At 44.2% G+C, this 144,179-nt stretch overlaps 1 protein-coding gene and 1 long non-coding RNA gene across 4 annotated transcripts in view; one reads left to right on the top strand and one right to left on the bottom strand.

Moving 5' to 3' along the window:
• LOC117515142 overlaps positions 1-10,283 on the top strand; it is a 14,842-nt gene extending 4,559 nt beyond the window's left edge. Inside the window, exons 2-3 of the long non-coding RNA XR_004562077.1 lie at positions 2,868-2,877; positions 10,147-10,283. This is a non-coding gene — a long non-coding RNA (uncharacterized LOC117515142). The remainder of the gene's footprint in view (positions 1-2,867; positions 2,878-10,146) is intronic.
• A 16,117-nt stretch (positions 10,284-26,400) lies between these two features.
• On the bottom strand, positions 26,401-136,171 carry dusp8a (dual specificity phosphatase 8a). 3 transcript variants are annotated; one of them, XM_034176899.1, is made up of 7 exons: positions 136,021-136,171; positions 102,229-102,640; positions 76,290-76,428; positions 29,027-29,193; positions 28,777-28,936; positions 28,294-28,417; positions 26,401-28,017 (listed from the first exon to the last, which is right to left on the bottom strand). In XM_034176899.1, exons 1-7 carry the CDS (start codon positions 136,044-136,046, stop codon positions 26,781-26,783), a joined length of 2,265 nt encoding a protein of 754 aa, XP_034032790.1. In that variant the 5' UTR covers positions 136,047-136,171; the 3' UTR covers positions 26,401-26,780. The 3 variants fall into 3 exon arrangements, with proteins under 3 accessions (XP_034032790.1, XP_034032791.1, XP_034032792.1); XM_034176900.1 differs by lacking the exon at positions 136,021-136,171 and adding an exon at positions 135,784-135,858; XM_034176901.1 differs by lacking the exons at positions 76,290-76,428; positions 102,229-102,640; positions 136,021-136,171 and adding an exon at positions 37,729-38,628.
• Between the last annotated feature and the right edge of the window lie 8,008 nt (positions 136,172-144,179).

The following is a 144,179-nucleotide window of genomic DNA, read 5'->3' as shown; positions in this document are numbered from 1 at the left end:
ATCTCTCAACCTCCCGCACAAGCTCAGGCTCCTTCCCCCCCAGCGAGGTGACATTCCAGGTCCCAACAGCCAGGGGCTGTGAGCATGGACCGGGCCGCCGGGCCACCCGCCCTCGACCGCCACCCAATCCTCTCTGCACCCGACCCCCATGGGCCCCTCTGCAGGTGGTGAACCCACAGGAGGGCGGGCCCACGTCGCTCTTTCAGGCTGAGCCCGGCCAGGCCCCATGGACTAAGGTCCGACCACCAGGCGCTCGCGCGCAAGCCCCAACCCCAGGCCTGGCTCCAGGGTGGGGCCCCGGCTCCACCATCCCGGGCGACGTCTCTGTCCTTGATTTTTTACTGGTCATGGAGGTTCTGAACTGCCCTTAGTCTGACCCGTCACATAGGACCTGTTTGCCTTGGGAGACCCTACAGGGAGCACAAAGCCCCCGACAACATAGCTCCTAGGATCATCCGGGTACGCAAACTCCCCCACCACGATAAGGTGGCAGCTAGAGGGGGAAGTGCCCTTGTTCTGTTGAATGATCTCCCTGCATCAATAAAACAGTCAGATTCTGTGGAGACTTTCAAGTCCAGACTTAAGAAGCACTTATTCTCCCTTTTGTATGGTTAGCATACTGGCATAGTATGTTACGATGCTTTCTACCCTTTTAAATTAATTTATTAGTAAAGGGAGCGGGCAGCGGCCTCAACTTTAGCTAAAGTCTGGGTCTGATAGTGAAGCTTAGGGCTAGTGGCCGGCGATCGCCTTAGTATTTCTTCTGCTTTTCCGTTGCTTTATGCTGACAAATTATACATTAAGTATAGTATTTTTCTGGCCGACTGATTCTGTTTTCCTTTTCTCTCTATCAGAGATGCGGCTGGATCCATGTGCTGGATTGGAGGATTTCTGTGGCGGATGCCGGGCGAACTCCGCTGTAGGAACAGACCCAGCGAGTGACTCTATGACTCCCCCCCCAACCCCCTCCCTTCCTGACGGGGAACTGGACACATGCATATGCTCTCATCAATTGTTGTTGTGTTGTTTTCTGTATTGTAAACTTTTGTGTTAGAATGGCCCAAGCAGAAGGTTACCCCTTTGAGTCTGGTCTGCTTGAGGTTTCTTCCTCAAATCATCACAGGGAGTTTTTCCTTACCACTGTCACCTGTGTGCTTGCTCTAGGGGTTGGTGAGGTTAGACTTTACTTGTGTGAAGCGCCTTGAGGCAACTTTGTTGTGATTTGGGGCTATATAAATGAAAATAAATCAAACTGAATTGAAAATGAATCATCAACAAAAACAATTATTGAAAGGCATCAGAGGGCTGATCCATACCCTGCGTGCTCTACACACACACACACACACACACACACACACACACACACACACACACACACACACACACACACACACACACACACACACACACACACACACACACACACACACACACACACACACACACACACACTCTCTCTCTCTCCCTCTCACGAGAGTACCTTGTCTCCCACTGCATATGCATACAGTATCATCAGTTACATGTGCAGTATATGCACGTGCATGTGTGCAGTGCACACCCGCAGTAGAGTTGTACACGGTATGAAGTTTTGGCTGCATCCTGAATCTTGTGATTTATTCATTCCTGGCAGCAGTAACTCAAAAAGCCATTAGGAGGCATTAAAACAGAGACACCTCACATTACTCCTGCATGAATAATAAATGTTTAATAGATGCACCCACAGAGGGCACGTTCACATAAATAACACAGCAGCTAGTTGTGACATGTTTATAATGACTTTTTAGTGACATCACAGTCCTGATACTCAGAGGCCAACGAGAGAGTGTTTCACCATCATACTCTACCAATATATTAGACATGTTTATATCCTTAAATAATGGGGAAAAAACTGCTATATATGTGATATTTATAAAGATTATATAAATATATGTAATGTGTGGCGCTGTTTTTTTTTTAAATACTTACGTTATCACCTTGCACGCTGTTGAAGCAGCGATAGTCGGGGTGTCTGTGGACATGATAACTCAAAAACAGCTGGATGGGTTTCCTTCAAATATATATCTAGAGGTATTTTCTCCATGTAATATTGAGTTGCATCAGGAAGGGCATCCGGTGTAAAAGCTGTGCCAAATCAACATGCAGACGCACCTTGGATCTGCTGTGGTGACCCTGAGTGCAAACAAGGGAGTAGCTGAAGGGTCTTACTTATGTACCTAGAGATGATTAGATTTTGGAGTTGTTTGGACAAAGGTCAAGGAAAACATGATCTGAACCCCCCCCCCCCTTTTTTTTTTTTTGTATATCTGTGACAGACTGGCGTCCTGTCCAGGGTGTACCCCGGCTCGCGCCCTATGACTGCTGGGATAGCGCCCTCCCCCCACCATGACCTGTTCTTGGATACGCGGATGAAGATGACTGTGTGGAATGAAGGCTTGTCACACAGAAGTCATATGATGAAGTCACACATAGTTAAAAACACTACTGCAGACATACGCATATTTATACACTCAACAAAAATATAAACGCAACACTTTTGGGTTTTGCTCCCATTTTGTATGAGATGAACTCAAAGATCTAAAACTTTTTCCACATACACAATATCACCATTTCCCTCAAATAATTGTTCACAAACCAGTCTAAATCTGTGATAGTGAGCACTTCTCCTTTGCTGAGATAATCCATCCCACCTCACAGGTGTGCCATATCAAGATGCTGATTAGACACCATGATTAGTGCACAGGTGTGCCTTAGACTGTCCACAATAAAAGGCCACTCTGAAAGGTGCAGTTTTATTGGGGGGGATACCAGTCAGTATCTGGTGTGACCACCATTTGCCTCATGCAGTACAACACATCTCCTTCGCATAGAGTTGATCAGGTTGTCAATTGTGGCCTGTGGAATGTTGGTCCACTCCTCTTCAATGGCTGTGCGAAGTTGCTGGATATTGGCAGGAACTGGTACACGCTGTCGTATACGCCGGTCCAGAGCATCCCAAACATGCTCAATGGGTGACGTGTCCGGTGAGTATGCCGGCCATGCAAGAACTGGGACATTTTCAGCTTCCAAGAATTGTGTACAGATCCTTGCAACATGGGGCCGTGCATTATCCTGCTGCAACATGAGGTGATGTTCTTGGATGTATGGCACAACAATGGGCCTCAGGATCTCGTCACGGTATCTCTGTGCATTCAAAATGCCATCAATAAAATGCACCTGTGTTCTTCGTTCATAACAGACGCCTGCCCATACCATAACTCCACCGCCACCATGGGCCACTCGATCCACAACATTGACATCAGAAAACCGCTCACCCACACGACGCCACACACGCTGTCTGCCATCTGCCCTGAACAGTGTGAACCGGGATTCATCCGTGAAGAGAACACCTCTCCAACGTGCGAAACACCAGCGAATGTGAGCATTTGCCCACTCAAGTCGGTTACGACGACGAACTGGAGTCAGGTCGAGACCCCAATGAGGACAACGAGCATGCAGATGAGCTTCCCTGAGATGGTTTCTGATAGTTTGTGCAGAAATTCTTTGGTTACGCAAACCGATTGTTTCAGCAGCTGTCCGAGTGGCTGGTCTCAGACGATCTTGGAGGTGAACATGCTGGATGTGGAGGTCCTGGGCTGGTGTGGTTACACGTGGTCTGCGGTTATGAGGCTGGTTGGATGTACTGCCAAATTCTCTGAAACGCCTTTGGAGACGGCTTATGGTAGAGAAATGAACATTCAATACACGAGCAACAGCTCTGGTTGACATTCCTGCTGTCAGCATGCCAATTGCACGCTCCCTCAAATCTTGCGACATCTGTGGCATTGTGCTGTGTGATAAAACTGCACCTTTCAGAGTGGCCTTTTATTGTGGGCAGTCTAAGGCACACCTGTGCACTAATCATGGTGTCTAATCAGCATCTTGATATGGCACACCTGTGAGGTGGGATGGATTATCTCAGCAAAGGAGAAGTGCTCACTATCACAGATTTAGACTGGTTTATGAACAATATTTGAGGGAAATGGTGATATTGTGTATGTGGAAAAAGTTTTAGATCTTTGAGTTCATCTCATACAAAATGGGAGCAAAACCAAAAGTGTTGCGTTTATATTTTTGTTGCGTGTATATTGCAATGAGTGTGCAGGGTATGAAACAGATCTTTGAAGGCTTTCATCTATTTCTGAATTTTATAATAATAATAATAATAATAATAAAAATCCTGTTACATTTAATCAGCATGAACTGTTTTTGTCTTGTCATGTACCAGTACCACGTACTTATCCAAGTTGTTTGTTATTAGTTTGAAACATCATCATTTAGTTTCTTCAATGAGATAAAAAATAAAATTATATATAAAAAAAAATTAAATTAAATGTGTGTGTGTGTGTTCTAAGCATTATTACTGGTATCTGTGTGACCTCATTACTGACAGATTCATTTTCAGTTTCTCCAAAATGATGCCATAACTGAAGTTGCTGATAATGACGTGTATGACTGAGCTGCAGACTGTCGGCACCAGCGAGTCTGTGTGTGTGTGTGTGTGTGTGTGCACGTGTGTTGTGTTTGTGTCATTGCTGGCTCCACACTGGCGGCTGATGTCTTGCTCTGTGAGTCAGTCTGAGCCACATTACTCATGTCTGCAGACCTACCTGGCTCCAGCACTCGGCATATACAGTTTTTATTTATTTATATTATAAACCTGGAGCTAAATGGACAGACACAGCAGAGGGAGCAAGTGCAATAAAAGATGCTGAGGTGAACAAACTGTAAGTCGTTTCTGTAGTTTTCACAGAATTATTACTGTAAAATGAAGACGTCCTTACTGTAGAATCCGTGTGCATCTTGTTGCTGCACATTTGCAAACCATCATGGCGAAAATTCACTGCTGGCTGAAATCCACACTAAATAAAATTTTTACTGTTTCAGAATACAGTAAAAAAAAAAAAAAAAAACATCTGTGGAAACATGCGATATTTCCAGCAGTTATTTTTTAACTTCTTCACATCATTTCAGTATTGTTCATATGACTACAACACTGTGATAAATGTGACTTTCAGCACATCCTGGGAAGCAGATGTAAATGAATAAAATACTTGCATATACCTTCATGATTAACAACTCCTTTCCTTTGTTTTTTTTGTTTTTTTTTTCTTTCTTTTTATTTATTACACTGTTTGTCTCTAGAATTACAGTCAAATTAACCAGGAGTCATTCTGAAACTCTCCCGGCTGAAATGACCCTTAACTAGAATCAGCAGGTTTAGAAAATTGATGGATTATTGGAGCAGTGTCTCAGTTTTACAGAATGTTATTAATTTAGTTTTAAAATAAATACAGTTGTGCATTTTGCATTACTTAATATATACTGTGATTAAAAAAAAATACTGTATGCTGGTACTGCGATGACAGTTAAAGTACAGGAGTGTAAAGTGAGTGGGATGACGTTTACCGGAAGCGTACTGTAGAATATACTCATGGCTGCCAGCTAGTTACTGTGTGCTTCACAGTATTGTCATTCCAGTGTCGGTGAGTCTAAGAGCAGAGGTGAAACAGAGCCGATGAATAAAAGCAGGAGAACTGGCTGGACAAAGTTATCTGAGAAACATTTGTGTTTTCCAGAGAAGCGCTGCAGCAGTCATGGGATGGTCATTCTGCTCTATTCTAGTGCTGAACATTCTGTGATAAGGATGTTCCTCCTCTTTGTTTCAAGGAAATCAGACATGAAGTCATTTTCAGGCAGAAGTGAATGCACACAAATAGCTCACATGTGGCTCTGAGGTCATGGGCACAGAGATGATAACAGTAGCTTCAGACGCTGTGTGTCAGCAGCAAACTGCTTCTGTCGCACACCGCTTCAACTTCAACTGAACTCTGCAGCCCTCAAGGTGTCAAATCTGTGGGCTGGAGGACACCAAACAGAACATGTAACATGGCAATTTTACGATATATCAAAAGGCTTTCTTATTTTCATAGTATAATGTAAAAAAAAAATTTCATTTTTACTTCTGCCAGCTGACCGAAATCAGAAGAGGTTATCAGCTTGTCTGTGAACACCATAACTCAAAAAGTACAGGACAGATTCTGACAAAACTTTTCACAGAGAAGGTCTTTAGTTCATGGAAAAGATCGTTAAATTTTGAGGCAGATTCCGTTTGAATTCTTTTTCTTTGACATGAGTAGAGTAGGTAAGTCAGTGAGATAAGGAGTTGGGCTTCTAAAATAAAGACCTGGGTTTGGTTTGTTGTGGTCTGGAGAATCGGTGGGGCTCCTTTTGTTCCCCTGCTGCCAGTGGAGCTGATCATCATCTACACCTGTGGTTGCGGCACACCTGCATCAATCACCGGCGTCCTACTTAAGCCTCAGCTGAACAGCAGGACACCACCAGATCTTTCGATCTCCATTGTGGTAACACTGGTCCCATGTTTAGCTTTGTGCAGTTTATCGATTCTTGTCTGTGTTTCTTCTCCGTTTGAATTTTCCTTTGGTCATTCTAATTATTGTGTTTGTCTTTTTGTGCAATCTGCAGCCACCACCAGCTCCACTGGCTCGCCTGACTTCCAGCACCTGCAGCCCATCCTCAAATTGCCTTCACCTGCCGGTCTCCACCACACCAACTACATCCTAAGCACCATCACACTAAAACTGTTCATCATTTCCTGCCTCATTGCACTTCAGTCCATTTCACTTGTGGGTCATCTGGCAACCCATCATCTTGCCTTTTTTTTATTTTTAATTAATTTGTAGTAAGTTGTAAAGATTTGCTTTGAGTTTGAGTTTAAGGAAGATAATTTTATATTTTTATAATATATATAATATACTGGAGTAATATATATATATATAATATACTCTAGTCGGTATCTCTCAACCTCCCGCACAAGCTCAGGCTCCTTCCCTCTCCTATATTATTATATAGAGTATATTATATATTTTTTTATATTAAGAAGCCTGATTTATTCTTTGTATTCAAAATGGCATAAAGAAATTAAAATACTTTTAGAGGGCACTGCTGTAATACCTCACTCACAGATTTCATACATTGACTTTAGTTACATTTATTTTCACAATAGAGTCCACAAAAAATGAATTAGGTCAGTTAAAAATAAAATTAATGAGTTCATCTAACTGGTTGCCATCCAGGACCCAAAACAGTTCCGTGGTATTGTGAACTTAAATTAATTGACTTTGTATCACTCATTCACTTTTTTTCAGTGTATGAGATGGAAAGTTGCACCATGATTTAACATGGTATGTTAATATGAAAGAGAGGAAAAATGAAAAACTCTTAGGGTACAATGTACACCTGGCTTTGAAGATGGTGGCCAAGTGGTTACTGTGCTTGGTTTCAGTGTGGAAGGTTCCAGGTTCAAACACCACCCCTGTCACATTTCTCCATGTGATGTGGAGTTGCATCAAGAAGAGCATCAGGGTAAAACTTGGGCCAAATCAACACGCAGATCTTCCTTGGATCTGCTGTGGTGACCCCGAGTGCAAACAAGGGAGCAGCCAAAGGGTCTTACTTACTGTATTCAAATATAGCTCCAACTGGTCCCTGTGCAGGGAGTAGGGCAACATAATGGAATCTCCAGTGATGTTATGGAGAAACCCCAACAACACAAACAAATATGATGATTGGTGATGAATACTGTGTGACTAGAAGAGTGAAAATGGGACTCTATGCAAAAGCGGAACCAACACAAAATTAGGCAGGTGGTCACAATGTTATGGCTGAATTTGGTACTTGACACCACAATGCTGATCATGAACACAGAGCTGAAGAGATATTTTCTCTCTGAGATACAGTCACATTTAAAGGTGCACTGCCTCTGTTTTTTTTTTTTTTTTTTTTTTTTTTTAAAGCTTCAGTCACAAAAACAATTTTCTTTGGCAGAACTATAATTTTATTCCTTAGCATTTAAATAAGGCATTCATTGGCAATATGATCAAAATTCCTGCTGTTTGGAAACTATTTTGATTTTTGACCCATGTGGGTCAAAATTCAAGCAATCAGACAGCATGGACCTACATTTGGTAGTGACATCATAGATCACATGGGGGCTTAGGAAGGACACGGTGGGTTGTATTTAATCAGAGTAAAGAAAGGCAGAGTGACATCAGCTGGCTGCTTGCATGAACAAAATAAATGAAGATGGTGGGAAATGTTCAAACTGCTTATTTCTGTATAAATTTAATATGTTTCTCATATATTTTGTACATGTTTGGGAGAAATAAACACTTTGAAATCTAAAAACACTGTTTTCGAAACCAGATAACACATCTGAAGTGAATTATGTCTTACATACGTTAGTGTGCATGGCCCGGGAGCACGCATCAAGCAAAGCAGATGGCAGTGTTGGGGAAAGTGAGGAACACGGACCCACAACAGGGGGCGCAAATGAACGGACAATGAAGAAAGTCAAATAACAAGGCTTTACTGTTGTGAACACGCACAACAAACACAACAGATCACAATTGTGGAAATAAACCAATTCCAATGGTGTCGTGTGGGCAGGCTCGACGATAGGAGACGTCTGTCCGAGTCGAACCGGAACCACCCGATTTCCTCTGCCACCGAACCCCGGGAATACTGGAGCCGCCAAGTCCCGAACTCCCAGGTGGCCACTGCCTCCGCTCGTCGGATCCGGTACTGCTGGCGAGGAACAGAAACAGTCAGATGTGGGTGCGGCTGCACCCAGCAACACGTAGGGTGGAAACACCACCTCCACCTCTAATCAAAAAACAACACTGCAGTGTAGGAATATGGGTACTTATCCGATATATGTCCAATACAGTCTTCAGCTGTCTTAGGCACAAGCAATAAAGTGTTATTCCTCTGAAATGAAGCGACTGGCTGAGTACGTTACCTCCTTAGTAGAGCGATATCTCGGCAATGAGGTGGAGATGCCGTCCAGCTGATATACCCCTCCGCTGATGGATGTCAGCTGTCTCAGTTGATAGGTGACGGCTGTCACCTTGGCTGCTCCTGTGAGGCGGCAGCGCCCTCTGGTGCCTGGAGCCCGCACTCCAGGCAGGGCGCCCTCTGGTGGTGGTGGGCCAGCAGTACCTCCTCTTCAGCGGCCCACACAACAGGACCCCCCCCCCCTCAACGGGCGCCTCCTGGTGCCCGACCGGGCTTGTCCGGGTGGCGGCAGTAGAAGTCGGCCAGAAGGGCCGGGTCCAGGATGAAGCTCTTCTTCACCCAGGAGCGTTCTTCGGGACTGTACCCCTCCCAGTCCACCAGGTATTGAAAGCCCCGGCCCATCCGTCGGACATCCAGAAGCCGGCGCACAGTCCAAGCCGGCTCGCCATCGATGATCCGGGCAGGAGGTGGCGCCGGACCGGGAGTACAGAGGGGCGAGGTGTGATGCGGTTTGAGTTTTGACACATGGAACACAGGATGGATCCACAGTGAGGCCGGAAGCTGAAGCCTCACTGCGGCGGGGTTGACGATTTTGAGGATCTTGTATGGTCCTATGTATCGATCTTTCAATTTCGGGGAGGCCACTTGCAGTGGAATGTCCTTGGTGGACAACCACACTTCCTGCCCGGGGCGATACGTAGGGGCCGGGGTCCGCCGCCGGTCTGCATGGGTCTTAGCCCTCGTCCGGGCCCTCAACAAAGCAGAACGGGCGGCACGCCACACCCGACGGCACTTCCGCAGGTGGGCCTGTACCGAGGGCACACCGACCTCTCCCTCAACCACCGGAAACAATGGGGGCTGATACCCCAAACACACCTCAAAAGGGGAGAGGCCGGTGGCTGACGACACTTGACTGTTGTGGGCGTACTCGATCCAGGCCAGATGAGTACTCCAGGCCGCCGGGTGCGCGGCTGTCACACAACGTAGTGTCTGTTCCATCTCTTGATTGGCCCGTTCTGCTTGCCCGTTGGTTTGGGGGTGATACCCGGACGAGAGACTGACCGTGGCCCCCAGTTCCCGGCAAAAGCTCCTCCAGACGTGCGAGGAGAACTGGGGACCGCGATCGGAGACGATGTCTGATGGTATCCCATGCAGCCGGACGACGTGGTGGACCAGGAGGTCCGCTGTCTCCTGGGCAGTCGGGAGCTTCGGGAGGCCGCACTCCAGGCGGGGCGCCCTCTGGTGGTGGTGGGCCAGCAGTACCTCCTCTTCAGCGGCCCACACAACAGGCAGGTCATCTCAAAACCACACGCATGCGTGCACTTGCTTCCTCCTGCAGCTCGTCTGCACGATGGCGTAAGAAGGAAAAGACAGTACTAACCATAGAATTTCCTCCAAATAAATATATTCCCTTCATTAAAATGAGTTGTAATTTTGCAACACATTACAAAAACTAGAAGCACTCGGAGAGCGCAAACCTCCGCCAAGGCCATAGGGTCACTGATGTCACATGGAATACCCTTTGGCAAATAGACTTATTCCACATCATTTCACACATCTACCGTCATGTTTCAGATTCAGTAGTTAACCCTCTGGGGTCCAAGGGCATTTTTTGGACAGTTCACTCGCCTGACATAAATGTTTTATTATTGCTGTTAACAGCTCTCCCTGCATCCCACAATCAAGTTTTATGTCTCTTTTTTTCCGGACAACCTGTACTTTCAAAATATATATGCTATAGTTGTGTTTTATAAGTGTAATAAAGGTTTACAATCAGAAATAAGAAAGGAAAAAGTAAAGCAGAAAATAATTTTCCACACACATTTATTCAAAACACACAGCAAACTATAATAAACAACTGTTTTGACACTTTATAAAGGTAATTTGGGCTCTTGTGTGGAAGACTGTACAACAAAAAGGTTCAAACAATAAACACAAATGCACATTTTGAACAATATATACAAAATGGTCTATGCATTGTGTTTGTCTTCATCTCAAAGCAATTTCTGTCTGCTATTACACAAAGGTCACATCATAAACTTCTACTATGAAGTTGACTGTGTGTTTGTTCTCTCCTGCTCTGAAAGCAACATTCACACTTAGAGGCTCATTCAGTTTGAGGAGCGGCCCCTCCCCCCTTGCTCCATTGATATGGTAAACAGTGCTTTACGCCGGAGCAAGAGAGCTTGCCACAGACTTATCCAGTAACATTCACAGGAAAACTAGTCAAGCAATCCTCATACTCACACACTGTTTGAGCACGTGAGAATGTATGAGAGGCTCTCCGTCTGCTCACTTTCACTTTCGCTGTGCGTAATGGTGCAGGGCGCATTGGAGCAGCCAGGGGGCTATTCAAACAGGCCAACTAGTAACACATCACTCCTAAAAACAATCTTTGATGTGTCATGTGAGGTGAATCTGCCCTATGATTGGATTTTGGAAAACCATGTGACAGTGAACCAATTCCGATTGGACACTCACATTGCTCACGTCATCACACAGCTTCTATGAGGAGTACAAAGATGGTAGATGGTGGCTCGAAAGTCCACGGAGTTAACTTTTCAGCAAAAAAAATTATGTTTCTATCTCATATCATTAAAAAGTTATTTATAATTTAGTAAAGCTTGGTCTCAGCCATCATATATGACGGCGTCAGCCCCAGATGGTTAAACCCTTAGATCTTCAGCAAATGTATTTAGAAAGAGAACCTGCGTCTTCATGAAGTTAGATGCAAAAATGTTGAAATTGGCCCTATCCTGCAATGATAAAGAATTCTTTAAAAAGTTCATGGATCCGGATTGTATTCCGGATCATTACCAAAATTTAATGACTTCTAAGTTAGGCCAAGATACACCCCTGGTAAAAATTTCATTGAAATCCGTTGAGGATGTTTTGAGTAATCCTGCTAACAAACCAACCAACCAACCAACCAACCAACAAACCAACCAACCAACCAACCAACAAACAAACGGACGTGACCAAAGACATAACCTCCTTGGCAGAGGTAATAAACTGAAATTATAATACTTGAATTTCAGTAGAGACTAAATTTTGTCAGTTTTGTGAAATGTGAAAGGCTGTACAGCTTTAACTGACTCATTTTTTTCCTCAAGTACACGCCCAGAGGATCCTGGGTAATTTGAATGTGAGATTCCTGATTTGACACCCATCTTGAATTTTGTCTTCTTCTGTGGTGGTCCGAGATGTGGTTTTGGAGGTGCAGACACTGAGATATGGGATATGGTGTGAGACGTGCTGAGTACAGTGCACAGGAGAAAGGTGTGTGTGTGTGTGTGTGTGTGTGTGTGTGTGTGTGTGTGTGTGTGTGTGTGTGTGTGTGTGTGTGTGTGTGTGTGTGTGTGTGTGTGTGTGTGTGTGTGTGTGTGTGTGTGTGTGTGTGTGTGTTCAAAGCGCTGACTAAAGCAGCAGCTGGTGCTGACATCTAATGATGGAACAAACTGAAGCAGCGATCTCTCTCAGGTCAAAACACCATCAGCACACACACACACACACACACACACACATAGAGGAAATAAAGATACACATATTATTTCTGTCTCTGACTGTTTCACTCTGAAAAGCGGATGTGAAGCGAAACCTGAGATGTGACAGGATGATGCACATTCAGTGTGCTGCTGGCTCCACGTGTGGAACAAATGTATTGATCCAATCTGACCTTCCTGTCCAGGGACAGGACCTGAGCTGCTGACTTTGACTGGGATCCAGCAGTAGGTGGCAGCACTAAGTTGCACAACGCCTGTCTGAAAGATCTGAACAATCAATATCCAGCCTGAGGAATCGGTCCACAATCCTTTTCCCAACATCTACATGCCATTTTACCAACCAAAACAAAAAAAAAAACAAAGGCATCTCCAGCTGTCCGTCCATCCATGTGTGCTCCTGTCAACATAATGCCACATTTCATTAATCAAGGGTCCGTTAAACTTTGGTGTCAAATTGTTTCCAGGACACAAGTTCCTATAATGTAATGCTGTGGGCCCTATCTTGACAAGCTATGTTTTGCATAATACAAACCAAACTCCACTTTGTTATTCACACTTCGTGTAATCTCAGCACAAAGACAGGCACAGGATGCAACAGGGTCGTATTTAGTCTCTTAATTAATCCTGGGTGTGTTTTAGAATAGAATAGAATAGAAAACCTCTATTGTCATTATACACAGCAAACAGTCTGCATAGTACAACGAGATTAGGGGGGCTGCTCCTTAAAATGTGCACGCAGTGCAATACCAGACAATATAACATAACTAAACAACAATATAACATAAAGAAACACGCGAAGTCCTTTGCTGAAATGTAAAATTGTGTAACATATGGACAGTCAATCAATCAATCAATCAAGATCTTTATTGCCATTATGCAGGCATAACAAAATTTTGCACACTCCCGGCAAGGCACATAATAAATAAATCAGCACACACATAAATAAAACACTTAAATAATAACAGTAAAAAAAAAAGAAAAAAGAAAAAAAGAAAGGTAAAGAAACACACTTAAAATAAAAATAAAAATTTACAGGTGGTGTGTGTATGTATCTACATGAGAATAAGTGTACAGGGGAAAGAGGAGGTGACAATGAGGAGATGAAAAGATAAAAAGATAAAGTGCAGCTTAGTGCGAGTCTTGATTGAGTTTGATTGTTAGGGGTGTGTGTGTGTGTGTGTGTGTGTGTGTGTGTGTGTGTGTGTGTGTGTGTGTGTGTGTGTGTGTGTGTGTGTGTGTGTGTGTTCATGGTAGACATGGAGGTGTGAGTCTGTGTGTGATAGGGGTAGGTGTGTGTGTTTAAGGGGGGAGGGTTCATGTTGACAGTTCTATAGGGGGGTGGGATGCAGTGGTCCACTGCAGGGGGGCTATGGCTTTCACAGCTCTAAGGAAGAAGCTGTCCCTGAGTCTTTTCGTGGTGGCTTTGATGTTCCTGTACCGCTTCCCTGATGGAAGTGGTACAAACAGTGCATTGCCCGGGTGGGTGGGATCGGCAGCCATACGTCTGGCCCTCTTCTGGACTCGGGCAATGTAAACGGAGTCCAGATCTGGTAGACGGTGGCCCACAATCCCCTGTGCTGTTCTCACCACCCGGGCTAAGTCCTTTTTGTTTTGTGACGTGCAACTGCCATACCACACTGTCACACTGAGACACAAGATGCTCTCAATGGTGGCTCTGTAAAAGTTCACTAACACCTGAGAGGAGAGTCCAGACCGCTGAGGAAGAAGAGCCGTTGTTGGGCCTTCTTCACCAGGTGTGAAGTGTTCACAGTCCAGGTGAGGTCAGAGGAGATGTGGATGCCCAGGAACTTAGTGCTGTCTGTGCTGTCTGACAGTGCAAACAGTGCAGCAATTGAGAGAGTGCAAAAGGAAATGTAAAACTGTATGACAACTATAGGCAATGTAAACAATGTAACAATTGAAACGTGGAAAAGTCCTGTGCTACAAATGAGATAGATATGGTGCGGCTCAGTACCTAATATAGTCCGTTTTTAGTGCAGATTATTGTTCAACATGGTGATGGTTTTGGAGAAGAAACTGTCTCTGAGTCTGTTTGTCCTGGCCTGTGTGGACCTGTAGCGCCTGCCAGAGGGCAACAGGTTGAAGAGGTGAAAGCTGGGGTGTGTATTGTCCTTGAGAATGTTCTTGGCCCTACTAAGACAACGGGAGGTGTAGATGGTGGAAATGGAGGGCAGAGGACAGCCAATGATTTTTTGGGCATCACATAGCAGTAGTCATCCCCTCCGGCTTCCTGAGGTGAAGCAGTTGCGTGCCTCATTCCTGCAACACCATCTCCTACTCCTCCATCAAAGACCACCCAATCTCCTCCATATCTCATATTGTTGAAATACCCTGACAGGAATCTTGTTTGTGCTGAGGCTATTTATGATGCATATCTGTTTTTGGGTGTGTTACATTAATTTGCAGCAGACACATAACTAATTTAAATAGTTGAGAAGCTTGAATCTTCGACTGGACTGGGTTGCTTGACGCAAGGACGTTTCGCTTCAAATCGCAGACGCTTCCTCAGCTAAAATTCTTGCTCTGGACGTCTGGTTTGAGAGAGGGGTCAAGGAGGCATTCTTTGTGAAACGTTTGAAACCCAGCCTTAACTGGGGAGGGGGTCTGAGACACACTTTATCCCCTGTTTACAATGGGGTACTCAGGTCAAAGGAGTTTCAGTCTTTTGTTCATGGTAATGAGTCATTCACGTCATCAAGGGAGCCATCAGAAAGGCATCCATCCCATCATTAGAGGGACAGCTGTCCTGTCATTAGGAGAGTGCTAACTAGAGCACAATAGTTGCTAATTAGAGCTATTGTTTAGTCACTAGCCTATAGCAGTCTGCCTCTCAGTAGGAGGGGTCTGGTTAGGTTTAAAACTCCAGCTTTTGTTGGCTTCTGTTTTATTCTTCTCTACAAGAGTCAGACAGAAGTCAGACTTCCAGAGCAAGAATTTTAGCTGAGGAAGCTTCTGCAATTTGAAGCGAAACGTCCTCGCGTCAAGCAACCCAGTCCAGTCGAAGATTCAAGCTTCTCTACTATGGAAACCACCTGGACAACTGAGAGCCTACACAGAAATTTAAATAGCTGTATGTGATGCAGGTTATTTTTTATGTTCTCTATTTTGGCAAACATTTTCTTATTTTACACAATGTTTTTTTAATGCAGTTACCTGTTGTAGAACTGATGCAGTTGTTTTTGTGGTATTTGTAAATGTTTCATGCACTTGCTAGTGTTTGGAAGTGCCGTGGTCTCTCTCAACACCCAAAAGTAACATTTGATTTGACCTTTGTGTCTGTATGTGGTGAAAGAGTTGAACTTGTAGATACATTCACTTGTCTCTGCAGTGATTTAGTGTTGTGATGTTCTCTCACTCCCTAGAGCTGATTGGGTACACCTGTGACAGTTGGAAACACCTGCAACTAATCACAGGGGACAAACCCAAGTCATATCCTCCGAAAATGTCTGGTATGGCCAAAATTCAAAGCTTAGCAATAGACTCCGGGCTATTGTTGAACCAGACAAGAATATCTGGAACCACACATTTCAGAACTTGAACCTTAGCTAAGATTCATTTCAACCTGCAGGCTTACTCATTGTTTGCATTAATCAAACTTTTTAGATAAGGATTTTTTCACCCAGGCCAGCATCCCTATGGTAGAACTCCAGAAACCCATATGGGTTAACACCCTTGATGGCACACTGTCATCCCATATAATGCATCAGACCGTCCTGTTAAGTTTTGTCACCTCCGGGAATCATCATGAAACTATCCAGGTCTTTGTTTTTTCCTCCTACACCCCTTTGGTCCTAGGCCACACTTGGCTCTGTTGCCACAACCAAGTTATTTGTGTCTGTCTTTTGCCCACAGTTGCCTGGCACCATTCAGCTCCTCTGCTGGTTCCACCTGGCCCTGGCTCTTCCATTCCTGCCTTGCTCTTTCATGATGGGTGCCTCCTCCTCCTGTGCCTCCACAACCACTTGTGCACACCCCATTAAATAAAGACTTTGGTCTTTTTTAACCAGCTGCCTCATAGCGTGGAGTCTAACTCGTTGGTATCCAAACCTGACACATACATGTCTCTGGGTCGTCGGCCTTTGAGATCGAGATGTGCCTGGGCAGAACTTGTGGAGTCGTGTTTGTTGATGCTGAAATCTTTGCAGACGACTGAAGGTCCAGATCTTTGGGGTCCTGGTGCTGCCTGTCTTGCTGTATGGTTGTAAGACACTAACCGGTGACCTAAGGTGACGACTGGATGTATTTGGTACTCGGTGTCTCCAAAGGATTCTTGGATGCCACTGGAATGACTTTGTATCAAATGAGTAGATAATAAAAGAAACTTGGATGAGAAGTGGCGCTTGCATTATGAGCGTCAGCTATGACCTTTGGCCATGTGGCCTGTTTCTCTGTGCATGATCCAACACGCAGGTGACTGAGTGTTGAGGAGCCCAGTAGCTGGAGAAGGCCAAGGGGATGCCCATGTTTCACCTGGCTGCGGAAGATAGATGGGTGTTTTAGAGATGTGGGAATGGACTGGTTGTCTGTCTGGGTGGTTGCCATCCAGGAAAGGTGGTTCTGTGGTGTAGCTGATGCAGCACAGCACCAGCGCATGCTCCCAGATTTGACTTGACTTTGACCTGAATTAAATTACACCCTCAGTGTATATTATTACCCCTTGAGGTTAGATCTTGGGCCTTAATTACTCAGAGACCCCACAGTTATAATTGATATGATTGAAAATTATCACAAAAATCCCCCAATGCATCCATCCATCCATCCATCCATCCATCCATCCATCCATCCATCCATCCATCCATCCATCCATCCATCCATCCATCCATCCATCCATCCATCCATCCATCCATTTCCTTTGGCTTTATCTGGAGTCGGGTCGCGGGGGCAGCAGCTCAAGCAAAGCCGCACAGACCTCCCAATCCACACACACCTCCCCCAGCTCCTCCGGGGGAACCCCGAGGCGTTCCCAAGCTAGCCGAGAGACGTAGTCCCTCCAGTGTGTTCTGGGTCTTCCCCTCCTCCCAATGGGATGTGCCCGGAACACCTCTCCAGCGAGGCGTCCAGGGGGCATCCGGAAAAGATGCCTGAGCCACCTCAGCTGGCTTCTTTTGATGTGGAGGAGCAGCGGCTCGACTCCGAGCTCCTCCTGAGTGACTGAGCTCCTCACCCTATCTCTAAGGGAGTGCCCAACCACTCTGTGGAGGAAACTCATCTCGGCCCCTTGTACTTGTGATCTCGTTCTTTTGGTCATGTTCCCCCAATGCATTCCCCAATAAATGTGACGAGGTGACAAGGCGGTTTGATTCCAGAGATCAGATTTTTGTCTTCAGTTACTCAGGGACGCTGCATTTCTGTTCAATGTAATTAAACAATATTCCAGATAAGTACCAGGGCAGCGTGGTGGCCAAGCGGTTTGTGTATTTATTTCCATAGCAGAAGGTTTCCTGCTCATGACCACCCCTGCCCGTTCTCCATGTAATGTGAAATTGCTTCAAGAAGGGCATCCGGTGTAAAAGCTGTGCCAAGTCAACATATACATCTATTTCAGCGCTATTGTGGTGATCCTTAGTGAAACAGAAGCCGAAGGAACTCACTTTATTCCAGATAATTACCATAAATGTTGGTTTAGACCTTTGACACCCCCCCATCCATATGTATCTATGTTGACAGAATGCAGATGGGAAATGATTTTGTATGTTGGGAATAATTTGACACCAGAATCAGGAACAGTCCAAAAATGTGCTTGAGGGGCAACTTGTCACATAGCAGCTTGTGCACCGTGGAGGTGGTGGAGGGTTGATTGATGTTCCAGGTGGTTCCCCTTAGTGGGTGCTAATTGCAAAGGCTCCAGACAACCTGCGGTCTTGATGCGGCTCCTTATTTTGCTGTTGGTGGTCGTGACGACTGTAAGTGCATTAAACTGACCTGAGGCCTGCCGAGTCTCTGAGCCTTCCCAACAGACTGCTGCTCCTCCAACAAATACACCGAAGGAGTTCCCTGACTTCATTTATGTAGATCATTTCACTGCTATGAGTTTTCATTCATGTAGAAGTGGAGGAAGGAAGGTGATATTGAACACATTTGTTTGTACCGAGGTCGCCGCCGGCCTGGCTCAGGACAGACTGGAACGACCGCAGCCTGCCGGGCCTCCCAGACCACAGCCATCCTCTCTTTATCCGCTTGCGTGAGAGAAGGATCAGGATGAGAAAGAGGACAGGGAGGGCAATGGAGAAAGAGCAGGAAGAGCAGCCCGCTCAAAGTTCGGGTTATATAAGGACATGGGGGGGAAAGAAGGGCAAAAATGTTGCTTGGAGTCAGTCTTCTTTGGTGACGCGTGGAAAAGTGTGGAATGCTGTGCTGACGCAACTTTCGAGCAGCGAGCCAGTGTAATGAGCATGTATTTGAGATTAAAGGAAGCAGGAGAGGAGGAGAGGATGTTCTGCTCAAGCGTGTGTATGTGCATGTAGGAGGTGTGTGTTGTCGCTCCAGAAGAGTGTGTGAGTGGAAAAGCGCCGGGTGCCCCTGACGTAACGCTTCCTAACTGTTTCCATCCAGAACGCCTGGGAGCAGGCGCCACGGACACGTCTGGTACCCATCAGCCAACGTGTGAGGGGAGGATATGCACACATATGCATGCACATGCACACATGATACGCATGCACGTAAGTGCGCCAGACCTTCACGAGCTGGTAGAAACACAAACATGTAATTAGAGTTATGAAGGCGCTTGGGATTAGGTTACATGCACGTAATATACACTGGTGCACATCAAAGGAGTCCAGACACAGCAGACAGTCGTGTACATGCAGGGGTGTGGCCAGAGGGGGTGCTAATGAGCGCCTCACATGCTGCTGCGAAACCAAACTTATACCATTACTGAGTTAAAGTCTTTACTTACAACAGCGTTGGCTATCAAGACTCTGAGAACTCTACTCACGCTTCATAAAATCAGTTTAGGAAGTTTATTTGAGTGAAGCAGCCGTCCTACAAATAGAAAAACCCAGTATATCCTCAAAATAGTAGCAAAGAATCCTAACAACCTACTTTTTAATAATCAAAAAGTGGAACAAAACCTCCAAAGCAGTACAGCCCGGTCTTTAGTGTTCTAATATACCGGTTTATCTTCAACCCAGAATCAGTCTTCAGCCCGTTTTCACTTTGACTTGCAGGAGTCACGACATCTTGTCTAGAACCGTCACAAAGCAATGAGTGAAACATTGTCGTTGTCGATGAATGTGACCTGGTGCAAGGTTTGACAACATAATGACTTTTACCATGTAAAAATAACCGTAGCTTCACTGTGCAGAGAACCACAACGACTGGCAAGTACAAACAGGTTTATGCCCTGCAAGTCTACTCCCATATGATCTACGTATTACCACTTTGTCTACTGTCATTGTTTTTCTTTCTTTTTGTTTTTTTTTTTCTAGGGGAGGTGATGGTCTGGTGGTGAAGTGTTGGGCTTGAGACCCGACAATCCTCAGTTCAAACCTCTGTCTGGCTGAAAAATTACTAAGGGCCCTTTGGCAAAGTCCTTAATCCCCAAGATGCTCCCATAGTGCAGCGGATAACTGAAAAAAAAAAAAATGCTTCAAATGGTGATGCAAGCACCAAATAAAACTTGTAAAACAACTTTAAGTGCCAAATAAGAAATGATTAAATTCTACAGCAGTAACTCCTAACTGCAACCCAAACCTCTTTTTTGTGCATTGTTTCATGTGCATTGTGACATCTCTGCTATTTGGCATTATGGGATAGCTCACCCACAGATTTAGCTCGCCAGACTACTTCCGGTTGTTTGCAAAATGGCGCTGATTTGCCGACATGAGAAGGTGCTGCTGGATGAGTGTCAGTATTGACTTATGGTCATTTAGGCATAAAAATACACGAGATACACAAGTTCCTGCGCCAAATATCACAATTATCTGGGAACTACTTTCTGCGCATTAATTCATCAAGCACGTCGGCTGCATGCGCGTACTAACACAGAATATACAAAAACTGTTTAGAAGTTTGGCCAAAATGAGAGCGTCCACTTTTAGCTTGTCATAAGCTAAGCTAGTGGCGCTTGTGAGAGTGTGGGTCCATCAGCACCGCTGTGCTACATATGCTAGTGTTAGCATAGCATCATGGGGCTGAAGAAGCCACAGTAGAGATTAAATTATGAAAGTAAAAATTTTGTGTCGACAAAAACCTTATAAAAAGTTGCAGTAAATGTGAACATGTCAATGCGCAAGACTCACTACACATTAAAGTGTTTTTTTTTGTTGTTGTTGCAGACTTCTTACAGCATTTTCTCTGCACTGAATGCCAGCTCATCTATTACCCATCATGAACATAATCAGGGAAAATAGTGAGCAGGTTGTCATCAGCTGGAGATCATGTAAATGAAAGAATCATTAAAGCCAGCTAACACAAACGGAGAGTTAGTTCAGGGCATTCATGGAGTTCAGATCATTGGCAACGCGAAACCTGCAGACGTCAGCACAGCGGAGGGCAGCGTGTAGACGGCCTGGTTACCTGAGATTCAGATCCATATAATGTGAGCTGAGCGCACTTTGACAAGCACGCGTACACACACACACACACACACACACACACACACACACACACACACACACACACAGAGGATCAACCAACAAGATCCAGGTGCAAGATAAACACTGGAAGGTCGCTTATGTTGGCGAAAAAGTGGGTTTCACTGTGGAGTGGCTTTCTGAGGTGGTCCTGTCAGGGAAGAATTCTCATGATGGCTGTGAAATGAAGATTCCAGACTATGCACGGAAAAACTGAAAAAGCAGCAGTGGGACTCAGCTGGAGACGCTAGTAATGCCATTACCTCTGCATGTCTTCTGTTAGACTCGGTGAAAGGCTCATTAAGATCGCATTGTGCGCACCAAAATAGGCCAAATAGTTTTACATGTGCACATACACGCTCCTTCTTTCCTTATTCGTCAATCCCAAAACAAACTGCTGGCTTTTCCACACTTGGTGACAATAAATGGCGGGCTTCAGAAGCAACACTTTGTTTGCTTAAGACATGCCACATGATTGCTTTGTGAATTTCCTCTATGATGTCATAAAACCAAAACTGCCTTTGTAGTCCAGGCACCATTGAGGCACACAATGAATCAAGCACCCAAAGCAGGATTTTGAAGGGTTTTTTTTTCCTCTAAAGTTTATTTGCACCATTTTTCCTGGGGAAAAAATTCCTTTGTCTGGTTTCTCTCAGGTGTGCAGGCATCAATACTTCACCTGACGCTGTCATGCCCTGCAGGTAATTACTGTTCAAGCACATGGCATCATTGACAAACACTTCACTGGTCTCTACTACTGCACCTACACTGTCTGATAAGGAGGTGAAGCGGATAAATGGGCCAAAGAAGTGAAAACAGGAGGGTCTTTGGAGTGAAATGGAAACAGTTGCTTTCTGCATCTGCAGTGGGGCATTTTAACTGCCCCAATGCAGATGGACTCAAATGCTGGGAGCAATGACAAGACCAAGTGTGAACGAAAGGGGATTTATTTCCAGTAATGAGTAACAAAGGAATAATAACGCAAAAGCTGGTGATGGTGCCTGCAGAGCCGAGACAGGGCCCGCTTGGAGCGGTGGATGTTATGAGCCTGCACAAGGCAGCAGTATGTCCCGCTGTATGTCTGCAAAGGTGAGTGCTGTTTTTTTGCACCGTTTTGAGAAGGAAGCACATTTCCGACAATAAATAAAAGTACTTCATTTAGTCATATTTGGTGTCAGTTTGGGTAAATTATCACAACCGGGATGGTTTAACTTACTTTAGCTAGCTAATGCTAACATTGTCCTTACCTAACATTAACTAACTAATATTAGGTAAAGAAGCCAGATTGCCATTATGTGTTCTGAGGACTTCTGCCACAACAACTTTTAAGGTAAACAAATGCTGTTCTTGAAGCTGCATTCAGGATATTCCACATTCTGGATCTGTTGATTAGTCTCGTTTCTGTGAACCTCTCTCTCTTTGTATGATCCATTTTTGTTTTGTTTTTCCTTCCTTCTTCTTTATTTATGCCTTGGCCTTGAGGTTTCAAGCCTTGTTGAGGGTTTGGAGCATGACAACTATACTGGCTACTATGTGTACAGGTACTATTTCCAACTCCAGGCTTCAACTCAGCTTGCTGTATACTGTGTTTGACAGTTGACTGACATTTTTCTGTTTCTGAAAGAATGGTTTGATTACACCCCATAAATGTTACCAGGCAACCAGCTGCAAATATCATCATGGTACTAGTAAGCCATGTATCAACTGCTCCATATTAAGGGTATGAGTTACTTTTTTCTGCTTTTGGTATATAAAATACCGAATGTAAATTCCCTTTCATACGGCTAGCATACTGGCATAGTATGTTACTATGCTTTCCACCCTTTTAAATTCAATTTATTAGGAAACGGTTCGGGTCACGGCCTCAACTTTATCTAAAGTCTGGGTCTTTTAGTGAAGCTTAGGGCTAGTGGCTGGCGATCACCTTATCATTTCTTCTGGTTTTCTTGTGGCTTAATGCCGACTAATTATACTGTATTTTTTGTCTTTCTTCTGCCTGATTGTGTTTTTTCTCTGTTTGAGGTGCAGCTCCATCCGGAGATGGGAGTGGATGTCTTCTTCTGTAGGCCGTCCATCCTGTGCACCGACATGGACTTTCAAAATGTCCGGTATATTCGTATTGTCAATTGTGTTGGTAGCATGGCCCAAGCAGAGGGTTGCCCCTTTGAGTCTGGTCTGCTTGAGGTTTCTTCCTCAAATCATCAGAGGGAGTTTTTCCTTACCACTGTTGCCTGTGTGCTTGCTCCAGGGGTTGGTAAGGTTAGACCTTACTTGTATGATGTGCCTTGAGGCAACTTTGTTGTGATTTGGTGCTATATAAATGATATAAATTGAAAATTTAAATTATGGGTCAGGGACATTAAAATATACTGTGTATAGCCCTTTGACATGACTTGTACTCTGTTTTTAAGCTAAATAAACTGAACAGCCCCAGATAGCCCTTAGATTCTTGTGCCTATCCCAGCAGTCATAGGGCATGAAGGCGGGGTACATCCTGGACAGGACGCCAGTCTGACGCAGGGCCACATATAGACAAACACATTCACACCCGCACTTACACCTACGGTCAATTTAAAGTTTCCAGTCCACCTAACCTGCATGTCTTTGGATGTGGGAAGAAGACGAAGCACCCGGAGGGAACCCACGCAAACACAGGGAGAACATGCAAATTCCACACAGAAAGGCCACAGGTGGGAATCAATCACATGATCTTCTTGCTGTGAGACAACAGTGCTAACCACTAATCCACCGTACTGCCCCACTTAGATTCTGCTTGAGCTAGATGGTATATCAACGCAGATGAACTGTTTATTTGTCATTTAGACATTTATTTGTAAAAGTGGTTTGATTGCAGCTCCAAAATACTGTTATTTAACCAGGCAAGAAAACATTATTGCTGCACGCCAAAAACTTTTTATGATCACAAGTTCATCTGACGCAGGAATCCAGGTTAATGACCACAGCTAAAATTAGCGATTACAGAAAGGCACCCGAAAGCAGCCACAACTTCTTTAACACAGCTTCGACTGACGTCATTACTTTCCAAATGCTCCACATTCAAATGTGCCGCTGGCATTTTAGGATTTGGAAACTATTCGTGTAAAACCTCTGTTTTGGTGAAGGACACAATCCCAAAATGGAGACAAAGATGTGTTTCTGACAGAAAAAGCTTTCACTGTGGGGCAAAAAGACATTCCTTATTGCCGTGGTCAAATCTTCATGGGTTGTCTTATTGTCACACTACACGCATCCTTTATTGATTTATACCCCCACTCATTGATAATGGACACTTTCTGGTGTCTGCCTTCATAATTCTTCTTTTAGGTTTTTGCAAACAGACTGCCAATAATATCAATCTTCTTAAGTTAAAATAATCACTAATTTTACCTTTATTTGTATTTATATTCAGACTTTATGCCCATTTAACATGACCACATTAGAAGGAGTAATTTGGTGTAAAAGTTACAGTATGAGCAGACCTTTCTGGAAAATCTGTCTTATTTTTTTTTTTTTTTTAAAGGCAATCTTATCAGGGCATGTGGCAGTCATCAGGAGATAAAACCATGATGTTGCATCATGTGGTCAAGTTTTCTGAACACAAATTCCGTGCACATTTGCAGTACTCGTGTTGTTTTGTTGATTCGGATCCATGCAATCACACAAGAAGAAGCAGAGAGGAGTTTGTATTTTATCATGTCTGTATTTTGTCTCATTTTCACAAAACATGTACAGGGGAAGGAAAAGCCTTTTCAATAGAACCTGAGGTATTTTTGCATCAAGCAGCCTAAGGTATCAGGATTTTCTTTTAAAAATTCATCTAAATTCAACAATGTTCTTAGATGCACTGCTATTTACACAAAATAAAATAATAACAATAATATTAATAATAATAATAATTCAATAAAAACAACTTTAGCAAATGGACAGCCTGTATCATCTTTGTTACATGTCATAAATAATCCTAACATTATTTCTAAAAAATATAGCAAAGAGGGAGAGGTTGTTTGAGCCTCGTATGTGGGAAAACTGAACATGGAAATCTTTCCAAGGTTACTGTCAAGGTCAAAGGGCACAGATTGCCAGAGACTAAAAAGAAAGCTAATAAAAAGGTGTGTGTGGGGGGGGGCACCACATACATTATAAATAAATTACCATCTCGCACCAGGAAAACAATGCTTTCATTTCTTTCACCTCAGGAGACTTGAGATTTGTTTCTTTTTTGATTTACCGTTTTCGATCAACACTTTGGGAAATTAGAGCAAAAAACAAAAAACAAACAAAAAAAAAAAAACAAAAAACAAAGAAACCACAGAATGTGAGGGAGTTTTATGGACATGCATTGTGCTGATGTACCAGCAGCTGTGTACCCTGTGGTGGGGTTGGCTCACTAAAAGATCCCCTGAGAATGAACAAAAGGGTGTGTGTAGGGCAGATGTATTACACGTATAAACAATGCAGACATGCATACAGTCGAGAGTGTGTGTGACCGTGTGCAGGTGTTACTGTCAACTGTTGACGGCTTTCTGCGAGACGACGAGTGCAAGTTGCATGTTGTTTTAATCCCATGAAACAGTGCGTCTGTTTGCATATAGTTATTGTGCAAGTCCTCATGAAATTGGCATGTTTAGCATGAGGAATGTGAGCGTGTCTGCCTCTGCATACAGTCAGTCTAAGTGATTTCTTGAAGTTGTAACCAGTGGAACATCATCGCCATCATAGTAATACCAAACCATTATATATATGTATGAGGAAAATTAGAGATGTGGCTTGACCTTTAAAAGGTGATTGGACTTCTTAGAGAAAGCAGGAAAGTGCATTTCAAAGGAACAGCACATATTGCTCACTTGAATTTGTCGAAGTGTGTGTATTTGTATGAATGTGTGTTCATAAATACCATACAGCAAATAATAATAATCATTCACCAGAAGAAAAAGAAATACATCCACAAAACATTATATTATTTCTCATTACCAGAATGAACCAATACAATAAATTAAAACTATAACTGAAACAAAAAAAAAGTTCTTCAGAAGTCCTTTAAAATTGCTATATATTCATATTGTATATATAGTATTTGTCTGTCTGGATCCAGCCTTGCTGGTGCATGCTCAGCGGTGACCAGACATGGTGCCTTTGGAGTTTATCAAGGACTCCACCACACTCCTCCCTATCCCAAAACCTCAGTACTACCAGGATGTTAATACTGGAAATAAGGGAGCCAAAGTCAGAAAAAAATCACTGTGCTTTAAGAGTCTTCATCATTGGTGTCCTTCATCATTCTGGATCCTGTACCGCCAATTTATCGAGTCCTTGTTGATGAGTGTGCGGGATCCGGCCGTGTGCTGAGGTGATGTGAACAGGACACAGTGCTGTGAAGGAGTCTGTTCTTGTCGTTGGTGTTGGCGCAGAGCCTGTAACAGGCAAATCTGCCGGTGGTAGGAGTAACAGAGCTGTGCTAGCTTTTGGGGTGAAGCTTTGGATGGAGATGTGGGATGCAACACGGTAAGTATCCTCTGGGTGGTGTCTGTGAACAGGCTACACCACACACACCAGCCTTTACTTCAGATTTGTACAATAGTTCAGTTCTGCTCAGCCAAACACCACATTTTAGACCCCGTTCTGTCACATCGCTACATAGGACGAGTCTCAGTGCGAACGCCACTGAGCCATTTCACATTAACTCTCTGCTAAATTAACCGTTTGTCCTTCTCCATATTTGAGTCTTTAACACTGCGTGGAGAGTAAAAAATGTGTCATGCGTCCTCTTATCCTATTTTAACTAGGTCCATTTTGGCCCTCTGGGGAGGGCTTTGATCATGCCCGTTATCTGTCAGGATACCTCAATGATCTCCATGCTCCCTGAGAAGCTTGACTGCTTCCCAATTTTGCCAAGTTCTTCTCTGGAACGTGTCTCGGAAATGCCTTCCTCAAACTCCATCTGACAACTGCGCCGCTTGAACTGCTTCTCGCTGTTTGTAACAGTGTTGTTGGAGATGGACGATGAAGACGAGGTGGAGTCACGAGGGTCTCTGTGTGTCTGTGACGCCGAGGCCTTCTCTCGCTGCGATTTATCTTGTAACCGAACACTTTCGCTGCACTCAAACGCCACATACGCCGAGCTGCCCCCAAATCTTACTGATGACTCCTCTCGCTCCCCGTTTCCTCGTCCTCCCAGCTCCATCTCTCGCTCACCACCCTCCTCTGCCCCAAAATGCCATGGTGCATCAGTAGTGGGAGTGACGGGAGTAACAGGAGTGGTGGCTTGGACAGTATCTCTGTGTTTGGTCCACATAGCCCCAGATCCCACACTGGGCAGGGAGGGTAGTGACAGGAGCAGGGAACTCTTTAGGTTATCGTCCAGGCTGGAACTCTTGTTGTCCAGTGACAGGCTGAGGGTCTGGGGGGGTTGGTGTGAATGGGAGTGGACTGGAGAACTGCCACAGTTGTGCTTGGGTTTTCTCCTGGTTCTGGATGAAGAAGAACCATCAGACCAACGAACTCCTTCACTTACACCAAGCCCCAAACCTCCAATACTACCACCGCTGCCTGGTGAAGGGAACGGAGAGTCAGAGAAGCTGGGGCTGTCGAGGACGGGAGACTGTGGACAGACACCACTGCCAGTTCCTGGGCTGTCAAGCTTGCACAGCTTTGGGACGTCCTCAGAGTGCGTGGGTGCTAGGCTGGGACAGTGGGGGCTACTGGGCAAGTAGACAGACTTGATGTCCAGGGAGAAAGAGCGTTTCAGACGATTAGTGTCCATGATCCTCTCTGCTGAGAGGTGCAGTCCATTGAAGCCTTGCTGGAGAGAGGTGGGCGATGGCAGCTTGGGTTCTGATGAGCTCTGTGGCTCTTCCACAGAAGACTCATGGTTGATGTGGTGACCATTTATCTCAAAACTGGTGCTGACCCCATTCACCTCTGAACTTTGTTTCATGTGACTCTCTGTGTTCTTGTCGTCAGAGCTTGAAGTTAAAGCTTGGAGTAATCTGAGGTCCTTCTCAAACTCCAGTAACTGACCAAGGAAGTTGAAGTTGGGTGATATGGAGGGTCTTCGATCCTTTACAAACCTGTAGGTGGGAAGAAAGAAGTCAAACTAAGCTGTAGAAATACAGTTTTGACCTTTAAAAGTCTACTTATGGCAAAAATGAGGCCGTGTGAGAAATGTTGCTTTTGATGCATTTGACCTGAAAGTTCTAAATCTTTTGAAGTACACCAGAGGTGTCACTATGCATAATACACACACCATATAATGTATGTACATATATATAATGTGCTGTGCTTTGATTGGAGAAAGTACTACATCATGGTAGATGAGAGGAAGTAAAGTTTTTTTCTTTATTTACCTGTAGGCATCATCTGATGATAAGCCCATTGTCTTCATGATGTAGGCAATGGCGATGGTTGCTGAACGTGAGATTCCAGCCAGACAGTGCACAATGACTCTGCAGTTCGACACCTTGGCTTTGTCTGTGCAGAGGGAGACAATCAGGTACCGTATGAACACACATTAGTGTAAATATATGGACACAACACGCTCAGCAGTGAGATCGTGGCTATTAAATAACAGCTACCGTTTCCTGGACTAACACAGGAGGTCATTTGAATGGATGTCCTGTTCCTGGATCTATTGTTACCAACCCAATTTGGGGCTGGTATCATATTAAATATCATGTCATTCTTAAGATATAACTTGAGATAATGTGACTTCTTTATAATGGTGCTTCCCTCGTTGTTACGTGATATTTAGCACTGCGATAGAATTGATTTGTTACGGCTAATCTTGCCAACACCATGTATCTTCTTAAACATTTTTTTTCCAGTCTTACCGATAAATTCATTCGTTTTGTCCAGCCAGGGAAGCAGTTTCTCGCAGTAGTTGTCGTTAACAGGGATCCGCATGAAGTGGCTCTCGCTGATGAAGTCTGGCTTTGGGCAGGTGTTACTAGCATTTAGCACATATGTGATGCCATTCTGAGCCATCAGGTCCTATAGAGACCCAGAAGTAGCAACAGTTTATGATGATGTTTAGCTGCTGGGTAGCAATTAGAAGTCAGTTCAGTGGAGTATGTTACAAACCTTGTTGAGCACATCCTTCTGCGAGCCCAGGTAGAGGTGCGGCAGGATGCGGGTCGGCCCAACGTTAGCCACAGGCAGGCAGGGCTGGGACAAGCTCATAGGAAGAGCAGTGGCAGGTTTCACTTCACACAGGCCGGGAAAACAGGAGGAGAAAGCAGCAAAACCTCCTGCAGAAAAAGAAAGTTGGATAGAGGTGGTTAGGGTATCTAACGGCATCCCACACAAAACACACTGTGAAGAAAGCAAACGAAGAAAAAACCATCACAGATTTCTGAGCAGAAACATTCAGAGTCAAATATGGAACAAAATATTGAGACCCGAGTGAAACAGGTGCAGAAAAAAGCCCTGTGCTTCTCTTACAAGTTCGAGTGATGAGGAATGTGTTTGCCTGGCCCTTTAAGAGGCAGGCAACTCCACTTTTGGCATCTGTGTGTGTGTGTGTGTTTCCTGCATGAGCTCATGTCCTGCAGCAGTGCATTGCATCAGGCATGGGGAATGAGAGAGGCCACAGGTGCAGGGCCAGGACCGAGGCCCCGCCACATCCCGCTGCCAACCCCGCAGCATGTGCGCACGCACACACACACAAAGAAGATACACCCAGCACGCCTGCTCTGCAAAAACACACTGCTGCAACTATCAATCATTTTATTTTTCAGTTATAACCTTGTACGCCCCAAAGCGATTAACAATAAATAAATAAAAAAAAATACTTCTTTTGATTTGCAACCAAAATCCTAAATTTTCCAGTTAGAAAAAGTCAAACCATTTAAAGAAAGTCTATATATATGATTTAAAACCTATTTAATTCATTTTAAAGTCACTTTAAACCTCTTTGGAGAAGGATAATTAAAAATATATCTCAAATTGAAGTGGGTAGAAACTAATTTGAGACATGTAATTGTTTAAGAACTGGTTAAAGCCAATAAAAAATGAAAACACTTTAAAATCTTATTTGAACCAGTTACACAGGTTTGAAACCAATCTCTCATCTTCCAGGTGCATAATAGTTTAAAACCAGTGAAACCTGTGCTTCCACTTTGTGGAATAGCATGTCAGCGGTGATTAGGATGTACAATTCTGCTGCATCTTAAATCTTAAAACATGTCCATTCTCTACTATTTATGCTCAGTGTCTGCTTTTAATCAAATTATTTATTTTGATTTTTTTCTTTACTGAATTTTTGCTAGATTGTAGGCATTTAGTGTTTTGATGTTTAATATGTTTTTATGGTTGTTGACTTTTAATGTGTTTTGATGCTTATGCTCAGCTTTTAGAAACTATGTGACTAGCAAGTGCTATATAAATTAAATGATCATCAATATTATTAAAAATGAAAATAGCAATCAGGAAAGAAGCTGGAACAAATGTGTATTTTCTTGATGAACAATTAGTAATTAACGGATTATCAAAATGTGATATAATGTGTGTTTGTAGCTCAAGTAGTCACTGTTTCAGCCTGATGGTGAGACTGAATAATTTTGCAGTAAACAGGAAGACAGAGGACAGGAAGGAGAGGAAGAGTAGTAGCCAGTAAGCCGGTAGCGAGCAGTATTTCTAGAATTTATATTTACATCTGCAAATTGTTTTTTTAATTTCACTTTTGGTACTCTGTGTGCTTCTTACCCTGTGTGCTGCTATGCAATGCTGCTGGAACCTCAATTTCCATGAGGGAGTCTTCCCAAGGGATTAATAAAGTTCTATCTAATCCACTCACTATTTACATCTCTTTTTCACATATGTAATGCTCTATGCCCTTACTGTGCACACATGTGCCCATGGCACCCGCACTCATCATTGAAGATCAATGAGAGAGGAGGGGACTGCTTCAAGGTAACCCTGAAGCCCCAGAAAGGAGATTAGAACCTAATCTAGGTTCAGCTCTGCCTGACCCAATCTGGGACCTGTTGAGTGCACATACAGGAGTGAGAGTGAGCGCAACATGACATCACTGTTCTAAAGTAGCACACACACGCAGCACTGCACAGGCAGGATGTTGCCTTCTGTTGAAACACACCCATCTTCACCGCTCCTGCAGCAACAGCTGGTCAGCACCCACCCACACACACAGGGCAACCAGTGTCACAACCACACATTACACAAGAACCAGGATAAAGAGTAAGGAAGTGCAAATAAGTTGACGTGTAATGAGGTCATGGCATTTCTAGCTTTTTCCGTGTGCTGCCTCTGTTTGCAGGGTGCATCCTGAAACATGCAGTCGTATTCTGAGCATACTGCCACTTTAAGAGCACAGTGAGGCACACAGCTATTAACGGCAACCTGTGGAGCAATGACATCAGCCCTCCAACAAGAGGGGTGGAGTGGAGGGAAGACACATGCACAAAGAGCGATCAGATAACCTACAGCGAGGGCGCGCTTGAACGCCAAGTAGAGCAAAAGTCCAAAAACACCATCACATGTGATTCAGGTAGCTGCCACGTTAAAATAATTAAAAGAACTAAACTATTTATCTGTCTTTGCTGCAGTCAAACCTCCTTTTAGGTTTAAAATGGGGCACTTTAGCGTAAGGTGCTGATGGGTCCGACAGAATGCGTTTATGGTAAAATTTAAAATTGACATGAAAAAAATTTGTTTTTGAACACTCAAATGATTTTGTGGAAAATTCTAAGCATGTTAAAGATGATATGAAGTTATCTCGTGGGTCACATCCGGCCCCTGGGCCAGTGGGTTGAAACCTCTGCTCTCGATTGAAGTGTTTGGCTCCAGACTTCACTGCCACTGAGCAGTTTCCAACAATGTGACTTTCTAGAGAGACTAAGAGCAGCGTTAGAACGTCAGTAATTGATAAAGCAGAGAACGAGGAAGGAAAGAGAGTTCTTTGAAGGTTTTCAATCTGGTTTATATTTTCCCTAGGTACTGATGAGCACGTGTGCACACACAGGCAGGCGTGTTCGTGTGTGTGTGTGTGTGTGTTTGTGTGTGCGAGGAAGCAGAATGTTCCTGGAGACAGTTAAATCAACAGGAAGAACCTCACGTCACACTGCAAACATTTCCCTTTCCGTGCAAGGACATTGTTAGACAGACGTTAGACACAACGCAGGACCTTCCACAGCGAAGACACTGTGTGTACGACCGTATCTGTGAAGAGAAAGTGCACTTTTGTGTGTGAAAGGAAGTGATTACAAGTGAAAATACTTTTCTAAAAATATTCTCCTGCTTTGATCCACCATCTGCTTTTGTTCTTGTCAGATCACTGTTGCTGATGTCTCACAAAGAGGAACAACAGCAACACTTACCCTAAACTCAAACCGAGCGTGAGACATTAATAAACTATTATCTACTACACAGTAGAAACTTTCATCATAATCCAACCAGACAGACATCCTTGAGTTCATGCATTCATTAATTTTCAGAGACTCTGCCTCCTGGTGGCTAAAATTAGAAGTGAAACGCATCCAACACTGACCTTGGTACACAAGGTCAAATTGACCTTATGCCCCAAGTTTTGCCGACACTGATGATTCCTTCTCAGTGATCACACGTTCATGGATATGCATCCTGGAACGTCATGTCTATAACCCTGAACTGAAAAGCGGCTGCACTGAGTACTGACTCTGTGCCGCGACTCGCCTTTATATCATCTGCAAAGTTAACCAAGTGTGAAATTACCCTCAGTTTGAGAGCTCAAACATCTGCAAAGGCACAAGTGGAATTATAAATAAAGCATTTGTTCAGTGTAAGAAGAAGAAGATGGAGCAAAAAGCTATGCAGCAGAGCTGGAATGTGCAAGTTTGTCTCACTGCACCTGCACCCAGGTGTTCTGTTGCGGACTCCAGGACACAGACAAGTTCAACCTACATCATTTCAATTCACCACTGTGCAGGTGCTCTGTTCTGACAGATAATGTTGATTCTAATGGTTTTCTGCCATAAACAGTCCGAGACAAAACATCAGGACAGAGTGTTCCTGCCTGCTGTGTTTTTTTTAAAGCCTTTGACTAAATGACAGTGACATTACGTCAACACAGTTACACACACTGTCTTTCTAGTCAAAGCTCCATAAGACCCGTCCTAATGGATATTAGTCACACAGGAGGTAGAGTATTATTGCCACCTAGTCTCCCAACCCCTCCTGATTCTTAAGGTTGCCATGACGACATGGTAGACAAGCAACATCGCTGGAAGTAGTTCATCACGTCCTCACCAGTGTTACAATGAAATAACACAGGGCAAAAAAGAAAAGAAAAGGGCAAAGGCCACATGAACACACGGTCACATGCTCAAATTATCCAGTGAGACATGAGACATCAGTCCATTCCAATCAGAACACACACACTCACACAGGCTGTACATTCACACTTAGATCACTGAAAATACCCTGTGACACACACCAGCCCAGGGATGACATCATAAAGTCAACTGGGAGCTGTGCACAGAATGAAAAGAAGGATTTATCAAAGTGCAGAATGTTGCTTACATTTAATCCACAAATATTAACAGATCACCCCTTTGTTTTTATTTTACTTTTCATTTTTTTTTAATGTAAAAAAAAAAACCAACAACAACAACAACAACATTTTCAGTCACTGAAAAACCGAAATGGTCAAGGGGAGCTCTACAGCATCCATGATACCACGGAATCATCATAGGTCCTGGATGGCAACCACTCAGGCAGACAAGTGGTCCATCCTCACCGCTCACAAGTAACCATCTGAAATGGTGACTTAAAAAAAAAAGCAAAAAAAAAAAAAAAAATTTTTAAATTCTTTCCTTTGTGCCGCATTTATTCAGTTTTATAAAAGTGTCTTTCATTTCCATATGATTGTATATTTTGAACTGGTCAAGCAAAACATTTGGACACATCAGAATCCAGTTTTGTATCACTAAAAATGTAAACAGACATTATATATTTCCAGCTGTAAAATTTTAATTTAAAATCATCAGCAAAAATGTGGCTAACTTAAAAAAAAACCTCCACTTGTTCAGAACTGACTTGTTTTCATAACTTAGTTTATTTTAAACTGTCCAAAATAAAAATGTAGGAAAATGGGGCATGTCTGAGTATAAATGTTACTGGAAAATACTCGTGTGATTAACCCAGTTCTGAACACACACACACACTCTCAAAAGGAAAAAGAAAGAAAAGAAATCGGGGTAAGCAAACACGCGACTGGGAAAGAGGGCACTGTGTCGCCAGAGGCAACGCCAGCCAGCAGTGACTTCCTTTTTCCGTGTTCCTCTGCCCACTTCATCACTTATGCAACTGCTTATTTTCCCCTCGTGTTCTGTCAGAGTGAGCGCTCGGCTCTGCTTTGTTCATCGGCGGCGGGCAATCCCCCTGCTCATCACTCACTTCACACAACTCAGGGAATTTTCCACATATAGCTGCTTTTGCGAAGGCTTCTGTAGAGGAAAGTACAGCAGCTGTGATTAGCGGGTTGGTGGGAAATCGGTGCAGAAAGGTAAAAGATGAATGGAAGCGGGACCTCACAGATATCGACTGGATGCACACAGACACACAACACCTGCCCGGCTCTTGTGCTGAAGTATTACATCACTACCACAATTGAGCGCCTCGTAAACGCTGGCTCACCCCTCCGCACTTAACTCGTCTGTTAATGGAGCCGGAGGAGGAGAAGGAGGAGGTGGGGGGCATGAAAAACACAAAAAATCCATGTACATGAATATACACAACCCTCCACAGCCTGGGGGGGTTGATGTGCATGAATGGCCCCCCTCCAGGCCCTTTCTCTCTCCCCTGCTCCTCTGTAGTTCATATCAGGGTAGACATGACGACATCCTCTGTGCCTGTACAGCTGCCCCCCCCCCCACAATCACCACCATGAGGGCACATTAGCATTTCAATGTGACCCCCTCCAATCCAACACCCTCTCAACATGACATCATTGCACGCATGTCCCACTCAGCTGCACAAAGCCTGCTGCAGGCCGGAGAAGTGATTGGAGTGTGCGTGTTTTAGGGCGAATGTGGGCTGTAGCTACAGAAATATCCAGACTGACAGGCTGTCGACGAGTCAGTAGGATGAGGTCATCGCCCTTCATGCAGGATGTCAGGCCGATGATCTCCGGGTACGACTGCGGGATGAATGTGTGTCATCCTGGCTGATGTTTAAACCGTGTTTATTGTTCCTCTATCTCAGTGTGCCCTCAGCAGCAATAAGTCACCCTGATCGACTGCACTTCCAGCTGTAAGGCGTTACTGCACTGTGGGACTATTAACCCTCCTGTAATAAAAGGAAAAAAAAAACTAGGCCCACAAGCGATGTGCATTTTCACACGCACAAGATAAAGTGTTGAAGTCTCCAAATAGCTTGTGTCACTTCTATTTCTACCCGCTGATGATAAATGTGTGATATTTGTTCAATCGCTTTACGAGCTGATGAGATTGACACTTCCAACGTCAGAACCTCGCTGTGAAGAGGACTTATGCGCACGCAAACGCACATCAAGCAGGTGTGGGTGTACAGTACCGTGCAAAAGTTTTAGGCATATTTAATAACAGAAAAATGTTAAATACCCAAGATACAGGGTGTAAAAAAAAGGGCCACAAAAATAAAGCCATAGAAAATCTATACAATTTTTGGATACTGATATCTGTCATATGACATCTTGAAGCATATCTCAGGCAATTTTATCTCTGGTGTTCATTTCTAATTTCACCTCAGTTTGTAAGAGTTGTGACACTCACAAGATGTGCTCAATATGTGTACCGCAGTGGTTCAGACACACATTCAACCTGAGTAGAAAGCCACCAGTTTCCCTTTTTGCTCAGTTGTAAGCGGCATCCTCATTGGACCAGTCTCAAACTACATCAGAAGAAATTCCTCACATATATCTTGATGTCTGTAAAAAACAAAACAACAACAACAACAACAAAAAAAAAATGAATTCGGAGTCAAATTCTGAGTCAATTCGGAGTTCTGGGTCACCCTGTGAAGCAAGATGTGTTACTACTTTTCTCATTTCAAATGCACACACACACACACACACACACACACACACACACACACACACACACACACACACACACACACACACACACACACACACACACACACACACACACACACACACACACACACACACACACACACACACTCATCTTCAACCGCTTAGTCCAATCAAGGGTCGCTGGGGGCTGGAGCCTATCCCAGCAGTCATGGAGCGTGAGGCGGGGTTCACCCAGGACAGGACGCCAGTCTGTCACAGGGCCACAAACAGACAAACAAACACATTCACACCCACTCACAAACCCACACAAACATGGGGAGAACATGCAAACTCCACACAGAAAGGCCGCAGACGGGATTTGAACCCATGACCTTCTCGCTGTGAGGCAACAGTGCTAACCACTAAGCCACTGTGCTGCCCCATTTCAAATGCATCTTTTGCTTTTTTGGTGAGTGGGGGCAGGTGCGTTAAAATTTTTTAAGTGTTCCTATGCAATTTATGAGAAAATCAGGTTCTATATAATCAGGTTTACATGATCATTTTTCTATTCAGGGATTACTTAGCAACTGTAACAGGCAGGTAGTTTTTTTTTAACTTAAAAGAAAAAATTATTGGGGGGGGGGGGTGCTAAAACTTTTGCACAGCACCAGCTGCTTTGAACTAGCTCGCTGAAGTGCCTCATAAAAACAGAGCCAGAGTAGAAACAACATGACTGGATGATGAATTGATCAATAGAAAAATCACCATCAGCTACTGAGTGTGGCACCTGATTGCAAATTTTCAAGAAAAAAACTACAAACTGATTTGATTCCAAGTTTTTTTGTTTTTTAAGAATATGCCTATTTTCTGCTTTATATCAGACTATGTAGAACAATTTTGTGTTTTTTTTCATTGTTGGTCAGATAAAACAGAGGTTTTATAGTCTAATCCACAGATTAAAGCAAATGAGAAATAATCTTGTGTTGCAGCCCCACATACAGATCCGACAAATGCACACTTTCAGTGCGCATTTATTGCACTTTCAGTACAACAAACGTGAGGGCAGCATTTTGCACCATCGCCTCGTTTCTCTGTGTGAAGGTGTTGTGTTAAACACCTGCAGTGCACGCTGCACACATATCGATAACATGATCACTACAAGACACCGTTCTGCAGAGAGAGTGCGCAAAAAAAAAAAGAAAGCCAAGTGCAGAGAAGGAAAAAAAAGAAAGAGCCTTTTGTGAGCGTTTTACATCTCAATGCCCACAGGCTGAGGGAGCACAAGCTCTACGCCACACCGCGGGTCACAGCTCGCTTTCTTCTCCCTGTAGCCCTCTTTCTTTTCTCCCTTTTTTCTTCATCGCCTTGCGTTTTCATGATGTCATCCTCTTAATCCTCCTCCTGCTTGTTTTGTGCCTCTCTCTCTCTAAACACGTTTACTGCACAAACACAAAGGCGGGGAAACTATTCACAGGTAACGCACTCTTTCATCCCGTTTACCAGAAAACTGATGCAATGCACATCGTTAAAACCTCATCTGGAGAGTGGATACTGTGTTTGTCTGCACTGCACAGGCTGCGGTCAGGGGCTTTCCTTTTGTAACATCCCATCTAGCTTTATCTCAAACTCTAGACACCCTAAAATTTGCCTAAAATAATATTCCCGTTGTGCACGGCAGTTCTTTGTATACAAAGGCCCCAATCCTACACACATTTCTCATCATAGAAAGGTACCATCATGCACAATCACCACACACATATCCAATCTGGAGGCCTGTCTCCAGGTGGGTACACACCTCGTAGCTCCCTGCCCTGCTTCATCCGGCGGACCCGGATCTTCAGCCTCATGTCTGTGTCCTGCAGCTCTGGCCAGAAACAGTCCTCTGCAGGGGCAATCACCACATCTAGAGGCATCCCCCAGAACACGCACTTCCTCACGCACACGCGCAAAGATGGGAGTCTTTCAGTTCACGTCAGGGATGGAGCGATCAATGCTCACCCAAGCCACACAAAAAAAATCTTAAAATAAATGTCTGTTGAGTGGTGTTCACATTACAGGGCTGATGGTCTTAAAAAAATCCTGAGTCCACAAAACTCCTTTAGGGCACGTCAACTCTGGTAAAGGTGCTCCAACCTCCAGGGGGATGACTCTGAGCACAGTAGGATATAAAACACTAATCCAAAATGCTTGTGGAAATGATCCTCAAAAAGTCAAAAGCAAGTCCACCGGTGGTCCAAAGCTCATGTATGCAATGACCACACACACACAGAGACAAAAATCCAAAAATATTTAGCAACTCTGGTTTTGGTAAGAAACGCCACCACAGAAAGTAAGAACCGGAAAAGTAAAAGTTATCTGTCCATATGCACGGAGCAGCTGTGTTCTGGCTGCAGCTGGTTTGCAGAGCGTCTGTCCGTCTCCCCGCTCGCTCGACTTGTGTGTGCGTGTGTGTGAGCTCACAGCCAGCAGAGCGGCTCACTATTGTTGTGCTGCTTCACTCTCCTCCTTTCTCATTCGCTCACTGCTTCCTTACACTCCTCCCTCTCGATCCCTCGTCCTCTCTCGCTCTCTCTCTCTCTCTCTCTCTCTCTCTGCAAAGATGATGACGGAGCTGCACTCTCTCCTTGAGCTCACTAAATGAGCTCACTTGCTGTGAGTTCAACCTCCTTCTCCTCCTCTGCTACCTCCCTTGCACCCTCCTTCTCTTTGCAGAGCCAGAGCTCCGTCATAGCTAATGTCTAAGGCATGTAACCACATTCCTTACTCACCCACCAAATATGCAGCCACCTCTGGGCCCTACAGCTCCTGAACAGGCCTCTTCCAGCGATGGAGATATTGGCTGTTTTACCAAATACATGCACAGATAAACTGAGTGGTGTCACTGTGAACACCAGATAAGACATAAATATGCATGATAGCATGCTTCTTGTCACACAAAGAATGGTGTTTGTGTGTTTTATGATATAAATGCAGTGTTTTCAACATAAGAGTTGCAGAATTATGTCTTTCACGTTGCACAACCCTCGACCCCCGTAATAAACTCTGCATAGTTCTATGCCTGCTATATGTCTGCGTGTGCCTTCATATCTCAGGAATTTGCAGTTGCACAATCTTAATTTGGTCTCAAATCCATTACTCAGATTTTAGCAACAACTCAGTCTAGAAAGCAGCTTTTGGTCTTGGATTAATCACAGACCTCAAGTTTCTATTTGATCCAGCTGCAAAGACTGGAAATTTTTATTTTGACCTTCGATCCCAATGAAATGACCCTGTATTGTATTTCATTAACAGGTTAGCAGGTAAATTATTATGCATTTATAACTATAAGAGAAAAATGCAACCACAGGTGCTGTAATGCAGAAGGCAAAACATTTTATATGTTAAGAAAAACAAATCAAGGCTGTAAAACTGCAACAGTGTAAGCAAAAAGTGTCTATTTATTTTATAATTTTGTATTATGATTGCTGCATTGTGTATGTTGGGTGGGGAAAAGGGATTGTATTGTTTAGGGGTGGAAGAATTCACTGATACAGCTCAGAAATCTGTTTTAAAGTAAAAGATATGACTACATGGACCCCAAATGGATCTACATATAATGAACCGGTTGAATAGTTCAACATTTTGTTGTTTGGTCTCTGAATCGTACTTGTGTACGCATGTATGTATGTATTTATTGAACTTTAAATGCAAATTAATACACCGTTACCGTCGCTGTTTCAAAATTATACCGTGGTGTCAATTTTAGGCCATACTGCCAAACTCTATTCAGGAGAAATTAAATACCTAAGTTGATCTGAATTCCTTATAAGTACTGTATCCTATGAGCGTATGACAGTTAGTGACGGGGATTAAGACTATGTCAGTGTGCTAACAGACGAGCAGTGTCTGTAGGTGAGGGAATGTGTGTGACTTCATATTTCCTGTACTGGTTCTTGTCTAACATGCCTGTGTTTGGACACTGTGTTCTCATCTCTGAGGAGAAAGGAGATAAGAGGAGAACAGGCGAAGAAGTGTGACAAAAGGGGATAAAGAAGAAAAATGAGGAAGGGAAGACCAGCGGTGATGAGAACACAGAATGAGTTTGTGGTCGGCAGCCGTCGCCCATTGACAGGCCGCAGGCTCCTGGTACTTTACTATGGAATGACAAACACGTAAGCCGCAAGTCCAGCTTTGGAAAGCAGCACAGGATAGAACACGACCACTGGAGGAGGCTGAATGTACAGCCAGTGTTTACAAATCCTCACTCAAGCACACAAATTATGGATTCTAAAATATTAAAGAAAAGCTGTGTCTGTGCAAGGTCCAATAACAGCTGTTAAACACTTATGTTATTTTGTTTTGTTTAAATCTCCCAAACATCAGTTTGAATAGGAAATCTACTTATACTCATCTGTGCACGCATGGGCATGTTGGTCTCAAAATTAGATGTGGTCAGACGCAGTGTTGGCGTGCACTGCAATCATGAGGCAGAAGAACATGAATGCACCCTAAGCCAACAAAATCCTGATCTAAATTTGAGTGCAGAATTCTTCTTGCAACGTCTACAGCACAATAGTCAGACAAGCATTATATAAGCAAGTTTGTGATGTGCGTACACTCTGCTTGTACACAGCACATTAGCGTATCAAATTGCAACACAATTGAACTGAAAATAAACAAAACTTCAGGGAGCTGTGGTGGAAGACCACTCCTCCCGCTTACTTGATGGTTTGCAAGCAAAACCCTTAAGGTGCCTTGACACTTGCACAAATTTGACCCGCACACGGGTACGCAATCTGCCGTGCTGGAGAGTAAACCTGTTGTAAAGTCACTGTAAACTGTTGTAAACTGTGTGCGGCTTCGTGCAAGTGCGCATAGAAAATTTTGAAATGTTCAAAATCTCTGTCACGCATTAATTATGTGAGCTTCACGTGAACATTGCACCAGCAATTAAAAAACACTGAGTGTGAGTCATTGTGTCAGTGCACTGCATCACAGCGCAGTTCATCTGAACAATTATGACGAGATGTTAAATCTATCATAAACATAATTTTACAGCTACTCATAAGAAGGAATAGTAGAGAAGCTTGAATCTTCGACTGGACTGGGTTGCTTGACCCTGTCCCTCTAATGATGGGATGGATGCCTAATTAGAGCTATTGTTTAGTCACCAGCCTATAGCAGTCTGCCTCTCGGTAGGAGGGGTCTGGTTAGGTTTAAAACTCCAGCTTTTGTGACTTCTTGATTATTCTTCTCTACAAGAGTCAAGACAGAATTCAGACCACCAGAGCAAGAATTTTAGCTGAGGAAGCTTCTGCGATTTGAAGCGAAACGTCCACGCGTCAAGCAACCCAGTCCAGTCGAAGATTCAAGCTTCTCTACTATGGAAACCACCTGGACAACTGACAGCCTACACAGAAACATAAGAAGGAATGCACATGCAACTGTTTTACCAAGCCATTACAATTTAAACATTACAAATAATTACCTTTTAGACTATTTCAAATGTGTTCTCCACCTCATGAAGCGCACAAGAGAGAGAAAAGCTGCAGCTAGAAAGGTTGTCTGTGATTCTGGATGCGATTAGAGGTGATTAGCCAAACTCTGAGAGAACATGATTAATCTGCTACAAAATAGTTATTTTATATACGCAGCATAAAGCGGTACAAAGTGCGGCATCCAGCTGGGAACACAGCAGCATTATCATGACGAAATATGCGAGAGTGAGGAGCCAAAATGCGTGCAAGTGTCAAGGCACCTTTACCTCACCAGAAAACCTCTCACTTTTCAACTCACCATCTCAATAGCAATGCAACCTTTGCTGGTGTCCATGTCCCTTAGAGGACACTCTGATTGGTTTAGTTCAAATATTGTGCCCACAACACACCCAGGACTAATTAAGTGAGTATATACAACCTGTTTGTACCTTTCAGTCTACTCTACACTTAGATTATGCACAAATATACATTAAAATAGCAAAGTGGAGTTGGACACGTCCCAGATGCACTTGCAGTACGCATGCTTTGCAGATCATCAAGATAGGCTCCAAAGACTCTTTTACACACCATTAGTCTGTAATGTCAATCACTTTCTTCTCATTTCTCATTGGCTGGCAGTCCAAAGATGGGACATCTTAGTCAGATGGGCTTTTCTGCATACTTTGAGTTATAGCGATGGTTCAAAAAAAAGAAAAAAAAAAAGACAAATGAGGTCATATGTGTTGTGAAAGGGCCAGCTGCCAGCCTGACCTCATCACTGCAGAGCCCAGCTTTACGTCACCCTTTGCTCAACTGTAGGTCACTGAGACAGACCATGGGGGAGGACGAAACGGGTCATGATGACGAGCTGCACAAAAACGCAGACATGCAACACCGATGATTACAAATGCACAAATGCAGGCATGAGCATATACTTGTTGTATGTATGATTGCTCACATGTGCAGACGTTAAGTTTGTTCTTCCTCTGCGGTTAGCAATCCCAACTGGTAGGAGCAGGTGCAGCTCTCTGTCACGGTCAGCTGAGGTCGCTACACTTCAAAGCTGGTCACTCAGATTTCAACACCTTGGCTGTTCTCTCTGCGTGGCTCAAAGCCATGAACTCACTTTGAAAAACGTGATTTCCCAACACTTGCAAAACCCCAATGGAAGCCAACAATAGAAAAACAAAGTAGCTGCTAATGTTTTAATGATCAGGCGTTTGTGAGCTCTGAAAGTAAACACCGAGCCCACCATGGTCTCAAGATCTCTGCTCCTCCTCCTCCTCCTCCTCCTTTGCTCCTCAGCAGGGTAACAAGGCTCAGAATAGGAGGTGTGTTAATTAGAGGATTACAGCCAAGTTGCTATAAATGACAGCAAGGACTTTTTATTGATTGCACATGTGCACCCTGCAGAGACAGAAATAGGTGGGACACTCACTCCCCCCACCTCTTCCAGCATCTCTCAGATTCAAAGCATGCATTTATGGTGGAGAGCTTGTTACTGGGACAACGCACAATTTACACACAGACATCAACCAAAACAACCAGGATGAAATTGGAGAGGAATATAAGATGTAAGCGTGAAAATGAGAAGGTGTGCAAAGGCCAAAGGGGATATGGAAAGCAGAAAACATAGCACAGCCTTTCCAAACTGGGAACCACGAGGTGTGCAGGGATTTGTGCGAATAGTAAGTCCCTTCGGCTGCTCCCTTGTTTACACTTGGGGTCGCCACAGCAAACTTACATAGAGAAATGCAGCAGGGGTGGGATTTGAACCCGGAACCTTCTGCACTGAAACCAAGCGCATTAACCACTTGTGCGAATAGTAACACAAGACAAATTGGAGTTGGGCAGATTATTGTGAGAAACAGTACAAATTGCCAAGATCTACAGCTGACTGCAGGAAAAGGTGTTTGAACTAAAGTTTTTGCAAACTCAAACTACAGTTTTATAATCTAGTTTTGGGTTCCTGCACTGACAAAACAGAACTGTTGAACCAACTTCAAAAAGAGCTTCAACTGGTAACACTCAAATGAATTAGGTTGGTCCAAATCAACTTGTCATGTTAATTCACACAAACATAGTGTAGCCAAGTGAAGCAGTTTCTTTAGGTTTTCTTTTTTTTCAGTATGTGTACACATGAAGTTCAGTGGCATGCAAAAGTTTGGGAAACTCTGGGAAAATGTTTCTTATAAAATCAGATTTTAATAAAAATAATCCAAGCTTATCACTATTAAAAATTTTTTTAATTATGTCCTTTTCTTCAATTTTTTATGTCACTGTAGCTAAACACACACAAAATAAACACTAAAACAATAAAATAACACTTAAAAAAAACATGAAATAAATCCAAATATAAAACGTGAGGTGAATCTGTAATAATAATAATTAAAAAATAAAATAAACAGTTTGCATGTTTTTATGAAAAACTTTGGTGTAGGCTATCTTGTAATGAATTAACAGGTACATGCAGAACACTGAAAAAAAAAAAAACGTTTAAGCTTCAAAATGAAAATGTAAGGTTTAGCCCAGAATAGATGCTGTTACACTGTAGGAGAGCTTTGGTTAAAGATGTGCAAAGATTGAGTGTTTTAAGCCTTGACGGTGATATCAATCAATCAATCAATTTTTTTATATAGCGCCAAATCACAACAAACAGTTGCCCCAAGGCGCTTTATATTGTAAGGCAAGGCCATACAATAATTATGTAAAACCCCAACGGTCAAAACGACCCCCTGTGAGCAAGCACTTGGCTACAGTGGGAAGGAAAATGTTATGTGTGGGCCGCTGAAGAGGAGGTACTGCTGGCCCACCACCACCAGAGGGCGTCGCCACCTGGTGAGAGCAGCCAAGGTGACAGCTGTCACCCATTATGGGACACAGCTGTTTCAACTCAGCACCAGGGTATATCAGGAGGACGGCGTCTCCACCTCAGTGCCGAGATATCGTCTACGACTGAGGTAGTAATCTCCGCATGCACATTTAGTGTAAACTGACTAATCATTTGTAAAGCCTTTTCAGGAGTGTTGACTACTAGGAGCTTATTGCTTGGATAAGTACTCACCTTCCTGTTGTACATTGACAAGAGGTGGAGGCGGCTTCTCCCCTCTCCGTTACTGGGTGCTGTCGCATCACACCTGTGTGTTGTTGCTCTCTCCTGCCAGCAGTACCGGATCCGACGAGCGGAGGCAGTGGCCACCTGGGAATTCGGGACTTGGCGGTTCCAGCATCTCCAGGGTTCGGTGGCAGAGGAGATCTGGGTGGTTCCGGTTCTACTGAGACGGGCGTCTCCTACCTTCGAGCCTGCCCACACGACACCAGCGGATTCGGCCCCAAATTGTGATTGTTGTAATTATTGTGCTTGTTTCACAATAGTAAAACTTGTTATTTATCTTCCTCCATTGTCCGTTCATTGCGCCCCTGTTGTGGGTCCGTGTTCCTACACTTCCACAACAGGATATCTCGGCCAGCGTCATGGACTCCGAGGGGCGTCAACCGGCTGTTGAACGGCCAATGGAAGACCAAGGCGCGGCGGAGGCTTCGGGAGGGGTACTCGGTGAGTTGCAGCGGATCCTCACCGCTTTCACCTCTCGGATCGACTTGATGACCGAGCAGCACGTACTCCTGAACCGCAGGGTGGAGGCTCTCGCCGCACAAGTGGAAGCGCGCCCTTCGGGCACCGCTGCGGCTCTCCCTCCTGAGGACCCTGCGCGCGAAAGTAACGTTCCTCTGGTCGTTCAACGGTCCCTTCCTCCGTCCCCAGAAGCATACATAAGCCCTCCAGAACCGTACGACGGCTGTGTGGAGACGTGCGCGGACTTCCTTATGCAATGTTCGCTCGTCTTCGCTCAGCGTCCCGTGATGTACGCAGCTGATGCTAGCAGGGTAGCTTATGTGATAAATCTGCTTCGCGGGGAGGCACGCGCTTGGGCTACAGCGCTCTGGGAGCAGAACTCACGGCTCCTTCAGTCATACGCCGGGTTTGTACGGGAGCTCAGAACGGTGTTCGATCATCCCAACAGAGGAGAGTCCGCTTCAACCGCATTACTGTCCATACGACAGGGACGTCGGAGCGCAGCTGCCTATGCAGTCGCCTTCCGCATCGCGGCAGCGAGATCCGGCTGGAATAGCACTGCCCTCCGCGCTGCCTTTGTAAATGGATTGTCTCTGGTCCTAAAAGAGCACCTGGTGGCTAAAGACGAACCGCGGGATTTAGATGGGCTCATTGATCTGGTCATACGGCTTGACAACCGGTTAGAAGAACGTCGCCGGGAGCGAGGCGAAGGGCGTGGCCAGGCACGGGTCGTCCCTCTCCCTTCCGGGTCCGGTCGAGTTCCGCCGTCCCCACGCTCCTCTGTTCCGGCGCTCCGTGCGCTTACGGCTCCCCCTGCTGACGAAGCTATGGACACGAGCAGGGCAACATTTAGGGCACCTGGAGCACAAAGGAGGCGGGCCCACGGAGCTTGTTATGTTTGTGGCTCGAGTGAGCATATGGCAAATGACTGCCCCGAGCGGTTAAACTCCAACGCCCGCCCCTAGAGACTGGGCCAGGGGTGGGCCAAAACATGCACGTGGGACACACCCACATTGCTACACGACTCCCAGTCACGATCCTGTATGAGGATTCTACCCTGAAGGCCCCAGCACTGGTGGACACGGGCTCTGAGGGGAATCTGCTTGACAGCAGATGGGCCAGGGAGATAGGGCTCCCTCTGGTGGCTCTTACCTCACCTGTGCAGGTTCGGGCACTAGATGGCTCCCTACTCCCACCAATCACGCACAAGACACCTCCAGTAACTCTGGTGGTGTCAGGTAACCACCGGGAGGTGATCGAGTTCTTCGTGACTCAGGCCACCTCCCGTGTGGTTTTAGGGTTTCCATGGATGCTGAAGCACAATCCCCGGATTGATTGGCCGTCCGGGGTAGTGGTACAGTGGAGCGAAACCTGCCATCGGGAGTGTCTCGGTTCCTCGGTTCCTCCTGGCTCCCAAGCTAAGGAGGAGGTCCGAGTCCCGCCCAATCTGAAGGCGGTGCCAGCGGAGTACCATGACCTCGCTGACGTGTTCAGCAAGGATCTGGCCCTCACGCTACCTCCCCACCGCCCGTATGATTGTGCCATTGATTTGGTTCCAGGCAGTGAGTTTCCGTCCAGTAGGCTGTACAACCTCTCACGGCCGGAACGCGAATCCATGGAGACCTACATCCGGGACTCATTAGCTGCCGGGTTGATCCGGAATTCCACCTCACCGATGGGCGCAGGTTTCTTTTTTGTGGGTAAAAAGGATGGCGGGCTTCGTCCATGCATTGATTATAGGGGGTTGAACGAGATCACGGTTCGCAATCGATACCCGTTGCCCTTGTTAGATTCGGTGTTCACCCCCCTGCATGGAGCCAAGATGTTCACCAAGCTGGATCTTAGGAATGCGTATCATTTGGTTCGGATTCGGAAGGGAGACGAATGGAAGACGGCATTCAACACCCCCTTAGGTCATTTTGAGTACCTGGTCATGCCGTTCGGTCTCACTAATGCTCCCGCGACCTTCCAAGCGTTGGTAAACGATGTCTTGCGGGACTTCCTGCACCGGTTTGTCTTCGTATATCTAGACGATATACTCATCTTTTCCCCGGATCCTGAGACTCATGTCCGGCATGTCCGTCAGGTCCTGCAGCGGTTGTTGGAGAACCGTCTGTTTGTGAAGGGCGAGAAGTGTGAGTTCCACCGCACTTCTTTGTCCTTCCTGGGGTTTATCATCTCCTCTAACTCCGTCGCCCCGGATCCGGCCAAGGTTGCGGCGGTGAGAGATTGGCCCCAACCCACTAGCCGTAGGAAGCTGCAACAGTTCCTCGGCTTTGCGAATTTCTACAGGAGGTTCATTAAGGGCTACAGTCAGGTAGTTAGCCCCCTGACAGCCCTGACCTCTCCAAAAGTTCCCTTCACCTGGTCGGACCGGTGCGAGGCCGCGTTCAAGGAGTTGAAACGGCGCTTCTCGTCTGCACCATTTCTGGTGCAGCCCGATCCTAGCCGCCAGTTAGTGGTTGAAGTGGATGCCTCGGACTCAGGGATAGGAGCGGTGCTCTCCCAGAGCGGGAAGACCGATAAGGTCCTTCACCCGTGTGCCTATTTTTCCCGCAGGTTGACCCCCGCTGAACGGAACTATGACGTCGGCAATCGGGAACTCCTTGCTGTGAAAGAGGCCCTCGAAGAGTGGAGACATCTGTTGGAGGGAACAGCCGTGCCATTCACGGTTTTCACTGACCATCGGAACCTGGAGTACATCAGGACCGCTAAGCGTCTGAACCCCAGGCAAGCCCGCTGGTCATTGTTCTTTGGCCGTTTTGACTTCCGGATTACCTACCGCCCCGGGACCAAGAACCAGCGATCGGATGCATTGTCCCGGGTGCACGAAGAGGAGGTCAGAACGGAACCGTCGGATCCCCCGGATCCCATCATCCCGGAGTCCGCTATCGTGGCCGCCCTCACCTGGGACGTGGAGAAGACCGTCCGGGAGGCCCTGACCCGTGTCCCGGACCCCGGAAACGGACCAAAGAACAAACTATACGTCCCACCAGAGGCCAGGGCCGCAGTCCTAGACTTCTGTCACGGTTCTAAGCTCTCCTGTCACCCAGGGGTGCGAAGGACCGTGGCAGTCGTCCGGCAACGCTTCTGGTGGGCATCCCTGGAGACCGACGTCCGGGACTACGTCCAGGCTTGTACCACCTGCGCCAGGGGCAAGGCCAATCACCAGAAGACCTCAGGGCAGCTACAGCCACTGCCCGTGCCTCATCGCCCCTGGTCCCACATCGGCCTGGACTTCGTCACGGGTCTCCCGCCGTCCCAGGGAAACACCGTCGTCTTCACGATAGTGGACCGGTTCTCCAAGGCGGCCCACTTCGTGGCCCTCCCGAAGCTTCCGACGGCCCAGGAGACAGCGGACCTCCTGGTCCACCACGTCGTCCGTCTGCATGGTATACCATCAGACATCGTCTCCGATCGCGGTCCCCAGTTCACCTCACATGTCTGGAGGAGCTTCTGCCGGGAACTGGGGGCCACGGTCAGCCTCTCGTCTGGGTATCATCCCCAGACCAACGGGCAAGCAGAGCGGGCGAACCAGGACTTGGAGCAGACTCTACGCTGTGTGACAGCCGCGCACCCGACGGCCTGGAGTACCCACCTGGCCTGGATCGAGTACGCTCACAACAGCCAAGTGTCATCTGCCACCGGCCTCTCCCCGTTTGAGGTGTGCTTGGGGTATCAGCCCCCCTTGTTTCCGGTGGTCGAGGGAGAGGTCGGTGTGCCCTCGGTCCAGGCCCACCTACGGAAGTGCCGTCGGGTGTGGCGTACCGCCCGCTCTGCCTTGTTGAAGGCCCGGACGAGGGCGAAGACACATGCAGACCGGCGGCGGGCCCCGGCTCCCGCATATCGTCCTGGGCAGGAGGTGTGGTTATCCACCAAGGACATTCCCCTTCAAGTGGACTCCCCCAAGCTCCAGGACCGATACATCGGCCCCTTCACGATCCTCAAGATCATCAATCCCGCCGCAGTGAGGCTTCGGTTGCCGGATTCACCCAGTATTCCACGTCTCCCGGATAAAGCCCCATCACACCTCACCCCTCTGCACCCCGGGTCCGGCACCACCTCCTGCCCGGATCATCGACGGGGAACCGGCGTGGACCGTGCGTCGGCTCCTCGATGTCCGTCGAATGGGCCGGGGTCTTCAGTACCTGGTGGACTGGGAGGGGTACGGCCCCGAGGAACGCTCCTGGGTGAAGAGGAGCTTCATCCTGGACCCGGCCCTCCTGGCCGACTTTTACCGTCGCCATCCGGGGAAGCCCGGTCGTGCGCCAGGAGGCGCCCGTTGAGGGGGGGGTCCTGTTATGTGTGGGCCGCTGAAGAGGAGGTACTGCTGGCCCACCACCACCAGAGGGCGTCGCCACCTGGTGAGAGCAGCCAAGGTGACAGCTGTCACCCATTATGGGACACAGCTGTTTCAACTCAGCACCAGGGTATATCAGGAGGACGGCGTCTCCACCTCAGTGCCGAGATATCGTCTACGACTGAGGTAGTAATCTCCGCATGCACATTTAGTGTAAACTGACTAATCATTTGTAAAGCCTTTTCAGGAGTGTTGACTACTAGGAGCTTATTGCTTGGATAAGTACTCACCTTCCTGTTGTACATTGACAAGAGGTGGAGGCGGCTTCTCCCCTCTCCATTATCGGGTGCTCGCATCCCACCTGTGTGTGTGCTCTCTCCTGCCAGCAGTACCGGATCCGACGAGCGGAGGCAGTGGCCACCTGGGAATTCGGGACTTGGCGGTTCCAGCATCTCCAGGGTTCGGTGGCAGAGGAGATCTGGGTGGTTCCGGTTCTACTGAGACGGGCGTCTCCTACCTTCGAGCCTGCCCACACGACACCAGCGGATTCGGCCCCAAATTGTGATTGTTGTAATTATTGTGCTTGTTTCACAATAGTAAAACTTGTTATTTATCTTCCTCCATTGTCCGTTCATTGCGCCCCTGTTGTGGGTCCGTGTTCCTACACTTCCACAACAGAAAAACTCCCTTTTAACAGGAAGAAACCTCCAGCAGAACCAGGCTCAGGGAGGGGCAGTCTTCTGCTGGGACTGGTTGGGGCTGAGGGAGAGAACAAGGAAAAAGACATGCTGTGGAGGGGAGCAGAGATCGATCACTAATGATTAAATGCAGAGTGGTGCATACAGAGCAAAAAGAGAAAGAAACAGTGCATCATGGGAACTCCCCAGCAGTCTACGTCTATAGCAGCATAACTAAGGGATGGTTCAGGGTCACCTGATCCAGCCCTAACTATAAGCTTTAGCAAAAAGGAAAGTTTTAAGCCTAATCTTAAAAGTAGAGAGGGTGTCTGTCTCCCTGATCTGAATTGGGAGCTGGTTCCACAGGAGAGGAGCCTGAAAGCTGAAGGCTCTGCCTCCCATTCTAATCTTAAAAGTAGAGAGGGTGTCTGTCTCCCTGATCCGAATTGGGAGCTGGTTCCACAGGAGAGGAGCCTGAAAGCTGAAGGCTCTGCCTCCTATTCTAGAATTAACAAGAAGCCAATGAAGAGAGGCCAATATGGGTGAGATATGCTCTCTCCTTCTAGTCCCCGTCAGTACTCTAGCTGCAGCATTTTGAATTAACTGAAGGCTTTTTAGGGAACTTTTAGGACAACCTGATAATAATGAATTACAATAGTCCAGCCTAGAGGAAATAAATGCATGAATTAGTTTTTCAGCATCACTCTGAGACAAGACCTTTCTGATTTTAGAGATATTGCGTAAATGCAAAAAAAGCAGTCCTACATATTTGTTTAATATGCGCTTTGAATGACATATCCTGATCAAAAATGACTCCAAGATTTCTCACAGTATTACTAGAGGTCAGGGTAATGCCATCCAGAGTAAGGATCTGGTTAGACACCATGTTTCTAAGATTTGTGGGGCCAAGTACAATAACTTCAGTTTTATCTGAGTTTAAAAGCAGGAAATTAGAGGTCATCCATGTCTTTATGTCTGTAAGACAATCCTGCAGTTTAGCTAATTGGTGTGTGTCCTCTGGCTTCATGGATAGATAAAGCTGGGTATCATCTGCGTAACAATGAAAATTTAAGCAATACCGTCTAATAATACTGCCTAAGGGAAGCATGTATAAAGTGAATAAAATTGGTCCTAGCACAGAACCTTGAGGAACTCCATAATTAACTTTAGTCTGTGAAGAAGATTCCCCATTTACATGAACAAATTGTAATCTATTAGACAAATATGATTCAAACCACCGCAGCGCAGTGCCTTTAATACCTATGGCATGCTCTAATCTCTGTAATAAAATTTTATGGTCAACAGTATCAAAAGCAGCACTGAGGTCTAACAGAACAAGCACAGAGATGAGTCCACTGTCCGAGGCCATAAGAAGATCATTTGTAACCTTCACTACAAGGTTTCTGTACTATGATGAATTCTAAACCTGACTGAAACTCTTCAAATAGACCATTCCTCTGCAGATATGCACTCTAACAAATCCCCATGTGGTTCCAGTGTTCACATTACGTGCTCTAATTGTGGCATTGGCTATGCACAGTGTTTAGGGTCTGCTCCTTTCTCTGCCCCTGACCAACCCTACATCTGGAGTCTGAACCCGGGTACCGGACTGTGGCTGCCCACTGCCCCTAGTGGTTCAACTGTGTTTAACCTTGACATCAGTGTGTGAGGGTGTCTGTGTGAATGCAAAGCATCATTGCAAAGAGCTTTGAGCTTCTGATTCCAATGGTAAAGACAGTTAAGTCCATAAGTGTAATTAGGATGGGTTAAATGCAGAGGACAGATTTCGTTGTGTGTGTGTGTGTGTGTGTGTGTGTGTGTGTGTGTGTGTGTGTGTGTGTGTGTGTGTGTGTGTGTGTGTGTGTGTATACAATGACAATGAAAGCTCTTCTTCTGTTCTCTTCTAGTGACCTGATAAACTTGACCAAACAATGCTGTGGCAGACAGAGTAAGAGAATTTTACACAGTTAAGCCTATATATTTGGACAGTGACACAATGGCGCAAATGAAACAATCAAGTTGTTCTTACAGCCTGACCTTTAACAATTATAGCCATTTTTATGCATACAGGCCTAAAGTAATTGGACAAACTAACATAATTCCCAATGTAAGGATTAAATCATCACAATTACAGCCAGTTTTCTTTAGAGTAATCAGGGGCTTGACACATGAACATTTGAACTGAATAAGTGTTGGACTACATTTACATAAATCATTACGGAATACAATAAATTAAATAATGGTACTGTATGGTAAATCTGTCTGGAGTAAGCAGTTCTCATAAACTGAGTGACCATGCAAGGAGACAAGTGAGGGAAGCTGCCAAGACACCCACAACAACTTTGAAGGAGTTCTAGGCTTCTGTTGCTTTGATGTTTTCTTGCATCAAATTCCGCCTCTGTTCGACTCCATCATAATGCTTTTCATTATATCTTTTCACTACTTTTGCAGGAACTTTGCATTATGATTCATACCTAAGATTTTTGCATATATTTACATATAAAATCTCTAGTCGTACAGCATGTGTGACATGAACTATTACAATTCTGATTCAGTTTTAGAAACTGACTACACTGTCACAAAAACCCCCAAACATATATTCCCACTCTGAACTGAACAACAAACCATAATTCTAAAAATCAACAGAATAATCTGCAAACAAATTGTGAACATGACATTCACTTCATGCATTTCATGAGTTCCTCCCTGCAGTAAGAGAGGCAGCGACAGGACTGTCATCCTACACTGCCGGCTCATCTGTCAGGACATCACAGGAAACAGCGACGTCATCCTCCGGATAGAGCAAGTTAGGGTGAGGAAGACTAAGTTAACGCATGTGCACACGTGTTTCTGCGAGGGCGCGTGTGATACAGCCATGGGTGAAAAGGATGAACATTGCAGGGTGAGAGGAAGACAACAAGAATGCTCTGTTGGCAGTTATTTGTTTCATGTGTGCAAACACAAGCATATGTGCCAATTGATGCACGTGTGTGTGTCTGTATGTGCGTGTTGATGGTGCTGGTTGTCAGGGGATCAGTAACAAGGCTGCTCTTGCAGTGATGTAATGCCTGCAGCAGAACACAGCTGCCATGCCTGGGGGGTGAGGTAGTCACCAGAGGGAAGGATGGATGGGGAAATCAAAGGTGGGGGAGGTGCTGGATGGGATGGGAGAGTGAAGACAGAGAAGGTGGCGGGGGTGTTGGTACATGGGCACAGCCCAAGGGTGCGTTATAGCAAGAAATTTGCAAAGAAACTAAACTTGAAATTTTAAGGAGGTGATGACAAAGGAGAAACTAGCGAAATTTGGTTATTTATTTATTTATTTTTCAGAGAGCTGTAACATTTTAGCAGAGCACACGTGTACTTCTCGCGTGCATGACGTACCTCCATCTTAATCTGTGCAGCCTGGAGGGAGTCCTTGCTAACATCAGTCACATGCCAGACCCCTCACCCTGCAAACAACTTAACCCCCCGGAGGAGCTCAGCACCACGGGCTACCGCACCAGTAAATCTGTCTCACTGGCGAGAAATTAGATTGCACACATACACACAGATGCATACACTCACACATCCACATGCGTGCACACAAAGAAAGTGGAGGGCAAGCTATCAAACACACCAGGGTGGGGGGGGCTTCAGGACCAGACGGGCCCTCATAAACCTGATGAACTACTTAAAAATCCCAGTTGGAGATGTTCAGTGGGATGTGTGTGTGACAAAGGGGATGTTATACAGAGAGCTGTTAAGTGTTGTATGAAATGCTGATGCACATTAAGTCTGTGTGTTTGGCCTGTGTTTATGTGTGGTTGTAAAATAAATGAATGTTAATTTTAGCTCAGAGTGAGGTGGCTCCCATGTGTTTCTTGAGGTTGAGGATGGATAGCACAGCAGTAAAAAAATAAATAAAATACAGATTAAACACCATATCTGCAAATACCATTCATACCAGCATGCATGAATGAAATGGGTGCTGCCTGAAAAAACAAACAAACAAAGCACACATTGCCTCCGTTTGATTTCCCTGGAGAAGAGTTTGTCTACACAGGTTCATTTGAGTATAACGGATGGTTACTTCAGTCTGAATGCTAATGGTCGGAAGTGCGACGCACTGGGTTTCCTTGGAGCAACAAAAGCAATAAAGCAGGACCAAAACCACAAACAGCAGCAGTACCACCGCAGAACGGCTTTGACAGAAGAGAACCAGCAGCTTTAAGGAGCTTGTACCAGGCCTGAGATCAGTTCTTAGTTAATTAGCTCCTATCAGCAGACAGGCAGACAGTCACAGCGTGCTCACAACAGTGCTGGATGGCACACCATCTGGTCTTTGCTATCTGCATTCACTACTAGTCTCTACTCTACCTTTGTCACAGTTCAGCTCCTCTGAGATTCTTGATGTGGTTTCAAACAGAGCCCCCCCATCCACACACACACACACACACACACACACACACACACACACACACACACACACACACACACACACACACACACACACACACACACACACACACACACACGATATTATATTATGGTGTAATTCTGTTTTTGGGTAAGCTACCTTCTGAATCTTTCTTTGCCCTGCTCAGCATTGCCTTACAGCTCAATAGCCCATTCAAGTCGTCTTATTCTCTGGAATTACAGCACAGACAATCCCAAAAAAGAACTTCTAGTACTGCATTCACATGTTCCATTGTTTTCAAACAGAAGTTTAAGGAAAAGGTCAAATGCTGCGGCTGTGAGAGCGGCAGCTGCAAATTGTAATGTACATGCAGCCAAAAAGTTAACGGTACTCAAATGTTTCTGTTTGCTGTAGCAGCAAGGACAAACCTGATCATGGGCTATGCCAGTGTATTAATTCTGAGTGTCAGATTCAAGAAAGTGGCTTAATCTTGAGCAGGGAGTTAGTTTCATTGTATCAGCTTTGGTGGACAGAGACGTCTGGACACAAATGTTGGACTCAACAACAAAGCACTAGTTTTTAAGATTGTTTACTGAATGAATCCGGTACACAGCAAGGCAGTCCAAAATCAGCAAACAAGTCAAAATCATCAGGGGTAGGCGTGGTCAAACAATCAGGCAGGTGGTCAAAACACAACTCGGTAGCAGGACTAGAAAAAAACATGGGTACAAAGCTGGAAACAAAGGCACAAGATGCAAAAATCTGGCGGAGAACTAATGCAATCAGTGACGCTTATATACACGCTGGTGATGAGCTACAGATTAGAAACAGGTGTGTGGAAAGCTCCAGAACAGGGTGTGGCCCAGACAGTGTGCACTGCCCATCACCAAGTACCAAAAGACACAGACAACAGAGATAGGGAAAGACAAAGCCCAAGCAGGAAAAACCCAACAAGAGAAATCACACATAGAAAACCAAATCAAAGTAAACTAAGCAGAACTAAATTAAAAAAAGCATAATACAAAAGCCCAGATCATGACACATTGCATTCCTGCATGCAGAAACAAAGAAAAATTCTCCACAACTTCTGGTAAAGAGTGATTTTCTACCTCCTTCATTTGAGAAATGGGGATGTCAGATGAGTCTGATTAGCTGAGACTGTGCTGGACTGTTCCTCTGTCTGTCCTGGATGTGAGTAGTGCTAATTTTGACATACGAGACGAAATATATTTGTCAACGACCATTTTTTTCCATGACGAAAACAAAACGATGACGTCAGTGTTCTAAAATGCTAAGAGGAAGTTAACATGCATTACTGTTGAGGAAAAAAGATGAGACTAAAATGTTTTGCATGAAATAAAAACTGAAAAAACTCTCTCCATTTGCATCTTCCTGCATATTCAAAACATTAAAAAAATAATTTTTTAAAATAACGTTTTCTCCGTTTTGTTGTTTTCAGTCTTCCATCTCCATGAGTGGGCGGGGGGGGGGTGTCATCCTGCCATGTGTTTGTGCATAGAACTGTAAAGGACACTAAAGTGGACATCAGCCATCCATCCAATACCGATTTGTTTTTAACATTATTTATGACTTACATATAACAAATGACATGAAATATAACAAAATAATGAAATATGAAGTGCATGTAATATTTAGATTAACTTGGCTCAAGTTGTGGCTCTTACAATAGATAAAAAACTTTACAAATCTTAAACAAATTTCCAGCCAATTCTGAACATCCAAATAAAATAACTAGATCCAACAAATATTTAATTTCAAAAGACCTGCGCTCCTACAGCATCGTGGATTTACAAGAAAACCGAATGTCTACTTACATCTGACGGAAAACCTTGTGGATTTAAAATATGGGCGAAAAACACCACAAACCTTCAATAATTCAAAAGGCGTATTTTGTCAAATAATAACACTCATTATTTGGGATGTGTGTTACACTATATTGACTCAAATGGTAATCAGAAATAATCAAATGTGTTTTTTATCAAAGAGACTAAAATGTCTCGACTGGACAGTTTTCTTTTAACTAAAAGTAGTCTAAAATCAATAGACTTTTAGTCAACTAAAACACGACTAAATAAAAATAGTATGTGAATGACAAAAACTAAAAAGGAATTTGACAAAAGACTAAGACTGAAACTAAATTAAAAAAAAAAACAGATGACAAAGGTAGACACTAGATTTGAGGTGTCGGCCTGGACACCAAACGTCAATAGTTTGTCGCTCATGAACTACATTTGATAACATTTTGGTAGTTTAATGAAAACCTACACAAAGAAATACTGCAGAAGAATCTTAAATACTTTTGCTTTCAATAGATCAAAGAAGGATGTGTTCGGCACACGAACACAGAGAAAATAGAGACGTTACTCAAATTTTAGTCATGCAGTGGACACTTTGTGCTACGCCCTGGAGGGTGAGCGTACATGACGTGGCGACAGTAGCTACTGTGTCTCATCAATTGCGGTCGGATCAGGAGTTTCTACCCTAACAGACCCTGGAGACCAAGTGTGAATGTGTCACATCCGAAACACGGCAGTGACATCACTGCGCAAGCTCCAAAAGAACAATGGAGAGAAAATGATGTGATGCTGTGAGAGGAACTGAGGCACTTGGTCTGCTATGTGCGCCGGAATTTATCTGTGCAGGGACGATGCCTTAATAACGCTTTCAAATTTAATTTCATGATGATCAAAGCAGTTTTATGGGATATTTTAATGACTATGTTTAAGATAAATACCCAATCATGTTAACAGAAGATAAAGTGAAATTCCCTGGGAGGCTGTGTCCGATGGCACGTTATCTGTAACTACAGGTGGTTTGTTGCATCCATGCAGCATCCAAAGTTATGCTCATCCTTTTGTGCAACTCTGCCTGTGTTTTTGAGGAGATATCAGGAGGATGTAGAATGATCAAACTACCGTATTCCACAATCTGAAGCCTCGGGCTCAACTGTAACTCCAAATTTAGCCTGTTGCCACGGTGATGGAAAATCTCTCATTTTTATCAGGGAACAGTGGCGGTCCCACAAGTTCAGACAGAGGTTTGTGTGTGGTCAGCGCGTGCTTACGGTAAGTTGCTGTGTACATACCAGAAAAACATTGTTTAAAACTGTCTCTGCTCTGGCATACAGCCGATTCCTCTCTTACACATCTTGGAAGAAGAAGAAGAAGAAGAAAAAAAAACCCTCTCTTTCACTGGAAAACAATTAGCAAAGCGGAAATTCAGATAGGATTTCTCACACAGTGACACTATAAAAAGCTGCCAAGAAAAAAAAAAAACATAACATGGCAACCAAAGCAGTAACAAGGAAGCAGCAGTGTGGTATGACAAAGATAAAGTCAATCAAAGACGGCACAGCGATAAACAGGAATTCACTATTGTTCCATGGAAAAACGCCATCACAGGAGTAGCAGTGGGCAGTCTGAGCATGAATGGAATCCAGTGGACAGGAGCCAGCCCTGAGCAGGATAAACCAGCATAATTGTTAGTTACTTGTTTTTTTTTTTCCCTTTCCTCATTCTGTCTTTGGAAATTTCCACTCTACATGTGTGTCATCGCTGCGACGGTAACCTGATGGCACGGGTACAAACTACCAACTGCTTGGCTCAGGCTCCCACTTAGGTTCAAGTTATGAGGTGCTGAAAGGGCCAAAGCATGCAGAAACTGGCCTGGGATAGAATGCTGTTCGTCTTCAGCTCCTGTTGACCTGATGTGTTGACACTGCCTAGTAACAGTTTAAACAAACTATTTTTATTTTATGTGCGATAAATGCACAACAGCAGAGGATCAGGATGTTCGAAAGGCCTTTAGACAGATCTGCAATGAGCTCAGAGGTAAAAAGGCATGCAATGTGAATTAACTGTATACACAAAGCAGCTCAGACAGCTATGGTTGAAGTATTTAGGGCACTGTGGTACAAATACTGTCCCACAGGATTTCTTCACGAGCTTTACTTATTATGAACCATGCAAACTGAAGCTCAGAAGAAACAAGGGCAAAGGCTATTGTGCACATCTGCAGAGCTGATTTAAAGTCTCAGGTCAAAAGATTATTTTGCACGTTGCGATTTCAGTGTCATTACATATGACACTTCTGTGCAAAGGTGAGGGCTGGGCAATAAAATGATCATAACAGCATATCTAGACATTTATATATGAGAGGACAGATCAAACAGAAAAAATAAACATAGCAGCTTATAGTTTGCACATCAACGTTCAAGACCATTTCCAACCACAGTGTTTGACAGTGGTGAAGAAAGCCCAGGAAAAAAAAGGGGGGGGATTGGAACTGGCAAGAGGCATGAAAAGCAACTCTTATTTTTAAAGTGAACTCATGTCATCCTCTAAAGCTGAGGAAATAGCTAAAAAAAAAGTGCTGAAGTATACTATAGGTGTGTAGTCTTTGTTTGTTTCTTGGATAAACTTCTCCAACAGTTTGAGTCCAGATTCCCTGCACTAACCACCAAGGCACTTCATGGTCTGAAGTTGCTGCCTGGCAATATGGAACAAATCACTGTTGCAGACATCTCCAAGCTGCAGGAGGTGTACAGCGAAGACCTGCCTTCATCAGATTCCTGTCCTCAGAGGTCAGAAAAAGAAGTGGGGATGCTCTGAAGCAAAGCCTTCAAGATTGCAGACTATCACAGCAGTCACATCATGACTGATGTTCCCAAATATCCATCGTATGATGTACCTGCTCCTTCTCATTCCACTGACGAGTGCGGGGATGGCGAGGGCAAACTCTGTTATCAAATTAGTGACGTCAGTCCTAAGATCAACCATGCAGCAGGGCCGTTTGAATGGGCTCCTTGTCCTGTATGTGCACAAGGACCTTTGACTCAACTATGATGTCATTATCAAAAGGTACAGCACAAACCATCGCCACCCAATGCTGTTTCTAAAGCCTCTTTTCAACGAGTCACTCAGCGAGATACATTTGCACCAGACCATGATTCAGCAAGGCGTAGCAAGGGTGTTCACTTTTTAGCCACAGATATTTCAAATAGTCTCTGGTACCTGTCATCATAACACTATACAATACAAGTTCAAATAAAAAAAATAAAAATAAAGAGGTTGAAAGTATCTTTTCTCTGTGAAATATGCACCAAAATGCAGGAAATTGCACCTAAAAATTCTAAATTTTCTTGATGAGGAGCGGGGGCAGAAGCACACCCCCAGACCCTTTTAGGGAAACACAACCTCTTGGTCACACCAGACTCATTCAAAAATCCACCCCCCCCCCCCCCCATATAAAATACTTGATCTGCCCCTGGGTTAACTAAATGATAGTTGTGTTAATACTTTTAGCAGTACCAAAAAAAGTTAAGATATACAGGCTCTACTGTTGCAGCAGTGACGTCAAAAGAAAGAAGAAACAAAGCTCTTGTCCTGACCTGTGACAAAAAAAGCCCAAGACATGCACTGCTGTTACAATAATAATTAATAACAGTAATTAATAATTACTAACAATCAATATCGGGAAGCATGCACTGTTCAGCACATCCATGACACCGCAGAACTATAGTCTCTTCAAGTGTTACTCACTGTCAGGACATTCTTCATACTGGCAGCAGTATTAGATTATACTGTTCCTAATGATAAATCTGAATATTGATCAATATGGGAAAAATAGTGATTATTTAATTTTATTTTTTTGTAATATTGCCCAGCCCTAGAGGAGATTTCATTTTGACAGCCATCAGAAGTAACCACTAACCTTGCCACAGAGAATCCAAATCTTCTGCATCATGATCTTAAATTCATGTGAAAATAATTACACTTATTTTATTATTAAGCATAGTATTTTGACCCTAGTGTATTGACAAACTATCGGCCAATATCAAATCTATCATTTTTCTCTAAAATTCTGGAAAAAGTGGCGTCACGGCAGCTCGTAGACTATCTTACTGAGAATAATCTCTTTGAGCCACTGCAGTTTGCTTTTAGAAAATACCATTCCACAGAGACAGCTCTCACTAAAGTGGTGAATGATCTTCTGCTTACAATGGATTCGGACACCACTACGGTTCTGTTGCTATTAGATCTCAGTGCTGCATTTGATACAGTGGATCATCATATTCTACTTGATAGGCTGGAAAATCATTTTGGGATTACTGGGAGTGCCCTTGCATGGCTGACGTCATACTTGACCAGTCGTTCTCACTGTGTTTTGTACAGTAACACTACCTCTAACCTTAGTGACATGAAATTTGGGGTTCCACAGGGGTCTGACTTAGGCCCCCTGCTTTTCTCCCTTTATATAGCACCTCTTGGGCACATATTGCGGCGTTTTGGGATTACCTTTCACTGCTATGCAGATGATACTCAGTTATACATGCCGATAACTGCTGGTAATCTCGTTCACATAAAATCCTTAGAAGATTGCCTTGCAGCAATGAGAAGTTGGATGTCTAGAAACTTCCTACTTTTAAACTCTGATAAGACTGAAATGATGGTTCTTGGTCCAGTGAGACATCGGCATCAATTTGACCAGTTAACACTCAGCCTCGGCTCATGTGTCATACATCACACTGACAAAGTGAGGAACCTTGGGGTAATTTTTGATCCTTCATTGTCCTTTGGCCTCCACATTAGAAATATTACTAGGACTGCTTTCTTCCACCTGCAAAATATAGCGAAGATTCGTCCCATCCTGTCTATGGCTGATGCCGAGACCCTGATCCATGCATTTATCTCTTCTAGATTGGACTACTGCAATGTTCTATTTTCTGGTTTACCGCAGTCTAGCATTAGGGGTCTCCAATTGGTTCAAAATGCTGCACCCAGACTTTTGACACGAAGCAGAAAGTTTGACCACATTACACCCATTTTGGCATCCCTTCACTGGCTTCCTGTCCCAGTGAGATCAGATTTTAAGGTTCTGCTACTAACCTATAAAATTATTCATGGACTGGCACCTCCCTACCTAGCTGACCTAATTAAACCTTACGTACCGGCCCGGGCTTTACGTTCTCAGGGTGCAGGACTACTTTGTGTCCCTAAGGTGAATAAGAAGTCTGCGGGTCACAGAGCTTTCTCTTATCGTGCCCCTGTTCTGTGGAATGGTCTCCCTGCATCAATAAAACAGTCAGATTCTGTGGAGACTTTCAAGTCCAGACTTAAGACGCACTTATTTTCCCTTTCATATGGCTAGCATACTGGTACAGTTTTGTTTTACGCTTTTTACTCTTTTAATTCATTTATTAGTAATTGGAGCGGGCCGCAGCCTCAACTTTACCTAGATTTAGTCTTTAGTGAAGTTTTGGGCTAGTGGCCGGCAATCACCTTAGTATTTCTCTGTTTTCTTGTTGTTTAATGCTGGCATATTATACAGTATTTTTTTTTTGTCTTTCTGATGCCTGATTCTGTTTTTTTCTCCCTGTTTAAGGTGCAGCTCCATCCAGAGATGGGAGTTGTATTCGTGTTGGTGATCCTCCTGTCCTGTGCGCCAATAGCATTTCTTGTATATTCGTCCGTGAATTGTTCTGTGAATTGTTCTGTAATTTATGTTTGTAGCATGGCCCAAGCAAAGGGTCACCCCTTTGAGTCTGGTCTGCTTGAGGATTCTTCCTCAGAGGGAGTTTTTCCTTACCACTGTTGCTCTGGGGGTTGGTAAGGTTAGACCTTGCCTGTGTGAAGCGCTTTGGGGCAACTCTGTTGTGATTTGGCGCTATATAAATGAAAATAAATTGAAACTGAATTGAAATTATTTTACATACACTTAATGTCCCAAAAACATAAAAGAACACACAAAACGTGCAGCTGCTTAATATTTCAAATTTATAAATGTGTTTGTTCTACAGTACTCCTCTCAGATCTTGCATTTGATCCTCACTAAACTTTGTGTGCATGCAATGATTATTCCTCCAATCCAGATGTGTAACTTAACCAGTATATTAAAAAATGAATTATTTATTTTAGGTGGTATTAGGTATTAGATACAGTTGAATGCAAAAGTTTGGGCACCCCTGATAATTTTCAGGATTTTCCTTTATAAATCATAGGTTGTCTGGATCAGAAATTTTAGTTAAATATATCATATAGCAGACAAACACACTGATATTTATCATAAGAAAGGGTATTTAAGGTGGCCATTTGCAAATGTTTCCCCTTTTTGCATCTTTCTAATGAGTGGCAACATGGGAGCCTCTAAACAACTCTCAAATGACCTGAAAACAAAGATTGTTCAACATCATGGTTTAGGAGAAGGATACAAGAAGCTATCTCAGAGATTTCAGCTGTCAGTTTCCGTTGTGAGGAACATAGCGAGGAAATGGAAGACAACAGGCACAGTACTAGCTAAAGCCCGAAGTGGCAGGCCAAGAAAAATCTCAGATAAGCTGAAGGGAAATATGGTGAGAACAGTCATAGTCATCCCACAGACCTGCTCCAAAGACTTACAACATGATCTTGCTGCAGACAGTGTCTCTGTGCATCGTTCAACTACACAGCGCACTTTGTACAAGGAGATGCTGTAATGCAGAGGAAGCCTTTTCTGCATACACGCCACAGAGTTGCTTGAGGTATGCTAATGCACATTTGACAAGCCAGCTTCATTTCGGAATAAGGTGCTGTCGACTGATGAAACTAAAATTGAGTTATTTGGACATAACAAGGGGCGGTATGCGTGGCTGAAAAAGAACACAGCATTACAAGAAAACACTTGCTACCTACCTTAAAATTTGGAGGTGGTTCCATCATGCTGTGTGGATGTGTGGCTGTGTGGCCAGTGCAGGTACTGGGAATCTTGTTAAAGTTGAGGGTCACATGGATTCCAGTCAATATGAGCAGACTCACGAGAACAATGTTCATGAATCAGTGACAAAGTTGAAGTTGCGCCAGGGCTGTATCTTTCAACAAGATAATGACCCTAAACACTGCTCAAAATTTAATAAGGCATTCATGCAGAGGAACAACTGCAACGTTCTGGAATGGCCATCTCAGTCCCCAGACCTGAATTTTATTGCAAATCTGTGGTGTGATTTTAAGCGGGCTGTCCATGCTCGGAAACCAACAAACCTGACTGAACTGGAAATGTTTTGTAAAGAAGAAAGGTCCAAAATACCTTCAACCAGAATTGGAAGCTATAGGAAGTTTTTAGAGGCTGTTATTTCTGCAAAAGGAGGATATACTAAATATTCGTGTATTTTTTCTGTTTGGGGTTGGGGTTTTGTTTAAAGAATTATTGCACACTTTCTGTAAATCCCATAAACTTCATTTCACTTCTCAAATATCACTGTGTTTGTCTGCTATATGACATATTTAACTGAAATTGCTGATCCAAACAACCAATGATTTATAAAAGATAATCATGAAAGTTATCAGGGGTGCCCAAACGTTTGCATACAACTGTATTATCTGTTAGGTGATCTGTGTGATTTATTAGACATGTTACTGGTACTGAATCTGCGTTATGCAGTAATTTTATTACTGAGTAACCATCAAGAACTTTCTTTGTTTACATTTTTAATTTGACTATTTTTTAAATGTAAAATGAGGGTTAGACATTGAAAATCCCATCTTCTGTTTAGTCACTGATTTTAAATTTATATAAAAATGATCATAATCATAAGAGGCTTTTATGCAGTCGTGAACTTATGTTGTTTTTATCTGGTGTGAGCATTGGTAAGTACGCATGCTGTACATCTCTTCCCACATTCACATGTGGGTGGGGGGTGGTTTATTTTTGCAGGGACTAAAAGCTGACCCCTGTTGGGGAATATTTAACTTTTAAGGTTAAGGCTACAATGTTGATGAGGTTCAGGGTTCAAGCAAGCTGTCATTTAAAAAAAAATAAAAGATTTTTTTTCTAAGCATTTTCTCTTCAAATTACAAAACTATACAATGCGTGTGTGTTCGCCGCCTTCAAGCCAACAAAGGCCTGATACAGGGAAGGAGTGATGGAGAAGAAGGGGAAGAAGAGGAGGGAGGAAGAGGAGCAGGAGGCAAGCAGAACAGTGAGATCATGGTAGAAATATGTGGCAGTTATTACCATAAACACACACACACACTGTGCACATGCATCTGCACGCACGCACACACACATGCTGTTTTTATCCTACGGGTTTGAGGGAAAAAGGGGGAAAATGACATCAACCTCATCATGTGAAGCCAATGAGACGGATGAGGGAGGCTGAAAACACTGGCAGAAACAGAACATTGTTACATAAAGTCCCGCTCGGTATCGGCCTCCTCTGGGGGCCCGGTTACTGTGTGAATGTTTGTCCACGCATCCCACATTGCGTGCACAAATTTGTTGGCTTGTATAAATGTGTATATGTGCAGTTTAGCATGAGATAAGTTTTACAATAACTCATAAAGGTGAGAAAACTACCTCATTACATAGCTGCAGGGTGACTGTCTGCAGAAAACGGATCATTATGTCACCACGCAACTGCAAGTGCTTCTCAAAATCTGTAATACTTTCAAAGAGGTGATGTCATGGATATTTTCATAGGCCGTTTTCGCTGACCTTTTGGCTGCCTTGTTGCTGACTGGGGAGGGGTCGGAGGGTGTTTGTGTATCTACAGGCGAGGGTGAGAGCACCGAAGGCCACTGGCGCCAGATGTGATGACCGCAGGCGTCTGGGCCTAAAAATAGAGTCGTGTTCTCAGTGCCGTGAAACCAAAGAGAAGTGAGAAAGAGGAGGAGGGTAAGGTGAGTAAAGAGAGGAGGAAACGGCGGGGAATCGAAGGTAAGGTAGAGGGTGAAAGTGAGATGGCGGGAGGGATGGGAAGAAGGCGAGGTCATTGAGAATAACGTGTCAGGTCTCCCCGGGGAAGGTGAGCTCACCTCCTAAATAGCACCACTGGCTCCTTCTCAATGAAATCATTAATCTGCAGACACTCCGTGTGGAGTAATGGAGAGAGGTCACACAGAGTGAGGGGGGTAATGAGAGGGTGAACATGGACCTCAGATGCGTAACCCTAATGACTGTACGACCTCTGTGACCTTCACTGTGACCACAATCACAGCTGGAGGCACAGAATGAAAAATTAAAGCTTTTAAAACAGTGTGTTTGTTGTACAACTGATCACATCAACAACGCTTGTATCACGCGGGTGTCTACTTTATGTTGCTGTGTGTCAGCTCAGGCTGGAGATGGCGCTGTTGACAGCGGAGTGACTCAGCTGCAAAAACACGCAGGAGCTCTGCAAAAGATTTTAAGGCACAACAACAAAGTGGGGATTGGTGCACAACCTAATCACAGGGTAAATGAAAGTCTTACAAAGTATGATCGTGAATTTACACAAGTGCACGAGTGCACACACACGCGCGTGTGTATAGAGACACTTATGTGACAAAAAGTGGCCTAAAGTAAAAACACACATGCATATGCAAGCTGAAATGACCTCATCTCCTCAAAAGCTCTCTTTGTCTTTTTCTTTTTTGTCACATCCGCGTGCACGCACTGCTACATTAAGTACACACTCACACAGACGTACACAAAGACGCACAAAACCGTACGCATTAGCACACATGCACAAACAAAACTCCACGGAATGCCTCTGTGAACGGCTGCATTGTGAGATCTGGCCTCCTGCAATTACCTCACCTCTTCAGCTTCTCACTGATGTGCACACGTGTGCACACCCACACACATGCACACTGTGGCCTCCACCCCATTGTATAAGAACGCAGAATGACACATAACTGAATTGACCTTTGTAGTTGTGTCGGTGCCGTCACACCCTAACCTGATCTCATCAAAAGCCCTGGGGAACACTGCAGTTTTCTGTGTGTGTGTGTGTGAGAGAGAGAGAGAGAGAGAAAGAGAGAAGAAGAAGAAAGAGTAAGAGAAAATTAAAGACATATCTTCCACCATTTGATGTCTCATGCTGTTGGCCTGTCTCCTCCTGTGTGTGATTGCATGAAGGCGTCACACCATATAAACCTGTGTAAACTATTACCGCCGCAGTACGTACTACCCTTTAATATTCATAGTATACTGTATAACCATTTATTTAAGGTACTTTAATGCATTTTTGCAATGATTTAAAGTTCATTCAAACTTGGTGATTTGTAAATTTGCTGTAATTTCTTGCAGCTGCGAGGAGCTTCTCTGTGCCTGCTGTTCAGTGTACTGCAGCAAAATACTGTTCATCAACACCACACCCAAAGCATTCACTGAAACTACAAATAAATCATTCTTTTGGTTCCTGTTTTTGTTTGTTTTTGTTTTACAGCAGATCTGGTTATGGGTTTACGAGGTCTATTAGATAAGAAACCGACACTTTTATTTTTATTTTTTTTACCCACGGAGCGGGACGTCGCGCAGCGCTTCCAGGCGCCGTCGTCGGCCTGTTTCGACCTGAAAACATCCTAATTTAAGGCTTAATTCACCCAGGACGTCGTGAGAGAACAGAGAAGATTCAGAAGAGGCCGGCATGAGGACTTTATGCGGACATTCCACTGTTTAAGGACATTTTTTAATGAAAGACGTGCGCGCAAATTCGCAGTCGTTTCCGTGACGACTCGGCAAATCTGTGTGCGCCGCGACAGGAAAAATACCTCCGTGTTGAAAACCATTTGTAAAATTCAGGTGACTTTTGATGGCTTTCAACAAGTGAGTAACTGAGAAATTGTTTAACAGCTTGGGCATGTTCCAACTTGCCCGTTAAGGTTTCCAACGGAGGTGTTTATCCTGTCGCGACCCCCCGCGGTCGGGTCCGGCCCGACATGCGACTCTGCCCGCACGTTCTTTCATTACAAAATGTCCGTTAACAATGGAATGTCCGAATAAACTCCTCATGCCGACTTCTTCTGAAAGTTCTCTGTTCTCTGACGACTTACTGGGTCAACAGAGCCTGAAATGTGGAAGTTTTCAACTTGAAACTGCGAGACGCTGCCGCCTCAAAGCGCAGATCGCCGTCAGGCACCGTGGGCCGTCCTTACGGCGACACTACCAGACCAAAATCTCTCATCAGCCATTAAAATCTTTACCAAAAACCAGCTGAATTTATCGAATGGTGTCCACTCAGCTGTGCCTTACAGTTTTGAAAAAATTTTGATCAAACAAAGCAGCAGTCTCTGAGCCATTCCTAAACAATGAAAAAATCGACGAGAGGGTGGGCCACTCCTCACTCAAAGACTGCCCACAGGAGAATGACGTAACCGATAGGCGTGAAAAAACTCTCGCATGCCAACGAGGGTTCAAGCATGTCTGATGTAATCACACGTGATTCAAATCCATATGGTTTTTGAAAAAAATAATAAGGTCGGATACTTTTCTAATAGACCTCGTACATGTTGATTTGTTTTATACTCAATGTACTCCCTGATGATGCACTTCTACATGGATAGGGTGGGCTGAAACTGAAACTGGGGACCTAGCAAGTGTACTAAATGCTTGTGACACCATGTATTTCCACACACTACATTCACAGATTTCTTTTTTTGTTAATTTTGCAACAACAATGTCGCACACATAAAGGAGCAACACGCATGGATGATTGTACACCGTCTGGTTAGACTTGTATGCTGTATGGAATTGGGAAATACAGTAGTATTTATCTCACAAAGCCAGTTTTTCTGCTACGCTTCAGGTAAATGTCAGAGTTCCATTTTAAACTCCATCAAGAAGGCAATAGTTAAATTCTTCATACGTCGGTTGGATAGCTGGTAGTTTGGTTTGTTGTCAGATTGTGTAAAAAAACTCTTCTATCAGTTATCACAAAACCTGGTGAAAATGTTCAAGCTTATTTAGCTGTTTAAGTAACTCAGCTCACCAAGGTTTTTTACAATCTAAGCATTTGATGGTGGCTCCACTATAAGGCTTTTACTCTGAAACAGCTAAAATTAAAAATTAGTAACTAACACACACACAGTGTTCACATGTCAGCTATAAATGGTACACTGGAAACAAGATGTTCCATCATTTATCAGAGAGGATGGCTGAAAATCCCACCATTGCTGGTTGTGAACGCGGCAATCGTGCACTGCGATCGTGTACTGCAATGGCACTTGCCATCAAAAAGTAAAAGTGCAGCAGTGACAAAGACAAAGCAGATGTGATGAGAAAAGACAGGTAGCAAATGACGGACTATTTAAGTGCAGAGAGTCACCTGGTTTTAATCAGTTAAATGGGAATAAATTGTATGATTTACACAGAAAAATGATGCAGTTGTGTCACAAAAAGTTTACTTTTTAAGCAATTCTAAAAGCCAGAGCTTCCTGATTTAATATAACATTGGGTAAAATGCTAAAATGCGATCTTTCAATGTGGCAAATTATGGTCTGCCTCATAAAGAGTGAAAAATGGCCCCATCGTTCACTGTCACTTACTGTCTGCTACTGCAGACAACAGTAATTCAGCTATAATAACCAGCATGATGGTGTTTCTATAAAATTTGTCAAATTCTTCTTTCACGTGTTATTCCAAAGACTACAAGATTAGAAGTATTTTTACTACAGAGGTGGAACACTTTATTCTGCAGAAGAGCATGGATGCATGTATTGCACTTTACTTTCTTTCCTTTTTTTAAATAATTTTTTTATTATTCCCGATTATTCCAGTTTTGCAGCTGTTACAGCCAGTATGAAAACATGTTACAAGGGTAAGGTTTCATCAGCAGTGATATTACATAGCTGCAGGATTGGCTTGGTGAACACCACTTCCCTCTAAACAGTAGTTGTGTTTTGTTTGGCTGTGTGCTGGAGACTGGTGGGAAACATACAAACTTTAGACCCACTGGGGAGGCAGTTGGCTTCAGCCAAGTGATGTCTGCCACTCCTACAACACACGCGCGCAGTGCGCACACACACATGCACCTCACAAAAAGTCAAGGCACACTCCCTGACATCACTGCTGTGGTAAAAATACAGCTGTTCTCAGGGGGTTGTGCTTCTCACAAACACTTTCACACAGACAGTGATACCATAATGTAAACCTACGGTATATGTGAACACGAGTGTAAGTGAAACCTGTGGACGTAGTCACACAGAAAGGTTTCCAACTGCCGCTGCCACCACATCCTGTGAATATATGTTTCAAACTGAACACGGGCTGAGATTCATTCACTGACCGGATGACTTGTCTCATTCACAAAAACAAAGGCTCTACTGGGACGAGGCCTGTGTTATGACATCACCCACGTATAGGAAGTGGGACGCTTTCTGAACCGGTTATTGATTGTTTAGTAAATGGAGAGAAAGCTATGTGATGTCACTGATTGATCAATAACCTCTGATGTACTTACATTATAAATGTTGTCAAGCATGCAGCCTTCTAATTTTCCAGACTTTTTTCCCCTCACCTAGGATATTACAGTTAGGAATGATAAACATGAAATACAGTAATCTAAAAGCATAACGAATTGAGTGAAAAATATGAAAAAATGTAAACCAAATTTATAAATATGTGTTTCTGCAGCAACCTAATTTCCACAGTTGATGGTACAGACAAGTGTGTATTTTGTGCTTGTGTGTGAGTGGGGGTTGTGGGGAGGGGGTGAGACTGAAAGTAAGTCATCAGTTAGTTCTGAAATCATTCCAAAAATGATTATGGCTATGAATCAGACATTTAGTAGAGGACAGGGTGAAAAGTAGTGGGTATGCTGAAAAAGAGGAAGGATCTTTTCGCAAATACTACCTGCAACGTATAAATGTTTAAGTACATAAAAGATGAAAGAAAAACAGACAAAGACCAACTGATTAGCTGGTGATCATCCATTTTAATGATATATTACTGAAATTATTTACTGAGTAAGAAAAATTCACAAGTAGTCTTTGTTACCAACTTGTCATGATGTGAGAATATGTTGCTTTATTTATAGATGTGGCCAAGTGGTTAATGCGCTTGGTTTCAGTTCAGAAAGCTCCAGGTTCAAATCCCACCCCTGCCACATTTCTCCTTGTAATGTGGAGTTGCATCAGAAAGGGCATCTGGCGTAAAACCTGTGACAATTCAACATGCAGATCCACCTTGTGCAAACAAGGGAGCATCCGAAGGGATTTACTATTTATATACAACTTTACAACACTGTAAACTGGATATATTTTAGTTTGAGAGAGATGTTTGCAAAAAAATACCCCTGAAGACATCTGCTGAGGCTCTAGGAAGTGGTTATTTTAGCACTGTAAAATTCATTGCAACAATATTTGAGAAATTAATTAAAAAAGGCACTTGGTATCCAATCAAAATTTCCCTCATTCATCTACAAATTTATGGACAGAACTCCCTCAGATTCTAATCATCTTATCTACATTTTACAGGTTCAATCAATCAATCAATCAATCAATTTTTTTTTTATATAGCGCCAAATCACAACAAACAGTTGCCCCAAGGCGCTTTATATTGTAAGGCAAGGCCATACAATAATGATGTAAAACCCCAACGGTCAAAACGACCCCCTGTGAGCAAGCACTTGGCTACAGTGGGAAGGAAAAACTCCCTTTTAACAGGAAGAAACCTCCAGGTTACAGGTATTGTTAATCTCAAGCATCTAACATGTAGGGGAAACCGGGGCACGGTGAATCACAGGGCACAGTAAATCAGTAGCTATATATGCAAAACTACATATATATTTGCAGAAGTTATGCCATATTTTTATGCATAAAGACATCCCCTTTATAAATTAGTGTTTTGTTTTTGGATACTTAAGGGTAAAACTAAGTGGCAAGTAAAGTCAGTTTTTCCTATCAAAGTAAACTTTGTGGATGTCAGTGTCTTTGTATTTATTTCTCACAACTGAGGAAAGGTGGCCCAAAAACTTGTTATTAGTTAGAAGACTATCCCGTCCAGCTGATGAGCATGGGTTATGTCTTCTCCAGACTATCAGCTATTGTCAGGTTTTAGCCCTGGACCTGCCCCGAATCTGGTTTTGTCCCCCAGTCTCTGTCTGTTTCCCTCTCTTTGTCCTTCTGTCTGACCCTGACTGTTTATTTTCTGTTTCTTCCACTTTGGTCTTGGTTTTATGATCTGTTACACTTCAGCCACGTTAAGTTCTGTTATAGTTTAGTCTCTGCTTTTTATTTAGTCATACTGTGTTATCACATTAAGTTTTGAGGATTATCTGTTACACTTCAGCCACTTATTGAGTTCTGTTCTAGTTTAGTCTTCATCCTTTACTTTCTGGTTATTCAGTCACTGTCTTGAGCACATTTGTAAATCAGGGTTTTCTGTACACTCCTGCCACATGTTGAGTTCTCATCTAGGTGTTGTGTGTTGGGGGGTTTGGCTGGATGTTTTTGTGTTGTTTTATTTTCTTTGCTCTCCAGGTGGTATGCAAACTGGTTTTTATCTGTGGAGAAGGTGCTGGCAGAAGAGTCCTTCACCCTCATCAGCATTATTAGCTGTACCTGTGGAGGATGTTCACGTGCAAACTTAAAGACTTTCAGCTGAAGCAGATAATGAGATGGCGTTCTGCATTTAAGCCATGAGTGGTTCAAGCAGAATTGCCGGGAACTCGATCTTGTGACGTTTGTTTGTGAAACGCTGAGGACCGCGCCAGGGTTTGACACATCGTGCCTGTGAAGGAGGACGGGTGAGGGACACATGCTGTCAGCACACATCAGAGGTGATTATTGTCTGAATGATCGTTAATAGTAATTTGGCATTCTGTTACGCAGTATATTTGAACATTGATGAGAATTGTGCAGTTTGCTTCTCACTGCCGTGGCGTACGGACTGATGATCCTCCACCTGTTGTGCGAAGCTGCTCATTTACATAAAGCTTAAATTCAGACCTGAATGTGTTGCTGATAGTGTGTGCCTCTGAAGGATATTTGCTGTAGCTCTGTTGACTTACCTCACCTTTTTCCATCCTTCACAGAGTCAGTTTGTCGTGTCCACCTGGGGGGTGTCTGGCGGTGAATCTGAGTCCAGAAGCGCCGAGGCTTCGATCCTTTTGGGCGCTGGAGAGCGCGCCGTCCTTCACTCCGCCAGACAAACCAAATATTTATGTTGTACACTAATTATTGCACTGGAGGGGAAATAAAACCGTTTTGTTTGTGGAACCGCTTTCTGGTTATTTAGCGCTGGGTTCGGTCAGACGTTGGTCCGCTCCTCAACCTGCGTCTGCACATAACACTAGGTTAGGTCCAGCCTTTAATATTCTGTTCTGTTCCTGCCTTTGTTTATTCTGTTACCACATTTGTATTCTAGGTATCATTATTTCCTTATTGTTTAACATTTGTTCTGTCACTGTCATATTCCTCTTTTTCCTGCTTTTGTCTGACACGCCCACCTGTCACTCCACTCGTCTCACTCAGCCAGGCCTTCTTTACTCCACTCGTCTCACTCAGCCACGCCTTCTTTACTCCACTCGTCTCACTCAGCCACGCCTTCTTTCCTGCACCTGCATATCATCACGCCCTGATTATCCTCTGATTTAAACCCCCTGCTTCTCTGTGCCTGAACCCTGCTTGTTTTTTGACTACGTTTTTGCCTTCTCTGATACACCTGTTTGCTCGTGCTGGAACTCTGCTTGTCACTGACCATGCCGCCGCCTCTACACTGTCTGTACTGCCGCCTGCCTGCTTGTGACCCTGTGTATCGACCTGAGCCTGTTTTTTGGATAAAGCCTTTTCCTTAACCCACATCTGAGTCATGCATTTGTGTCCATCCGCCCGCTGTGCCTCGCCACCTCAGTCCCTGACAGCTATTTGGTAACATGACTCATGTGCCACATGCACCCAGAGCACAGTGAATCGGGGCACAGTGAATCAGTCTCGAAAGTGATTTATTAAGCCCCAGTTTCAAGTGGATGACAAATATTACTTGTTGAAGCTTATACATTAATTTTTCCATGAATTATTTCTATAATTTGTCTATATAAACAACTGTTTTCACATTTGAACAGAAATTATGACAGTTGCATTTATAATAGTTTGTAAAGGACTTATGTCACTATATAAGACACTCACACATTACATAGCTGGTTTGCTGGATTATAGTTTGTATATGCATCAGCATATATTTAATAATGTTAAAGAAATCTTTCTAATCATGTGTTTTTTCATTATATTCTAAGTTGATTCACTGTGCCCTGTGAATTAGTGTCCGGGGCACAGTGAATCAAAAATTTTAAAATCAATTTTAAACACCTGTAAATTACACTTGGGGAGACATAAATAACACAGCCTTATAAACAATAACTTGCTGTATTAAATCCACAATAGAATGACCTGAACCTATGCATAATGTGTTTATGCTGCCACAAAACATTTATGATCCACTGTGCCCCGGCTTCCCTTACTAAATTTGAGGTACTGTGTTCAAAACATGTCTACACACACCCACACAACAGCATAATTCCCTGTGTATCTATATTGATGAGACACAATAAAAAGAATCTACCATATTTTTCGGACTATAAGTCACACTTTTTTACATGTTTTGGCCGGGGGTGCGACCTATACTCCAGAGCGACTTAGAAATGAAAAATATACCAGTAGATTCTCAATTAATTTACCGTAATAAAACAATTTTACGTGACAGAGTCGCACTATGTTTTAAAATGGCCACCGGAAACGGAAATGCAATGCATCATGGGCACTGTAGTATGGCGGCCACCCTATAGGTCACACTGGTCGCAATAACCAATCAGAGAACAGAACATTGGACGCGTATTCCTCACCTCACCCAGACAATGATTGTGAAACAGCGTGTGAAGCAGACGAACACGGTGCTTGCTGTTATTCCGGGAGGGCTAACAAAACAGCTTCAACCCTTGGATATCAGTGTGAGCAGAGTGTTTAAGTTGATGCTGAGAGCTGCGTGGAAGCACTGGGTGAGCGACGGCGGAGGATTAGCGTCTGCACTTGGAAGGAGCTGGCGTCGACACCACGGGGAGGTCATGAGCTGCGCAGGTAGGTGCTGCACGAACATCAGCAGCAAACACCTGGTGTGTACTATGGTCCACAGGAGGGTAATATGTCAGAAAAGTACCATTCAGCGATGGTGTGGGTTATGGTTCGGCTCGCAATGTGGTCTGCAAAATAAAAACATATCCGTAGGTAAAATGCAGCTCACGAGAGGGCGCTCAAAGCTTGTGTGACTGTTGCTGCGACTTCTGACTACCATAGAAAAATAAAAATTTCAACATTACTGATAACTTAACAAGACAACGGAGAAGGCCCGAAAAAATGCCACCAAAAAGAAAATCATACTCTGCAGATTAAGTTACGACTAGTGAAATATGCATCCGAAAACGGTAGCTGTCACAATATTATCATCTGTACTTTTCATGTTAACATACCTGTATGTCCATGCAACTTGTAGGCCAGTGTGACTTATTTATGGTTTATTTTTGTTTATAATGGATAAAATGGCTGGTGCGACTTATAGTCCGGAAAATACGGTAGCTGATAGTTGGAGCCCTGATTCACTTACAGGTACAGGGGCATTGATTTGATAAACACTTACCTAAACTGACACCATAACAACTGCATTCTTAAAACCTACAGCATGAAATCAGACCAAATCCTAACCATAACAATTAATGCTTTATCTCCCTGTTGCTGTTTAGAAATGAGCCCTGTGATGTCACACATTTTCTAATTAAGATTCCAGCCATTTCTGCTTGTTCTTCCCCTCTGATGAAAGCTCCGCAGCTTCCTTTGACACAGACAAACAGGCTCCGCAGAGCTCATTCACATGACATCATGCACAATTGTATGCATGCAAACAAACAAGCAAGCATTTATCAACATGCAATGCACTCCCATCTACCCACACATGGACGCATGAATATACACAAACTTCAAATGTGCACAGACTGGCTGCTAGCTCCACTGACCCTGATAATATAGACACCCAAACAACAGCCGTTGCCATTGGCTGAGTCCTTCTGGGGGATATTTTCTGCCTCTGTTGTCGTGGAAACAGCAGAAAAGAGCAGAGTGGAATAGAAGTTTTTTTTTTTTTAAGTAGCAAGGGTAAACTGAGAGGAGTGATGAGGAATAGAAAAAAATCACTGACAAGGGATCATCCACAGGGAAGGATAGGTGCATGAACACAATCTGTATATTTGTGTGCATGTGACATTATGCATGGCTGTGAAAGTGTGTGCACGTATCCTTGTGTGCATAAACACAGAATATGTGGGTGTGACATATGCAAGCCTGCGCACCTCTGCAGAGTCTGGCTGCTTTGAGGCGACTCTGCATCTTTGAGCAACTCATGGAAAAGCATTAATCTTCCAGCAGAGGGAGAGACAGCGGAGGAGGCAAAGAATGGGATGCGGTAACACAGGGAGGACAGCAACTCAGAGATTTGCCTGAGCAGCCCACCTCTGAAGTCTCGTTTCCAATCCTGAGTGAGGTAGATTACAGTTTCCTTTCTGTGCTGACACATTTGGGACAGATTCATAAGCCTGGGCTGACATGCGCTCCTATATCGTCCCTTAAAAAGCTGGGGCCTCCACAATCGAGATGTTATTAACTCAACGAGGCTATTAACAGGCATGCTGAGGCTCAATTATAAGTCTTAGCCTGCTTAGTGGACGCTATGACAGGATAATAACTGCAACGAATAGGGCCAGAGGATTGGAACTTAAGCTTCAGCTTTATTTTAGGGGTGTTGGGTTGGAGAAATGCTGCACTGAAGCTTAAACATCAAAGAGTCATCAGAGAGGATTTCTATCGAGGCAGCTTTTCTGATTTCCACATATACCACATACGTCTGATTGCTGCCTATTCAGCGAATGACTAGGGCAATCCCATCTGGGAACATGAACACTTGTGGATGATGTGCTTGAGTGACATCTGCTGACCAAAGTGTGTCATGACAAACATAAAAAAAATTAAATAAAATCAGCGAAAGATGTGGGAAGGCACACCCACTTATGATACGCTGATATTTATGCAATCACGGTTCACGGAGAGCATCTTTTGTTCACTCAAACGCAATGCCACACCCATTGTGACAAGATTGACAATTAACACACATAAAACCAAACAGTCACATGCATGTACATGTAAGGGTGAGCATACCCGTGAGCAGAGAAACTTTATGGAAGGTGTCCTCCAACTTTCCCATGAGAATGTGCACAAAGCCGTCTTTGGACAAATGTCCCGCCTCTTTGGAACTTTGGTCATAAACCACCACCTCGTGCTTTCTGCCGAGCTCCACCTGCACAAACGGCAAGGAAGAGAGTAGATTTTCTGAACAATTTCTGAAAGAGTTCCAAGCCTCTGACAATGTGGAACAAAAGAAGAAGAGTGGAATCACAAGCATGTATTCTTCATAACTTTTTAAATATGCATTTAGGAAAAACCAGAGGTGTAACAGTAAAAAAAATGTCCATTTTCCTACTTGAAAATGTAAATTCCCAGAGGTCGACTGTATACTGTATGCAGGTGTAGAGAATACAGCTGATATGCAGGTTAGGGTGCTCGAACTATTATGCCATTTTCTGAACTGACAGGAACACACTGACTGGCAGAATGGAGACAAGTAAGCAAAATTAAAGAACCCATCCAAAGGCTTTCAAATGTGTCCTATCTCCTAACAGTCTGATGAATACCATAAAATACTTAGTCAAGTATGGCATTGAAGAGCAATAAACAAACACGGTAAACTGAAATAAGTACGTACGACACAAGCGCTAAGGTGCTAATCAGAATCAGAGTCAGAATCGAATTTATTGTCAAGTAAGTTCTCACATACAAAGAATTTGATCTTGGTGCATAAACAACAATAAAAGAAAGAAAAGGAAAAAGATAGAGGAAAAAAATACTTCTGTATTCAGGGAAGCATGAAGCAGATGAGTCCATGCTTCCCTGTGGACGGGATGCCAGTCTGTAAGGTTACTTCTACAGCCTACGTAGGCTGGTACACATCTCCAGCTGGAGGGTCTGGGATGATGCAGGTGAAGAGTCTTCTCAAAGGACACAGACAAGAACACCGAAGCTCATGAAAATTCAGTAAGGTATGTCTTCTATAATACATTTCAATTCTAAGGTAGAACGCTATTAGTGTATACTAATGTATATCTAAATATCTAAAAAAGAAGAATAGAATAGAGTAGAGCCACTTAGGTGCCTGGTCTTGAGAACCAGGGATGGTAGGTTTGGGACCTCATGCATGGAATCGAAACCTGGTCTATAAATTAGTTTTAAACTGCAGACTTTACAAAATCTGCGAGAAGCATTTTCTAAGCAGGTTGTAAAAATTCAATATATCCAATGGCGTACCCATTGTACTGGCATATTTTACTGCTACGATTGAAAATTTGGTCAGTATAATACATTGGAGGATCTGTCCAACTGCATAGCCAATAACTAAACAGTTCATCCTAATATGTGTTTTCAGCTGCATGTCATTATTTTGTTTTGTTCCAGTAAATGCACCTGTTCACCATTTGGTAGAAGACATATCGGTGCTAAGCGAACATGAGCTGCCACCATAATAAAACTTGCAATGTGCTGATGCCCCAATACACATCAGGAAACAACTAACAAGGAAAAGCAAATTCAATCAAAAATACATAATCAGGACTGTTGACCAATGTGAAGCACACCTTTGATTCGGCAGGCAGTCAGGGTGACATTTACTGCTTTGAAAAATCATTTATACACTGATACACTGGAGCAGTGAGTCCATGCACAGCAGTCACTGAGCCACATCATTTGAAGTGATTTGAGGTAAATTGGAACAGAATGTTGATGGAAACAGCTCATGCTGCATAATCCTCTAATCTGTTGAATTAGTATACGTGGTCTATTAGATAATAAACCGACCCTTTTATTTTTTTTTTAACTATATGGATTTGAATGACATGCGATTACACCAATCATGCTTGAACCCTCGTGCGCATGCGTGAGTTTTTTCACGCGTCGGTGACGTCATTTCCCTGTGGGCAGGCCTTGAGTGAGATGTGGTCCCGCCCTCTTGGCTGAATTCCTTTGTTTCACACGCTGCTCGAGACGGCGCGCGTTGCTTTATCAACATTTTTTCTGGACCTGTGAGGAATATCCGAGTGGACCCTATTTGAGAAATTAAGCTGGTTTTCGGTGAAAAGTTTAATGGCTGATGAGAGATTATGGGGTGTTTCTGTCGGTGTAAGGACTTCCCACGCAGCGGGACGTCGTGCAGCTCTTCCAGGCGCCGTCGTCGGCCTGTTTCGACCTGAAAACATCCTAATTTAAGGCTTAATTCACCCAGGACGTCGTGAGAGAACAGAGAAGATTCAGAAGAGGCGGCATGAGGACTTTATGCGGACATTCCACTGTTTAAGGACATTTTGTAATGAAAGACGTGCGCGCAAATTCGCCGAGTTGTTTCCGTGACGACTCGGCAAATCTGTGTGCGCCGCGACAGGAAAACACCTCCGTGTTGAAAACCATTTGTAAAATTCAGGCGGCTTTTGATGGCTTTCAACAAGTGAGTAACTGAGAAATTGTTTAACAGCTTGGGCATGTTCCAACTTGCCCGTTAAGGTTTCCAACGGAGGTGTTTTTCCTGTCGCAACCCCCCGCGGTCGGGTCCGGCCCGACATGCAACTCTGCCCACACGTTCTTTCATTACAAAATGTCCGTTAACAATGGAATGTCCGAATAAACTCCTCATGCCGACTTCTTCTGAAAGTTCTCTGTTCTCTGACGACTTCCTGGGTCAACAGAGCCTGAAATGTGGAAGTTTTCAACTTGAAACGGTGAGACGCTGCCGCCTCGAAGCGCAAATCGCCGTCAGTCCTTAAAGCGACAGTTACAGACCAAAATCTCTCATCAGCCGTTAAAATTTTTACCAAAAACCAGCTGAATTTATCGAATGGTGTCCACTCAGTTGTGCCTTACAGTTTTGAAAAAGTTTTTATCAAACAAAGCAGCAGTCTCTGAGCCATTCCTAAACAATGAAAAAAATCGACGAGAGGGTGGGCCACTCCTCACTCAAAGACTGCCCACAGGCGAATGACGTAACCGACAGGCGTGAATAAACTCTCGCATGCCCACGAGGGTTCAAGCATGTCTGATGTAATCACACGTGATTCAAATCCATATGGTTTTTGAAAAAAATAATAAGGTCGGATACTTTTCTAATAGACCTCGTATTATGCTTCTGTCATAGTCTGGTTGAAGACATGGCCTCTGTAAACTGGAGGCTGACATTATTAGGTATAATATCAGACTAAACACTGTTTTTGGACTTATTTTGGGCAGCAGAGACAAATCACAGTTTTCCAGCATAGTAAAACAGAAAAAAGGTTGGAATATAGCTTCGGTTCTAAAGAAACCATGCTGCTCACCCTTGTGTCTTAATGGCTTTCTTCCAATTCATAGGGTTACTTCCACCATGAAAACGTGCATGTTTTAAGTTCAAACAGGCTGGAAGGCTGGTGTGGTGTTAAGGTGTCATTCCCACCTTAACACCACACCAGTTTTCCAACTTCATCCCATTCTTGAGACTGCAACACTGAGATAATGCACACTACAGCCAATTCTAGACTTTTTTTTTTTTTTTTTTACAATGAACACACTGCATCTGCAATGCTTAAAAATTTCAGTGTGACGTCGTTTTCACCGTATAAGACTATGGAAGAAAGACGAGATTTATGAGCATGCGCACACACGTACGACATGTGCATGGGCGTGTGCACGCGCCTGTGTTGTTCTCTATGTTGTCAGGCAGGATTTGGTCACATGACCATCAGGCAGAGCCTACTGCAGCTATGAATCACAGCATCATTGAGCCGCCACTAGACAGGAGAGGTAGAGAGCGAGGAGGAAGGAGGGCCAGTGGGAGAAGGATGAGGCCAGGAGTACTGGAGTATCAGGGCGCCGAGCAGAAGACATAAACGATGCAAAAGAGGAAAGAAGAAGGAAGAGAGGATTCGAGTCCTTGAGATAGTCCAGTGACATGATTAACCTAATATTTCAAGTGAGGCTAAAAGACAGCAAAAAATTCACTGCTGTTAATAAAAAAATGTTTGTGTATGATGTATGTGAGATATGAAGCATTTCTTCCTTTATTCATCTGTCTAATTAAACAGATTCTGCTTCATTCATCTTATCTGCTCCTCTTCCCATTTCTCTTTTATTTTAAATCCCCTATATCCTCCATCTAATATCCTTGGATAATTTTAACTAATAATCCTAATAGGATCAGGTTTATTTTAGGAGCTTCAGCTCCTGAGGATTGCCAGACTTTATCTGTACACACATGCGCAGTCAAACAAACACGTACAGACACACACACACACATGCAGCAGTGCAAACGCCCATCGGCTGCACAACGCTGAAAACTGTGCTGCTCATGCAAAAAATAAAAAAAATAAATAAATGCAATCTTAAAAATACACAATGTGGACCAAGTGAGTTAACTTTAAGATAAAACACCTTGAACGTGAGAAGTCAGACGAATAAAATGAAGCTTCTATAAATAAATTCTTTATTAGCCAGCTGATAACAAACGTGACAGATGATTGAAGGTTTCAGGCAGAATTTACGCCTCTCATCACCGTCACTGTGAGACATGAAAAGCTGCAGCAGCCATAGTTCACTGATATATATGCATGATGGTGCAGATGTGGGAGCACGACTGATCCACTACTGCCACACTTTGCACTCTGAACGGCGACAGAAGAATACAGCTGCACCTCCTGTTCACTGTGTGATACGCAGAGTTTGCTGCAGTGTTCGAGGTCAACGACCTGCAGGAGCACAGGGCTGCCTGTCAGACTACAGCATCACAAACAGGGTCCATCATCCCTCTGCAGTGCTACAGCACAAACCGCAGCCGGGGTTCAGACTGACAGTGACGCCTTTTATTTTGAAAAAAAAAAAGGTCTTTATTGTGAAACCAGCCAAACTTACATTAAGTATTTCAGTATTTTTCGAAGGGCAGACTTCAGAATATTTCATCAGACATTCCATTGTGGAAAGTTTCATGTCCCAAACAGTTACATGTGCAACAAAACACCAAATGGGGCGTGGCTTAGAAAACAAGATGAATTTATTATTTATTTATTTATTAAAAAGACTATGTATAGCCCAGGGCCTGATTTCATGAAGCAGTCTAATCTTGTTTATTTGACTAAACTCACTTCGTTGACTAATCTTTTGACGTTATTCGTTCCACAAAGCGCTATGTTTCACGTTAGCCGACTAAAGTTTTGGCCTGGTACAGAGGAGGCTAATCTTATTTTAGTCGACAAAACTTCAGTGTCTTACCTAAAAAATGGTGGCTTTCATGTACCACCACTTGATGAAGCAGGAAGGAAGGAGAGCCTTGTGGTGGGAGCGGGTGTTCCGGGACCGGAATAATCCATTGGAGATCTTTACGGATGCCAAGGTTCAACAGCGATACTGCTTCCATCCACCTACAATCCTCTTCATCGTGGACATCATAGCTCCAAACAGCAACCACTAAATCAGAAGGAACAATGCCCTCCTCTGGTGCAGCGGACTCGGCCATGGTTGTAGCAGACGACCAACCCAGAAGTAAACAAAACTCTTGTGCATTGGAGGCATTTCTTGGCAACGGCACTCGTGAGGCCACTTATGCCCGTAAAAATCATCGACTATGTGCAACAGAGATTAGACGACTAATGTTGGTCGACTAATCTTAGTCGCTTTATGAAAAAGGGGCCTGCATTTTACTCAATTTTCTCAATATCAATTCTCAGTGAATGAGACAAAAGAATGCACATTAGTGATTAACCGAATATTCAGAAACCAACAATTAATTTTAGGTTTTGTTTTTGTTTTCAGTAACTTTTACATTTTTCATTATTCCTTCTCCAAGCCTGACTCATTCACCCATATTTTATACCATCTTTTGCTCCGCTTTCCTCTCAGTCTGTTTACTACACTGTATACGAATACAGCCAGGTCTAAAAGTATTTGAACAGTGACTATTTGGAGAATTTTGCCTCTCTATGCCAACATATTGGAGGTGAAATGACACAGTGAAGATGTGACTGTAGCGTGGACTTCCAGCTTTAAATCAACACATTCAACAAAAATATCTCATTAACCATTTAGGCATGACAGCCATTTTTATACACAGTCCCTCCATTTTCAGAGGCCACAAGTATTTGTACAAACTAAATGTACAGATTACTGTGAAGATAAAGCATCACTTTTACAGTCAGTTTTCTTGAGGCAAGTCGGGGAACGGACACATGAACATTTCTATATTACCGAATATGTCTTGGAGTTCAATTCCATTTCTGTTTTTAAGACATGCAGGAGTTTATAAATATATATTTTTTAATTATGGAATTATGGCCCCATAAAAAAAAATAGTTTATCATCCTTGACATCAGAAAAAAGTGATGAGGGCGGGTGTTTTTTTTTGTCTTAGAAACAGGTACATACAATCGCATTTCAAACCTGAAAGATGACACATACAGCACCTGCATGCCAAGTGAGGAACTGAAAATATCAGCTATTTTTAAAATAAATCTTGTTTCCATGTTGAATACAGTCAGTGTGTTGCACACTAGTAGCATGATAAACATGCATACTGTGTGTGAGATGGAGCCATTGACTGTGTGGTTGTCAGTGACAACAAAGGTCAAATTCTGGGCCTGGCTCTGTAAACTTCGGTCGTCTTCAGCCAAAGCTTACACGCCACTGAGCGGATGTGCCGGTTCTTGCATTAGCTGTCAATGAAATTAGCCAAAAATTTAAAAAAAAAAATTGATGCAGGCTTTGGCATGTGGGCGGGGATGATATACTAATTTTTTTTTTTACTCATTTATAATTTGTCCCCCCCCCCCACCCCCCCAAAAATAATAATAATTCTTGCTGTACCTGCCCAAGAAGACTCATGATGATGGTGTAACCTGTTAATTGATTAGCTGTTTGCATGTCGCAGCATGTTCCATTACCAAGAGATACAACAGACTGTTTATGCAACTGAAGTTGCATTTTTGTGCTGTGGTTTTCCTGGCAGTGTCATTTAAAGCACTTTAGAGAAAATACAGACTATTCTGCAGAACGGTTTTCTTATTGATATTTATTGTCTATCGCAGGGGTGGCCAAGTTCGGTCCTCGAGAGCTACCTTCCTGACACTCTTAATTGTCTCCCTGCTCCAACACACCTGAATCCAATGAAAGACTCGTTGGCAGACTTTTAATGAGCCTTTCATTGGATTCAGGTGTGTTGGAGCAGGGAGACAACTAAGAGTGTCAGGAAGGTGGCTCTCGAGGACCGAACTTGGCCACCCCTGGTCTATCGTAATATTTGAACTGTGCACAGATACTGCAATCACAGTCAATGCAATATTTTTGTTGAACCCTTTAATTAAAACTGAAAGTCTATCTTGTCTCATTTCAACTCCAATGCCACAAAAATTACAAAAATGGTGTTACTGTCCAAACACTTAAGGACGTGACTGTAATAGTGGGTGTTACCACAGACAGTGGTTCTCTTGACAGATGATCTCTCAGTTTTAGTCACAGAGGGTGTGATACATATACAGAGTCCAATGATGTCACTGAGTGGCACTGGCAGCTGATGCTGTTGTGTCCAGTATGTTGTGTAAAATTAATGTGAGTCTATCATCATATATGTTACTAATAAGAACAGATGTAGGAGCATAATCTTGTTGGTTTCATCTAAAATTACAGCTACACAGTCAATTACAGTCAAACATTTGGACACACTTTCCCAATGGTTTCATCTGTTGGGAAAGTGTAGGAACACGGACCCACAACAGGGGGCGCAAATGAAAGGACAATGGAGAAAGTCAAATCACAAAGTTTTACTGTTGTGAACTCACACAACAAACACAACAGATTACAAATACAGCAGTAACCGAATTCCAAAGGTGTCGTGTGGGCAGGCTCGACGATAGGAGACGTCTGTCCGAGTCGAACCGGAACCACCCGATTTCCTCTGCCACCGAACCCCGGGGATACTGGAGCCGCCAAGTCCCGAACCCCAGGTGGCCACTGCCTCTGCTCGTCGGATCCGGTACTGCTGGCAAGGAACAGAAACAGTCAGGTGTGGGTGCGGCTGCACCCAGCAACACACAGGGTGGAAACACCACCTCCACCTCTTCTCAAAAACAACACTGAAGGATTGGAAGGTGAGTACTTATCTAGTCACGTCCAACACTGTCTTCAGCTGACCTTAAGCACAAGCAAAAAGTATTAACTCTTAGAATAGAGTAACTGGCTGAGTTCGTTACCTCCTTGGTAGAGCGATATCTCGGCAATGAGGTAGAGATGCCGTCCTGCTGATATACCTCCCTGTTGATTGATATCAGCTGTCTCGTCTCAGGTGATGGGTGACAGCTGTCACCCTGGCTGCTCCTGTGAGGCGGCAGCGCCCTCTGGTGCCTGGAGCCCGCACTCCAGACAGGGCGCCCTCTGGTGGTGGTGGGCCAGCAGTACCTCCTCTTCAGCGGCCCACACAACATCATCACTTTGTTGACACAATTTTTTTGAGTAAACATTGGTCAGATTTTTTACAGTGTAGTTGCATTAGGCCTATTGTTTAATAGTTTAATAGTAACAAATGCATTATTTACTCAAAGTATCTTAATTTCCTACCTGTATAACCAACAAATGCTGGATGACGTAAAGTGCCTCTCAACGAAAAAAAAAAAAAAAATACAAACTAGGACTGCAAGCAGTCATATACGGGCCCTCGTTCCACGTGACGGCCTACCCAGGGCAGTGTGTTGTGTTGTGACCACATGTGGGCATGTGCATGCAGGGGCAACCAGTCATCACACAGTTAAAATTTTAAACAAATCATACAATGCATCAAGGAGTTATGACATGTTGATTGTTCATCCACTAGGGGGCGCTCAGTGTATAAACAGAGGGGCTGGGTGTGTTCAGGGGCCAACTGTCATCATACATGTGAAGTTTCAAGTCAATCAGGGAAAGCATGAAGGAGTTATCATGACTTGATGTTCCATGGCAAAGGGTCAAAATGGCGGCACCATAGCAGCCACACCCTTCAACATAGAGAAAAGCTTTCGATAACTTTTGGTCAGTGTCATCTCTGGATGCTGTCAAAGAAATTTGAAGTGCATTGGACAAAATCCCTAGGAGGAGTTCGTTCAAATACAACATGTGGAAATCATTGCAAAATGAGCAGAAAATTCAAAATGGCCGACTTCCTGTTTGGAGTAGACTGATGGTGCAAGAGACTTTTTTGTACGTCTATGCAAGTCACACATGTGTACCAATTTTCATCTCCCTACTCCAAAAAAAAACCCCTATGGGGAGGGGTTTTTGAAATTTTCAAGGGGGAGCTATTGAGGCACTTTGCCCCGCCCATGGACGAGGCCCCTATGAATTGTAAGAGGTTGTCATGCTCGACCTGTGTATCAATTTTCATGATGTGACAAAATTAAAGCCATCAAAACGAAGAATGTAATTTCATGGCAAAGGGCGATATTCGGTACGCCACCACACAGAATACATTACTCGTAAGTTCACGGCAATCATCGCCTATGTTCACCAAGTTGTTCTGCATGTTTTCGAAGTGGAAGGAAGTTGATGGTATTAAGTATGTGACATCAGTACCTGTTTAAGTATAATGTTCCATGGCGAAGGGTCAAAATGGCGGCGCCATAGCGGCCACACCCTTCTACATAAAGAAAAGCTTTCAATAACTTTTGGTCAGTGTCGTCTGTGGGTGATGTGGAAGAAATTTGAAGTGCATTGGACAAAATCCCTAGGAGGAGTTCGTTCAAATACAACATGTGGAAATCATGCCAAAATGAGAAGAAAATTCAAAATGGCCGACTTCCTGTTTGGAGTAGACCCATGGTGCAAGAGACTTTTTTGTACGTCTATGCTTTAAGGACTTCCCACGGTGCGAGACGTCGCGCAGCGCTCTCAGGCGCCGTCGTCAGCCTGTTTCAAGATGAAAACCTCCACATTTCAGGCTCTATTGATCCAGGACGTCGTGAGAGAACAGAGAAGTTTCAGAAGAAGTCGGTTTCAGCATTTTATCCGGATATTCCACTGTTAAAGGAGATTTTTTTAATGAAAGACGTGCGGACGGATTGCAGCGTCGGCTCGTAGCCGCCGCGACGCTCCGCCACAGGAAAAACACCTCTATTGGAAGCCTTAAGGACAAGTTGGAACATGTCCAGCTGTTAAACAATTTCTCATATACTCACTCCACTGAAAGCCATCAAAAGCCGCCTGGATTTTACAAATGGTTATCAACACGGAGGTGTTTTTCCTGTGCCACCGCACCGCGCCGGCTGCGTCCCGATGCGCGGACCCGTCTGCACGTCTTTCATTAAAAAAATCTCCTTTAACAGTGGAATATCTGGATAAAATGCTGAAACCGACTTCTTCTGAAACTTCTCTGTTCTCTCACGATGTCCTGGATCAATAGAGCCTGAAATGTGGAGGTTTTCAGCTTGAAACAGGCTGACGACGGCGCCTGAGAGCACTGCGCGACATCTCGCACCGTGGGAAGTCCTTAACGCGACAGTATCACCTCAAAATCTCTCATCAGCCGTTAAAATTTTCACTGAAAACCAGCTTAATTTTTCGAACCGTGTCCACTTCGATGTGTCTCACAGGTTTAGAAAAAATTTTGATCAAACAAAGCGCCAGTCTCTCAGCAACTTCTCAGACAAAGGAATTCCGACGAGGGGCTGGACGACTCCTCCCACAAGGAGTGCTCACAGGCGAATGACGTCACCGACAGGCGTGGAAAAACTCACGCATGCGCACAAGGGTTCAAGCATGTATGACGTAAAAACATATGAATGAAATCCATATAGTTTTTGAAAAAAATAAAAAGGACCTATACTTTATTGACAGCCCTCGTATGTGTACCGAATTTCGTGAGGCTACGACGAAAAAAGCCCAATGCGGAGGGGTTTTTGAAAATTTCTAGGGGGTGCTATTTTGTGATTTTTCTGCGACCATGTGCGAGGCCCCCAAAATATCGAATTTCGGATCCGGCCGGACGACTTTGGAAAGTTTGGTGAGTTTTTGAGCATGGGAAGAGGCCGAAATTTCGATTTCAAGAGTGAGAATAACAATAATAATAATAATAATAATAACTAGGACTGCAAGCAGTCATATACGGGCCCTCGTTCCGCGCGACCGCCTACCCAGGCCAGTGGGTGCCCTTGTGACCACATGTGGGCATGTGCATGCAGGGGTAACGACTCATCACACAGTTAAAATTTTAAACAAATCACACAATGCATCAAGGAGTTATGACATGTTGATTGTTCATCCACTAGGGGGCGTTCAGTGTACAAACAGAGGGGCTGGGTGTGTTCAGGGGCCAACCGTCATCATACATGTGAAGTTTTCAGTCAATCAGGCAAAGCATGAAGGAGTTATCATGACTTGATGTTCTATGGCAAAGGGTCAAAATGGCGGCACCATAGCGGCCACACCCTTCAACATAGAGAAAAGCTTTCAATAGCTTTTGTTCAGTATCATCTTTGGATGCTGTCAAAGAAATTTGAAGTGCACTGGACAAAATCCCTGGGAGGAGTTCGTTCAAATACAACATGTCGAAATCACGCCAAAATGAGAAGAAAATTCAAAATGGCTGACTTCTTGTTTGGAGTAGACTCATGGTGCAAGAGACTTTTTTGTACGTCTATGAAAGTCACACATGTGTACCAATTTTCATCTCCCTACTCCAAAAAACCCCTATGTGAAGGGGTTTTTGAAAGTTTCAAGGGGGCGCTATTGAGGCATTTTGCCCCGCCCATGGGCGACGCCCCTATGAATTGTAAGAGGTTGTCATGCTCGACCTGTGTATCAATTTTCATGATGATGTGACAAAATTAAAGCCGTCAAAATGAAGAACGTAATTTCATGGCAAATGGGCAATATTCGGCACGCCCCCACACGGACGCCGTTACTCGTAACTTCATGGCGTTCATCGCCTATGTTCATCAATTTGTTCTGCATGTTTTAGAAGTGGAATGAAGTTGATTGGGTTAAGTATGTGACATCAGGAGCTCTTAAAGTAAAAATAGGACATTTCCCGCCACCACCGGGGGCACTATGGCGCAGGTGGGAACGTAAGATATGTAGACATTCAGGGCGGAGCCCTCATCATGTCCAGCAAGTTTGAAGGATCTACGATGAAGTATGTGGGTGTGACAGCCGTTTGAAGTGAAATGGCGTGCTCCGAAAAGCTCGCCAAAGTTTGACGACCCCTAGCAGCAACGCCTTTTGACTTAATTAGAATCTTTTGATAACTTTTGATCACCATTGTGTTGTGATGATTTTGACCAAATTTGAAGACGATCGGATAAAATCCCTAGGACGAGTTCGTTCAAATGTAAGTAGTGGAAATGGGCAAAAATGGCAAAAATTTGCTCAAAATCGAAACTTAAAATCAAAATGGCCGACTTCCTGTCGATATTTCACCATGACAGTAAGAGACTTTTTTGTGCGTCCTGGCATGGTAAATATGTGTACCGAATTTCGTGAGGCTACGACGAAAAAAGCCCAATGCGGAGGGGTTTTTGAAAATTTCTAGGGGGCGGTATTTCGCGATTTTTCTGCGACCATGTGCGACGCCCCCAAAATATCGAATTTCGGATCCGGCCAGACGACTTTGGAAAGTTTGGTGAGTTTTTGAGCATGGGAAGAGGCCGAAATTTAGATTTCAAGAGTGAGAATAATAATAATAATAATAAATAATAATAATAATAATAAACAGCGCAATTACAATAGGGTCCTCGTAGGACGTTGCCTACTCGGGCCCTAATTACATCTTTGTGATTCAGTAATACCAAATTATATGATTCTGTGTGATCTGAACATTTGATCAATTATGTCCAAATGTGAACCACTTAACCTTTCACGGTCACCCAGGTCACCATGACAGGTCAGGAATGGACCTTAAATGCCATGGAAACCAACAGTGTCCAGAACATGTCCATGTGTTATTGCATTAATAATGGATGCCATCATACAGGAGGTGTTTAAGTGCCCTCTGCAAGGCTTTAGTGCAAAAAGTGACAAATGCACACACAACACCATACGCTGGACACTGTACTTTTTGACGTAGAGCGTCAAATGCCTGTTGTTTGAAAATACTGTCTCTCTCAAACACACAATATAAACTGTAGCCTGTAAAGTCTCCACATGTGGTCAAAAATCTGGTTATACTGTTGTCATCCTCCGTGCTTTGTATATAATCAAAGCCATGTGTCATATCAACAAAGCTCTGAATCATGTCCTCCAGCTTTCTGTCCCAACATTTACCATCTATGATATAAAAAACAGAATTTTACATAAATGTTATTTTGTCTCATTTCAAATTTTGGGTGCTATAAATGCAAGTCTGACACTAAATACAGTGTGTCAAAACAGAGCAATCTTTCAAACAATGAGTCACACCATGACCTCATCAAAGCAAACACATATCAAAGCTCTGTAGAGTTTTTTTTTTTTTTTTTTTTTTTTAAACACCCCAATCAGAATGTCTGAACTTGCCAAGTTGGAGAATGTGAATGAAGTATATGCTTAAAAAAAATATCCAAGTATTTGCCCTCTGGCCAATCTGGAAACCAGTCCAGTGAGTGAGTCATTATGTTAGTACTGTGACTGTGTGACTGTTAAAGCAGATAACGCATTAAACATTCGTGTCTTGTTCTTCCTTTTGAAATACTGTACTATAATACCTGGAAAGTTCTGTGTCAGGGCCAATACTATTACCAAACATGACTGAGTGTATGGTATTTCCCAAAGACATGACCTGTGATGTGCTGTTTTGTTTCCCAAAGCAGAGAGTGTAGAGTATGTGTGAATTTTTTTTAATCTATACAGAATCAATCATTCTCTTCAAAGCTTTGCACCATCCACAAAAAGTAAAGACCAGACACCTAAGTGGCTCTACTCTACTCTATTTTACTCTTCTGTTCTACTCTTCTTTTTTAGATATTTAGTATACACTAGTAGAATTAGAATTGGAATGCATTATAGAAGACATACCTTACTGAATTTTCATGAAATATGGTTTATGAATTTTTGCCTTATGAATGAATTGTTGCCTGTCAGGACTTGGTGTCTGTCAGTGACATGTTTTGAGGGATCCGTCCATCTAGCCATCAATCCATCCTGGATCTGTCCTGGACTGGGACTGGTTGAGATCTACATAGCAGATGTTTGAGATCTGGAATGGACTTATGGGTTAGGGGACCATCATGTGGACAAAATCTGTGGAAGGTCTTCTTTAATTACTGACCTGTGGAAGGTCTTCTTTAATTACTGACTTGGCATCAATATGAGGTCTATTAGAAAAAAATCTGACCTTATTATTTTTTTCAAAAACCATATGGATTTGATTCATATGTTTTTACGTCAGCAAAGCTTGAACCTTCGTGCGCATGCGTGAGTTTTCCACACCTGTCGGTTGCGTCATTCGCCTGTGAGCACGCCTTGTGGGAGGAGTAGTCCACCCCTCTCGTCGTCGTTTCATTGCGAGGAAATGGCGGAATGATTTGGGCTTTTTTTCCCATCAGAATTTTTTCAGAAACTGTTAGAGACAAGCAGCTGGAAACCATTCAAAAAATTTATCTGGCTTTCGGTGAAAATTTTACGGGCTTCACAGAGAATAAGGACTGTTACTACAGCTTTAAGGGCGCCCCACAATGGTGCACGGCGCGCCGCGCTCCGAGCCGCCATCGAGAGGCAGAAAACACCACATAATTTCTAAACGGATGGCTGTGTGGAGCTGGGACCGTCGTGAGCAATTTCTCTGGTTATCACAAGAGCTGGACATCAGCCATTTTCCAGCAGATTTCACTTTTAACAAGAGATTTTGTCATGGAAAGCCGCGCGGAGGCTTCGCGCGTCAGGACCGATTCGCTGATCGAGCGAGACAAAGGAACACCTCCGTTTCGGAGTGCCAGGGGACAAGTTGGGACATGCCCAGCTCTCCACAATTTCTCTTATACTCACTGGGCTAGTAAGCATTGAAAGCCGAGATAGGCATGTCCCAACTTTCTGCCTCTCGATGGTGGCTCGGAGCGCGGTGCGCCGTGCACCATTGTGAGGCATCCTTAAAGCTGTAGTAACAGTCCTTATTCTCTGTGAAGCCCGTAAAATTTTCACCGAAAGCCAGATAAATTTTTCGAATGGTTTCCAGCTGCTTGTCTCTAACAGTTTCTGAAAAAATTCTGATGGAAAAAAAGCCCAAATCATTCCGCCACTTCCTCGCAATGAAACAACAATGAGAGGGGTGGACCACTCCTCCCACAAGGCGTGCTCACAGGCGAATGACACAACCAACAGGTGTGGAAAAACTCACGCATGCGCACGAAGGTTCAAGCTTGGCTGACGTAAAAACATATGAATCAAATCCATATGGTTTTTGAAAAAAATAATAAGGTCAGATACTTTTCTAATAGACCTCGTACACCCACTGACTTGCCAATTGTAGTCCATTTTACTAGGACTCTGCTCGTCACCTCTTGGTTGTCTTTTGAGTCATCGATCATTGTGAACACTGGGCTCTAAATGTACATGGTTGCTTAGCTGCAACATTTCTGTCTTTGTGTGTTTGACAACTTCTTGTTGTGCTTTTCTTTTATTTAATTGTTGTGAAAGTCGATATGCTACCTTATCGTGGTGGGGGAGTTTGCGTACCCAGATGATCTGAGGAGCTACGTTGTTGGGGGCTTTGTGCCCCTGGTCGGTCTCCCATGGCAAACAGGTCCTAGGAGATGGGTCAGACTAAGAGCAGTTCAGAAGCTCCCATGACCAGTATAAAATCAAGGGCTGAAATGTTGCCCAGTATGGCGGAGCCGGGGCCCCACCCTGGAGCCAGGCCTGGGGTTGGGGGTCGTGCGCGAGTGCCTGGTGGTCGGGCCTTAGCCCACAGGGCCCAGCCCGAAAGAGCGACGTGGGCCCGCCCTTCTGTGGGTTCACCACCTGCAGAGGGGGCCATGGGGGACTGTGTGGCAGTCAAGGGTGGGTGGCCCGGCGGCCCGGTCTGCGCTCACAACCTCTGTGTGTTGGGATGTGGAATGTCACCTTGCTGGGGGGGGCAGCCTGAGCTTGTGAGGGAGGTTGAGAGGTAACGAATAGAGATAGTCGGGCTCACCTCCACGCACAGCTTGGGCTCTGGTACCCAACTCCTGGAGAGGGGCTGGGCGCTCCACTTTTCTGGCATTGACCACAGAGAGAGGCGGCAGGCAGGCGTAGCATTGCTCATTGCTCCCCAGCTCAGTCGCCATGTGTTGGAGTTCACCCTGGTGAACGAGAGGGTTGCATCCCTATGCCTTCAGGTCGGGGACAGGTCTCTCATTGTTGTCTCGGCCTATGGGCCGAGCGGCAGTGCAGAGTACCTGACCTTCTTGGAGTCCCTGGGAGGGGTACTAGATAATGCTCCGACTGGGGACTCTATTGTTCTCCTGGGGAACTTCAACGCCGACGTGAGCGGCGACAGTGAGACCTGGAGGGGGGTGATCAGGAAGCACGGCCTCCTCGATCTGAACCCGAGTGGTGTTCAGTTGTTGGACTTCTGTGCTAGCCACAGTTTGTCCATCACGAACACCATGTTTGAGCACAAGAGTGTCCATAAGTGCATGTGGCACCAGGACACCCTGAGCTGCAGGTCGATGACAGACTTTGTAGTCGTATCATCTGACCTTCAGCCACGTGTCTCGGGCTGAGCTGATGACCGATCACCACCTGGTGGTAAGTTGGATCCGCTGGGAGGGGAGGAAGCCGGTCAGACCTGGCAGGCCCAAACATATCGTGAGGGTCTGCTGGGAACGACTGGCGGAACCCTCTGTCAGAGAGGTCTTCAACTCCCACCTCCAGGAGAGCTTCTTCCAGATCCCGGGGAAGGTTGGAGACATGGAGTCCGAGTGGACCATGTTCTCCATCTCCACTGTCGATGCAGCCGCTCGTAGCTGTGGTCGCAGGGTCTCTGGTGCCTGTCACGGCGGCAATCCCCGAACCCGGTGGTGGACGCCGGAAGTAAGGGATACCGTCAAGCTGAAGAAGGAGTCCTACTTGTCTTTGTTGGCAGGTGGGACTCCGGAGGCAGCTGACAGATACCGGCAGGCTGAGCGTGCTGCAGCCTGTGCAGTCACAGAGGCAAAAACCTGGGTCTGGAAGGAGTTCGTGGAGGCCATGGAGGAGGACTATTGGTCAGCCTCGAAGAAATTCTGGCAAACCGTCCGACGCCTCCAGAGGCGGAAGCAGCTCTCCACCAACACTGTGACCCTGACTGGGGATGTTGTTGGGCGGTGGAAGGAATACTTCGAGGATCTCCTCAATCCCATCTTCACATCTTCTGAAGAGGAAGCAGAGAGTGGGGACTCAGAGGCGGACTCATCCATCACCCAGGCCGAAGTCACCGAGGTGGTCAGAAAGCTTCTCGATGGCAAGGCTCCTGTGGTGGATAAAATCCATCCGGAGTACCTTAAGTCTCTGGATGTTGTGGGACTGTCTTGGTTGACACGTCTCTGCAACATTGCATGGTGGTCGAAGACAGTGCCTCTGGATTGGCAGACCGAGGTGGTGGTCCCCCTGTTTAAGAAGGGGGACCGGAGGGTGTGTTCCAACTACAGGGGGATCACACTCCTCAGCCTCCCCGGTAAGGTCTATTCCAGAGTACTGGAGAGGAGAATTCAACCGATAGTCGAACCTTGGATTCAGGAGGAGTAGTGTGGTTTTTGTCCTGGTCGCGGCACACTGGACCAGCTCTACACCCTCCATTGGGTGCTTGAGGGTTCATGGGAGTTCGCCCAACCAGTCCACATGTGTTTTGTGGACCTGGAGAAGGCGTTCGACCATGTCCCCCCAGGCACCCTGTGGGTGGTGCTCCGAGAGTACGGGGTCCGGGGTCCTTTGTTAAGGGCTATCCGGCCCCTGTATGACCGCAGCAGGAACTTGGTTCGCATTGCCGGTAGTAAGTCAAACCTGTTTCCAGTGCACGTTGGCCTCCACCAGGGCTGCCCTTTGTCACCGGTTCCATTCATTACCTTTATGGACAGAATTTCTAGGCGCAGTCAGGGTGTAGAGGGGGTCCGGTTTGGGAACCACAGAATCTTGTCTCTCCTGTTTGTGGACGATGTGGTTCTGTTGGCTTTGTCAAATCAAGACCTTCAGCATGCACTGGAGCGGTTTGCAGCCGAGTGTGAAGAGTCTGGGATGAAAATCAGCACCTCCAAATCCGAGGCCATGGTTCTCGACCGGAAAAAGGTGCTTTGCCCTCTTCAGGTTGGTGGAGTGTCCTTGTCTCAAGTGGAAGACTTTAAGTATCTCGGGGTCTTGTTCATGAGAGAGGGACGGATGGAGTGTGAGCTCGACAGATGGATTGGTGCAGCATCTGCAGTGATACGGTCGCTGTATCGGACCACCGTGGTGAAGAGAGAACTGAGCAGGGTGGCAAAGCTCTCGTTTTACCGATCGATCGACGTTCCGACCCTCACCTATGGTCATGAGATTTCGCTCATGACCGAAAGAAAAGGACCGCGAATACAAGCAGCCGAGATGAGTTTCTTCCGCAGGGTGGCTGGGCGCTCCCTTAGAGATAGGGTGAGGAGTTCGGTCACTCGGGAGGAGCTCGGAGTCGAGCCGCTGCTCCTCCATGTGGAAAGGAGCCAGCTGAGGTGGCTCGTGCATCTTTTTCGGATGCCCCCTGGACGCCTCGCTGGAGAGGTGTTCCAGGCACATCCCATCGGGAGGAGGCCCCGGGGAAGACCCAGGACACACTGGAGGGCTATGTCTCGCAGCTGGCTTGGGAACACCTCGGGGTTCCCCCGGAGGAGCTGGGGTGGGTGTGTGTAGATCGGGAGGTCTGGGCGGCTTTGCTTGAGCTGCTGCCCCCACAACCCGACCTCGGATGAAGCGGAAGAAAATGGATGGATGGATGGATGGATGGATGTTTTGTTTTTGTTAGTCTGTCCAAAGCAGTTGGTCACCTCACTGGGTGTGATCTGCTTGGTTTCTTCCTGTAACGAAAAAAACCCCCCCAAAAACAAATAGAGTTTTTCCTTCCCACTGTTGTCATTGTGCTTGCTCAGGGGGTGGATAGGTTTAAAATCTTACTCATGTGTAGCACCTTGGAACGACTTGTTTGCAATTTATAGAGGCAAAATGACAAAAAGGGACCTGACTGTAAATATATTTAATTTTAAACATATTCCAATATGGAATATCCTGAGAATCTAATTTCTGTCTCCTGTTTCCCTGTGTGTCAGACTGATCTCATTGCCAGTCTGAGAGGCCTGGCATTTTTGCATTCCTCAGGAGGTAGGGTACTTCCTCAGCATTTCCAGTGGAAATGAAAACCTCGGGTCCTGCCTTATGGCTGTCTTGTACTTTCAGCTTAGCATCGAGGATTAGTTAGATTTAAGCCAAGACACCAGCCGTTTACCCTCCAGGCTGCCAGAAAAGGCACGAGGAAGCACCGTTACTTGCTAATCCCTTGCCATCCTACCCTCAGTAATATCCGTCAGTACCTAACCTACCATATAGCCAACCCTCTCTGACCTACATTAATAAAGAGATTATGAAGGGACGGGATGTGAAAAGGAAGAAGAAAGAAGACACCATTTTGATTGCTGGTGTGCTGGTCATGGGTGCTCATTCAGCTCAGTGAAGCGTTCGTAGCTTTTATGAAAGAGGGTGAGTGCAGCGCCTTGGGGGATGCAGACTATTAGTGCTCAGTGGGATGTGAGGCAGGGAGGAGGCAGCAGCCCATCCATGAATACACTCAGTGCAGCTCTCCTGCTTCCTGCATTCACTTCCCCAACAAAGAGCCACAATGGTGTCCTTTGCTGTCTTGGCTAGCTAATGCAGATCCTGGCGATGCTCAGAGCCATGTGGGGGGTAGAGAGGATGATGTGTGTGCATGTGAAGGGGTAAGCTGGGAGTCAGCTTTAATACCACACAGCTCGTCTGCACGTGCCCAGCCCGCGGCCTGCCAGTGGCCACACAAAAGGGATGATGTCATTCTTAGCCAATAACAAAAGAGTCTGGGTCTGTCAGGCCCTTCCTCTCTGTCTTGGCTAGTTCCAGCTTGATCCATCCTGGCATTAATTGCAAGCGTTATCCTCTTCACTTGTGGTGGGGGAATGGATAACAACAAACTAGCCACAGGGTAACACTGGACAAAGAGCCAAAGCAGAGGAGAAGCAGTGAAAGATGAAGTCAAACGAGTCAGCGGTTTGGAAGCTGAGGGATGCAGCTGTGACAGACAATCAGAGAGACAGAGCTGTCTGAGAATACAAGTGAGAAAAATCAAGTGGAATCAAGATACCAATGCTAAAGCATGAGAGCCTTCAAACACAGAGCCACACGCATAGATGAACCCAAAAAGTCCTGAACAGACACACAAGCAATTCTTTGATGATACCAACAGCAATCCTAGCTATGGTGGCAAACTCAATTTAAAATGTTAGAATTTTTATGCTCCAAATCTCTATATTGCAGTAGTGGCTCATACATCCAATATCGCAACCAATTCAGAATCTCTTCATTTGTCTTCAGGTTAAGCAAGTTTTTTGTGTGTATGCATGCATCTGGATAGATTCTCGAGTGGTGTGAAGAACATGACTTCATTGCAAATAGTAGAAAGCATGAATTCCATGCATTCTGCAAGCTTTGTTGAACAGATGTTGACGTCAGCAGCAAAGGAAAGAGCGTTATCAAAATACAGATAAGCAGCATGCACCGTGCCAATAGACAAAGCAGAGATCTAAATCTGCATGAATTGGTGTACAGTAGATTGTGAAATTATGGGCCACAGTGGAAAACAGAAGTGGCAGAATAGGGGCACTCAGTGGCATGCATGTTTCCACAAGATGCAACCAGTCCTTCATCTCATTAACCCCAAAGCATAATTTCAGTCCAAAATATCTAATGTAAACTTATGTTTCCATATAAAACTGCATATCTTTATAGAAAATACACTCAACAAAAATATAAACGCAACACTTTTGGTTTTGCTCCCATTTTGTATGAGATGAACTCAAAGATCTAAAACTTTTTCCACATACACAATATCACCATTTCCCTCAAATATTGTTCACAAACCAGTCTAAATCTGTGATAGTGAGCACTTCTCCTTTGCTGAGATAATCCATCCCACCTCACAGGTGTGCCATATCAAGATGCTGATTAGACACCATGATTAGTGCACAGGTGTGCCTTAGACTGCCCACAATAAAAGGCCACTCTGAAAGGTGCAGTTTTATCACACAGCACAATGCCACAGATGTCGCAAGATTTGAGGGAGCGTGCAATTGGCATGCTGACAGCAGGAATGTCAACCAGAGCTGTTGCTCATGTATTGAATGTTCATTTCTTTACCATAAGCCATCTCCAAAGGTGTTTCAGAGAATTTGGCAGTACATCCAACCAGCCTCACAACCGCAGACCACGTGTAACCACACCAGCCCAGGACCTCCACATCCAGCATGTTCACCTCCAAGATCGTCTGAGACCAGCCACTCGGACAGCTGCAGAAACAATTGGTTTGCATAACCAAAGAATTTCTGCACAAACTGTCAGAAACCATCTCAGGGAAGCTCATCTGCATGCTTGTCGTCCTCATCGGGGTCTCGACCTGACTCCAGTTCGTTGTCGTAACCGGCTTGAGTGGGCAAATGCTCACATTCGCTGGCGTTTGGCACGTTGGAGAGGTGTTCTCTTCACGGATGAATCCCGGTTCACACTGTCCAGGGCAGATGGCAGACAGCGTGTGTGGCGTCGTGTGGGTGAGTGGTTTTCTGATGTCAATGTTGTGGATCGAGTGGCCCATGGTGGCGGTGGGGTTATGGTATAGGCAGGCGTCTGTTATGGACGAAGAACACAGGTGCATTTTATTGATGGCATTTTGAATGCACAGAGATACTGTGACAAGATCCTGAGGCCCATTGTTGTGCCATACATCCAAGAACATCACCTCATGTTGCAGCAGGATAATGCACGGCCCCATGTTGCAAGGATCTGTACACAATTCTTGGAAGCTGAAAATGTCTCAGTTCTTGCATGGCTGGCATACTCACCGGACATGTCACCCTTTGAGCATGTTTGGGATGCTCTGGACCGGCATATACGACAGCGTGTACCAGTTCCTGCTAATATCCAGCAACTTCGCACAGCCATTGAAGAGGAGTGGACCAACATTCTACAGGCCACAATTGACAACCTGATCAACTCTATGCGAAGGAGATGTGTTGCACTGCATGAGGCAAATGGTGGTCACACCAGATACTGACTGGTATCCCCCCCCCCCCCCCCCAATAAAACTGCACCTTTCAGAGTGGCCTTTTATTGTGGACAGTCTAAGGCACACCTGTGAGGTGGGATGGATTATCTCAGCAAAGGAGAAGTGCTCACTATCACAGATTTAGACTGGTTTGTGAACAATATTTGAGGGAAATGGTGATATTGTGTATGTGGAAAAAGTTTTAGATCTTTGAGTTCATCTCATACAAAATGGGAGCAAAACCAAAAGTGTTGCGTTTATATTTTTGTTGAGTGTAAATGCCTATATTTACATGCTTTAAAACAACTGAGGTCCATGCATTTTTAATGAGAAACTCACAAGATTGGGCACAATGCCCAAATTCACAAGACTGATAATGTGGAGAAAAATTTGCTGGATCTACATATGCTGCGATTCAGGTAGCATGGCGGATCAGTAGTTAGCACTGTTGCCTCAGAGCAAGAAGGTCCCAGGTTTGCTTCCGACCTGGTCCCTTTTGTGTGGAGTCTGCATATTCTCTCTGTGTTTACATGGGTCCCCCGGTGCTCTTTAGTTTGTACATCATGTTTTTATTCTGTTTGATTACCACAGTTTCACTGGATGTAAAATTTTTAAAATTACTTTCATCAGAAATTAAAATTAGTTTCTCTGGAGCTCACGTCGATAAAAAAGGCAAATGTCAGCTTTCCCCAGTTTTTGCATGATCAAAACCATACACACGTGTGCACACACACACACACACACACACACACACACACACACACACACACACACACACACACACGCACCGCGGCCACTTGGATATTATAATATAGACTGTGGTAGTGAATGTTTTGAGATGAAACACTGAAATCAGTGAGCAACATATGTACTGAAGAGGTACGTTGGGCTTACAAAACTCATACTGAGATGGACAGATGTATGGACAGAGTGATATACTCCCCCAAACCTTTATTTGAGGGGAGCATAATTATTTCTTACATACATATTTACTGTAAGTAAAGTAAGTCCCTTCGGCTGCTCCCTTGTTTGCACTCGGGGTCGCCACAGCAAATCCAAGGTGGATCTGCATGTTGAACTGGCACAGTTTTACGCCGGATGCCCTTCCTGACGCAACTCCACATTGGAGAAATGTGGCAGGGGTGGGATTTGAACCCGGAGCCTTCTGAACTGAAACCAAGCGCATTAACCACTTGGCCACCACCCCTGCTACATATTTACTGTAATGCTGAATTTAAGTGAAAATAATTGTTGTACAAAAGCTTCAGATATCTGTTGCTAAGATAGATCATGACTAGAGTGCAGTTTTAAGCAAACACAAACAAGGTTTTAATCCGTGAACTGCGTCTAATGACACATGTGGACCGAATTTTAGGGGGGACTGTTCGGTCGGTGACACTGGGCCTGGGTATAAAATGATTAATATAGAGACAAATGAGGTGAAGAAAACTATCAAATCAAACCTGTTGAAAATATGTCAGTAAGTGAAAACATCACAAACATTTCTGACACTAATGATTAAAAGTAGCTAACATGCTAGTTGTTAACTAATGAGCAAGTCCATACAAAAATAGCTGCTTCTATGAAAACATCCATGTTATTTGCACTGATATACTTCCAGTGCATTGAGGTTATAAATTCTGAATTCGTTGCTGCTCTAAAGCAAAAATGATGCAGTACGAATGCCAAATGACAGGGAAACAAATGCTCATAAGGAAGAGTGCATCCAGGAAGAGGAATTTCATCTGCTATTTCCACTGCTTTGCTGTTGTTGTTCATCCTATTGTGTAAAACCTCTTGGGTGATACATGCACACATAAAATACATGAACACAACACAAACTTCACTCGTCTGCTTAGGTTTCCCATCACAGCGACTAAAAATACAGGCGTCAGCGTGCCACAGGTGGACGAGCCATGGAAAAATGTCTGTCATATTAGGAGCAGAAGTCATGGAAAATGGGAGGATCTGATTTCAGGGCCACTGATAAGCAACAAACCTACAGTATGCACGCCTGCCCACCAAATATAGCACCCACTGATCTACTGCAGGCTTGTACCAACACACCAAAGCTCAATCCGAAACCTTCCTGGTATCAGGATCTTGGCAGTGTTCCCCACATACCTGCACTGTAAAGTACTGTTTTTGTTTACCGTCTCACCATGGAGGTCTGAGTGCAGGCTCAGCATCACATGGGAAACTCATGGACCAGCTGGAGAATCAGTGTCTTTTGCTCAAAGATACTGATTCTCTAGCTGAGAATGGAACTTGAACTCGAGTCAAAGGATGTATGAGGTCTGTCAGAAAAGTATCCGACCTTTTTATTTTTTTCAAAAACCATATGGATTTGAATCACGTGTGATTGTATCAGCCAAGCTTGAACCTTCGTGCGCATGCGTGTTTTTTTTACGCCTGTCGGTTGCATCATTCGCCTGTGAGCAGGCTTTGTGTGAGCAGTGGTCCACCCCTCTTGTCGGATTTTTATTGCGAATAAATGTCTGAATGATTTGGAGCTTTGCTGCATCAAATTCTTCCAGAAACTGTTAGAGACCTCCAGGTGGACACCATTCGGAAAATTCTGTTGGCTTTCAGGGACGATTTTATGGGGATTACACAGATTAAGGAGTGCTCCAGCCGGTTTAAAGACCGCCCACAGCTGCTGAGAGCACGGTGCACTCCGAGTGCCGATCGACAGCCTGAATCAACCAGATCATTTCCAACGTGAAGGCTTTGTTGATCCGGGACGTCATCTGACTAACACAAAAATGGCAGGAGACGTGAACATCAGTACTTTTTCGGCACATTCCACTGTTAAAGGAGTTTTTTTCATGGAAAGATAAGCGGACGGATGCGCCACCATGCCGCTCATGGCGCGGCACAAAACCACCTCCATGTTGGTCTCACAGGACGGCTTTGAGATGGCTTTCAGACGGCTGTCGGTGGGTTTTCAGTCGTGTGACTAACCGAGAAATTGTGGATGAGCCTGGACATGCCAGAACATGTCCTGTGAGGCTTCATCACGGCGTTGCTTTGCGCCATGCGGCTCCACCGCGACGCGCGGAATTCCTCCACACGTCTGTCTCAATGTGCCGAAAAACTGCTGATGTCCACGTCTTCCGCAATTCCTGTGCTAGTCAGAGGACGTCCCGGATAAAACACAGCGTCCAGTTTGGAAATGAATGGCACATTCCACTGTTACAGGAGTTTTTGTCATGGAAAGAGGAGCGGAGAAATTCCGCGCGTCGCAGGGAGCCGCATGGCGCAAAGCAACGCTGTGATGAAGCCTCACAGGACATGTTCTGGCATGTCCAGGCTCATCCACAATTTCTCGGATAGTCACACGACTGAAAACCCACCGACAGCCGTCTGAAAGCCGTCTCAAAGCCGCATGCGCATGAAGGTTCAAGCTTGGCTGATGCAATCACACATGATTCAAATCCATATGGTTTTTGAAAAAAATAAAAAGGTCCGATACTTTTCTAACAGACCTCGTATTACTGCACTGGCCAACAGGAGTTATTTTATCGCTTCATAAAAGACATACTGTAGCATACCTTTGCTCATACAATACAATAATGGCATTAATATACTGGTGGAGTGTAATCCCCAAGCATCAAATGCTAAAAAATTAATTTATTTGGTGTATTGGTTGAATTTTCCAACATTTCACTTGCAAATACATATACAGGGACAAATGCACATATAATTTACAGGTAATACCAAACTCAAACCATTTTTATGCAAGTGGGGGTGTGGGGGGGGGGGGGGACCTAACAACTTTCACCCTACCTTTACTTTTCCGTTGGGTTGCAGTAGCTCAGTGACAGACACTTTGTCTTGTTGTAGTCGCCTCTTCACAAGCTTGGAACAACACACATTTATTGCACCTTGCACGTGGGATGCATTGTACTCAGAGAATGTTCTGCTGTCAATCACCAGCAAACGCCCTGTTCCTCTCTGGATGAGGCTCGCCAGCCGCTTGATGTCCATGATGCGCCGCTTTGTTGGTCCTTTTTCACCTGCCATGCTGTATGAGGGGTCAATGATACCCAGGCTGGGTCGCAGGTGCAGGGGCAGTAAGGGATGGGTTGTGCAACAAAAAGGAGCAGGAAAGGATGAAGAAATGGAAAGGAGGAGGAGGAGAAGAAGGATCAGTGGTGGGGGGCTACCACTGAAGCAGGAGCTGAGTGGCGCATGGTGCCTGAAGAAAAATAAAAAGGAAAAACTGTTTAGAATAGAATTACATTTCTAAAAATAGGCAAAGAATGACATTAATTGGTTTTTAACCTCTACCTCGTGGTTATAGTTTACCAGTTAACCATTACATCATCATTATTAGATTCCATTCCATTTGAGAGGCTATCAGGATAAATAAGTGAAATAGGAAGAAGTGGTGAAATGTCTAAGAACTGGAGATGGACTGGTTCTCTGTCTGGGTGGTTGCTATCCAGGACCTGAGGCGGTTGCTGTCATGAGTGGCTTTGCTGCATATTTTCGCAAAGCTGACTTGACATGGATAGAAGTTCCAAATTATTGTGACTCTAGTAAACTAAATTTTACCAAACTTGGTTAAAATATGCCTGGAACAGATATTATTCCAAAGAAAGAAAAGAAAAAAAAAAGATGTGTAGGGTTGGGGGATTAAACACTGCAAAACAGTCTGAAGGTATCAGGTCAGGCTTAGGAAGACGTGCTGGTACACTGCATCCACCACAAAATAGAACCACCATGAGCCCACGATGGCAACCTCCCAGGCAGACAACTGGTGTATCCTCACTTCTGAAAAGTAACCATCTAACTGCTGCTGCCAGGTGAAGCATGGGCATCTCCTTGGACTTTTCCTGCCACGAAGGCATCTGCATGCTGTATCATGTTCACAGAAACATTACACATCTCCAAATTAACAGCTGATGTTGTCTCACCCATGCAAGTGATTCTCCTCATCTCAGTCTCCCTAAGTAACCACTCATTTTATACAAAGTCACTGAAGAGACCTAAAGCCTAAAGACATCTAGTTGTCACCTTGGGTCACTGGTTAGCATGTGATGGTTAGTCTCACAGCCATACAGTCAGAAAGGAAGCACCAGGACCCTAAAGCCTGAAAGACTTGGACTTTTGTTCTCCTAGATATTGGTATTGTCAAGCACCTTTTTACAGCAACCTCATGACTCCATAAGCTCTTCCCAGGCATCTACTGATCTCAAAGGCAGAGGATCCAGAGACATGAATGTCACTACCAAGACGAATGAATGTCTCTACAAGTTTGACACTTTCGCCGAATACAGATACACTTCTGATGACCACATTCAGGAAGCCGGTCCAGACTTTCACGACACAGGTCGTGCAGGAGAGTAAACTAGTCTTTAACAGGTGCAGACTGAACCTGAGAGAGGCTCCGGTGTGTGCAATTGCACAAAGAGAATTTTGAAATGTTCAAAAAATCCTTCACACATAAATGTCGTGCTACATGGCGCGATCTGCTGGCCAACACGACGTGCAGCTTGTCAAGTGGAGTAAAGATGAAGGTAACAGAGCGAGTGGTTGCGTCAGCAGATTGCATCAGAGCTCATCTGAATGATTATAACAACATGTTAAATCTATCACAAACATACTATTACAGCTGCACACAAGAAGGAAAGAAAATGCAACTGTGTTACCAAGCCATGACAATGCAAACATGACAAATAATTACCTTTTTAGATGGCTCCAAATGCTTTCTCCACCTCATTCAGCTCACACACATGCGCGAGAAAAGCAGGAGCTGGTGCTTCTCTGTGATTCCAGAAGTGATTAGATGTGGTTTCAACAGCCAACTCGCAGAGAAATAATTAATCCGCTACAAAATAATTATTTTATATACGCAGCATCCAGTGCACAACACGTGTTAGCCAGCGGAACAAAGCATGGCATCCAGCTGGGAACACAGCGGGTGGGATCATCACGATGTTGTGCATGCAAGTGCACAGATCAAAGTCGTGCAATTGTCAGGGGGCCTTTAGTCTTGATTCAAGACCATTGCACAGACAGACAGTTTGATTCCTCAGATTCTCAAGTGAGGCACTTGGGTGAAGTTATGTCAATGATGTCAGTGGCCATCAGTTTCAAATGGCATCGTCAGCTTTGTGATGCTAATGAAACCACAGCTGGTGCTCAAACATTGAAATGATTATGTCGGAAAGTTTCAAATCAAACTATTTTTGTGCATTCTTTTTTACCATCAGCCTTTGAGCTCCCTGCGTATTAAAATAGTCAGAATTCTAAATTTGAACATAAAAGTTATTTTAAGGCTTTAAAGCCTGCTGTGTGATCTGACGGACTTCATCACTCCTGCTATCTGAAGGAATATCACACACACACACAAATACAAAGACTTAAGACACGCACAACAATAAAATGTAGACATCTGTGCGTGTTTGTGTTTGCATGTGTGTGCGTATGCATGTGTTTGAAGCTCGGCTGTTGTTGATGGAGGACCTCTTGTGTGGCTGCTTATGAAACAGGAAACTGAGGGCTTGAGATAAATTAAGCCAGGGGAATTCAGGCAGCAGGTTTGGACAGAGACCGTGTGACATCCTGTGCATGTCTGCCACAGAGTGTGTCCACAAACCTGACTAACTTCTACAGCATATCACGTTTAATCATTCCGATCAACTGCCTGCTCACGTTCATTACAGCAGCTGTACTCGTACATATAACACATGATTCATCTTTCGGTCAGCTACTTATAACCTGTTGTAAAATCAGAGTACGTTTAGTTCCGATTAAATAAAAACACTTCCACAGTAAAGCAGGTGTCGTGCAACAAGTGAGAAGGTCAGAATGTGCAGGCAGGTGTGTTGTTTTATTCATCTAAAGGGCCGTGGTGTCATAAAAAATGAATGAGGTTCCACTCATTTACCTAAATGGAGGTTTAAACCTCAACTGAAAAGGGAGAGTATGAGGTGCACAAGTGAACAATTAGATAAACAAACAAGAAAAACAAAGCCTTGTCCTTGTGGTACAATCTGACATCAGAATCACATGGCCACGTTAAAATCTCTATGTTACAGCAACTTAAAGGTACACCCAATTAAGAAACGCAAAACATGGCTCAAGTACAGGAAAAAAAATGTAAACTACTGCATCCCTGGTTTCCAACATGGGGTCAAGGGTTAGACACAACTGTGTCTTTGGGGGGGAGTCATCAAAGCTCACAAGGGTGCCTGAGGCTTTGTCTGCCTTTTGTTGGTACAAGAGGGGCCTCCAAGGAAAAAAGATTGGGAAACACTGTACTACACAAAACTGAGCAAGAGAAAGTGGGAGTGCACAAAGTTCCACCAACGTGCTGAGGTAGACCAACAAGCGAAATATAACATCTTATCTCCATTTTTCCATGGAAGCAGGCTAAAGTTATGTTTTTTAGATATCATCGGTATTACACTGTAGGAGGTGATGGGGGAACTGTACCAAGAACACGTACAGGCAGGTATGTACAAATTACAAAGCACCATGCACATCCTCATATCACTGTTATCCATCAATGAAATACTGCCAGTATTCCAAAGATCTTCCCTCATTAGCATTTAAATATCAGGGTGAATCATGAATATAAGTCCTGGAAGGTCACGGCCTATAACTGTAACAAGACTATGTATGAACATCACAGCTGCCCAAGAATGTGATCCAGCATGCAGTCTGACGACGGAATGTGCCAAAATTGTGCCACGTGGCGAGTGCAAAAAACAACTGCAGTACGCACATAGTATAACTTAAGAACAATCTTGGCACTTACAAAACATCTCCTGCTGATGTCACAGCATGTACGACAACGTAATAGACTCCAAGGAAACGCAAGGGATTGCCAAAGTGTGTCCAAGTTAGCACTGGAGAAATTTTCAATCACCTTGAAAATTTTGCCACAGTTAAGGGCCCCTTCACACACAGTGCGAATATGTACAACTCTGGGTGACTCACGGCGAAACAGCTCGTATGAGCGAACCACGAAACATTGTGCCGACAGGCAGCACGATGCCGGTGTGACGGTTTGTGCATGTGGCGGTGTCTTTCGAGCAGGAATATAGTGCGAGCAGCTGCAGGTGCTCGCACTGTGTTCCATGGGATGAGGTGCACCACATCGTTCCGCTTATGTGAAGGAAAATAAAATAAAACCAGCTGTATAATTAGTGAATAACACTGGGTTAATATAAATAATACATAATATAAAAGGGGATACAGAAGCCCGTGGTTAATGGTTAAATAAAAAGAAAAAAATGCCACAGGATTCAAACCCGCACACTCTGATTACCAGATGGAAACTTTACCACTGCACTACAATCATTGTCTTGTAACAGGAGTGTGAAATGGCTAAAATCAACAAGCAGATAAATGTATTTTCTAAAAAAAGAAAAAAGCGCTGTGATAACTAAACAAACATTGTTTGGTATGACATATATCCGCTGAAACGTGACTGAAAGTGGCGTATTTGTCGCACTGTTGGCTTGTCCTGGTCCTGTGCCGCTCTCAGCCCTCACTGACAGGACACATGCGTCCTGTCAGACATGACACAATTTCACAGTCATGGGTCACTTAGACAAATTTCACTGCCACCTCGACAGTGATCATGTTTTCATGATGATAGTACAAATGGACACACATTTTCTAAGTGCCTACGATTTTACACATTTTGCATACGATTCCTGTGCAAATCAATCAAATTTGCACTATGTGTAAAGGGGCGCTAACGCTCGAGTATGACAAGGGGAAGGCGATATGACCTAAAATTAATATCACTGTATTTTGCCTTTTTTTGCTGGCAGGGGTAGTAGCCAAGTGGTTGGTGTGCTTGGTTTCAGTGTGGAAGGTTCCTGTTGTTGTTTGTTTTTTTTTTTGTTGTTGTTTTTTTGTTTGTTTTTTTTTGTCTTTTTGGACAGTGACAGTATTTTATCCCAGCACTACTTGTTTTGCATTACGACCCTTTAATCCTTTAATCTTTTCTGAGCAACACTTTAACCTGGACTACTTTCATTTTCAAATATGCTCCTTTAAGGTTAAAATCTGGATGAACAACTTCATGAATTAAATATTTGTTCACAGTTTTCTATGTCAGGTCTGTGGCTGAGTTTAAACAGTTGTTAAGGCTTAAACAAACCAGCAGTGCAAAACCTCCACACCCTCACACAACACAGTTCTCACAACTATTTCCACAACAGTTGTGTCTTGTAAAAAATATCTTTAAAGTGAGTTGTATCTATAAGAAAAGTATCTAATAGATGTTGTGAGTCACCAATATGCCGGGGGGGGGGGGGGGGTGATTAACGGCCACACAGATGACCTCCATCTCCAGCTCTGATCCCAGCCTCAGCATCACAGTGCTAATCAGAGCTGCTCCGAAGTGATAACCACATTAATGGACAATCCATTATTTTTATTTTTTCAGCCTTATTTTTCATTTACCTCATTTTATTTATCATTTATTAATGACATATTTGTGGCCTGGCAGGGGTTCTGTACTACTATAGGGAAAAAAACAGATTTATCACAGTGTTGATGGTATTATGCATTACATATCATGGTGCACTATCAGACCAGTGATGACTATGACACAGGCGTACCGCCCACCCCTAACTATGACACAATGACGAAATGTCTCTGTCCATCACAGACACCCACCAGGATGCTCAGACGTTCTCCAAGGTGTAGACAAGGTTTCAAACTGTGATATTCTGGGATGCATATCCATGATGTTGTGTGTTGGGGGGTTTGGCTGGATGTTTTTGTGTTGTTTTCTTTTCTTTGCTCTCCAGGGGGTATGCAAACTGGTTTTTGTCTGTGGAGACGGTGCTGGCAGAAGAGTCCTTCACCCTCATCAGCATTATTAGCTGCACCTGTGGAGGATGTTCACGTGCAGGCCTACTGACTCGCAGCACCTGTGGATGATGCTCACGTGTAAACTTAAAGACTTTCAGCTGAAGCAGATAATGAGATGGCATTCTGCGTTTAAGCCATGAGTGGTTCGAGCAGAATTGCTGGGAACTCGACCTTGTGACGTTTGTTTGTGAGACGCTGAGGACCGCGCCAGGGTTTGACACATCGTGCCTGTGAAGGAGGACAGGTGAGGGACACATGCTGTCAGCACACATCAGAGGTGATTATTGTCTGAATGATCGTTAATAGTAATTTGGCATTTTGTTACGCAGTATATTTGAACATTGATGAGAATTGTGCAGTTTGCTTCTCACTGCCGTGGCGTACGGATTGATGATCCTCCACCTGTTGTGAGAAGCTGCTCATTTACATAAAGCTTAAATTCAGACCTGAATGTGTTGCTGATAGTGTGTGCCTCTGAGGGATATTTGCTGTAGCTCTGTTGACTTACCTCACCTTTTCCATCCTTCACAGAGTCAGTTTGTCGTGTCCACCTGGGGGGTGTTTGGCGGTGAATCTGAGTCCAGAAGCGCCGAGGCTTCGATCCTTTTGCGCGCTGGAGAGCGCACCGTCCTTCACTCCACCAGACAAACCAAATATTTATGTTGTACACTAATTATTGCACTAGAGGGGGAAATAAAATCGTTTTGTTTGTGGAACCGCTTTCTGGTTATTTAGCGCTGGGTTCGGTCAGACGTTGGTCCGCTCCTCAACCTGCGTCTGCACATAACACATGAAAGTGGTAACAGAGTTTGGAACACTTGCAAAATCTTCTCCACATGTGATGGTGCCAATATGAGGATTCTTGCTGCCCTTAAATTTATGGACAAAACTCCACCAAAATCAAATCCAGCTCACGTACTGTCTCAGTTTTACCTATATGTTGTTACTGTCATGTCTAGTGTCTATTCATGTTGAGTTTCTGTGCTCACAATTAAGCGTTTAAACACACACAGACATAAGCATGAAAATACAATGCCAAATATGATGTCCAACGTGAGGGGACATAAAGAGATCTTATTATGATCAGTTGCTCTCCAGCCTATGAGAAGAAGAGACAATGGAAGGATGTGAAAACATAAAAAGCACAGCAGAACAGGCGTGCAAAGACAGAAAGGTGGAGGTGTTTCTCCTGATCAGGAGTGTCCTGGGACGAAGTCCAGGCAGTTTTTCTCTGCAACATGTCACCTCTAGTCTGACACCACCTCCATGCAGAGGGAGGGAGGAGGAAGAGAAGGTTGTTATTTAATGAGGACCTTTCCAACATTGCAACAGAGTTAACTAAATACTAAATGTAAGGGAGGGGGCATGTAACTTTAAGTGTGTGAGCTTGTGATACTAATCTAATGTGACCCGCGGAGGGCTAGTCACCAGAGGAAAGCACACGCAAAATCGATAATGACACAGCAAGATGCGCAGCAAAGCTCAACACCATTCATAACAGCCAAGGCTGTGCATCACACTGGGCATTCCTACTCAGACGCACAAATCAATTTTGATTACTAACACTGAGATGATACCCCTGTAGTCACTGGAGAAGTCTGAACGTCGATGTAAACATGATGATGCTGACTGGAAAACCCGAGTGGTGCAAGACCATGCAGGAAATGTCACTCTATATATGTGTGTGTATCCAGTTACAGAAAGCTTCACACATATTTTAATTCTTCACACTACAAAAACAGACCTGCTAAAAATACATATGAGGGCTGCGTCCCGATGCGCGGACCCATCCGCACGTCTTTCATTAAAAAAATCTTCTTTAACAGTGGAATATCCGGATAAAATGCTGAAACCGACTTCTTCTGAAACTTCTCTGTTCTCTCATGACGTCCTGGATCAATAGAGCCTGAAATGTGGAGGTTTTCAGCTTGAAACAGGCTGATGACGGCGCCTGGGAGCGCTGCACGATGTCTCGCTCCGTGGGAAGTCCTTAAAGCGACAGTATCACCTCAAAATCTCTCATCAGCCGTTAAAATTTTCACCGAAAACCAGCTTAATTTTTCGAACCGTGTCCACTTCGATGTGTCTCACAGGTTTAGAAAAAACTTTTGATCAAACAAAGCGACAGTCTCTCAGCAACTTCTCAGACAAAGGAATTCCGACGAGGGGCTGGACGACTCCTCCCACAAGGAGTGCTCACAGGCGAATGACGTCACCGACAAGCGTGGAAAAACTCACGCATGCGCACGAGGGTTCAAGCATGTCTGACGTAAAAACATATGAATGAAATCCATACAGTTTTTTGAAAAAAATAAAAAGGACCTATACTTTATGGACAGCCCTTGTATAAGTGAATGTAGTTATTTTTTTTTTTTATTTCCTAAAAATAAAAATGTAACAAATGCTTAGAAGCAAATAAATATTGCCCCTGACACTGTACACACTGTGCATTTATGTAAAATAAAAATAAAATAATCCTAAGTCCAAAATGTACTGATTTCTTCCTTTGCTTGTGCACCACCTCTCCATCAGGAGGCACTATATAACGCTGCTAACAAAAAAACAAAAAACCAACAAACTGATGCCCGTGAAAGCATTACCTTCATGAAGGATGTATTAAATCTATTTCTTCCTCGCAGTGTTGCAGAATTCTGATACGAGAAAGTTTCAAAAGTTAATCTGCTCATGTTAAAGATGGCTAAGTTTGAATGGCAATCAAATCAGCCTTTTTGATGCCAAAGTAAAGCCATTGTGGCAAATAGTTTGGATTGTGATATACTTTTAGGAAGTACTGAATCAGCAAAATGATGCACATTCGAAATTCTACTGAAAATTCTTATGTCTGCAATTCTATCTGGACGGGCTCTAAAATGCAATGGTTTCTAGCCAGCTGTTTCACCAAGTTTGATGATAACTTTTTATTTTATTAATCCTTCAAATAGCGCAACAAAACCATCCAACTAACAACAATCACATTTGGAAATTATAATTTATCAAGTGCATTTAATCCAAAATAATCCCTGTGTCCACTCATTCTTGTAATGGATGAATTCCAGTGATTGCATGAATGTTTTCAGTAAAGCACGATTATGTGGCATGCAGCTCTGCAGCACATAGGCACACTGACACACTGACATTTCCCCACATGTCCCACCATATGCACGCCAGCAGCCATTTTGCAAAAGGTACTGAGCCCTGCTGCAACAAAATCAGCCCTGCATAGTGAGCTGCGACATCACTAGGGTTGGGTATTGAGAACTGGTTCTTTTCGAGAATCGTTAATAAATAATTCGATCCATCTACATCAATAGCCTTTTTTGCTTAACGATTCCCTTATTGGTCCTTCAGAGCGGCCGTTGTTTTTGAGGGTGTTTGTTGGGAAAAATTTCTCTACGTTGATTGCAGACCCTGCAGCAAGTCTGTAATCAGCCACTTCTGCAATGGCTCCGCTTTAAAGCTTCAACCAATGAAGCAGTGCGCCGATCCGCTGCTTCGTTGGTACTTTACTTCGATGCTTTTCAGAAGCGGCAGGTCTGCTTCTTAACCCCTCTCAAAGCCATTTAAACATGTCAATCGTGAGTCACTTTTGTGCGGATTAAAGTCACTAACTTGGACTCTTGTCTTGTTGCGAGAAAGAAATGAGAATCATCCCCCGTTCCATTTGCACAGCTCCAAACACTGCGCCGCTCTCTGCCGAGTCAAGTTAGAATCCAGCCGGAATTTATAACTTCAAAGTGAATCACTGTTTTAAATCAAATCAAATGACACCTCTTTCCAAATGTTGTAATACAAACAATAAACTACAATCAACTAAAACATTTTTCCTCCCAAAATGAGAGGTCCTGCGTTCTTTATGAATTACACTGATGCTGACGCACAGCACAGCTGAGCTCAGCTCAGAGGTATGGACAGAGATTCATCCCATTAATGTCTGAAAGGAAATGCTTTTAACAAAAACTACAGATTTAGTTTATTTCTATTTATGTCCAAAGATCAAGGATCCAGTGACCAGTTTCATTGCTGCTGTTGCTGACACAATATCTGACACTGCATCTGTCTAATGGCGACTGAGTCTGCTCTGCCACCGTCCAAGCCTCTCTCACTTTTCTACCTCTTCTTTCATTCCTTCTTCATCCTTCCCTTTCTTGCTCTTGTGCAATGAACCGAGGAGGGAAGGGGAGGAGTGTACGGGTTTTCATGTGCGACCATCAAGAGGGATAAACTGGTACTCTGTATCTTTCTATGCTGCAATAGAGTGCTGGTTCAGAGAGGACCGTGCTGTTTGGACGTGGAGGCAGAGAGAAGTGGGAACAGGAGGGTGTGGGTCTAAGAAGGAGGAAAAGGGGAGAAAAGGATGGAATAATGCAGGACAGGGTTGTGGAAATGGTGGTATGTGTGTGTGAGTGTGTGTGTGTGTGTGGGGGGGATAAATAATAAATAACATGGACAGGGGATACACATCTCAGCATGCTTACACAGCATAACAACCACGACACCTCTGCTTGTGCTTTCCTCCTCCACCTTGCATCAAGGCGGTTGGCAAAGAGAAGCAAAACAAACAAGCTCCTCAAACTCAAGCAGGCAGCAACCACAAGCTTTCTGTGAGGCTGTGGAAGGACACAGCAAAACAAGCCCACAGGAGAAAAAGCTGACACAGTCAGTGTGTACAGGCCTGCAGCAGATCCTGGTGTTGCCATAGAAACAGCCCAGTTGGGATGATGAGGGGCATGGAGATGGTGATGGGATGCTCCCGGTGCTGATGGTGCAAGAGGTAAAGCTAAAACTGATCGAACACACACACACACACACACACACACACACACACACACACACACACACACACACACACACACACACACACACACACACACACACTCATCTTCAACCGCTTAGTCCAATTAAGGGTGGCGGGGGGCTGGAGTCTATCCCAGCAGTCTTAGAGTGTGAGGTGGGGTACACCCAGGACAGGACGCCAGTCTGTCGCAGGGCCACAAACAGTCAAACAAACACAGACACACCCACTTACACACCTTCTGACAATTTAAAGATTCCAATCCGCCTGACCCGCATGTCTTTCTTTGGATGTGGGAGGAAACCGGAGCACCCGGGGGAATCCCACACAAACACGGGGAGAACATGCAAACTCCACACAGAAAGGCCACAAGTGGGAATTGAACCTATGACCTTCATTTAAAAAAATGTATCTATTGACATACTACGACAAAGGATTTGAGCAATTTGATTTTGTTGCTTTCTATGATTTGTTCTATTTCATCCAAACTAATCAACCCAGTCTGACAAAGCAACTTTCAGATGAGTTAATTAACTGATCATAAATTGTTATTATCCTTTACTATATGTTCAGTACTGTGCAATTTTTTTTGCGCTATAACGATTCATATCTTTTAATTTTCATTTGAAATACTAAGGAAAAGACCAAATTTATCCTTTCATTTATTTATTTTACTACATTTCAAGTATCTGTGACCCGATCCCGGATAAGCGTATGAAGATGACTGATTGGACATTTAACGTTAAGCAAGATGTAAAAGAAATACATCCCAGTTAACAGACAAAAGCAGTGATCATTCTCTCCATTCAATGAAAACAAGTAAATAGTGATATTACGGACGAGGGACTTATTTAATCGGGAGGTCAATATTTGAACTCATGTTTAAACTAGATCAAAAGGGCTCAGAGAACACAGCAGCACCACACCCAGATTTCAAAGTGTCAGGCATGTGCAGAAAATGTTACGTGTGATTTTAAATGATCAAGTTCACTCACAATAAAAATATCTGCATGCATTCCTATAAAAATAGCCATTTTCCTAGATGGAGCAGAAAGATTGACCTTGACCTATGACTGATCCTGACCAAAATCAAATCACTTTTTCTAATTAATAGGTGCAATGTATCTGCCATGTATGATCAAGATCAGATCAAATAAGGTCATTTGCTGCCATTCATACATCATTACACAGATACAAAAGTGATGAGGAGAGTGTACGCCTCCAGTAGCAGCACTTTTTAACATGTATCTCAAACTGATCCCATGCTTCACTTGTTGTAACTTCGCTATTAAGTCTTCCAATTGTTATTGTTTAAAATCAGACAAAGAAGTTAAGCAGCTCTCACAGCTTGCTGAGGTTTCCATAGTTTCCTGCCACAGCAGACAGAGTTACAACTCAGGGCAGGTCTGCTAATTTTCCCAAGCAGCTCTTGTTTGGCAGCGTTCAGGACCAAGTCCATCTGCACAGGCACATCGTTTCGAAAAACTGCTTTTGTTTTGTTTTTCTGGAGGTGGTTCGGAGCTTTTGCACAGCTCAGGAAGACCTAAAAAATAAGTCTGACTGAACTCATTGCCCAGTTCATACTCAGCTCCTGATATCACGGTTTGATTCTTTCCATGCTCTGCATGAAAGGTGGACACTGCCTGAGCTTAGTGCGAGGTGGCAGAAATTCTAACATTTACAAAGTAGAATAGGATGGCAAAAATTCTAAGCATATTCAAAACTGGTATGGATTTGCCAGTCTTTCATGACTTGTGCTGATTTGTGCTGGGGAGCATGACAACTTCTCACCAAGAAACACAGCTGCATTCACGAGATGTTACTTGGAAAATCTTGGAAAAAGAATATAATAAATCGTTTTTGGATGAACAAAAAACATGCCTGATTTCTAGAGTTACAGCTCAAATGCATGATTCTTCACAGGCATCACACAGGAGCTAATAATCAATGAATAACAAATTGATTAACATGATTTTCTTGTAAAAACATAAGAGTTCATCACCCCCCCCAAAAAAATTCAGTTTTAAAGATACTCTTGATAAGCAGATATTTATTTTTAAACTGTAATACTTGGCACTTTTTATCATAAATTATCTCATATTTCGAAGTTTGTCTTTAGTTTGTATCAACTTTGCTTTGTGAACCTTTAAAAACCGCATGCCTAAGATTTTGGCATCATAATGCAAGTCAAAAAAAAAAAAAATAGCTGTGATGATTTGGTTTCCTAAGAGGAAAAATGCTTCATATGTTCCCCCTAAGCACAGCAACTACAAACTATATTCCCAGCAGACTCCTTACATGCCTTTTACAGACAACAAAAAGTCTGAGGTTAAACATTTCATCATGACAAATCAATAAAACAATAGCAAGGAAGCAATTTAATCTCTGTAAAATTGATAACCCATGCTGAGTTATTCATAAGTGTGTTATACAAAGCCAGGAGCTAAGCATGATGGGACAGCGTGGTAATGTCATATAACACAGAAAGACAAACACAAGGAAGAGATGGAGGGCGAGCTGATGTAATAACATCCAGGTTATTCATTAACTCCGCACATAACGTCACCTGTGGCCACAGCCTTTTTTAGCCCCATAGATGTCTGCTTCATACAATGAAAGAAACCACAAACAATGACATCATCACAGCGTCGCAGACTGCCTTTACTCTGTGTTACTACCTCTGTCATTAACTAAATGTTTTCATCTAATTCACTACATAATGTCTGCGTCTGTGTGAATGTTTATTATGTCATGGGGGAGCAACAAATGTTTGATCATGTCTGAGTATGTTATAAAAACTTACACAAATAACTAAATCTCTGCCCATAACCTCCCGAGTTACTCTGCTCAGATAGACATAAAAAAAAACCTACTTGATGGATATAACAAACCAATCCCGTCATTTATCATTACCAGTGGTGGGCACACTTCCGATAATCCGATAACAGATAATTATCGAAGATAATGTTTTCATTATTGGATTATCTTTTTAGATAACTTTAAAAATCATCATCGGACTAATTATCTTCCGATGAATTGCCTACCGATAACGTAATAAACCAAGCTGAACAGTGAAAAACATTTTTAAAACTTAAAAGCAGTTGAGACCTACCTGTTTAAAGTTTCCTAGTAGGTATATTGTTCTACTCTCTGCAAACAGAAGAGAACTGTTCTCAGAAAAACTACTCTATCCTCTTGCAGACAAAGAACTGGCGACACACACACACACACACACACACACACACACACACACACACACACACACACACACACACACACACACACACACACACACACACACACACACACAAAAATCATTTCCTTTAACACCATACTGATATAGCCGCAATATCACCCAAGTCATCCAGAGGCATACATTTTTAACTTATGGTTCAAATTTTAACCTACTCATTTTGGACAAGTTATTTAAAATTACTGTCATGTGTGAAGTTTTATAAAGTGAAAATATCAGCTATATGTTTTCGTTTTAAAGTAATGTGCTAATTTTTAAGGTTTTGTGAGCACATGCTGTGCCCAGCAGCAATGCATTATCAAATTTCAAATTTATTAATTTATATAGCGCCAATTCACGACAAAATCGTCTCAAGGCGCTTCACAACATAAAAAACAATTAAAAATTTAAAACACAATAAAAACAACCATAAAAGAAAGACAGCAGTAGAAGAATACAAGATTAAAAACACATCATAACACTAATGATAAAACAGGGAAAATAAATGAGTCTTTAAACGTGATTTAAAGGTCTCCACAGTGTCCGACTGCCGAATGTGTGCCGGCAGATCGTTCCACAGAGCTGGGGCATGATAGGAAAAAGCTCTGTGACCGGCAGACTTTTTATTCACCCTGGGAACACACAGAAGTCCTGCACCCTGAGAACGCAGGGCCCGAGCTGGTACATAGGGGCTTATCAAGTCAGCCAGATAGGTCCATGAACAATTTTATAAACTAAAATCAGTACTTTAAAATCCGATCTTGCAGAAACAGGAAGCCAGTGCAGGGACACCAAGATTGGCGTAATGTGGTCAAACTTTCTGCTCCGTGTCAAAAGTCTGGCAGCAGCATTCTGAACCAATTGAAGACCGCTGATCCTGGACTGTGGTAAGCCAGAGAATAGAGCATTACAATAGTCCAATCTAGAAGAGACAAACGCATGAATCAAAGTCTCAGCATCAGCCATAGACAGAATAGGACGAATCCTCGCTATATTTCGCAAATGGAAGAAGGCAGTCCTTGTAATGTCTCTAATGTGGAGATCAAAGGACAACGCAGGATCAAAAATTACTCCAAGGTTCCTCACTTTATCCGTATGATGTATAACACACGGACCTAAGCTAAATGCTAGCTGATCAAATTGATGCCGATATCTCGCTGGACCAAAAACCATAACTTCAGTCTTATCAGAATTTAAAAGTAGGAAGTTACTAGACATCCAACTTCTTACTGATGCAAGACAATCTTCCAAGGATTTTATGTGAGTAAGATTACCAGCAGTTATTGGCATATACAATTGAGTGTCATCAGCATAGCAATGAAAGAGAATCCCAAAACGCCGCAATATATTCCCGAGGGGTGCTACATAAAGAGAAAAAAGCAAGGGGCCCAAAACGGATCCCTGAGGAACCCCAAACTTCATGTCTCTACGATTGGAGGAGGTTCCATTACACAATACACAGTAGGAACGACTGGACAGGTACGACGTCAACCATGCAAGAGCAGTTCCAGTAATCCCAAAGTGATTCTCCAGCCTATTGAGTAGAATATGGTAATCCACAGTGTCAAATGCAGCACTAAGATCCAGCAGCACCAGGACCATAGTGATATCCGAGTCCACTGCTCGCAAAAGGTCATTCACTACTTTAGTAAGTGCTGTCTCTGTGGAGTGAAATTTTCTAAAAGCAGACTGCAGTGGCTCAAAAAGATTATTCTCAGTGAGGTAGTCCACGAGCTGTCGCGAGACCACTTTTTCCAGGATTTTAGAACAAAATGACAGATTTGATATCGGTCTATAATTCTTCAATACACTAGGGTCGAGATTAGATTTTTTAAGTAATGGTTTGATCACTGCAGACTTAAAACACTTATGAACAGATCCAGAAGTTAATGAGAGATTTATAATTTCCAGCACAGTTGGTCCAAGAATGGGCCACAGGTCCTTAAACAGTTTTGTTGGTATAGGATCAATTAAACAGGTTGTGCTTTTAGTAGACGTCACGAGCGTCGTCAGTGCGCCTAGCGAGATACCATCAAAATCTGTAAATCTGGATACCACCTGAGTGGGCGCATCCACCTCCACAGCAGTATACAGTGGTTGGGCCAAAGCCTGCTAAGATATACTCAACCTAATATCCTCAATTTTCTTCTCGAAGTAATCCAAGAAGTCCTGTGCTGAGAAAGGAGAGTGAATAACAGGTGGCTGTCCATGAATAAGAAGTGCTACAGTTTCAAACAAAAACTTGGAATTATGCTTATTTTTATTAATCAAATCTGAAAAATAGGCACGCTTTGTAGCCAGTAGTGCCTGCTTATAATCCAAGACCATCTCGCCATGCAAGATGGAACACCTCTAACTTAGAACTACACCATTTCTGTTCAAAACCTCGAGCCTTCTGCCTAAGGTCACGCAGGTAACCATTAAACCAAGGTGAGTATGCCTTGGGAAGGCGTGTCCTCAAGAGAGGAGGCGCAACCTTGTCCAGTGTGGCCTTGAGTGCTGAATTCAAGCCATCCGCAAGACTATCTACTGATTGAATATTCTCTAACCCAGAGGCCAAAATTTCAGGCAGTCTGGCTTCGAGTTCTATCATAATTGAAGGAGTAATGCGTCGCCGCAAAGAAAGACAAGGCTTTCGATTCACTAGGCGCGGCAACATAAATGCACACCTAACAAATGAGTGGTCAGAGATCACCGAGGCAAGAGGCAAAATGTCAATGTTTGTGACAGCAAGGCCACGTGTGAGTTCCAGATCAAGGGTATTTCCACTAGTATGTGTTGAATCCTGAATACATTGCTGGAATCCCAGCACATCCACAAGTTCCATAAATGACTTGCAAAGGGGATCAGAGGGCTTATTTATGTGAATATTAAAATCACCAATAATCAAAATGTTGTCCACACTAGCTGACAGGCTAGAGATGAATGCACCAAATTCATCTAAAAATTAAGAATATGGGCCAGGAGGCCTATAAACAGTGACAACATGGCATGACTGATTTCCATACTTCTGACCCTGACAATATGTAGCATCATGGGCAGAGCGGAGAGTCAGATGCTCAAACGAATTATATTTATGCCCCCCGACAAGAAGGTAAACTTGGATTTATAGATAAAAGCAACACCCCCGCCTTGCTTCGCACAACGAGACGTGACTGAATGTGTACCCTGGTGGGCAGGCCTCATTCAGAGGAAGAACAGCTGTGAGTTTGAGCCAGGTTTCACATAACCCAATCATGTCCAAATGATGATCCATAATTAGATCGTTAATCAACATTGCATTATGGGTAGCATAGGGTAATCTCAGACGTTCACGACAGGACAAATGCATTTCAGACACTCTGTTCAGGCTCCACGGACAACAGCATTAAACTCTAGTGCCTAAAACTCTTGTGAATATATTCTCTGGGTTTATAGACGTTATTGTATTTGCGTTTAAATTCCACGCATCTTAAATGTAGCAGACGGATTATCTGGAATTTTGTTTGGCAAGTTTTCAAGGCCGTTACTGCCATCTACTGGCCAGTAGTGTTCATGGCAGTATTCGCCCCAAGTACTAAGCATCTGGGCACCAGTAGATGGCAGTGTTCTATTTATTTTGACCCGGTTATATCAGATGGTGGTCAAATCAACTTTTTGGCTTTGCAAATGGCTTTTTTTTTTTTTTTTTTTTTTTTTTTTACAAATTAAGTTTAAAAACAAAACAACAACAAAAAACATTACAAGACAGTTCTGCGGTTGGATGCTTTGTAGCTCTTCAGCAGCAGGAGGTGGTCGTGAGATGTTAAAGCTTGTTACTCCATTACACGATGCAGGACGCGCGATTAACCTGAAACTCGGTCCAAAAAATTCTTGCACGAATGAAAAATCATCTGAAAAATGGCCAAAACACGCACAGTGTAAAACCAACATTTATGTGTCAAGATAAGGCTTTTCAGAACTGACCAATTGTTAACCTTGTCCTTTGTTTATCTGTTTTTATTATTGCATTTTAACCTGTGAAGTGCTTTGTGACTTATGTCTGTGAAAGGCACTATATAAATAAATTTACTTACTTACTTACTAATATTGAGTGCATGTTTTACAACATCATAAAACGTGCACACATCATCAAACATTCTCTCCACATGCAAAATATTTTGCGATGACACTTCCAGGGCTCCATAAAAAGGCCTGTTTTTACAAATAAAAATGGAATATTTTACAAAAGCACATTTATCTTTAAACCAACACACGGCACACGTCACATTAATGTGTTGGTTTACATAATGAATGACTGAACCAATCAGTGTTTAGCAGAGGCACTTTTACCCAGAATGCTTTGCAGTCTGTGTTTGTTACAAAACCTCAGAATTAGTGCATTATTCAACATTAAAAGATATATGTTATATTTTAACTTTGTACAAATGGCAGAATTGACATTAATGGAGTTACTCTATCAGTATTTTCACAAAACCATAAGTTAGTATGACTTTATTTTTCAAGACCTCCGCCTTACTGGAGCATTAGGATTAGTAGAGAGCTCATTTTGTGGGTGCTCTCAGGATTCTTCTGTGCAGCTTCCTACAGGGGGCAGCATAGTCAAACATGGAATTACTGCCTTATTCTTTGGGTCTTTTGTCGCTTTTGATGCTTTCAAAAGTGATCGTGTTAAAAGTCAATTTCAGCTTCTTAGTCATTGCAAATGTACCAGAGCCAATACTGGAATTTATCCTTTATCTGTAACTTCCGATACATTTTTGGGTGGATTATCGGTTTATCTTTATCAAAGATAACTTTTCAGTTATCTGATTATCTGTTATCAAGTTAATTTTTTGGTTATCTGTGCCCACCACTGATCATTACACACTGAAAGCTCATTAAAGTTCAAATTAAACAAGGTTCACTCTGAGGGCACATAATCACTGTAGTGGTCAAAATTAGCACTGCTGTTAACTCACAGAGGAGGGATTTTAATCTTAAATTTTGCTGGTTTAGCCACATCATAAAGCAGAAACCAGATTACTCTCACCAAACATCTGGCTAGGTCACTGCAATTTCATAAAACCTATTATTGGGAAAGAGATCAAAAAATTTGAAAAACTCTATCTATAAATAAAGCAAAAAACGGCAGTGTGTGGGTATGTGGCTTGCATATCTCTCTGACTATTTGTCCGATCGGCCTCAGCTTTCAGATATGGCTTGCACATAGCACAATGATGTGCATCCTTGATTATGAAAATTTTAGGAAATAATTTTTAAAACCTTTATTTTGATGAACATTTTAACAGTCGTACTTCCAAGATGGAGTGGCTTGCTGATGTTACTGGTAGCAAAGTTAAACAACATCAGATATGTCATGTTGCGTGCACCATTTCACAATAAAATGTTAAATGCCAGCATCCCAGAAAATACATTTAGTGTGAAACGCATGCTGTCAGTGTTACTTGCGATTGAGTTTAACTTGACAACACTGAGGAGACGTTAGCTAAAATGTGTTTTTTTTGCCAACGTTTCAGTAAGTACATAAGATGAATAAAATCTTATATTTTCCCACAATTTGTACAATGTTTCAGTAAGTACGTACATAAGATGAATAAAATTTTATATTTGCTGTAAGTTCAAGTTTAAATAAACTGTGTTCAGGAGCTGGAGGTACTGAGGATTTGCCGTTTCAAATATTCTAAATGTTCTGTTTAATTTTCTCTGACTCTCTTTCAATAACCTGTTTAACAGGAATCCTTTTATTTCATATAATTGATAATAAAACAGATTTTTTAAAACAATATGAAATACTATATTCAAATAATAATATAACATAAGTACACCTCTTTGTACATCCCACCTTCAAACACAGCCTCATACGACCATCCACAAGAAATTTACTTAAGCTCCCAACTTTCTGTAGGAATACAAACTTCCTATGGGCACTGCACTAGTAATAATAATAATAAGATTAAGATCTGCTTCAAAATTTAGTCATCTCTTCCCTGACCAAAAAATGTTGTTGACATCAATCCTCTGCTTTGAGCTGTCATGCATACAGACAATCATATACAGGCAGAAGTAAAACTAACCACTGTGGAAGTCCACTAGATTTGGATCAAATATATGCATTTTGAAAACAAAAAAAAATTGTGTGTGGGGAAAAATTATGTAATGGGAGCATAAAAAGTAGACATTGTGACACATTGGATTGATTCCTATTTGGCCTGGAATAGACATGAGCCGATAACCGGTTTTACGGTATACCACGGTATGAAAAAGCCACAGTATCAAAACCAGTAAAATTTTCCATTATACCGTCCCTACGGTATGAGCGGGTTATGAGAATTCTTGCCAGGCAGAGCAGAGGCAGCCGCTGCTACCCTTCCCCCTGGTGCGCACCTCTGTCTCTGTTTACAAACAGGCAGCTAACGTTAGCTAACTCTGCATCATGGCTGAAGGAGGCAAAGCCTGCACTGAACTTTTCCCTCCGTCTAAAAGGACCAAGTCAGCTTTTTTGTTTTATTTTCTGCAGAATAGCCCTTCAAACCAACAACGGTGGCAACAAAGCACCGTAGCTATGGCCTGTGTCAGACTCGGAGCGATTCGAGACACCCGCAAAGGATTACATGGAAGGAGTAAACTTTATCCCATCTTTGAAACCACTGAGAAATACAAGCGGAGTCGTGCTTGTGGTCGACCAAATTTCTCCCACAAATATGTCAAGAAGGACAAATACATCTATTCCAAGAACTTTGTTGGTGAAGCTGGGCCAAGTATTGAGCATCCGGAGTTCTGGACCTTATTCCAGCCATGTTTCTCCCTAAACAAGGAAGTCATGTTTCCCATGGGGCAGATGCTACCTGTCTAAAAGAGTGACTATTATTTTGGTATTTTCTCTAAAGTTATCAGTGGTGTACGCTGATAACTTTAGAGAAAGTGCATGTGTTATTGTTATACAACAATAACACATGCAGTGGTACACAAACAATAAATATCCAGGATGTGTTACATAAAAGGGGCAAGTGTAAATGTGGAAACAATGAAAGCCCTCACAAATTTCAAGACATACAGTGAGGCAAATAAGTATTTGATCCACTGTCCATTTTACATGTTTTCCCACCTACAAAGAATGGAGAGGTCTGTAATTTATATCGTAGATACACTTCACCTGTGAGAAACAGAATCTAAAAAAAATTCAGACAATCACATTGTATGATTTTAAATTATTCATTTGCATTTTATTGCATGAAATAAGTATTTGATACAATAGAAAAACAGACTTTAATATGGTACAGAAACCTTTGTTTGCAATTACAGAGGTCAGACGTTTCCTGTAGTTCTTGAGCAAGTTTTCACACACTGCAGCAGGGATTTTGGTCCACTCCTCCATACAGATCTTCTCCAGGTCTTTCAGGTTTCAAGTTTGCGCTCCTTCCAAAGATGTTCTATTGAGTTCAGGTCTGGAGACTGGCGAGGCCACTCCAGGACCTTGAAATGCTTTTTACAGAGCCCCTCCTGAGGTGCCCTGGCTGTATGTTTTGGGTCATTGTCATGCTGGAAGACCCAGTCACGACCCATCTTCAATGCTCTTACTGAAGGAAGAAGGTTGTTTGCCAAAGGATGGATGACCCCATCCATCCTCCATTCAATACTGTGCAGTCGCCCTGTCCCCTTTGCAGAAAAGCACCCTCGAAAATGATGTTTCCACCCCCATGCTTCACGTTTGGGATGGCGTTCTTGGGGTTGTTCTCATCCTCCAAACATGGCGAGTGGAGTTGATACCAAAAAGTTCTAGTTTGGTTTAATTTGACCACATGAAAATTCAGTAAGGTATATCTTATATACAGAATTATATTCCAATTCTAAGGTGGAACTACGGTAGCATATAAAGGTATATCTAAATATCTAAAAAGGAAGTGTAAAATGGAGTGTTGTGCGGGCTGCTGAAGAGGAGGTACTGCTGGCCCACCACCACCAGAGGGCGCCCTGCCTGAAGTGCGGGCTTCAGGCACAAGAGGGCGCTGCTGCCTCACAGGAACAGCCGGGGTGACAGCTGTCACTCATCAACTATGACAGCTGTCACCAATCACCTGGTCATCACCCACACACACAAAAGCCGGACGACATCTCCACCTCGTCGCCGAGATATCATCTACCTACACGGTAAATTCTCAGCCGTTGTGTTGTCGCACGTTACGTGTTTTCGTGTGTGTTGAACTATTTGCAGGTGTCTGGATAGCTATTTTCAGCTGGAGGCTGGGTTCGCGGATGGTGGAGGAGTGACGCACTTCACTCCTCACTCCGAACTTCAATAAGTAGGATTACAGACTCTGCATAAACTGTGTACAGGAGGTGGAGGTGTCTTTCCCACCCAACTAATACAAAAGAACTTGCTAACTGTTTACTGGGTGTGTTTTCCACACACTCATTACTTCTGTCTTCTGCTTCCTGCCAGCAGTACCAGATCCGACAGTCGGAGATGGTGACCACCTGGGGACTCAGGACTTGGCGGCTCCAGTATCCTTCGGGTTCGGTGGCAGTGGAAATCGTGTGGGATCCGGTTCTACTCGGGACGGACGTCTTCTATCCTCGAGCCTACCCACACGTCACTTTGTATATTTTGATTGTGAACCAAATTCTGCATTTGTCTGTATTTTGTTGTACACATTTCACAACAGTAAAGTGTTGTATTTTTGACTCATCCATTGTCCGTTCATTTACGCCCCCTGTTGTGGGTCTGTGTCATTACACTTTCCCAACAGGATATCTCGGCCAACGTCATGGATTCCGAGGGGCGTCAACCATCTGTTGAACAGCCAATGGAAGAGCAGGGTGCACAGGCGCCAGCAGGAGGCGTGTTAGGTGAGTTGCAGCGCATCTTAACCGCCTTCACTGCTCGGATGGACGTAGTGACCGAGCAGAGCAATATACTCAATCGCAGGATGGAGGCTCTCACCGCGGAGGTGGAAGCGCGCGCACAGGGCGCGGCTGCAGCTTCTCCTCCTGCTGTCCTGGTGCCGAATATAGACATTCCACTGGTCGTTCAACGAACCCCCCCACCGTCCCCTGAAGCATACATAAGTCCCCCGGAACCGTATGGCGGTTGTGTAGAGACGTGCGCAGACTGCTTAATGCAGTGTTCGCTCGTCTTTGCCCAGCGTCCCGTGATGTATGCGTCAGACTCCAGTCGGGTGGCTTATGTAATTAATTTGCTTCTAGGTGAGGCACGCGCCTGGGCTACGGCGCTTTGGGAGCAGAATGCACTGCTCCTAACGGTGTATGCTGAGTTTGTGAGGGAGTTCAGACTGGTGTTCGATCACCTACATAGAGGCGAGACCGCTTCAACGGTGCTGCTGTCTCTGAGACAGGGGCGTCGGAGTGCAGCCGAGTATGCAGTCGACTTCCGCATCGCGGCTGCGAGGTCCGGCTGGAATAACGTTGCACTCCGCGCCGCCTTTGTAAATGGACTATCTCTGGTCCTAAAGGAGCATCTGGTGGCTAAGGACGAGCCGCAGGATTTGGACGGTCTTATTGATCTAGTCATACGATTAGACAATCGGTTAGAACAACGCCGTCGGGAGCGAGACGAAGGACGTGGCCGGGCACGCGCCGTCCCTCTCCCTTCCGGGTCCGAAAAGGTTCTGCCCTCCCCACGCTCCACAGCCTCAGCACTCTGTGTGGCAACAGCTCCCCCTGCTGACGTTGTTAGGGAGACGAGCAGGGCCAAAAGGAGATCAGATGACAGAATGAGGAGGCTGGCCCACGGGGAGTGTTTTCTCTGCAGCTCAAAAGAGCATATACAGAGAAACTGCCCCAAACGGCCAAAACGACAACACTCGCCTTTAGAGACTGGGCTAAGGGTGGGTCATAACATTCACGTGGAACATACACGCATATCTGCACGTCTCCCAGTTATGATCCTGAATGGGGATCTAACCCTTCAGGCCCCAGCACTGGTGGACACGGGATCAGAAGGGAATCTGCTGGACAGCAGATGGGCAAGGGAAGTAGGGCTCCCTCTAGTGGCGCTCCCTTCACCATTGAAGGTGCGGGCCCTAGATGGCACCCTTCTCCCTTTTATCACACACAAGACACTGCCAGTAACTTTGGTAGTGTCTGGGAATCATCGGGAGGAGATTGAGTTTTATGTGACTCCTTCTACCTCCCGCGTGATTTTGGGCTTCCCATGGATGATTAAACACAATCTCCGGATTGATTGGCCGTCGGGGGTTGTGGCTCAGTGGAGCGAAACCTGCCACCGGGAGTGTTTAGGATCCTCGGTTCCCCCCGGTTTGAATGCTAACGAGGAGGTAAAAGTCCCTCCCAATCTGACGGCGGTGCCGATGGAGTACCACGATCTTGCTGACGTTTTCAGCAAAGATCTGGTGCTCACCTTTCCCCCGCACTGTCCGTACGATTGTGCCATTGATTTGATCCCGGGTGTTGAGTACCCGTCCAGCAAGCTGTACAACCTCTCACGTCCTGAGCGCAAATCAATGGGGACCTATATCCGGGACTCGTTAGCTGCCGGGCTGATCCGGAACTCCACCTCAACGATGGGTGCTGGTTTCTTTTTTGTGGGCAAGAAAGACGGCGGACTCCGTCCACGCATTGATTACAGGGGGCTGAACGAGATTACGGTTCGCAATCGATACCCGTTGCCCCTGTTAGATTCAGTGTTCACGCCCCTGCATGGAGCCCAAATTTTCACCAAATTAGATCTTAGGAATGCGTATCACCTGGTTCAGATCCGGAAAGGAGACGAGTGGAAGATGGCATTTAACACCCCGTTAGGTCACTTTGAATACCTGGTCATGCCGTTCGGCCTCACTAACGCCCCTGCGACGTTCCAAGCTTTGGTAAACGACGTCTTGCGGGACTTCCTGCACCGATTTGTCTTCGTATATCTGGATGATATACTCATCTTTTCCCCGGATCCTGAGACCCATGTCCAGCATGTACGTCAGGTCCTGCAGCGGTTGTTGGAGAACCGGCTGTTTGTGAAGGGCGAAAAGTGTGAGTTCCACTGCACTTCTTTGTCCTTCCTGGGGTTCATCATCTCCTCCAACTCCGTCGCCCCTGATCTGGCCAAGGTTGCGGCAGTGAGAGATTGGCCCCAACCCACAAGCCGTAGGAAGCTGCAACAGTTCCTCGGCTTTGCAAATTTCTACAGGAGGTTCATTAAGGGCTACAGTCAGGTAGTTAGCCCCCTGACAGCCCTGACCTCCCCAAAAGTCCCCTTCACCTGGTCGGATCGGTGCAAAGCCGCGTTTAGGGAGTTGAAACGTCGGTTTTCGACTGCACCAGTTCTGGTGCAGCCTGATCCTAGCCGCCAGTTTGTGGTAGAAGTGGACGCCTCGGACACAGGGATAGGAGCCGTGCTGTTCCAGAGCGGGGAGCCCGATCAGATTCTCCATCCTTGTGCCTATTTCTCACGCAGGTTGACCCCAGCTGAGCGGAACTATGATGTGGGCAATCGGGAATTCCTCACGGTGAAGGAGGCTCTTGAGGAGTGGAGACATCTGTTAGAGGGAGCCACGGTACCATTTACGGTTTTCACGGACCACCGGAACCTGGAGTATATCAGGACCGCCAAGCGGCTGAACCCCAGGCAAGCCCGCTGGTCATTGTTCTTCGGGCGTTTTGACTTCCAGATCACCTACCGCCCCGGGACCAAGAACCAAAGATCGGATGCTCTGTCCCGGGTTCATGAAGTTGAAGTCAAAACCGAGCTGTCGGATCCGCCGGAATCCATACTACCTGAGTCCACTATCGTGGCCACCCTCACCTGGGACGTGGAGAAGACCATCCGGGAGGCCCTGGCACGGAACCCGGACCCAGGTAAAGGACCGAAGAACCGCCTCTACGTCCCACCAGAAGCCAGAGCTGCCGTCCAGGACTTCTGTCACGGTTCCAAACTCTCCTGCCATCCGGGGGTGCGAAGGACCGTGGCAGTGGTCCGGCAGCGCTTCTGGTGGGCGTCCATGGAAGCCGACGTCCGGGACTATGTCCAGGCCTGCACCACCTCCCGCCATCCCGGGACATGACTACCATCCTCACGATAGTGGACCGATTCTCCAAGGCGGCCCACTTTGTGGCCCTCCCGAAGCTCCTTATGGCCCAGGAGACAGCGGACCTCCTGCTCCACCACGTCGTGCGTCTGCATGGGATACCTGTGGCACAGGCGCCAGCAGGAGGCGTGTTAGGTGAGTTGCAGCGCATCTTAACCGCCTTCACTGCTCGGATGGACGTAGTGACCGAGCAGAGCAATATACTCAATCGCAGGATGGAGGCTCTCACCGCGGAGGTGGAAGCGCGCGCACAGGGCGCGGCTGCAGCTTCTCCTCCTGCTGTCCTGGTGCCGAATATAGACATTCCACTGGTCGTTCAACGAACCCCCCCACCGTCCCCTGAAGCATACATAAGTCCCCCGGAACCGTATGGCGGTTGTGTAGAGACGTGCGCAGACTGCTTAATGCAGTGTTCGCTCGTCTTTGCCCAGCGTCCCGTGATGTATGCGTCAGACTCCAGTCGGGTGGCTTATGTAATTAATTTGCTTCTAGGTGAGGCACGCGCCTGGGCTACGGCGCTTTGGGAGCAGAATGCACTGCTCCTAACGGTGTATGCTGAGTTTGTGAGGGAGTTCAGACTGGTGTTCGATCACCTACATAGAGGCGCGACCGCTTCAACGGTGCTGCTGTCTCTGAGACAGGGGCGTCGGAGTGCAGCCGAGTATGCAGTCGACTTCCGCATCGCGGCTGCGAGGTCCGGCTGGAATAACGTTGCACTCCGCGCCGCCTTTGTAAATGGACTATCTCTGGTCCTAAAGGAGCATCTGGTGGCTAAGGACGAGCCGCAGGATTTGGACGGTCTTATTGATCTAGTCATACGATTAGACAATCGGTTAGAACAACGCCGTCGGGAGCGAGACGAAGGACGTGGCCGGGCACGCGCCGTCCCTCTCCCTTCCGGGTCCGAAAAGGTTCTGCCCTCCCCACGCTCCACAGCCTCAGCACTCTGTGTGGCAACAGCTCCCCCTGCTGACGTTGTTAGGGAGACGAGCAGGGCCAAAAGGAGATCAGATGACAGAATGAGGAGGCTGGCCCACGGGGAGTGTTTTCTCTGCAGCTCAAAAGAGCATATACAGAGAAACTGCCCCAAACGGCCAAAACGACAACACTCGCCTTTAGAGACTGGGCTAAGGGTGGGTCATAACATTCACGTGGAACATACACGCATATCTGCACGTCTCCCAGTTATGATCCTGAATGGGGATCTAACCCTTCAGGCCCCAGCACTGGTGGACACGGGATCAGAAGGGAATCTGCTGGACAGCAGATGGGCAAGGGAAGTAGGGCTCCCTCTAGTGGCGCTCCCTTCACCATTGAAGGTGCGGGCCCTAGATGGCACCCTTCTCCCTTTTATCACACACAAGACACTGCCAGTAACTTTGGTAGTGTCTGGGAATCATCGGGAGGAGATTGAGTTTTATGTGACTCCTTCTACCTCCCGCGTGATTTTGGGCTTCCCATGGATGATTAAACACAATCTCCGGATTGATTGGCCGTCGGGGGTTGTGGCTCAGTGGAGCGAAACCTGCCACCGGGAGTGTTTAGGATCCTCGGTTCCCCCCGGTTTGAATGCTAACGAGGAGGTAAAAGTCCCTCCCAATCTGACGGCGGTGCCGATGGAGTACCACGATCTTGCTGACGTTTTCAGCAAAGATCTGGTGCTCACCTTTCCCCCGCACTGTCCGTACGATTGTGCCATTGATTTGATCCCGGGTGTTGAGTACCCGTCCAGCAAGCTGTACAACCTCTCACGTCCTGAGCGCAAATCAATGGGGACCTATATCCGGGACTCGTTAGCTGCCGGGCTGATCCGGAACTCCACCTCAACGATGGGTGCTGGTTTCTTTTTTGTGGGCAAGAAAGACGGCGGACTCCGTCCACGCATTGATTACAGGGGGCTGAACGAGATTACGGTTCGCAATCGATACCCGTTGCCCCTGTTAGATTCAGTGTTCACGCCCCTGCATGGAGCCCAAATTTTCACCAAATTAGATCTTAGGAATGCGTATCACCTGGTTCAGATCCGGAAAGGAGACGAGTGGAAGATGGCATTTAACACCCCGTTAGGTCACTTTGAATACCTGGTCATGCCGTTCGGCCTCACTAACGCCCCTGCGACGTTCCAAGCTTTGGTAAACGACGTCTTGCGGGACTTCCTGCACCGATTTGTCTTCGTATATCTGGATGATATACTCATCTTTTCCCCGGATCCTGAGACCCATGTCCAGCATGTACGTCAGGTCCTGCAGCGGTTGTTGGAGAACCGGCTGTTTGTGAAGGGCGAAAAGTGTGAGTTCCACTGCACTTCTTTGTCCTTCCTGGGGTTCATCATCTCCTCCAACTCCGTCGCCCCTGATCTGGCCAAGGTTGCGGCAGTGAGAGATTGGCCCCAACCCACAAGCCGTAGGAAGCTGCAACAGTTCCTCGGCTTTGCAAATTTCTACAGGAGGTTCATTAAGGGCTACAGTCAGGTAGTTAGCCCCCTGACAGCCCTGACCTCCCCAAAAGTCCCCTTCACCTGGTCGGATCGGTGCAAAGCCGCGTTTAGGGAGTTGAAACGTCGGTTTTCGACTGCACCAGTTCTGGTGCAGCCTGATCCTAGCCGCCAGTTTGTGGTAGAAGTGGACGCCTCGGACACAGGGATAGGAGCCGTGCTGTTCCAGAGCGGGGAGCCCGATCAGATTCTCCATCCTTGTGCCTATTTCTCACGCAGGTTGACCCCAGCTGAGCGGAACTATGATGTGGGCAATCGGGAATTCCTCACGGTGAAGGAGGCTCTTGAGGAGTGGAGACATCTGTTAGAGGGAGCCACGGTACCATTTACGGTTTTCACGGACCACCGGAACCTGGAGTATATCAGGACCGCCAAGCGGCTGAACCCCAGGCAAGCCCGCTGGTCATTGTTCTTCGGGCGTTTTGACTTCCAGATCACCTACCGCCCCGGGACCAAGAACCAAAGATCGGATGCTCTGTCCCGGGTTCATGAAGTTGAAGTCAAAACCGAGCTGTCGGATCCGCCGGAATCCATACTACCTGAGTCCACTATCGTGGCCACCCTCACCTGGGACGTGGAGAAGACCATCCGGGAGGCCCTGGCACGGAACCCGGACCCAGGTAAAGGACCGAAGAACCGCCTCTACGTCCCACCAGAAGCCAGAGCTGCCGTCCAGGACTTCTGTCACGGTTCCAAACTCTCCTGCCATCCGGGGGTGCGAAGGACCGTGGCAGTGGTCCGGCAGCGCTTCTGGTGGGCGTCCATGGAAGCCGACGTCCGGGACTATGTCCAGGCCTGCACCACCTCCCGCCATCCCGGGACATGACTACCATCCTCACGATAGTGGACCGATTCTCCAAGGCGGCCCACTTTGTGGCCCTCCGGAAGCTCCTTATGGCCCAGGAGACAGCGGACCTCCTGCTCCACCACGTCGTGCGTCTGCATGGGATACCTGTGGACATTGTCTCGGATCAAGGTCCCCAGTTCTCCTCTCAAGTCTGGAGGAGTTTCTGCCGAGAACTGGGGGCCACCGTGAGCCTCTCGTCCGGGTATCACCCGCAGACCAACGGACAGGCAGAACAGGCCAACCAGGAATTGGAGCAAGCCCTGCGCTGTGTGACGTCCGCGCACCCGATGGCCTGGTGTGAACATCTGGCCTGGATCGAGTATGCGCATAACAGCCAGGTGTCCTCTGCCACCGGCCTCTCCCCGTTTGAGGTATGTCTGGTGTATCAGCCCCTATTGTTTCCTGTGGTGGAGGGAGAGGACGTGTGCCCTCAGTCCAGGCCCACCTGCGGAGGTGCCGTCGGGTGTGGCGCTCCGCCCGTTCTGCCTTGTTGAAGGCCCGGACGAGGGCTAAGGCCCCGGCCCCTGCATACCAGCCTGGGCAGAGGTGTGGCTTTCTACGAAGGACATCCCCCTCCAAGTGGACTCACCCAAACTAAAGGACAGGTATATCGGTCCATTCAAGATCCTCAAAGTCCTCAGTCCGGCTGCAGTGAAGCTCCAGCTCCCAGCTTCACTGCGGGTCCACCTGGTTTTTCATGTTTCCCGGATCAAGCCACACCACACCTCACCCCTCTGTGCTCCCGGACCGGAGCCGCCTCCTGCCCGAATCATCAACGGGGAGCTGGCTTGCACTGTGCGTCGGCTCCTGGACGTCCGCCGGAAGGGCCAGGGTTTCCAGTACTTGGTGGACTGGGTAGGTTATGGACCCGAAGAACGCTCCTGGGTGAAGAGGAGCTTCATCCTGGATCCGGCCCTCCTGGCCGATTTCTACTGGCAACACCCGGACAAGCCTGGTCGGGCACCAGGAGGCGCCCGTTGAGGGGGGGTCCTGTTGTGTGGGCTGCTGAAGAGGAGGTACTGCTGGCCCACTACCACCAGAGGGTGCCCTGCCTGAAGTGCGGGCTTCAGGCATGAGAGGGCGCTGCCGCCTCACAGGAACAGCCGGGGTGACAGCTGTCACTGATCAACTATGACAGCTGTCACCAATCACCCGGTCATCACCCACACACACAAAAGCCGGACGACATCTCCACCTCGTCACCGAGATATCAACTACCTACACGGTAAATTCTCAGCCGTTGTTGTGTTGTCGCACATTACGTGTTTTCGTGTGTGTTGAACTATTTGCAGGTGTCTGGATCGCTATTTTCAGCTGGAAGCTGGGTTCGCGGATGGTGGAGGAGTGACGCGCTTCACTCCTCACTCCGAACGTCAATAAGTAGGATTACAGACTCTGCATAAACTGTGTACAGGAGGTGAAGGTGTCTTTCCCACCCGACTAATACAAAAGAACTTGCTAACTGTTTACTGGGTGTGTTTTCCACACACTCATTACTTCTGTCTTCTCCTTCCTGCCAGCAGTACCAGATCCGACAGTCGGAGACGGTGACCACCTGGGGACTCAGGACTTGGCGGCTCCAGTATCCTTCAGGTTCGGTGGCAGTGGAAATCATGTGGGATCCGGTTCTACTCGGGACGGACGTCTCCTATCCTCGAGCCTACCCACACGTCACTTTGTATATTTTGATTGTGAACCAAATTCTGCATTTGTCTGTATTTCGTTGTGCACATTTCACAACAGTAAAGTGTTGTATTTTTGACTCATCTATTGTCCGTTCATTTACGCCCCCTGTTGTGGGTCCGTGTCATTACACTTTCCCAACATGGAGAGTAGAAAAGAGTAGAGTAGAGCCACTTTGGTGCCTGGTCTTGACAACCAGGGATGGCCTTCTCCCATGCCTCTTCTGGATCATCCAGATGATCGCTGGTGAACTTCAAATGGGTCTGGACATGTGCTGGCTTGAGCAGGGGGACCTTGTGTGCCCTGCAGGATTTTAAACCATGACAGCATAGTGTGTTACTAATGTCATCTTTGTGACTGTGGCCCCAGCTCTCTTCAGGTCATTGATCAGGTCCTCCCGTGTAGTTCTGGGCTTTCTCACAATCATCCTTACCCCACAAAGTGAGATCTTGCATGGAGCCCCAGACCAAGAAAGACTGACAGCCAGTGTTCCTTCCAACAAAGAGTAGCTGAAACTACAGGTTTTCTTTCTAAGAAAGGCCACTGCTGTTAATACCATACTGTACGCAACCTGCGCTTTGGTATAACTGCAGCACCCATTGTTATTTAAACTACCCAACGTCAGGCACAACCTTAATCCTAACCTTAACCCCATATTTAGAGTTTGAAATTCATCATCTGCCTCCAGTACAGCTTTGAGGCCTATAATGTGTCTCTTTATCTCATGATAGTCACAGCAGTTTGTTATTGGATGCTGTACAAAGTGGCTGAATATGGTACCCTATCCAGTATGCTGTGATGATTTGAATTCACAATAATCAATACAACAAAAAAGTTAGTTTATCCAATTACTGATGGCTTCTGAAAATGGAGGGACTCTGTATAAAACGGCTGTAATTCCACAATAGTTAATGTGGAATGTTGTTAAATCCCATTTGAATAAGGCCTTACCCCACGAAATGTATATACACGTATGATTATTTATCAGAAAGTGGAAGAAACACAAGATGACTGTCAATCTCCCTCGGTCTGGGATTCCATGCAAGATCTCACTTTGTGGGGTAAGGATGATTCTGAGAAAGCTCAGAACTACACAGGAGGACCTGGTCAATGACCTGAAGAGAGCTGGGACCACAGTCACAAAGATTACATTAGTAACAAATGATGCTGTCATGGTTTAAAATCCTGCAGGGCAGCAAGGTCCCCAAGCTCAAGCCAGTACATGTCCAGGTCCATTTGAAGTTCACCAGTGACCATCTGGATGATCCAGAGGAGGCACAGGAGAAGGTCATGTGGTCAGATGAGACCAGAATAGAGCTTTCTGGAATCAACTCCACTTACCATGTTTAGAGGATGAGAACAACCCCAAGAAAACCATCCCAACCGTGAAGCATGGTGGTGGAAACATCATACTCTGGGGGTGCTCTTCTGCAAAGGGGACAGGACAACTGCACCGTATTGAAGGGAGGATGGATGGGGTCATGTATTGTGAGATTTTGGCAAACAACCTCCTTCCCTCAGTAAGAGCATTGAAGATGGGTCATGGCTGGGTCTTCCAGCATGACAATGACCCCAAACACACAGCCAGGGCAACTAAGGAGGGGCTCTGTAAGAAGCATTTCAAGGTCCTGGAGTGACCTGGCCAGTCTCCAGACCTGAACTCAATAGAAAATCTTTGGAGGGAGCTGAAACTCCAAACCTGAAAGATCTAGAGAAGACCTGTATGGAGTGGACCAAAATCCCTGCTGCAGTGTGTGAAAACCTGGTGAAAAACTACAGGAAACATTTGACCTCTGTAATTGCAAACAAAGGCTACTGTACCAAATATTATCATTGATTTTCACAGGTGTTCAAATACTTATTTGCAGCAGTAACATACAAATAATTTCCAAAAATCATACATTGTGATTTCTGGATTTTTTTTTTTTTAGATTATGTCTCTCACAGTGGACATGCACCTAAGATGGAAATTTCAGACCTCTCCATGATTTCTAAGGGGGAGAACTTACAAAATCGCAGGGTGTTCAAATACTTATTTTCCTCACTATATTTATAGAAGCAAAACGACAAAAACTGTGTCACTGTCCAAATACTTATGGACCTGGCTGTTAAGATTGGACGCACAAAGGGATGGGACAGTGCGGTTGGCTACATGATAATAACAAAAATCAAAGCGCGCCCCAAACCGAGCTGGACTGCAACTGAATCAAGCACAGCGTTGCTTCACATTGTAACTTTTACGTTTTATTTTTTAATTACTATCGAGATGATCACTGAGCGTCGCTTTGGTCTTGTTGTGACGCGCGGATCTGCGCGTGAAGATATATAAACACTCCCAATGACCTGAGATAGGCTGCTTTATTAATATAGCATTAGCAAATATAAAAAAAAAAAAAAATATATTTTACCTACCTTGCAGTAAGGCCACATTAAAACGTGCGAAAATGGCGCGTGTCAAAATCAAGGGATCGATAATCTGAGCTCGCGTTAATCCGAGAGGTGCGCGCGCGCCTCTGACGGACGAAGAAGTTGGGGAGGGGGGGGGGGTGTGAAGCAGTGCGAGCGCAGATAGCCGCTAAGGTAACTGTGTATGTAGTGCGTGTGCGTATGTAATATAATCAAATTTCATCGATAAATAGTCACACTGACCTGCGGCTCCTGTGCAGGCTTCTCATTTAGCTGACCTCCATGTATGAGGGGGGGGGGACACTACGGCTGACAGCGCCACCAACAACACGCACATGGCGACGCGGTAACGGTGTAAAAACTGCTTCTTCTACCGGTCAACCGGCTCGGTGGTGCTAGGCTAGGTGAGTGTTAGCTGAAGCTAACGTATGTATAAGGGGAGTGGGGGGGGGGGGGGGGCCTAGATACAGAAGGTGCACTTTAGCACTTTTCATGAACTAAAACGATGAGGTCATGCTTCTGTAGCAGGGGGTGGGGGGGAGGGGGAAAGAAAACACGGGGTTGACGTCACCTCCAGCCAATAGGAGCAGGCGGTTCAGGAAACCGTTGACGTCAACGATGTGATCCACAGATTAAAGGGCCAGTTCGTCTTTTTCTTAAAGGAGACACGGTCCGGACACTTGAAGAATTTTGTGCACGAGACGCACTGTGTGCTGAATGTTTCCTTCTCTTTATCTAAGCGCATGCTATTGAAGATCAAATAAAATGTACAAAAATATGTCAGTGATCATCAGCCCTGATAATCAACATCACGTATGCCCAACGTTATTTCCTCCTTTCCTGCTCTACTCACATTTAATTCTCAGTCAGGTTGATCCAGCCCGCAGACACCAGATTCAGCCAATCAGGTGTTGGCAGCGCAACATGGAAAATGTCCAGGGCAGGTGATCTCCATCAGCAGCGTTGATGACTAATATATCCTGTCTTAATACATTTTTAACCTCAGTCCAGTATCAGAGTGATCCTGGTCCTCAGGAACCCATAGCCTGCACATTTTGCATCTTTCCTTGCTCTGCCTAAATCTGAGAGCTCATTCAGGTGTGCTCTGCCATTCAAGAACTGAGAGACACCCCAATGAACTAATCAACTGTGGGTAGAACAGATTGGAATTGGAACCTGGTTCTCATCTGAATCACAATATTTACCCTTTGAGCTGACAAGGAGGTGAATATTGTGATCAGTCCTGTGTGTGTGTGTGTGTGTGTGTGTGTGTGTGTGTGTGTGTGTGTGTGTGTGTGTGTGTGTGTGTGTGTGTGTGTGTGTGTGTGTGTGTGTGTGTGTGTGTGTGTGAACAAGATAACTAGTAAAAACAAACCTCGAGACAATGATCTTTTGGAAAGGACTCAACAAAGGTCAAGGTTAGCAAAAACATGATGCAAAAACATTTTCTGTTATTTCTCCACAACCAATAGGGCTAAAGTTGACAGAGTTCAAGTTGATATTAATCAGTAAAATATTTGTGATTGATTGGCAGCACAAACTAGCATTTGGTAAAATACATTGAAATGTAATCAATTATTGAACAGAAAAATACAATATAATTGAAATACTTTTTGATTACTTCAAAATCAGTTACTGAAAATGTCGCACTTCATGCTAAAAATGGACGTAACCACAAGTATTCTTTTTTTAACCAAATGAACTATAAATTAAATTATAAATTAAAATAACGTAAACATGGAGAAAATGTATAGACGGATGTTTTGAGATACTTTGCTTTAATTGATAATGTAATATGGTTGTATCCATTTTTAGTATGAAGTGTATTTTCAATAAATGATTTGAAGTATTTCAAAAATATTCAGATTATATTGTAAGTAATCCAAAAGTAATCAGGATGTATTGTATTTTGTATTTGTTTTCTGATTACATTTCAAAGTAATGCTACCCAACTCTGACTCTTGGACATGGATATCAAGCAGGCAGAGTTTGCATCAGTGCCTTTTATTAGAATTTTGTTAACACTTTATATTTTCCCTCATTTGTTCATTCTTCATCTCCCACTTTGAAATTCACCACAGTAAACAAGGAAAGGCTGATGTTTGTACCTTGATTTTTTTTTCCAAGATTACTCATCACACTATGAACCAACAAACTTCAAACTTTACAATAGAAGCTGTGACCTTAGAAACAGCATTCAGTGACACACACATTAATCATTAATAAACAGTTAACACAGTACAATAAACTACAGTATAACTCATTCTTTTATTCCAAATATCTTGGGTCTGGGACAATGGGCAGGTGGTTAGCTCTCTCTCTCTCTCTCACACACACACACACACACACACACACACACACACACACACACACACACACACACACACACACACACACACACACACACACACACACACACACACACAGCCTTTTTTTATCTGTTGACCAGGTTCTGGCTCAGTCTAGTACAGTCAAGTTAGTACCATCCGAAGTGACCAAAGTGTTGAGATGAGCTTGTATCCCAGATATCTTGGGTCTGAACCTACACACACGGGTAGCCTATTTTTGCATGTTGATTTGCATTTGACACAAAAATAGGAGGTCAAGGACAATGCACCTTGAACTCAGGCAAGAAGGTTGTGAAATGAACTTAGATCCCACTTATGTTGGATCTGTGGCAATGTGGTGTTGAGCGATCGTGTTGAGAAGGACATGTACAGCCCATTTCTACAGGTCCCTGACTGTGGCAGCAGGAACTACAGGCTCTGACAGCACAAACGTCTTCCAGTATATTATGAGGTCCTTATCAGATCTTTGTGACATCATAATTCAGCAGTGTTAAAGGTAAGCTTTGTCCCATACTAATTCTGGGGCCACGGCTTTAAAAATGCTGTAATTACAGGTGATGATCAGTAGCTAATGGTCACTCCCAACAACAGTAGCTAATGGTCACTCCCGACAACACAGCAAATTGGCATCCCCCCCAATCTCTTTTGTCAAGTGAAGAACATTGGTGAAAACATGTTGAATAATTGGAGGACAGGGTTCACGTACAGCACATGAGGTCACGCGCATGAACAGTTTTTCCACAATTTCAAAGGGTGGACAGACGTATGGTGTTTGGAGGAGCCCTGAGTGCTGCTGTAGTATCAGGGCCAATGGTGCTGTGATCAGCAGACACAGGGAACACCGACGTAATCATGGAGTTATGGCAATTATAGACAAATAATCTTTTGATAAATGTTTATTTCTTTCAAAATAATAGAGATGCTTGAATTGCTATACTTATGTCAATATTTTCACTCTGGAAATATTTTGTGCATGCAAGTTTTGCAATAAAAGTGTCTGAGATCGTCTAGATATTTAAATGTTTGGTCTTTTTAAAGGCCTCAACATATCTGAAGGTGAACTGGTTTAATAGTCACATTTCATGGTTTCTCAGGCATGACATACTCTGCAACCTCCGGAATAACAAAGAATGCTATCAGAATGGTACTTTCTTCATATCTGCAAAATATCTCTACAGTTTCAGTACTACATATTATACAGCAAAAATTAATTGGAGAAAAGAAGCATCATTTTGTATCTTATTGACTGCAGAATTACTAGAAAAGGCTCAAATGTAACATTATCTGATACTCAAATGTAATTTAACAAAAATATTACAAATATGTTATAAATACATTATGACTTAGACAATACTGTGGAAGTAATCAAATTGCAATAAGTGGGAGCAATGTTATTAATAAATCTTTTGTTTCCTTGATACCTTTGTTCTTTTCCTTTGTGTGAATAGATAATCGAACCACTGGCAATACGATTACGCTGCATATACTGACACCTAGTGGCACATATGTTTAAATGCATATGTAACAACAAAACACTGACTCCTGAATAAGTCGACACCAGTGTCATAGAAATCTATAAAGCTCTTTGTGTTTTATTGTATGTAATGTCCATACTCAACTCAACCCAACCTTTATTTCTAAAGCACATTTAAAACAACAGCAGTCGACCAAAGTGCTGTACATAATTAAAAAAGGGCACCAAGTTACCCCTAATCGTAAATAAATGAATTAAAAATAACAGTAAAATTACAACAGGCAATAAAACAAATAAAAGACAAAGTAAAATAATGAGTTAAAAAGTAGGAAATAATTTGATTTGATTTAATTTATTGTATTTACATAGCGCCAAATCACAACAAAGCTGCCTCAGGCGCAACGCGGAGGTAAGGTCTAACCTTACCAACCCCCAGAGCAAGCACACAGGCAACAGTGGTAAGGAAAAACTCCCTGTGATGATATTGAGGAAGAAACCTCAAGCAGACCATACTCAAAGGGGTGACCCTCTGCTTCGGCCATGCTACTGAAAGACAACAAATAAGGTATAATTTGTCAGCATTAAGCAACAGGAAAAAACATAAATACTAAGTTGAAACAGAGGCGTCATCACTCATTTAGAAAACGCCAGAGAAAAGAAATGGGTTTTTAAAGAGGCTTTAAAAATCCCTAGGAACTGAGATGATCTAATATTAAAGGGGAGACTATTCCAGAGTCTGGGGGCAGCCACTGCAAAGGCTCTGTCGTCTTTCATCTTTAATCTGTTTTTAGGCACCTCCAGCAACAGTTGGTCAGAAGACCTTAAGGCTCTGGTGGGAGTGTAACGAAAAAGAAGCTCTGAAAGATACACTGGGGCCATGCCATTGAGGGCTTTAAAACAAAAGAATTTTAAAATCAACCCGGTAACGGACCGGAAGCCAGTGAAGAGTAGCCAAATCTGGCGTAATGTGGTTGGACTTTCTCTTTCCTGAAAGAAGATGAGCAGCAGCGTTCTGAATAAGCTGGAGGCGGTTTAGAGAGGACTGATGCAAGCCAACATACAGAGAGTTACAATAATCTTGTCTACTTGTGATGAAGGCATGGATAACCTTCTCAAGGCAAATCCTAGAGAAATATGGCTTGGACTTGGCTAAGAGAAATTTGGACATCATCTGCAAAGCAATGGAAAGATATTTGGTATTTTCGAAAGTTACCGCCAAGAGGCAACGTGCAAAAGGAAAAGAATAGGACCTAGAATGGAGCCTTGAGGGACTCCACAGGTCAGTGAGGCCACATCTGAAGAAAAGTGGCCCAGCTGCACATAAAAGCTCCGCACCATGAGATAAAAACTAAACCAGATGAGAGCAGAGCCTGTAATGCCCACACACTGTTCGAGATGACACAGCAGAATCGCAACAACACATTTCAGTATATTTAACATTCCAGCCACTGTGGTTCATTGTCTGTGCACCATGTTCACACATATTTTAAACGTACCCATATGTTCCATGCAAAAATTTGGATAAACAAAAGACATTTCCAAAATTGCTTGATCATAAACGTAATGTTGCTCAGCACACAGTTCAGAGAATGCATTAGTTTGTATTGTCATTAGCTGTAATATAATTTGTTCTTTTTCCATGTCTAGGATCTTCATACTATACAACATCGAAATACAGCTCCTGCAAGAGCAAATAACAAGAACATGTTCATCATGTTTAACGATGAATAGAATTCATAGTCAGTTTAGTATCTAATAGTGTAAATACTTAGATGTCAGAGAAATAAGAGAACACTTTGTGTCCATTTCTTTTGAATGAGCATGTAGTAAAACTTGGAGTTAATCGTGACCCGGCATTTTTAGTACCATTTGCATTCAAATATATTTGGTATTTCATGGCAAATAGCCTCAAAGTTGGGTTACAGGGTGATGGCGCAGTAGACAAAACCTGAACCTGCAGCCAATTTTGACTTCATCGGCACCAACTAAAGTGATTGACCTTAGTACACCATGGCTTCACCAGAGTGGTAGCTAAAGCCATGTAGGGGTCCATTAAGTTTAACACAGTGGTCAAATTTTAAACTACTCCAATCATGTTGAAAAGTATACTACTATATGTTTGATTGTAATGGTGACAAAAAGGTATAATTTGGTCTCAAAGTTAATGAAGTAACTGTGCAAAAACAGCCAAAATGGCTGCAAAGGCTGATTTAAGTTTGTTTAGTGGTCAAAAAAATAAAGTTGCCCCAATTTTGGTAAAAAGTGATGCAAGTTATTGGTTGAGCTCATAGAATTTAAAAATGTACTGTAATAGTTTTGCCTTGAATTCTTGGTCTCCAGTCGACATTACATTCTGTACATTACAACATAGTGTGATAAATAGATGTTGTAAACTATTCCTTTTTTAAAGTTCTATTTGCTCAACTGGTAATTTTCATGACTTTTTACCAAAATTGGAACAACTTGAGTTTTTTATTTATTTGTTGATACATGAAATGTTTGTCAAGATATTGCGTACACATCAACCACACAGACAGACTGAAGCAAATGCAGAGTTTGGCCTTTAGTGACATGTTAAAAAAAAAACTCTGCTGTTGTCCCATCTCAAAGTCTCTCAATTCTATGCTAGCACACACAGAAACTCACTACTTGAACACACACTGACTATAGATCACACATTTCACTGCAGATCAATAAACAGGCACAAAAAAACACCACTGATTCATGAAAATCTACCTTTATTTGGATGCAAAAACACAACTTAAAGCAATACTGTAGCAGAGGAGAGGAATACTGGTTGCTGGTTGATTGTACTGTATGTCCGGCTAGTTTATCATCCCCCGTTATGATCACCAAAAGAGAACCAGGTCAGTAGTGAAAACAAGCACTCAAAATAAAAGCTTTTCAGTCAAATACACTGGACATTATCAGGGACCCTTAATGAAAGAGTTGTTTGACAATAGACTGTGCATTCTGTAATCCTATAATCCAAAGACTTCCACTCAAATGTACCATATTGGCATGAATGTATGATGGCCCTGATTATTACGTCACACACACACACACACACACCCATGTTCATATGTTATTTGAACATGTTGCTAACACAAAAACCCTTTGAGCGGTGCAATAACTTGTGCAAACTGACCTATCTTCATCATGCCAGTTAGTCAATCAGTTCCCCACAAGTGGGACATTCTGTTCATGCAGGAGTTTTTAGATGGGTAAATCTTCAAAAGCTCATCAGAGATGTCTATGAAAATCTGAAGACAATTTTGACAGTAACAAGGAGTTGTACAGTCACCTGCATGAAGTCTCCAGCTGCTGCATACTCTTCTGAGGATGAGAAAGATGAATGTAAACAGTGCACAATGTGATGTGCTTCAGCTGCAGTCTTTATAAAGATTAAAATCTCTCGTGGTGCAGTTTGAGCAGCAAAAATGACATTTATCCATTTTTGAAGTAAAACTATGGGAGGGAAATGGGAACCATTCCCTGCCAGTGGCTGTAGACGCCTGGATTTCACTCTGACGTGAGAACAGCAGCATAAGGGATTTGTGGAGAACTGGAATGATAAATAATTGTGATTTATGTTTTTTTAACATTACTTTATGCTAGTTCCTGTGGTGATCTTGTTAAAGTTATGTAGATAAGTGACTGTGATGTTATGACGAAGAAGCAATATCCGATTATAAGATGACCCTGTATTTTTCAGGTGTATCTTATGCCCCCCCAGGTTCATATTGGGTCAATATGGTAATTTTGACCATTAGTTTCTACATGGTTTGATGTTTAGCAACTGGTCCAGGCCACATTCAGTTCCCTGATAATGTTCAGGATAGTTGACCTGATTTAATTAAGTCAAGATAGAAGTTGAGTATGATTTATTATTATTTTTTTTGTTTTTTTATTTTTTACATAAAAATCTGTCTTCACTGTTTTAGCTGCCTTACACGTAGCAATTCTTTTCATGTTGTCAACTGAGAGTAGCCTATAATCACAGATGGATAGAAAGGGGACTGTGTGAAAATCAGTCTGAGGTAAAATTCTCCAAGAAAATGAGAAAAAAACACAAAAATAGCAAAGCATATTAAAGCAAAGCTGAAAGGTATAAAGTAATAATCTGAAGAATTTTTTCTGTACTGTAAGATAACTTAGGCAAGTTGTCACACTTTGTTCTCTCAAATTCCATAATATAAACCGATGTTTTGATCCACAGTATCAGCTACATTCCATCATGGTGTAAACGGAAATATACACAAGGCATCTACTCGAAAGGATTGTATCAAAATGTTCTAAAAATATCTCTGATCGGTTTCACAAAAGCAAACTGTATCAAAAGCATTGGCCGAGAGCAAGCAATATAATAGGCTTAAAACCTTATACACAACAAAAAGCAGGACAACCAATCACGTCGCTTTGATTGTGGACCTGTGGTGTCCCATACAGCACATGCAATCCATTAAACTCAACACAATCAAAACACAATACAGGGAAAAAAAAAGGTTTTACTGCTCAACATGAGAGAGACAACCGTAGTTGGTCTATTGTGCTTCATACAGATTGGACCTGGCCTGTCT

This window comes from Thalassophryne amazonica, chromosome 8 (genome assembly GCF_902500255.1).
Source record: "Thalassophryne amazonica chromosome 8, fThaAma1.1, whole genome shotgun sequence".
Classification (NCBI taxonomy): Eukaryota; Metazoa; Chordata; class Actinopteri; order Batrachoidiformes; family Batrachoididae; genus Thalassophryne; species Thalassophryne amazonica.
Note: the sequence above shows the minus strand (reverse complement) of the source record. Positions and strands in the feature narration are given on the sequence as shown.

What these genes read in the sequence shown, in the direction of transcription:
- dusp8a (XM_034176899.1), bottom strand. Translation starts at nt 136,046, where the DNA reads ATGAGAAGCCTGCACAGGAGCCGCAG. An exon ending in AGAAGGATGTGCTCAACAAG is followed by an intron (nt 28,937 to 29,026) that starts GTTTGTAACATA and finishes GGGTCTCTATAG; the next exon opens with GACCTGATGGCTCAGAATGG. An exon ending in TCATCAGATGATGCCTACAG is followed by an intron (nt 28,018 to 28,293) that starts GTAAATAAAGAA and finishes TCCCACCTACAG; the next exon opens with GTTTGTAAAGGATCGAAGAC.